Genomic DNA, 144179 nt, shown 5'->3' with positions numbered 1-144179 from the left:
CAGTTTTTCTGTTATACAATGTGTAAAAACAATACTTGAGATCCACAATGTCAACGTCCAACCTAGTCATAATATCCATCGGGAGAGAGTGAAGTTTATAATAAGCGTTGCCTTTTATTCTTTAATGGAAAATCTTTGAAACATTAGATATAGTTTCAGTTTGCAGTTTTCCTGTAATGCAATGTGTAAAACAATACTTGAGATCCACAATGTCAACATCCAACCTAGTCATAATATCCATCGGGAGAGAGTGAAGTTTATAATAAGCGTTGCCTTTTATTCTTTATTGGAAAATCTTTGAAACGTTAGATATAGTTTCAGTTGCAGTTTTTCTGTTATACAATGTGTAAAAACAATACTTGAGATCCACAATGTCAACGTCCAAACCTAGTCATAATATCCATCGGGAGAGAGTGAAGTTTATAATAAGCGTTGCCTTTTATTCTTTATTGGAAAATCTTTGAAACGTTAGATATAGTTTCAGTTGCAGTTTTTCTGTTATACAATGTGTAAAACAATACTTGAGATCCACAATGTCAACGTCCAACCTAGTCATAATATCCATCGGGAGAGAGTGAAGTTTATAATAAGCGTTGCCTTTTATTCTTTATTGGAAAATCTTTGAAACATTAGATATAGTTTCAGTTGCAGTTTTTCTGTTATACAATGTGTAAAACAATACTTGAGATCCACAATGTCAACGTCCAACCTAGTCATAATATCCATCGGGAGAGAGTGAAGTTTATAATAAGCGTTGCCTTTTTTCTTTAATGGAAAATCTTTGAAACATTAGATATAGTTTCAGTTGCAGTTTTCCTGTAATGCAATGTGTAAAACAATACTTGAGATCCACAATGTCAACATCCAACCTAGTCATAATATCCATCGGGAGAGAGTGAAGTTTATAATAAGCGTTGCCTTTTATTCTTTATAGGAAAATCTTTGAAACATTAGATATAGTTTCAGTTTCAGTTTTTCTGTAATGCAATGTGTGAAACAATACTTGAGATCCACAATGTCAACGTCCAACCTAGTCATAATACCAATCGGGAGAGAGTGAAGATTATAATAAGCGTTGCCTTTTATTCTTTATTGGGAAATCTTTGAAACATTAGATATAGTTTCAGTTACAGTTTTTCTGTAATGCAATGTGTAAAACAATACTTAAAATCCACAATGTCAACGTCCAACCTAGTCATATATCCATCGGGAGAGAGTGAAGTTTATAATAAGCATTGCCTTTTATTCTTTATTGGGAAATCTTTGAAACATTAGATATAGTTTCAGTTACAGTTTTTCGGTAATGCAATGTGTAAAACAATACTTGAAATCCACAATGTCAACGTCCAACCTAGTCATAATATCCATCGGGAGAGAGTGAAGTTTATAATAAGCATTGCCTTTTATTCTTTATTGGAAAATCTTTGAAACATTAGATATAGTTTCAGTTACAGTTTTTCTGTAATGCAATGTGTAAACAATACTTGAGATCCACAATGTCAAAGTCCAACCTAGTCATAATATCCATCGGGAGAGAGTGAAGTTTATAATAAGCGTTGCCTTTTATTCTTTATTGGAAAATCTTTGAAACATTAGATATAGTTTCAGTTTTAGTTTTTCTATTATGCAATGTGTAAAACAATACTTGAGATCCACAATGTCAACGTCCAACCTAGTCATAATATCCATCGGGAGAGAGTGAAGTTTATAATAAGCGTTGCCTTTTATTCTTTATTGGAAAATCTTTGAAACATTAGATATAGTTTCAGTTACAGTTTTTCTGTTATGCAATGTGTGAAACAATACTTGAGATCCACAATGTCAACGTCCAACCTAGTCATAATATCCATCGGGAGAGAGTGAAGTTTATAATAAACGTTGCTTTTTATCCTTTCTTGGAAAATCTTTGAAACATTAGATAAAGTTTCAGTTTCAGTTTTTCTCTTATGCAATGTGTGAAACAATACTTGAGATCCACAATGTCAACGTCCAACCTAGTCATAATATCCATCGGGAGAGAGTGAAGTTTATAATAAGCGTTGTCTTTTATTCTTTATTGGAAAATCTTTGAAACATTAGATATAGTTTCAGTTACAGTTTTTCTGTAATGCAATGTGTAAAACAATACTTGAGATCCACAATGTCAACGTCCAACCTAGTCATAATATCCATCGGGAGAGAGTGAAGTTTATAATAAGCGTTGCCTTTTATTCTTTATTGGAAAATCTTTGAAACATTAGATATAGTTTCAGTTGCAGTTTTTCTGTAATGCAATGTGTAAAACCATACTTGAGATCCACAATGTCAACGTCCAACCTAGTCATAATATCCATCGGGAGAGAGTGAAGTTTATAATAAGCATTGCCTTTTATTCTTTATTGGAAAATCTTTGAAACATTAGATATAGTTTCAGTTACAGTTTTTCTATTATGCAATGTGTGAAACAATACTTGAGATCCACAATGTCAACGTCCAACCTAGTCATAATATCCATCGGGAGAGAGTGAAGTTTATAATAAGCATTGCCTTTTATTCTTTATTGGAAAATCTTTGAAACATTAGATATAGTTTCAGTTACAGTTTTTCTGTAATGCAATGTGTAAAACAATACTTGAGATCCACAATGTCAACGTCCAACCTAGTCATAATATCCATCGGGAGAGAGTGAAGTTTATAATAAGCGTTGCCTTTTATTCTTTATTGGAAAATCTTTGAAACATTAGATATCGTTTCAGTTGCAGCTTTTCTATTATGCAATGTGTAAAACAATACTTGAGATCCACAATGTCAACGTCCAACCTAGTCATAATATCCATCGGGAGAGAGTGAAGTTTATAATAAGCGTTGCCTTTTATTCTTTATTGGAAAATCTTTGAAACATTAGATATAGTTTCAGTTGCAGTTTTTCTCTTATGCAATGTGTAAAACAATACTTGAGGTCCACAATGTCAACGTTCAACTTAGTCATAATATCCATCGGGAGAGAGTGAAGTTTATAATAAGCGTTGCTTTTTATTCTTTATTGGAAAATCTTTGAAACATTAGATATAGTTTCAGTTGCAGTTTTTCTATTATGCAATGTGTAAAACAATACTTGAGATCCACAATTTCAACGTCCAACCTAGTCATAATATCCATCAGGAGAGAGTGAAGTTTATAATAAGCGTTGCCTTTTATTCTTTATTGGAAAATCTTTGAAACATTAGATATAGTTTCAGTTACAGTTTTTCTATTATGCAATGTGTAAAACAATACTTGAGATCCACAATGTCAACGTCCAACCTAGTCATAATATCCATCGGGAGAGAGTGAAGTTTATAATAAGCGTTGCCTTTTATTCTTTATTGGAAAATCTTTGAAACATTAGATATAGTTTCAGTTACAGTTTTTCTATTATGCAATGTGTAAAACAATACTTGAGATCCACAATGTCAACGTCCAACCTAGTCATAATATCCATCGGGAGAGAGTGAAGTTTATAATAAGCGTTGCCTTTTATTCTTTATTGGAAAATCTTTGAAACATTAGATATAGTTTCAGTTACAGTTGTTCTATTATGCAATGTGTAAAACAATACTTGAGATCCACAATGTCAACGTCCAACCTAGTCATAATATCCATCGGGAGAGAGGGAAGTTTATAATAAGCGTTGCCTTTTATTCTTTATTGGAAAATCTTTGAAACATTAGATATAGTTTCAGTTGCAGTTTTTCTATTATGCAATTTGTAAAACAATACTTGAGATCCACAATGTCAACGTCCAACCTAGTCATAATATCCATCGGGAGAGAGTGAAGTTTATAATAAGCGTTGCCTTTTATTCTTTATTGGAAAATCTTTGAAACATTAGATATAGTTTCAGTTACAGTTTTTCTGTAATGCAATGTGTAAAACCATACTTGAGATCCACAATGTCAACGTCCAACCTAGTCATAATATCCATCGGGAGAGAGTGAAGTTTATAATAAGCGTTGCCTTTTATTCTTTATTGGAAAATCTTTGAAACATTAGATATAGTTTCAGTTTTAGTTTTTCTATTATGCAATGTGTAAAACAATACTTGAGATCCACAATGTCAACGTCCAACCTAGTCATAATATCCATCGGGAGAGAGTGAAGTTTATAATAAGCGTTGCCTTTTATTCTTTATTGGAAAATCTTTGAAACATTAGATATAGTTTCAGTTGCAGTTTTTCTATTATGCAATGTGTAAAACAATACTTGAGATCCACAATGTCAACGTCCAACCTAGTCATAATATCCATCGGGAGAGAGTGAAGTTTATAATAAGCGTTGCCTTTTATTCTTTATTGGAAAATCTTTGAAACATTAGATATAGTTTCAGTTTTAGTTTTTCTATTATGCAATGTGTAAAACAATACTTGAGATCCACAATGTCAACGTCCAACCTAGTCATAATATCCATCGGGAGAGAGTGAAGTTTATAATAAGCGTTGCCTTTTATTCTTTATTGGAAAATCTTTGAAACATTAGATATAGTTTCAGTTTTAGTTTTTCTATTATGCAATGTGTAAAACAATACTTGAGATCCACAATGTCAACGTCCAACCTAGTCATAATATCCATCGGGAGAGAGTGAAGTTTATAATAAGCGTTGCCTTTTATTCTTTATTGGAAAATCTTTGAAACATTAGATATCGTTTCAGTTTTAGTTTTTCTATTATGCAATTTGTAAAACAATACTTGAGATCCACAATGTCAACGTCCAACCTAGTCATAATATCCATCGGGAGAGAGTGAAGTTTATAATAAGCGTTGCCTTTTATTCTTTATTGGAAAATCTTTGAAACATTAGATATAGTTTCAGTTACAGTTTTTCTATTATGCAATGTGTAAAACAATACTTGAGATCCACAATGTCAACGTCCAACCTAGTCATAATATCCATCGGGAGAGAGTGAAGTTTATAATAAGCGTTGCCTTTTATTCTTTATTGGAAAATCTTTGAAACATTAGATATAGTTTCAGTTACAGTTTTTCTATTATGCAATGTGTAAAACAATACTTGAGATCCACAATGTCAACGTCCAACCTAGTCATAATATCCATCGGGAGAGAGTGAAGTTTATAATAAGCGTTGCCTTTTATTCTTTATTGGAAAATCTTTGAAACATTAGATATAGTTTCAGTTGCAGTTTTTCTATTATGCAATTTGTAAAACAATACTTGAGATCCACAATGTCAACGTCCAACCTAGTCATAATATCCATCGGGAGAGAGTGAAGTTTATAATAAGCGTTGCCTTTTATTCTTTATTGGAAAATCTTTGAAACATTAGATATAGTTTCAGTTACAGTTTTTCTGTAATGCAATGTGTAAAACCATACTTGAGATCCACAATGTCAACGTCCAACCTAGTCATAATATCCATCGGGAGAGAGTGAAGTTTATAATAAGCGTTGCCTTTTATTCTTTATTGGAAAATCTTTGAAACATTAGATATAGTTTCAGTTTTAGTTTTTCTATTATGCAATGTGTAAAACAATACTTGAGATCCACAATGTCAACGTCCAACCTAGTCATAATATCCATCGGGAGAGAGTGAAGTTTATAATAAGCGTTGCCTTTTATTCTTTATTGGAAAATCTTTGAAACATTAGATATAGTTTCAGTTGCAGTTTTTCTATTATGCAATGTGTAAAACAATACTTGAGATCCACAATGTCAACGTCCAACCTAGTCATAATATCCATCGGGAGAGAGTGAAGTTTATAATAAGCGTTGCCTTTTATTCTTTATTGGAAAATCTTTGAAACATTAGATATAGTTTCAGTTTTAGTTTTTCTATTATGCAATGTGTAAAACAATACTTGAGATCCACAATGTCAACGTCCAACCTAGTCATAATATCCATCGGGAGAGAGTGAAGTTTATAATAAGCGTTGCCTTTTATTCTTTATTGGAAAATCTTTGAAACATTAGATATAGTTTCAGTTTTAGTTTTTCTATTATGCAATGTGTAAAACAATACTTGAGATCCACAATGTCAACGTCCAACCTAGTCATAATATCCATCGGGAGAGAGTGAAGTTTATAATAAGCGTTGCCTTTTATTCTTTATTGGAAAATCTTTGAAACATTAGATATAGTTTCAGTTTTAGTTTTTCTATTATGCAATGTGTAAAACAATACTTGAGATCCACAATGTCAACGTCCAACCTAGTCATAATATCCATCGGGAGAGAGTGAAGTTTATAATAAGCGTTGCCTTTTATTCTTTATTGGAAAATCTTTGAAACATTAGATATAGTTTCAGTTTTAGTTTTTCTATTATGCAATGTGTAAAACAATACTTGAGATCCACAATGTCAACGTCCAACCTAGTCATAATATCCATCGGGAGAGAGTGAAGTTTATAATAAGCGTTGCCTTTTATTCTTTATTGGAAAATCTTTGAAACATTAGATATAGTTTCAGTTGCAGTTTTTCTATTATGCAATGTGTAAAACAATACTTGAGATCCACAATGTCAACGTCCAACCTAGTCATAATATCCATCGGGAGAGAGTGAAGTTTATAATAAGCGTTGCCTTTTATTCTTTATTGGAAAATCTTTGAAACATTAGATATAGTTTCAGTTACAGTTTTTCTATTATGCAATGTGTAAAACAATACTTGAGATCCACAATGTCAACGTCCAACCTAGTCATAATATCCATCGGGAGAGAGTGAAGTTTATAATAAGCGTTGCCTTTTATTCTTTAATGGAAAATCTTTGAAACATTAGATATAGTTTCAGTTGCAGTTTTCCTGTAATGCAATGTGTAAAACAATACTTGAGATCCACAATGTCAACATCCAACCTAGTCATAATATCCATCGGGGGAGAGTGAAGTTTATAATAAGCGTTGCCTTTTATTCTTTAATGGAAAATCTTTGAAACATTAGATATAGTTTCAGTTGCAGTTTTCCTGTAATGCAATGTGTAAAACAATACTTGAGATCCACAATGTCAACGTCCAACCTAGTCATAATATCCATCGGGAGAGAGTGAAGTTTATAATAAGCGTTGCCTTTTATTCTTTATTGGAAAATCTTTGAAACATTAGATATAGTTTCAGTTTTAGTTTTTCTATTATGCAATGTGTAAAACAATACTTGAGATCCACAATGTCAACGTCCAACCTAGTCATAATATCCATCGGGAGAGAGTGAAGTTTATAATAAGCGTTGCCTTTTATTCTTTATTGGAAAATCTTTGAAACATTAGATATAGTTTCAGTTACAGTTTTTCTGTAATGCAATGTGTAAAACAATACTTGATATCCACAATGTCAACGTCCAACCTAGTCATAATATCCATCGGGAGAGAGTGAAGTTTATAATAAGCGTTGCCTTTTATTCTTTATTGGAAAATCTTTGAAACGTTAGATATAGTTTCAGTTACAGTTTTTCTGTAATGCAATGTGTAAAACCATACTTGAGATCCACAATGTCAACGTCCAACCTAGTCATAATATCCATCGGGAGAGAGTGAAGTTTATAATAAGCGTTGCCTTTTATCCTTTCTTGGAAAATCTTTGAAACATTAGATAAAGTTTCAGTTTCAGTTTTTCTCTTATGCAATGTGTATAACAATACTTGAGATCCACAATGTCAACGTCCAACCTAGTCATAATATCCATCGGGAGAGAGTGAAGTTTATAATAAGCGTTGCCTTTTATCCTTTCTTGGAAAATCTTTGAAACATTAGATAAAGTTTCAGTTTCAGTTTTTCTATTATGCAATGTGTAAAACAATACTTGAGATCCACAATGTCAACGTCCAACCTAGTCATAATATCCATCGGGAGAGAGTGAAGTTTATAATAAGCGTTGCCTTTTATTCTTTATTGGAAAATCTTTGAAACATTAGATATAGTTTCAGTTGCAGTTTTTCTGTAATTCAATGTGTAAAACAATACTTGAGGTTCACAATGGCAACGTCCAACTTAGTCATAATATCCATCGGACTTAGTCATAATATAAGTTGGAAACTGCTACACAACTCTTGCAAAATTATAAATCAATTGGCAAACACAGGCGATCAACGAATTAGTTCTTGAATGGATCATGATTATGTCGTTGTGTTACTGTGTAATGGTAGTAAAATATAAGAAAATGAAGACGAAAAGCTATGAAGAGACACGAGAAACAAAAATTAATTATTCCGATTGCTTGCTTTTCTTTTCAAAGTTGTATTGAATAGTACGTACATATTATTTGTAATCGGAAAAAGAGTATTCATATAAAATCAATATCCCTGTTCCCCATATTGACGGAATTGTTACTTCTTTGTGTGTTTTCTTCCAATTTTTTCACAGCACAAAAAGGAAGCTTTTTATTTAAAGGGCTGATTCAAGAACTCAGACAAATCTTTTTTTCTTTTAATCCTATTTGAGACATACAGTATAGCAGCTTCTCTTTGACTAGCTTCACCTAGTGACATTATTTACTGCTCAAACAATCGTCAATTGCGAGATATGGATGAAGGAAATATAATATGATTTGCGTAGTCTGGGTTCTGGCTGCCCCTCAGTTTTTACTTTCTAGATCCGCCACTGGTTCTTTCTTTCTCAACGAAAAGACATTCCTCTTTAGTTAGAACTTACACAAACAAGCCTTCCTCATTCGTCTCATAGCTTCAGGGTGTATAAAATGTTTAGTATTCCATGTTTGTGAATCTGTTCCTCATACAGAAAGTGGGTTCTCATTCTCCCTTTAGCATTTTCTCTTTCTCAAAAAATAAAGGCAAATATAGTATATTCGTGATCATTCAGTTATATACAATCATGTCATCTCTGCCATACCGCTTACTTGCAAATATCTTTTAAACTGAGAGTACATGCATACGTCTTTTCTAATTTTGATTTAAACTACTCGCTGTACAAAACATTACGTTCATTGTAATATATATATATATATATATATATATATATATATATATATATATATATATATATATATATATATATATATATATATATATAACGTGCAACAGTTTCGTCAAATATCCACTTTGGCTTCATCAGACACTATCAGAGACTAGATAGTTTCTGATGAAATCAAAGTGGATATTTGGCGAAACGGTTACACGTTATTTTTTTTTTTTTTTTTACAATAGACGTATTGTTTTGTACAGCAAGCAGTTTAAATCTAATTGTTAGGGCAGAATCTGCTATAGTTTTGGTGCACATGCCTTCTTTAAGAGAAGAAGAGAAAGAAGTAGAAAGTTGAAATATTCTAGAAGTTTGTGGAACATAGTTTGATATAGAAGATGTGATCTTGAAATTAGTTTTATACTGATATGTTTCTTGTGACACTGATTAATATTAAAATACATAGTAAAAAAGTGGAATGCTGTATTCAGCAGACGTTATATAATTAATTTTTAGCATTGCGGTACTTTAATATTTGGCGCAGTCGCATACAAGAATTTACGTTCCTGGCAGACGGTAGGGAAAGGAAATGAAAAGTATATATGTGTCTTATTTCGATTAGGAAGAAGAAGTGATCACTTGAGGCATGATGGAGAGTCCTGTAATGCCTGGCGTGGTGGATAGAGTCCTGTATCGCTTGAGGCATGGTGGAGAATCCTGTATTGCCTGGCTTGGTGGATAGAGTCCTCTATCGCTTGAGGCATAGTGAAGAGTCCTGTATTGCCTGGCGTGGTGCATAGAGTCCTGTATCGCTTGAGGCATGGTGAAGAGTCCTGTATTGCCTGGCTTGGTGGATAGAGTCCTCTATCGCTTGAGGCATGGTGAAGAGTCCTGTATTGCCTGGCTTGGTGGATAGAGTCCTCTATCGCTTGAGGCATGGTGAAGAGTCCTGTATTGCCTGGCGTGGTGCATAGAGTCCTGTATCGCTTGAAGCATGGTGGAGAGTCCTGTATTGCCTGATGTGGTGGATAGAGTCCTGTATCGCTTGAGGCATGGTGGAGAGTCCTGTATTGCCTGGCTTGGTGGATAGAGTCCTCTATCGCTTGAGGCATGGTGAAGAGTCCTGTATTGCCTGGCTTGGTGGATAGAGTCCTCTATCGCTTGAGGCATGGTGAAGAGTCCTGTATTGCCTGGCGTGGTGCATAGAGTCCTGTATCGCTTGAGGCATGGTGGAGAGTCCTGTATTGCCTGGTGTGGTGGATAGAATCCTGTATCGCTTGAGGCAAGGTGAAGAGTCCTGTATTGCCTGGCATTGTGGATAGAGTCCTTTATCGCTTGAGGCATTGTGGAGAATTTTTGCACCCTTTTAGTAGAAACTATCCTCTATCGCTGGAGATGAGGATGAAGTTTCTTGACATTGTTCATGGGGATTTAGGCGTCCTTTTACTGACTTGTTGTTAGGTTAGATTACGTATGAATATATTACTACCGGTTAGGTTAGGTTAGGTTTGCGATTGAAAATTTGATTTTGAAAATTTATTTGGTAACTTTTTAATTGAATTGGATGAGCTGTTGATAGAAATTGCTTTTAAAACAGAATCTAGTTTTGAGAGTATGTTTTATATACTGTGGGTTTGGAATTTTTTTATTAATATAAACGTGTGTTCCTATGAAGATACATTTGATATGTTTATATGCAAAAATCGCTTATTAACAAGTTATTATCTATGCATATAAAATCATATTTGTACTTAGTAATTTATTCTATATTGGTATACATTTCTGGAAGAGATCTACTAATACGAAATTATATACTTATTTTGGGGGATATAATTAAACATTTCTTAGAGGGGAGGAGGATGTCAGGGCAGAATCTGCTATAGTTTTGGTGCACATGCCTTCTTTTAGAGAAGAAGAGAAAGAAGTAGAAAGTTGAAATATTCTAGAAGTTTGTGGAACATAGTTTGATATAGAAGATGTGATCTTGAAATTAGTTTTATACTGATATGTTTCTTGTGACACTGATTAATATTAAAATACATAGTAAAAAAGTGGAATGCTGTATTCAGTAGACGTTATATATTAATTTTTAGCATTGCGGTACTTTAATACTAATTTAAGTCTATAAAAAGCAAAACTTGGGCAATAGAAAACATTATAGTTTTTTCTAACTACTTACGATTTCTCTGTAAGATTGCAAACCATAAAACTTTTATGTTATACAACATAATTTAACAAAAATTTATTTGTAGATTAATAACATGCCTGTCTTGGTGCACGTTTGAAGACTTCGGATTCTAATCATGTATAGGGCCTACAAGGGCGCCGATACTGGGGGGCCAAGGGCCCCCCAAAGCTCATGCGGGCCCACTTATTGTATTTAAGAATATACAATATTAGGCATAATTTAAATGCAATTTGTCTTAAAATCCTCATATATGCCTTCTGCATCTGAATGGACCCCCCCCCAAATTTACAGAAAAATCGGCCTCCTTGCATGTATACCCGAGAAGTGGACATTAAAAATGATGACTTGTCTGGAAAATTGGTCAAAAGTAAAAGTGAGGTCAGTGGTACAGTTCTTGTGGATCAAAAAGACTAGAATTCCTGACATTCATAGGCAGATTGTAGAAGTGTATGAGCGAGGGCTTAATTTCAAAGTAACATGTAGCAAATGGTGTCGTGCTTTCAAAAGAAAAATAGACCAATATTCTTAATGACAACCATGAACAGAGCGGTAGACCTATTACTTCAACCACTGACTTTACGCTTGCAACGAATAGATCACTCCTTCTACAACCCTGACCTAGCCCCAGTGACTTTCATCTTGTCCCAGTTCTAAAGCAAAATATGGCTGGCCACCATTATCTAACATGTCACGGTAGCTATGAGAACTTGACGCGTATTTCTATGCGAATGGCATAGGAAACTTTATCTGCCGTTGTGATGAGCGGTTGAACAAAAACTGTGATTATATTGAGGACTAATGTTGATTGCCCTCTATCATCAGGTGTATTGACCTTCCACCTATGTCTCACACAAAAGCCATAATAGGCTTTGTAACCTTTTATTCGATCATCCCTCGTATGAACTTAACTCTTTAAATAAAACTTTAACTCCATGAACTCCACCAAATTAGAATAAGTCTATGGCACTATTAATAATGACCTACACACTCAACTAATAAAAACAACATTAAACTTTTATTTCCAGAGTTCTCGAAGATATTTGATGAACAGCAGCTACAGCTGGCTAGTAGTCCAAAATGTTTCAACAAACAACGAGAACGATTCCATAGCTTCGACCACTGCCAACCTGAATTTTTGTGTTGATACAGACTTCACTGCTGCTGTGATGAAAGATAGAGGATATTTTATCTTGTACGACGTGTACAAAGTGAACTATTCATGGCCTGTTAATATAACGCATAATGGATATTGGCAAACACATACTGGTTTGAATTTGAGACTTACTCGATATAAATATCTTGAAAGAACCGATTTACAAGGAATTGTTTTCAAAGTTGCAATTGTGGTAAGTAATTATTGATCTATTAGTCCAAGGATGCAAATAGGCAACAAAATTTTATTAGCCCAAGAAAAAAGTTACTAGCCCACATCCCACAATAGAAATCATTTACTTACCTTTGGTATGATGTTAAATACTCTCCCGCACCGATGAACCATTCGCCCCGGGCAAGTGGTTATTTGCATCCCTGTATTAGTCTTAATATATTTTCTTGATTGTTTTTTTCTTTATTTTGTGTTATACTGTCAAAGATAAGACCAAAAAGAGGACGGAAGTATGATCAAACTTATAGAATATACGGCTGGGTATCACTATGATGAATTACAACTTCAGTGGGATAGCATATGCGTGTACTGTAGCGCTTTCAATTCAGTCTCAGAGTGGTACCACGAGAGGACAGTCTACCAATACTCAATAGTGGAGTGTGGACAACGAGCAAGGAACGTGTAAGCGAGCGTTATTTTGCTTTGGCGACAGCCAAGTGTACAGTAAGGTTTCATCAGTTCTTCTAGCTTGACGTAACACAAATGAAATTAAGAAGTTCGGGATTTAAAACTGACAAGTTGTCCCAGGATTTTGTAAATTAAAATCTTTAGAGCAAGAGGTAATGGCCCCATGCCGTAAACGTCGCCAACACCTAGTGGCCCACTTGCCGATAGATGTCAATCGTCGATACAGCGACGCGTCAAAGGATTGCCTCTAGTATGCCACTGGCGATAGGGTTTCGCTGAGTCAAAACAGATATCTCGAGTCGGGGTGTAGAAGTTACCACCGCATAGCAGCGAGGATTTCATTTTGGCCCGCGCTTCTTCGATTCGTCGCGGAGAATCGAGAAGAAACCAACACGAACTATCGCCAGTCATGTGCATGCGGTTATTATTGTATATTATTTTTTGCTGACAAAGTGAACTCTGGAGGTCAAGGGTAGCCCCTGTCTCTACCTCATGAAGTGAAAAATCTTGAGATGAGTGTGTATAATTGAATGAATTTAGATAGCAACTGACGTCGACCATTAGAAATTGAATATGGAGGAACTATGAAATACAGCAAATAGACGCGCGTCATTTTGTTATAAAATTACATCGTGAACTCATTTTATCTGATCCCAAACGTGGTGGATCACCACCCGGAAGTCAGTACATATTTTAGCTCATTGCCTTAACTATTGCGCAATGAAACGTTACATATTATAAATATTGTATTATAAGATAGAGTAATGTTTCAGCTACAGCACTAGACACTGATCCATTTGGTTGTGTCTCCTGATATTGAAAAATGTAACAAATAAAAGAAAATATTTGATTCGTTTTACAATGAGCACGCAAGATGGCACTCGCTGTAAGATCTTACTAGAAGTACTCAGTTTTGCGAAATGTTTCTTTGTATGTGTAAGGTATTTTAAAGTAACGTTCTTATTACAAAATAGATATATTGTTTGACCGTTTTTCGTGTTATGTTTCATATTTTATTTAAATAGTAATTTACAATTAAGGAAATAGATTTTGAGACGAAACTTGCGCAGAACGCCATAATGCGTTGTTGCCAAATTTGTACATTTACTATAGTAGTCACAAAAAGAAATTTCCTGGATTCTAGCGTTGCAGTTCAGAAGCGGAATTGCGGTAAGGGTCGAAAACTAATTTCTCTAGTAAGTATCAAAGCAGAATTCCATGATTACTTTCTTTATTATCTGTCATCAGTAAACACCCACACTATCTGGCAACGCCACACTATTTAAGCAGCGTTTAACATAGCACTGGGAACATCTAGTGATCCACCTTAAAGGAGCATTCTGATTAGCCAAATTAAAAAGACCTCAACGATTTATCCCTCTACAAGCGAGTTTTTTCATCGCCCCTGTGGTGAAGTCGAAAGAATACGCGCCCAGTGTTTATAAGGTTGGTGGTTCGCGCTGCCCCTCACCCCGGGGGGTACTTTTTTGTAATGTTTGTTTAGACTCACCTTAATGTAAAAAAATCACGCATACATGCGATTTAACATTTTGTTGGAGTAATTTTGTGGTTCATTGGCGTTTCGTCGCGTCCTTGCCGCTGGTGAGCCGCCGCGGTGGTATAATTTTCAAAATGGAAGTGGTGCCACCGCGGATGGCCGCTGTCGGGCAGCCAATTTTTCTCGAGATGTCACTAGTTGCCCATCGATGGTCCACCGACGCTTACGGCAGGGGTTATATTGTGATACAATAAAATTGCAAATGTCTTCCAATATCGAGGTCTTTCTCGTTGTTAATCAAAGAATATGTAATTACCTGTGTTACCCTTTCGGATTAGGGTAAGTTCTCAAATTCGTGATTGAAAGTCGTGGAGCGTTCTCTTCTACATCCTCATTGTAGGTTAACTTCGTCTATCCTGTCTCCCGACATGTCTTCTCCTTCGAAGGCGTCAGTCGTTTAATTACCAGTTCAGTGAATGGTCAGCAGACTGATAAAATGCAAGACGTGTAGACTGGCGTCAGATAAGGTGATCTTCAGGAATGTGGATCAAAGAACGATCTGTATGTTTATTCATTAAGAAATAGGCCTACATAAAAGGAAAGAGTCAAAACAAAATAGAAATTCTTGTATGTCTGAACGCAGGGGTAAAAGTGGATTTGAAAAGATAGGGTGACGGTAGGTAGCGGCATGATGTCATGCCATCCTCCTGCCTGTCTTTGCCCATTGTAATTTTTTAGGAATTGGGAGACGTCGTACATATTTTGGAGGTGGGGGACGGCGTCCCCCCGAGTTCCCCCGCACTTTTACCCCTGTCTGAACGTGTAAATGAACTGTAATTTGAACTGAAAGAACTTAAAAATTAAAATATAATTTCAACATTGAGCTGATAAGGAAAATTAACTGTCCATAATTTCATATAAATAATATTTGTCGTTTTCAAACTCTCCAAAATGACAAAAATTCCGTGAACAAGTGCCCCCAGAGAAGTCCCATCATTGAGCTCCGGAGGCCAACTCGAAAATTTCAAATGGAAACCCCCTAATTTTATTGCAGATTCGGATTCTGCAACCGAAAACATGCAAATTTTACTTGAAGTGCTTTTTCGTTGTCTTACTAGATGGCGATGTAATCGCAAAAAATTAATTTCATCGTACGTTGCTTGAGTTTGATAATAAAATAAATAAACGAGAAATATACTTGCAATTAAAAAAGAACGAAATATATATGTCCAATATTTTTCAAAGATGTTGCATGAAATAAAATTGCGGTAATAGTATACAACAGTTCCTCATCGTGTTCCGTACTCGAAGATAGTCCTTACTCTTGCACCACGTACAGAAATGGTGGTATGTCATGTACAAGTGGTAATAGAACACAGAAGAAACCCAAATCATGTTGTACTCACACTGGAATATGCAGTATGAGTACACCGTGATCTGCGTTTCATATGTGTGCTATTACAACTTCTACATGAAATACCATCACATTTGTACGTACTGCAACAGTAAGAACTATCCACGAGCACGAGACATGCAATATGCGTTCAAGTCCCCCCCCCCCCACACACACACACATAGTGAAATATAAAGTACAAGGGCACTACAGAGGCGCACATAAAGTAACGGGTACGTACAGGTCTTTACGAAAACCTGTACGGCATGACCCCCAATCCTTCCTTTCTGTCTGCAAACACCGCTAAGCAATCACGCTTGACCTGGTACTACTCCGTACACCTCAGACATTTGAACATCAGCAGTCGTGAAGAAAAACAACATGTAAGAAGAACAACAAAGGTGAATACAGGTTCGTTCTTTTTTATTTTCGTATCAGTCGATAAGTAAATGAAATTCGCTTTGTTACCCCATTTTCAAGTTCCTAGATCCTCAATGAATAATCCGTAAAAGACTGAACTTCGTGAGTCCTCGGGAAATGATGAGGACCTGTTGTATACTATATCCGATATTACTTTCATTTACACTTCAATGCAACCATAGTAAAGGGTGAATACCTTATATTTATACGTAAATGAGCAAAACAGACATCAAGATTTAAACGGAAGTCTGCATAGATCAACGTTCAGTGAAAAGAGGGAAGAAATGGGGACTCTACGATAGATTTGCACTTTGGAAAACACTAAATTCACTTCAAACTTATTAAAATACAGTAATAAAGTATTTTCTTTTCTTTTCAGGTGACCAAACTGCCAACAGATAATATTATCGAACGTATACTTAGTATGAAAGATAAGCATCTGGATTCCATGACAAGATTTAATTACGCTCTTCTTCTGCATCTTCAGGACGTCTTCAACTTTTCGTAAGTTTACGAATTGCTCTTTGCAGATATACTTTTTATTCTGTGTTTCCTGAAATCAATTGCTTATTGATTAATGATTATTAGTGGATCTAGAAGGTTCGTTTAGTCGGGAGGGGAGGATCGGAAGAACAACGAATATTAAAAGGCTCGGGTACTAGGTTGTCATGGTGAGTGAAAATATGAATCTGGCGCCTAGATAACGTAAAGGCAAAATATTTAGGTCGATATAGGGTGGCCCAAAAGTATGTATACACCCCTGCATTGATCAAGTATAACATTTTAGCTTATAGGTTTATTTGCTTTGGCTGCTCCAGGCCTAAGATATAAGTAAAAAGACATTAAAAACAAGTAATAAAGAAAGTAAGTCTGCCTGATGGATAACCATAAGAAATGATATAAAAAGCAATGAGTTGATCAGTACGGAATTGTATAGATACCTACTTATGGGCCATCCTGTATATTATATTGAATTTGTTTTATTATTGCCCTTAGTATTGGGAACTGGCACCTAGGTCTGAAGAATTTATTTCCCAACTTTATGTAGATTCATTTTCATAGAGAACCATTATCAATTAACTGCTGCATGAAAATCTTCCTGCTCTTTTCTCACAACAATATATCTCGGGCAATTCTTTTCCACCTTACTTTGCAGCGTTTCTTGAGTTCGTCACACCACTTTATACCAAGATGTTTCCTAGTTTCTCCTTCTCTCTTAGTATTCAATTCAAGAAATGCTTTTCTCCATCGATCAGTATTCGAAGTGAAAGAAAGCAGAGGGGTTTGATTAATTATGATTTCGACTCGACATACCGGCTATCTAAATGCGGAAATACAGTAAGGGTATGTTGCCTAAAAGACTGCATTTCTATTTACATAATGACTGAAAACCATTGAAGAGCTTCCCCATAGTATCGGGGGGAGTAGATATGGAGAAACTTTGATTCCCCGCCAACAACCTTCTGAAAAAATAAAAAAAGTATCCCCTTATGCTGTATTATAGAGAATTATACACGAAAATGCTCAGAAACCGAATGAGGATATTAACAATTTTCTAGAGGAAAACTCCCGGAAGTTCCGACCCCACAGCAGACAACATCTAAATTCGCCAACGCTAAAAACACGCTATTTATATGCAGAGATGGAGTGGGTCGGTGGGTCAGTGGGTTAAATGGGTCAAGTATTTTGAGTGGGTCGTGGGTCAACAGCATGTGACCCACTGTGACCGACCAACCACCGTGACCCACTGCGACCCACAACCCACCATGACCCACCACCCACAGTGACTCACTGCGACCCACCACCCACAGTGACCCACTGCGACCCACCGACTCAGTTATGATATACCGACCCACTCTGCTTACTGCATTGTAGACAGTATCTTCTGAAGACTGGTAAATTTGTCTTTGTTTTACTTTCAAGACCTTCATTTTCCTTCCTTTTCCATTTATTTCTGTCTACTTACCTGAGGCGAGTTTATCTAACCAAGTGAAAAAGGAACTTCAGGCACTTTTGGATATTGATATTTGTAATTGTAATAATAGCAATAGGGCTTATACTACTATTTGGCTTTGGAGACCTGTGAGTTTTTAAGAGGAGCTAACTACTGAAAAAAAAAACATATTTTTGAATCACTGTAATATATAAATTATTATATGAAAAATCGAATGTAACTATGTGTGCCTAATCATCACGGTCAAATTGCAAAGTCAAATGAAATTACTTTTGGTATATAGTTAGGCGTTAATCCAAACTGGGATGTTATATTGCTTTCATTATAATGTATAATATCCTAAGGAGGTAGTGTGGATCCGAATTTTTGCGAAAAAAAAATAATATCTCGCACGCCGTTAAACTTACGGAGCTGAAATTCAGTGTATTAACTCTTTATTGAAAATAAACAGAATGTGTCCTAGCATTTTTTTAAATTGTTTAGGGGGGGGGGGCACTTTCTATATATGGAAAATTGGTAGTGAGTTGGTTTGTAAAAATGATCGAAAACGATCGATGTTATTTAAGAAAAAAATCAGAAACAAAAAATACAGTGCTTGGCTTCATATATCCATTGCTTTCTACTATAATAATTGCTGAAGCTTATGTTTATTATATGGAGCGCTTACAGCACAGGGCAATCAGCCCATAAAGTTGTGAGAAAAATAGACATAAAATTTGTACTGTAAGCTTAATTATACGGAAATTTTAAGTTTGGATTTTACGCATAATTGTATGGAAAATTTTACTTTTTTTCCTTTTACGTTGGTATACTTACCTTCATTTGGAACTTTCAAATTTCATCCTTTTTCCACTGAAAAGTATCGATAATTCAACAAGGAAATAATTATACTATGATAATTTAATTGAAATTCACCGTAATTTGGCACATTGCAAACATCAACGTGGTAATTGAAGGGGAAGAAGGAGGGAAATTCCCATTCACCTGTGAACACTTTCCAGAAACCTCGTTTCCTTTCGCTTTCTAGACGGGGGAGGGAAATTGGTAATGGCATCAAACCTTCATGTGTAATTGCAAAGATTAAATTTATAAACAAATAAGAAATCATCAGTTTATCAGGCTTTAATTGATAATTTATTCACAAGATGGCGTGGTAGATGAAGTTTCTGTTCTCCATGAGTCGACATTGCCAACTGACATGGTCGATAGGAAAAGATTTGTATGATGATAGAGAGATGATACTTCTTGCTGAGTATTTCAAACGATAAGGAGTTGCAGAAATCGGGTAGAAGTATTATCAATTTCCACGACAGAGTGCGAACGGGGATTTTCCCTTATGAATTTACAGATGACTGATATTAGAAATTGATTAAGTGCTCAAACATTGTCTAACTTGTTGTTCATCAATGTTAATGACCCACCGCTAGACAAGCTCAAAGTAGACGAGCTAGTTATTTCTTGTCTGAAGGATGGACATCATTCCGCTGCGGATGATTTACCGAGAAAAAGTTACCAACAGGAAATAAATCCGATTTCAGATTTGTTTTAAGATGGAAAATTACGAGTTATGGAAAATATATACTTGTACTACTAATGGCTTATTTGTGTTATTCAACTTTGTACCTAATTTTTAGTAAGTCTCTTCTTTGCTTTAAGGTAAACTACTTTGAATAAATATTCATAATAATTGCAATTATGCATATTTGTAACTTAAATTTAAAGTGGTGTTTTAGTGATTACACAAATTACAATTATGAGCATACTTTATGGAGATGCTCTCACATAGGGTACCCGAGCACCTTTATACACTATGAAAAACTGATTTTTCAAGTCTTTTGTGAGAAAAATACTGTGAACTGAGAAACCATAGCCTTTTCCATATTGTACAGGGGTATTTTCCTGCTAATAGAAGTTTCTTTTGGAATGCGTTCAGAAATTAACACTTGCAAGAATACTCTCTTAGTACAAGTATATCTTAGGCACACCCTAATTTCCCCCCACCTCGGACTGTTTCAATATCCTCACCGACAAACACTTTACCATATTATATCGTAAAAGTCAGATCCACCGTTATTGTAACAGAGTAGTGCTTGAGCGATTGACTAGAAATTCAAACTCCGATTGGTGACAATTTCACAGTCTTGTTTTATTACAAGTGTAAACTCTTTAGTCAGTACAGAAGAGGCCGTGGATCGTATTCAGAGTTGATGACGATGGATTTTGGTGAGTCAGAGTAGGTCACAGTTCATGGTGGGTGGTGGTCACGGTGGGTGGTGGGTCAGTGGGTCGTGGGTCAGTGGGTCGTGGGTCAATTTTTCATTGACCCACGCCAACTCTGTTTATATGCATTGAGGCAAGAACACAATCACACATGCATACAAAAGAAAGCAATAATCCAATATGACACATCAAAATATAAAATAGATGAACTGCTTTGAAGACCTATCATTTTAAAAACAAAAAGTAGGGAAAAGATAACAAAAATGTTGCTGTTGTCAACCTAGAAATTGTTTCTGCATAAGAAGTAAAACGTTTTTAGGTGGAGAGCTATTCGTCAATTACTGTGTATAAAAATGGATTTATTAAAAGTATTTAGCGTATTTAGCATCCACTCTTCAGTGATGGTATGTTTTGGTCATTGAAAAACAAGAGATGGTATGCCTTCATCACTGAAAAACCAGAGGCGGTATGGCCTACCATCGCATACCGTCTCACTTCGACCACTGATATCGACCATAATTTCTTCTTGAAAGATGTTGAGCCCATTGCCATTTCAATACTTTTTTTTTTTCATGATAATATCCGTACTTCTATCGCTGCTTAATCCATATGGTACTTTTCTTATCTTTGTGGGTGATTTCTAGCAAACATCTTTCCATTCTTTGTCTTGTAGGCTGGATACCGTGAATATCTAATCGGGAGCAAGATGGCTCAATAGTAGAGTGCTTACCTCTAATGCGTGGGGACCCTAGTTCGATTTCTGGCCAAATAAATTTGTGGTGGACAACATCGTGTCGGTGGGTTTTCTCGCAGTACTCCCGTTTCCTCCCACTTTAACCATCGTCTTCTTAGTCTAACAGGCATAATCGTGAGACGTTAAACTAAAAGATTTAACTTCATTGAATATCTAATTTTGTTAGTGTCCACGTCCCTAACCCATACGCCAAAACAGGCAGCATACGTTCATTGAGAATTTTACGCTTTAGATCTATTGGTTTTTGATTTCCAACATTGTAATCATTTGGGCTCGGAATTTGAAGACCTAAAAATTGCCAAATGAGGACCTATAAAAAGACCTAAAATATATTAAAAAAGGACCTAAAAACTGGAAAAAAAAGACGTAAAAATAAGACTCAGCTTAATCAGAATTACATATTTAATGAATATAATACTCAAGAAATATAAACTTCTGGTATGTTAACGGTCTGTCCTTCTTCCACAAACTGAAGTACAAACTAAAATAATAAAACTTGCCCACCCTCACCTTCCCCGCCCCTTGCTGGAGGATATTGTTACGCCTACTTATCGGACTTGTGATTGTTGCAGATCTGGTCTTATCAGTCCAGTCGTTGAAGAATGTATTATCTTTTGAATTTTCTTTACTAAAGAATGGTGATTCGAGTTAATGACCAGTAAATTTATTGTCGAAAGACGAAGTGCAAAAAAAGACGTTAAGACTATGAAAAGCTTTTAAAAAAAGACCAATAAACAAAACAAAAAAACGCCGAAAAATGCAAAAAAGGACAAATAAAACCCACCATTTTCTGGCCTACAATGACCCAAAATAAACATATTATGTTAAGCCTCGTCTTCGGACATTGGTAAAAAAAAAAAAAAAAAAAAAAAAAAAAAAGATTTTATCTCAACTTCCGGGCCCTAGTAACCATTTATTTAGCCATGTAATGGATATGTGTTATAAATTAAATTCCACTTATAGGAGTTTTTCTTGTTCTTGCAAGTTTATGTAATAAAAGGCACTGATCGGTTGTTTGATAGTTGTTGGCACTTTCTATTTTTTTCTTTTTTTTTTAATCGTGTAACCCTGCGCGTGTAAAGCGTGAAACGAGAGTTCCCAAATAGCGTGGGACCAAAGTCAATAAAGTTTGTGGTATGTTGTAGACTTCTCTTAGTTTTTATGAGTCCAAAACAATAGATGAGAAATGGTAAGCACTATGGGCACTTCTGTAAAAAAAAAAAAAAAAAAAAAAAAAAAAAAAAAAAAAAAAGCAAGTCGAAGTTTACTCTTTTGCTAGTTGATATGGAGTGCCCTCAGACGAGTTTTGGCCCACAGGTTGCGCCTATGAGAATATTCCGTGGCACAATGGGAGAGAGTTTCAGTTGGGGTAATAAAAGTAAATGTTGGTGGGTTAAGCCAAATTTAGAGGACGAATGGTAAATTTGGGGGTTGCATCCAAGCCCCTGAGGGGAATGGAGAGCCCCTGCTAGTACATATTAAACTTTCATACGTATTTTTAACGATTTGTATTTCATATTTGTGTACATTTTTATATGTTAATATTCCATAAAATGCTGTCTATAGCTATGACAGCTAATTTTATGTCAGCATTCAGTATTTGGAAAAGAATTTCTTGTTTAAATTTCATTTACAGAATGACTATTCGTACAACAAAATCCTGGGGCTATCTCATTGACAATGTATCATTTGATGGTGAGATAGGAATGTTACAACGACATGAAATAGACCTTGGTGGTACTTCAGCTATGATTTGGAGAAGCAGGCTAAAAGCAGCAGATTACACAGTGCCCACGTGGAAATTCAGGTAAACAATTTGATTCAACCCAACATATATTCTGCACATATTATTATTATTAGTAGTAGTAGTAGTAGTAGTAGTAGTAGTAGTAGTAGTAGTAGTAGTAGTAGTAGTAGTAGTAGTAGTAGTAGTAGTATAGGTAAAGGTGGTGTTATGAGCCGCCTCAATAGTTTTTCATACAGCGCTCTCAGCCTGGTGGTATTGACTTGAACTGTTAGTTTAGTAATGCCTTTTCCCACTAGAGAGCGCTCTTATTCAGTTGTGCTTTGTAGATCGCGAATGAACGCATTGTTTTTGTTTCCTCGATCTGAAAATCTCTTAAAAGGTAAGTGTTTCGCTTTTAATTATAGTGCTTAATCATGACAATATATTACAATGGATAAAGCATGTTCAAAAAATTATTTTTGTGTAGATACTATGAAAGTTGAAAGATTGATTATGAATATTCCAGTTTTATTACAGCGAGGGTTGTAATATGATCCCCCAGTTCTTGGTATGTGGGCCTCCAAAACTTTGGCGTCTGAAGAAAGAAAGAAAAAAGAAGAGAAGAGTCTCAGCTGAAGGGAAAGGAAACTGAAAGATAAACATTAAAAAAAAATTAAAAACATTGATCAACAGTCTAATAATTAAGCTCATAGAATGCGAGCAGTAAAACCGAACCTTCTTGAAAATTCAGATAAGGAATAATGTGAATCGATTCCGGGGAATATGTCTTACTGTTAGAAATACTGGAGTGAAAGTCCCGGTAATAAACCAGTTTGCTTGTTCTGGGACAGAATATTAAACAGATAATGTCTTCTGCAACTCTCTTGGCCTAAGGCTTCCCCAAGATTTATAAAGAAGAGATTAAGTTCAATGTTGGAGTGTAGGAGGAACTATCTGAAACCGTTAGAAGAAGAATTAAGGAAAGTAGCAGAAGAAATATGGCTGGGCTAAGAGACGCAAAGTAAAGAATACAGAAATGAAAAGAATAATAGATCGAATAGGGAATAGGAGAGAGAATATATTTATGTTTAGTGTTGATGTTAAGGCAATATTTCCCAGTATTAAGAGGGACTACATGGTGAAGGTAACAGAAAAAGAAATAAAACGGAGGAAAATAAGAGATGGGAAGAAAGATAAAATAGTGAAAGCGTTGTGGCCAATAATTATTGTACAATAGGGAAAAACTGATTAAAGAAGGATTAAGTAAAAATTCAAGATTAAGTCAAGTGTTGTCAGAACTAGTGATGAACAGATAGGAGCAGAAAGTGATAGAAGAAGATGAAAAGAACCTAATGATGTTTTGCAGGTACGTGGATGACTGTTTGGAACTATGGAAAGGAACAACAATGCAATAAGAAAACTTCGGAAGGAGGATTGAAAATGAAGAGAAAGGGATAAAGTTGGAAACGGAAATGGAAAAGAACACTGTTATAAACTTCCTGTACTTGACAATAGAGAGAAAAGATGATTGATTTACTACAAGATGCTATGGGAAAGAATGCATAGCAGGGATTTACTGTTATGGAAGGAGTGATGTAGATAATAGCACGGAAGAAACTTCGTAAAGAATATGGAGAGAAGAATAGAGGAAATAGATTGTGATGAAGAGAAGGAAGGAGGATATAGAGAAGATTCAAAGCCTACTGGAGAGGAAAGGTTACAACAAAGAGAAATTAAGGGAAAACAGAATAGGAGAGAAAAGAAGGAAGGGAAGAAGAAGAGAGGTAAAGAAACGGCACGGAATAGAGAGCATTGGAGAGTAGACGGAAGCAGGCCGGTAGCCAGCCCAAAAATGTAGGGGGGGGGCTATCCAACCATATTATAGTTCGTTTGCAATCCTACCGTGAAAATTTTAGGGGAGCAGCAAAAATTTAAGGGGGTGGCCCCTAGACTCCCTGGATACGGGCCTGGACGGAAGTACTGAAGAGCTAATTAAGAAGAGGTGGAGTAAAGATGTATAAAAAAGGACGGAAAATTCTGAATTTGGTTAAAAAGACGGGGAGTAGAAGGAAGACATATATAAAGAAGCTGAAGGTGTAGTGTATAAAATTAGAAGTAAGGATTGTGATATGAAATACATTGGGGAAATAGAGAAGAAACTTAAGGAAAGAATGAAAAAAAAACAGGAATGATATGAGGTTTAAGAAAGAGAATAATGCTATTTATAAACACGTTAAAAGATACAGGTCGTGAGATGGATTGGGAAAGTGTGTAAGGACTGGAAAGAGAAAAAAGGACGATAATAAGGAAATGGAAGGAAGCACAGTGGATGAAGAAACAAAGAAGTGCAAAATTAATGAAGTAAACAAGTGGAATTTTGATACATGAGCTATGAGATAAAATTTTGGAACAAATCGAAGGAAGAAAGCAGAACTAGATTTATTTCTATGTAAATTATTTCTATATACAGAATTTTAATGGTATCAACGTTCCATAGCTCATAGAACATTTTATTTTCCTTCGTACATGCAGTTAAAATTTTTAGAAATAAACTTTTGCTAGACGGAATTCTTGGAAGTGGAGCTAAGAGCTTCAAACGAGTATACATATAACGGAGAGAACAGCTATGGATCTCAACTGAACATACATAGAGTCTATAGTCGTTGCGAGAGTCCCTTATAAGGAATGGAAGAAAACGAAGTCAATGTTTTAACTTCGTTGGTTATATCATCGCTAATTGTAAGTTGCATTACTTGCTGTTCATCGCAGTTTGTAGAAGGCACAAAAAGGAATTTCCCGATGTTCATTTCGTTAATTAGTGAATAGCTATAATTGAATACTACTTATATTGTGATGCACAGCGATAAGAGTTGAATCTCCCATAGTGTTGTCTTTTTCTTCTGTTTGGGAAAATCGAAGAGCGATTCCTTGTCCTGAGAAAAGAATTTAAACTCTGTTATAACAACATTTATATATATGTCTGTATTTTCATTAATTTCGATCGTGTCTGAAGAAGGATATGCTAGATATCCGAAACAGTTACAAATTATAATTTAAAATAAAGTAAAGTTTTAAGCTTTGGTCAGTGTCTCTTTTGTTAAAGCACTTCGTGTAAAAACAAAAATGATTAGCCACATTTATCTTTTTCACACTGAAATTACAAATGTTGTGGCTAACTGTCATTTGAAGTATGTCTCTTTCTAGTATCTTTTAGTAACATATTTGTGAAAATTACTTATTACAATGTGAAGAGATTTACCGAGATTTACACTTATTGGCTATAGAAAATTACTTATGTTATACTCATAATTTGTCAGAGAAAGATTTTGAAAAAAAAAAAAAGTCACCATTGTGTGAAAGGTGCACTTTGTATGGACATTAAATGCATAAGGGATACAGGCCCTCTATTGGTGATTTTGGACATAATTCGTATTTAAGATCTCCATCTGAAGCTCCTATCAGTGTTTAAACGATTACTGTTCATATAATGTAAATAAATCTTATAGGGTTTTAAACAAAACTTATCTATGTATTAAATGGACCGTTCAAACTGTATGCCTTTCTCTCACAACTTTGGAAATTGGCTGTGAATCCTTTGGGCATTGAACACCCATATACCCTCTGAGAAAATGTATCTATTTATTTCCTCAAGTGAAGTTCAGTACATACTGTTTAAACTATTTCGAAGTTCGTACTTTTTGTATAGATAGTATATTAATAATTTTGTACGCATGCTTTTCTACCAGTATGAATAATACTTACAATCCTTAATGTAATGCTTCATACTACTACGTTAAGAATATAATAGATATTTTTTATTGATTGAATGTATCAAATTTATAACTAACTGTTTATATAATTAAAATAATACATACAAAGGTTTTATATATATATATATATATATATATATATATATATATATATATATATATATATATATATATATATATATATATATATATATATATATATATCTGTGACAAGAATGATTTCTGATATGGTAATCTATAGTGAAGTAGATCCATAATGTCTTTCTCTGTTGGGACGAAACCACTACTGCAGAACTCCATGAAATGCACCATAACTTTGACCGTAAACATCCAGAAATGTCCAAGTTGTCATGTCACATGACAATGCATGCGCGATATTTGCTCAAAGAACGTCACAGATTCTCCATAAGTTGTAGAATGAAATCCCGTCTCATTCACTGTATTCTCCTAACGCTTCGCTCAGCAACTACCATCTCTTTCGACATCTCGAGCACTTTTTGGGAGGGAAGACATTCCCGGATGATTGGACGGTGCTATGTGTTATTGAGGACTTCTTCACATCTAAACTCGAAATTTCTTTTGCCACAGAATCCAATCGTTGGCTGAGGAATGTCAAATATACATGGTTTCAGACGGCAACTATTTTGGTTAATAACGTAATGTCGTTTTTTATTTTATTTTTTTTATTTTTATTTATTTTTGTCTTTTAAAATTACGCACTTGGGACAGACATTTCATTCTTACCAACCTAATAAGTACCATAGCCGTAGAAACTGATTGTGTAAACGTATGAAAGAATGGTTAAAAACCAGTTTGAAGAATTTGATTCAGACTTCTCTATTTAGGTAATTGTAAACATTTACTTGTTTGTTTAAACCTTTTTCTGTTGTTTCTTCTGAGGTTAAAAATTTTCTTGATAACATTTCCTTCCAAACTTTTCTCTTCTTAGGCCGTGCTTTATATTTCGACATCCAGACGTATCAACAATGCGTAATGTGTTTATTAGTCCATTCGAACCATCTGTGTGGATCACAATATTGGTGCTTCTCATTTTGACAATATCTACACTACGTCTCACCACGTGGTTTGACCACAAACGACAGACGGAATATGTACCCAACTTAGTAGAATGTTCGTGGAGTGGCGCCATAGTGTTGGTTACAGGAGCGGTATGTCAACAGGGTGAGTACTTATCGAGACCCAGTCACACTTACATTATTCGTTTTACGCCTATGAACTCTGCAAAGAAAAACGGTTAGATTTAGATTAGATTAGTCATTTATTAATCGTTCTGTGGACCATGTTCCATGTACATTTGTACAAAATGGTATAGAATTCGTCAGTACATAAATTCGGTACCATACTTACAAGGAAGGGTCACTCAGTGACTCCGCTGAGATCCGAACGAGACAATTGTGTTTCCATTTGATATGTTATAACTAGGTGATTCCCAAGTTATACGTGCCACCGAGCGGAATATCGTGAGTTATAACATATTTTGTAATGTAAGAACTACAAAAAAATTTACCTGGCATAATAGTTTGAACCGAGTCATTTCTTCGAAAACGGTTGAGTAAGTGGAAAACTCGGCCAACACGTATCCCATCATTTTCAAAGACAAACATTTTTGGGGTAAAAACTTTGTCCCAAGGCCCCCGCAGGGTCCCAGACGGGGTCCAACTCAAAATTTTCAAATGGCAAGGGGGGTTAAGTGGCACATCATTTGAAAGCTGTTGTAAAATGAAAAAAATTGCAGCAAGTCTCGACTCTCTACAACAACCCTGTGCAAAAAGGCGATGTGTCAAAGTGTACACGAAAACTTAATTGAAAAGTCCATGGTCACCCCTATAAATCGGAAACGGTAAAACAAATGTGAAAACAGGAAAGGATGTGTGGCATTATTTTCAAAGTACAACGATTAAAGTGAAAACGTCTTGTCCCAGGGTCCCCACATGGTCCCAGGTGGGGTCCAACTAAAAAGTTTCAAATGGCAAGAGAGGTAGGACATCGTTTGAAAGCTGTTGTTAAGTAAAAGAAGACGGAGAGCATCTCGACTTTCTACGACAACCCTGTCCAAAATTGCGGTGGGTCAAAATGTAAACAAAAGCTTAATTGAAAATCTATTGCCACCTTGAATCCAAGAGGGCCGCTTCAAACCTATATCGAAAGGATAAGCGTACCAAACTGCTGAAGCTACGAAAACAAATTTGGCATTAATGTTGATTAGTAAGTGACTAAAATATGCAAAATGTTCAAAAACGCAACATCCTGAGTTCAAAATGCCGCACTATGTATCGAACGCATATCCAGCTCACACCACTGGTGTTGGAGAAGCGAACGTTTATGGTTAATAGTAGATATCCACAAAATATCTGTAATCCAATGTGGCTGCCAGCGTGAAAAATGAGTTTGTATATAAATATGTTATTTCTTGGAATACTGTGACAAAACCAACAAAGTTTGACACAGCTCGATGTACTGAAATGACTTACACATGTTTGATACTACTCGCCAATCTTGCAAATGATTTTTTTTTTTTTTTTTTTTGGTATATTTGGTATTGCTTGAAGTATTGCGATCAAACCAACGAATGACATACAAATGTAACTATCACGAATACGTTACAATAGAGCCCCCGACCTACTGGTGCACCAAGTTCTTTCTGTATGAACTACGTATGACAAAATTAGAAAAATACCCGAAGGTATTCAACTTTTGTTTAGCAGCATGAGTAGAAAATCAGAGTTGTGTGTTCATCGCATATTCGTTATATTCAAGTAAATAATGTCCAGAGAACCGTGAGGAACGTGCATTAAGAACAAAATATATATGTGTTGTTACCGAATGAAATAATAGTTGAAGTGAATCGAAATTCAATTGTTCTTTAGTCTTCCTATTATTTATAAATATATAATAGAGAAAAATAGAGATTTAGATTTCTACTATGAATAACATAGGTTTGAAGCGGCCCTCTTGGATTCAAGGTGGCAATAGATTTTCAATTAAGCTTTTGTTTACATTTTGACCCACCGCAATTTTGGACAGGGTTGTCGTAGAAAGTCGAGATGCGCTCCGTCTTCTTTCACTTAACAACAGCTTTCAAACGATGTCCTACCTCTCTTGCCATTTGAAACTTTTTATTGGACCCCACCTGGGACCATGTGGGGACCCTGGGACAAGACGTTTTCACTTTAATCGTTGTACTTTGAAAATAATGCCACACATCCTTTCCTGTTTTCACATTTGTCTTACCGTTTCCAATTTATAGGGGTGACCATGGACTTTTCAATTAAGTTTTCGTTTACACTTTGACACATCGCCATTTTGCACAGGGTTGTTGTAGAGAGTCGAGACTTGCTGCATTTTTTTCATTTTACAACAGCTTTCAAATGATGTGCCACTTAACCCCCCTTGCCATTTGAAAATTTTGAGTTGGACCCCGTCTGGGACCCTGTGGGGGACCCTGGGACAAAGTTTTTACCCCAAAAATGTTTGTCGTTGAAAATGATTAGATACGTATTGTCCGAGTTTTCCATTTACCCAACTGTTTCCGAACAAATGACTCGGTTCAAACTATTCTGCCAGCTTTGTAGCTTTTATATTACAAAATATGTTGTAACTCACGATATTCCGCCCGGTGGCACGTATAACTTTGGGATTCGTCTAATTATAACATATCAAATGCAAACACAATTGTCTCGTTCGGATCTCAGCGGAGCCACTGCGTGACCCTTCCTTGTTAGAACAAATACAGTGCTCTTGTATTCAACTTGTGAAAATAGATATAGGCAAAACCAATTCCACAATCTATATAACAATTATATATATATATATATATATATATATATATATATATATATATATATATATATATATATATATATATATATATATATATATATTTGATTACTATTTTAATTACTGTATATTTGTATTTACCATCTGTTATATACAATTGGAATTTAATTATTTTTGGAAGTTTCAAAATGTTCTGCTAAGATATTCATTTACACTATAAAATGTGTTTTTTAATAGCAGTTTGCGCACTGAGTTGACAAAGAAACTCTTTTCATGATTTTTTTTATATATACAAGTATTTTGTTATACAATTTTACACCCGTATGGATATGTGATTTTCCGTATGCAGATGTTCTATGATACACAGTAGATAAGTTATATCTTTTCTACGCGTAAGGTAGTTGTGAGTATCACCATCTCTTTTAATATTATCCAAATGATCCCAAGTAATTTTGAGAAGTTCAAATATGTACAAAGAAGGAACTATCGTCATATTCAATGATTCAAATAGTTTCCTACAGCTGGTGCCTTTCTGTGATTTCGTAATGATTGTAATGACACATTTTTGTTGTTTGAATATACTCTGAAGCTTCAGCGAAGATCTCCGGAAGCAATTCCATATTTAATATGAGAATAGAATATGGCATAGTATGGAGACAGAATTGATTGTAGATTCAGTTTTGGGGCTAGAGTTCGTATTATGTACATAGCCTGTGCTAATTTTTGCTTTGTTTCTCTACGGGTTCTTGCCATGAAAAATTATCATCTGAATACATACCTAAAATTTTTACAGTATTAGTAAATGTACATATTTCATTATTTATGGATGCCTGCCGTAGTCGATGTGATGTTCTGTGAGATAAGTGGTAGAAAACACACTTTGTTTTATCTACATTTAGATTTAATTTACTTGCAGAAGACCAATACATAAGTTGGTATGTTGTACGATCAATGGCTTCTTGCAACCTATCTCTGTCTTTTTCAGTTACAATTACTGCTGTATCATCAGCAAAAAGGAGTATATTACCTTTATCCATATTTAAGGATAAATCGTTAGGATACAGAGGAAAGTACAGGTCCTAGAACTGACCCTTATGGAACACCTTTTCTATTTATTTGTTCATTTGAGTTTATTTTGCTCATAGTTTTAGTTGTTTCGTCCATATGAAGAATTTCCACGATTTGTTTACGATTGTACAAGTATGATTTGAACCACTCCATCTTATGTAAATATGTAAAATATGTAAAAGCGATGAATGAATCTTTAAAAAGTTATTTTTTGAACGTTATTGTATTTACAGGTTCTTCAAGAGATTTAAGAGAAGTCCCTGGGCGCATTGTGTTTTGGGTAGTATTTGTGTTTGGCGTCTTCCTGTATACCTTCTACTCGGCAAGTATTGTACGTCTTCTGCTTCTGCCTCCCGCGAAGACTATCAAAACCTTACGAGATCTTATAGACAGCACACTAGAAGTGGGCATTGAGGATATAGGTTACAATCGAGATTATTTTGTGGTAAGAACTTCACATCTTATTCTGTTTTGAGAGAAGAGTCGCAAATTTCCTATGAACGCGAGAGTTAAGTTTGAGGAGTAAGTTATGTCAACCAGTAATATTTCGACAATCGAAAACTGTACTGAAAATATGTTATATACAACTAAAAGAGTATCCGTAATAAATATTTACTTGCTAGGAATCATCAAAGGAAACCCAAGCAACTATGTGACATACACATGTATTAATGCAAATGTTACAAAAACACTTCTCATGATGATAAACCCTCAAGATACGTCACGGTAACTCGGTAATGTTTTACCATATGCAAATGTAAACTGCGGAAGGAAGCCTGACACCAGTATTTTATCATCTGGTCAATAGATTGCTCTGTGTGTTGTGCTGGATGAGCACAGCGTTGGGAAAATAGTTGCGAATCAGCCGTGGTGTAAAATAAAAGTGAAACAGTGATCATACATCAAAGTGACCGTTCTCTGGGAGAGAAACATCAAGTGAGTATCACCAAGAATTGGTAGAAGTGTTAGAGAATAATGCTCTGTCATATCTAACCGTCACAATCTGGTAGCAACTTTTCAGTGAGAACACCAAGCAACCAGCGACACGGAACGGTCAGGCAAGCCTCTGAGTGTATGGACTGATGCGTTACGTGCCGTATTGGAACATTTGTTGGAGAACGAGAAACGATGGACACTGCGTAATGTTGGGGACGTAACCTGGGATTGAGAGGCACACCATTCATAAAATTTTGATGCAAGATTTGAACCTATGTAAAGTTGCATCGAAATGGGTTCCGTGTGCTTTCTCGGAGGTTCAAAACTAGGCAGGATATGAGAATGAAGGCAAACAATTTCTTTTCAAAGCCATCGCCATAGATGAATTCTGGGCCAAGACGTATTAACTTGAGTTGAAATTGCAGTCCACAGAGTGGAAACATCCAGGATCACCACATAGACAGAAGTTTCAACAGAATCCCTCGCTCACACTATTGATGGTGATGGTGTCATATGACACAAGGGGAATACTTGTATGTCACTTCGTTCCTCGTGACACCACAGTCACATTAGCGTATTACAAAGACTTCTTGCAGCGACATCTACGATGTGTTGTTAGGGAGATGTGTCTAGATCTACTGCACAATGCAATTATATACAAATGCAAATCTACCGGCAGCTTGAGTACGGTAACTACTACACAGATAGAGATGGGAGAACTGGGACATCCAGTGTATTCATCGAATTGGCCACTGTGTTATTTTGACTTTATCTGCAAGGTGATGAAACAACTAAATGGTGGACGATATTGGGCCCGCCTCGATATTGAAAATGCTGTACGCTGTAACGTGTCTCGATGGACGCCGTTCTGGGCCGCTGGATATTAGATCCAGGACAACTATATAAAGTATTTAAGGGGTTAGAGTTGTTAGACCTATTTTCTCTATCATAAGAAATTAACTGGTGTATTATCAAATCTATGGCTAAAGATTATGAATCTGTATAAACTTAACATTAAATTCAAATATATTAATAATACACTTACGAACTGCACTAGAAATATACCGTTTCATAGGTAATTCAATATCAGGTTATTTTAAACGGAAAATCAGTATATTATCTTTTCTTATTTTATTTAGAAAACACAAATAAAAAAATGAACTATCAAAATTGTATCGAAAAATACAGATTAAATATTGATACAATTGAAGAAAATATTAACAGTTATGAAATATATATAAGTACATTCTCCGTTCATACAAGCCAACACGTTTTCAAGTATGTCAATAGGATATATTAACTGACTCTACTTGATTAATACTATAATACATTAAATCGTGGATAACTAATAGATTTTAAATTCCTCCTTAAATTCAATAAGTATTTAGAATAATTAAATATATCTCACAATGTGATAAATTGAATAAATTACTTGTATTTAAATTGAAAAAGTATAACACTCACCATTAGACAATTTCACTATTTTGCCTTGTTAAATACCAGCCTGGAGGAGTATTTCACAATATTGCCTCTGAATTCCATCAAATAATCACACAATTCGACACCAATTACAGATTTATATAAATTATAATATTATATAACACTTGATTAACTTCATGAGAACTTTAACACTTTTAGACAACTCGAATAGTAAATCACTTGAAACTTTTGATGAATTACCGTATTCCGATTAAATTTAAATATATGTAATAGAACCAGTATAATTTCGATGTGCCCAGTTTTACATTTCGTTCCGAATGGCCGCTTAGGTAACCCGCAGCTCATTCGAAACTCAATAGTTCTATAGTTTTCCTCTAGAGGCGCTGCATATGCCGAGTGTTCGGAAGTTTAACATAACCTCTAGGATAACATTATTTCTCTTTCTTTTTTTTTTATATATAACCAAAATAAAGTGTGATAAAAGTTATCACACGCAACAAATATCGCCCTCCCGGCATATAAAAAGTTGAGGCAACTTTTTATTTAATTAATTTAACCATATTAAGATATTCCATTTCGACCTTAATTATGAATAGATAGCATAAGTTATTATTAGTAGGTTAAACTTATAACTTACTTTTACACTACACTACTAACTACTAATTCTAACTAACCTATCACACTCACTAAAATTCATTACATACAAAATAAAAATTTAAACGAAACTTAAGAAAAAAAATTCCCCCGAAAAAATTCTAACACACCACTAACAATCTATCAACCACTCTAAGTTAGTTAAAATTAAATAGCTATTACTAATGTTGTCTATCTATTCATAAATTTACATTATATACTCTTTAGATGTTCTTAAAATACTCATTTATACCTTATATTTTAATATGAATATCAGGAGGTAACAATATTCTATTAATCTTACATATATTTAATTTAAAAAAATTTTATTATCCATTGTACTCATCTGGCATAGCACCATTATTTTCCATCCATCATAGGAACAATCTTTAGAACTATTTTTCGAATAACCTTTGAAATAATATTTGGAATAATCTTTGGTACCATCTTTGGAATAATCTTTGGAAGCTTCCATATATCTGTTATTCTCGGTTTCCATTAAAATCTCCTTGTAGGACATTGGACAATGACAATTCGTACAAACAATTCTCAATACATAGACATAAGGACATCCAGATCTGGAATACTGATAAAAACATGCATTAGAAAAAACATTAAAAACTTTTTTTTTAAATAAATAATTTTATCTAACATTACATTTATCTAAATAGCTGACTAGATGGAATTTATTGAATAAGTGCTTATAAACTGACTAGATTTTTTTTTTTTTTTTTTTTGCTTTATGCTGACTAGATTATTACCTATTTCCAATTAAGCCAATATTTACGATGCATTATTTCTAGGCTCTCTGTATTTTTTAGTTAAACTAACGTGGCTTTTACGTATGTCCCTAGGATTATTAACGTTTACAACTCTAATAGTATTTCTACCTAAGAAACTCTCGATCTGATAGGGCCCAAGCCATTTTGCACATAATGATTTAGTTCTCTTTTCTTTCAATGAAGACAAAACCTGTGACTTAATTAATACTTTATCGCCAATCCTATAGTCTGTTTCTACTCGTCTTAGATCATACAATTTCTTTTTACGTTTCCAGGCTTTATCTAGATTTTCTAATGCTCTATTCCACAAGTTTGGATCCTTTTGAGTTAAATTCATAGTACTTATTTTCCACTTAACATCTAGAGGATTGCAAACGTTATAATTGAAAACTAGGTCCATGGGACTATCTTTAGTTTCTTCGTGAACCGCATTATTAACGGAAAATTCTATTTCCCATAGTCCTTTGTCCCACGAACTCTGTTTATTACCAAAATATATTTTTAAGGAATTTTTAATTGTAGCCACGTATCTTTCACTGGGATTAGATGCCGCGTGATATGGTGAGATACTAATATCTTTAATCCCGTTAGCATATATAAAATCTTTAAACTTCGCTGAGGTGAAGATTGAGTGATTGTCATGACATATACTGAATATAAAATCATTTCTACACATCAATTTGTACAATTTGTTTATTACACTTTGTGTAGATAAGACCTTTATCGGTTCTAAGAATACTCTTTTTGAAAAAGAGTCTACTACAATTAGACAGTATCGTCCCGACTTACTCTCTACCAAAGGACCTAGCAAGTCTACAGCCCAGAGTCCGTTAACAATGTTTTCATACTGTGATATTAATTTACCTGATTGTTTTCTGTTATGACTTTTATTTAATTGACAATCTACACAAGTAGATACGTATTCTCTTATGTCTTCTAGGATACCTCTCCAAGTAAATCTAGCACAGATCTTAGCTATTGTCTTATTAATGCTAGCATGAGAACCTGGTAAAATTTGTGTATGAAAGAATTCAATAATGCTGGGAACTAACTCCTTCGGTAAACAAACCTTATAGGGATTCCTAATTGCTTTTGTCTTTTTACAAAGAATTCCTTGAATTATTTTATAACCTTCAACCTCTTTCCTAGCTCTTATATCTTTTATAATATTAGCTAACTCTGGATCTTTGAGTTGATGTTCTTTTATGGAAATATTAGCATAAGGCATGTTCCAGATGTTTATTAAGCAATAATTATTAACCTGTTCCACATGTGATGGTTCGGTTTCCATTTCTTCAAAATTGTTATGATCATATAATCTAGATATGAAATCGGCTGAAATATTCATATTCGAGGCTATAGATTTTACTTTAAAGTTAAAAGCAAAGAGTCTATACAATAGCGATCCATATCGCTTGACCCTCCTCATATTTCTCATAGCATATACTAAACCAGAATGATCCATCCTAAGTTCGAAAGGATTATGTAAGTAGGTACTGAAACGTTCCATGGTTTCGATTGCAGCTAACATTTCCAATATAAATAGGTTTGTTAAAGTCGTGTTTCTTTAAACGCCGACTGTAAAATGCAACGGGAACTAAGTTATTATTCTCATCGTACTGTTGGAGGACCCCGCCTAAACTCTTTAGAGAGCTGTCAGTATTGACTATAAATTTCTTACTTAAATCTGGAAGTTTCAACATAACATGGTTGACAAATAACTCTTTTACATCGTCGAGAGCTTTCTGCTGTTCCGCTCCCCAGACAAATTCTGCTGAAGCCCCACGTAAACGTTCAATTGGTTCCATGACTTCATGGAATTGCGGTACAAATTTAGCATAATATTGTAAGAAACAACACAAAGATATTAAACCCTTTTTAGTTTTTGGTGCAGGTAGTTTTCTTATGACCTCTAATCTTGAAGGATCCATATACATTTTCCCATTTTCTATAATATAACCTAAGTAAGAAATCTTATTGGAAAAGAAAGTACATTTCTTAGTTGACAAAGTTAAACCTTTTTCTTCAAGTAATCCTAACACTTTTTCCAATAGTGTCTTATGGGAATCGACATCTAGACTTTAAAATATGAGGTCATCCATGTACCATTGAACCCCTTCGTCCTTCAATGGATATAACAAGTCAGTCAAGATTTTAGACAAAACATGGCTACCTGCAGCCAAACCAAAAGGTAAGACCTTATATTCATACAATCCCCTATGCGTAAGAAAGGCAGTAAGGTGTCTACTTTCTTTTGTTAAAGGAATTGTTAAATAAGCCTTTAAAATATCCAGATGACTAAATACTTTTCCATCTGATAATTCTGCCAATATATCTTCAATCCTAGGAGTGAACTGTGTGTTCAAATACAAATGACGATTAAGATCCGAATAATTAACAATTAACCTCTTGGATCCGTCATTATTGTTCACTAGGAAGCATGGAAAAGCATAGTCGCTATTGCTGGGCTGAATTAAATCTGCTTCTAACATTTCATCTAATATTTTATCCATTTCTCTTTGCGAACTCCGAGATAATGGATAAGCTTTCTTACGTATAGGAGTGTAGTCGTTAAGCTGTATTTTATACTCAAAATCTTTTATTTTTCCAACCTGCGATGCAAAAACCTTAGGATATTTATTATAAATCTCATCAACGTACCCTTGTAAGTCTGGGTTTGCCTCAAGTACATCTGGATCCACCCTCAACGGACAAGCCATTTGCTCCATATGGGTATTAGAACTGCTTTCAATAGGATTAACTGCACTGGCAACACTGCAAATCCCATGAACTGGACCACTGAGATACCCCTCTCTCTCCGATACCATTATCTGACTGGTTGACTGTCCATCAGTGTCCGACTCACGCAAGAATAGCTTGGATGTGTTTCCGGCCGCTTCACTGCAAAATAAATCACCCGGACGAGTTTCTGTTTTCAAATTAGGGGGGAGGGTGTTTAAAGTAAAGTTTAATTGTACATAAGCACCTTCCAAAGGGAGAAACAACTTATTGTTCACTAAGTCGATGTTCGCTTTTAGAGTTTTAAGTTCATTTATCCCAACTATGAACACTGGTTCTAAGTCACTCACTAAGAAAAACTTCATTCTGTAAACACGGTATCTGAACGTAATTGGAATGATCACACACTGATCTAACGTCAACTTTTGTTTTTCAACCCCAACTCCTACGAATTTTTCATTAATTATCTTAATTGGGTATTTTAACTGTTTATTCCAATTAATAAACCTTTGTTTGTTTATTAGTGACTCCGTAGAACATGTGTCCAAACCACCTCTTATGTTTTGTCCCAACACAAAAGCATCCACCAATGCTGCAGTCAAAGTTCCACAAGAATTGGCATTTTGATTTTTTATTTTATTTTTATTATCACTATATTTAGTTTCATAATACGAAAATCTTCTGTCTCCTATCTCTCCTTGTTGAGAATCACGACAAAATCTATTTTCATTTCTTTTAAATATGTGTTTTTTACTTTTATAGCTGTTCCCTCCATAACCGCCACTGAAACCAAAGTCTCCGCGCTGTTGGTCACGCGTATTACTATCTTTCACTTTCGCATTAACTGGTATTGCTTTTGGGACCACTTCGTGTTGTTCTAATTGTACTCCCTTACGTCCATGACTTCTACCTCCCCCATGGGATCGAATCCCGGACCCCTTCATTAGAGTCAACACTTTATCATTACCTTCACTTTTTTGTTTCTCGGACCACCCCAACCTTGACGGATCACCTGCAAAACGTCTTTCATTATTATTTAAATTAATGGGTAAATGTTTATTGGAGGCACTAACACCACTATGAATGCTCCGGATTTGATCTTCCGACCCCGACATCTGAGTAGTTCCCTCTAACCGGTCACTAAGATCTGCAAAGCGTCCGTCCGAGTTTAAGTTCATATTCATTTTCACCAACTGCTTATTCACTAGATATTGTTTGTGAGCCCTACAGTTAGCAACACGATGCTTTCCGCCACAAAAATAGCACTCAATTTTCTTTTTCCGAGTTTCACTAGTATCGGAGTTTCTCACCAGTGCATTATACGATTCTAAGTTCCGCTGATGTTTCTCATACTCAATAATGTCTCCCATTAGTCCCTCCATTGATACTGGGTATCGGTACTTATAAATATCAAACCTAATTTGCGGCTGCATCCCATCCATTATTAAACTAATTAATTCACTAGAGTTATTCCCATTCACAGTAAAATAACATATTTCATATGCATCGCATATATTGTTTACAAAATCTAGTAAATTTTCTCTAGGCTTCTGTATTACTCTTACATACCGATTTAAGAGTTCTCGCTTTCCTAAAGGTGTAACTAATTTTGTAAACAAATAATTAGAAATAAACCTCCAGTCATGTGACATTTCATACAAAGCAATCAACTCCTGATTCAACCTCCCTTCCGCTTTACTTAGCGCAGCAACTAAAACTGACTCGACTGGAAAAATTTTTAATTTCATAATTTTATGTACTGCTAATAGAAATTGAAATAAATTAAGATCATTTGTTCCATCAGTACTGGGTATTGATTGAATTTTCTCATTAAATAAGTTACCTGTAATACTACTATTTAATTTATCAGTCCTAATATGGAAAGGCATAAAACTGTTTATTAAGGGATCTTTCCCAGTATTTAAATTGGTAGCTTCATATGAATTATCAACTACAAAAGGATTCTTACTTTCATTTTCTTCGTATTTCTTGCAATCATCTGTAACCACCAGGTCAATAAACGGATTGGTAACAAGACTTCCTCCACTATCACTTTCTACAGACAAAAGCTTTTGTGAGCTATCACGTGACATACCTATTGCAGCTAGCTTGCTTGTTATCACTAGCGTTCGAACATAATTCACGTGTCTCGCTGATTTCATGTACTGACGAGGAATGCCTTGACCTTGACTCACTTTCAGTTTCTAAATATTAAAGATCCAATCGCACCCTAGCATTGGGAGGAATGACTACCCCTGCATTTCCATTTTCAAATCCATTTAATACCAACTGCGACTGATTTCTTTCCCCCATATTTTCCAAGAAAATTACAAGGCTAAAGAAAATTATTATTCTTAAACCAAAGTAATGTCTGTATGAACTACCTTTCTTTAGGATAAGCGATAGACTCCTTACATTCATTGACCTTAAATTTTAGATTTGCTATTTCCTTAATAAATATATACAGGGTGTTCACTAAAGTTTTACAAAAATGACACAACCTACTAATATTCTTTCCACCTAATTCAGCATTTGAACAGTTGAACATACCAACCCCTCTATTTTTACCTCCTAATTTCTTCCTATAAAAGAATTTGGCATTCGGAACGAAATGTTTGTAACGTGTCTCGATGGACGCCGTTCTGGGCCGCTGGATATTAGATCCAGGACAACTATATAAAGTATTTAAGGGGTTAGAGTTGTTAGACCTATTTTCTCTATCATAAGAAATTAACTGGTGTATTATCAAATCTATGGCTAAAGATTATGAATCTGTATAAACTTAACATTAAATTCAAATATATTAATAATACACTTACGAACTGCACTAGAAATATACCGTTTCATAGGTAATTCAATATCAGGTTATTTTAAACGGAAAATCAGTATATTATCTTTTCTTATTTTATTTAGAAAACACAAATAAAAAAATGAACTATCAAAATTGTATCGAAAAATACAGATTAAATATTGATACAATTGAAGAAAATATTAACAGTTATGAAATATATATAAGTACATTCTCCGTTCATACAAGCCAACACGTTTTCAAGTATGTCAATAGGATATATTAACTGACTCTACTTGATTAATACTATAATACATTAAATCGTGGATAACTAATAGATTTTAAATTCCTCCTTAAATTCAATAAGTATTTAGAATAATTAAATATATCTCACAATGTGATAAATTGAATAAATTACTTGTATTTAAATTGAAAAAGTATAACACTCACCATTAGACAATTTCACTATTTTGCCTTGTTAAATACCAGCCTGGAGGAGTATTTCACAATATTGCCTCTGAATTCCATCAAATAATCACACAATTCGACACCAATTACAGATTTATATAAATTATAATATTATATAACACTTGATTAACTTCATGAGAACTTTAACACTTTTAGACAACTCGAATAGTAAATCACTTGAAACTTTTGATGAATTACCGTATTCCGATTAAATTTAAATATATGTAATAGAACCAGTATAATTTCGATGTGCCCAGTTTTACATTTCGTTCCGAATGGCCGCTTAGGTAACCCGCAGCTCATTCGAAACTCAATAGTTCTATAGTTTTCCTCTAGAGGCGCTGCATATGCCGAGTGTTCGGAAGTTTAACATAACCTCTAGGATAACATTATTTCTCTTTCTTTTTTTTTTTTATATATATATATAACCAAAATAAAGTGTGATAAAAGTTATCACACGCAACAACGCGAACAGATCAACCACTTCAGACATGGTGTTGCCGATGGTATTCGACGTCTTCCAGATCGATGCCAGAATGCTGTGGACAATGCAGATGATTATTTTGTCATTTATCATAATGAGACGGGTTTTTATAACATGTACATTAATACATGTGTATGTCACAGGGTTCCTTGGAATATCTTTCATGATTCCTACCAACAAAATATTCATTATGGATACTCTTTCAGTTGTATATATCGCATTTTTAATACATCCTATTGTCGAAATAATACTGGGTTGCCATGACTTACTCCCCGATCCTCAGAAAACATTCTGGTTGCAATGCATATTTAGAAAAGTCTTTAAGGACTAAGTTGAAAGCGAGTTCGTCTTTGGAGTTACAGGAGAGCTATTTTTAAGGTATTCGGAAACTTACCAATTACAACACTGGAAAAACACATAATTTTTCCTTTAAATTTTGTGTTAAAGAACCTCTAATAATTTTGTTCACATACACAGAACCAGTGATATTCTGTTACTGTGTACCTAACACCACATACATCAAAATGTGATGTTCAGTATACACTTTATATGTAAAAACACCACACTCCAGAGGCTGATGTAATTACTTCCAGAAAAAGAGATTGGTGCGATCATGGTATATATACCTCGCGTGAGAATTAAATTGTTTAACTAATGTAAGCGAAGTGAGTGACATTATTGTCTGATGTAAGAGGATATTTGAACTGCATACGAGGAAGTTTAATATTCTGTTATACATGTGCATTTTAGGATTATATTTAAGATTCATCTTTAAGTGTGCGCTAGCGATACAAAAAGATACGAACACACGAAGTAGAACGTTGGAGATATCTTGATGAGGACTTCTTAGTTCTTTCGTGAGTACGCCACAGTTCACACACGAATTTTGTTTTTCAGACAGCTACAGACCCATTGGCCCATGAATTGTTTCGGAAGAAGGTGTTCCCTCCGAAAGCTAAGGAACCAGCGTTTTATCACCCGGACGTTGGGATACGACGGATGAAAACCGAGCCATTTGCCTTCCACGCTGAAGTGGCCACCGTTTACAAAATAATAGACGATACTTTTTCTGAACAAGCTAAATGCTCGTTGACGGAAATAGATTTATTTCCTTCATCTGTCATGGCGATACCAATAAGGAAACACTCACCGTACAAAAAACTGTTCACATATGGGTAAGTACAAGGCAGTAGCCGGATCAGATGAACAAAATTTTGGACTTGTATGGCAATTATGCGAAAATATTTATTGCAAAAGAACATGTACACTCTAAAAAGATTAATTAAAACATATAATATTAAAATTGAAGAGTTAATAATAATTTTAGGAACCATAGTGTGTGTACTGTCCTATTGCTCGTGTGATAATAAAGGGCTTGATGGAATATGTTTTGAGATAAGTTTAACTTCAATAGGTGTAGTGTTATTGAGACTGAGATTGTTGGCCACGAATAACTATCTTTTAGAGATATGATTTTTTTTTCTTAAAAACGACGCATGAGGATTTATCATTTTGTTCATCTCGATTAAATCTATTGATTGTTACATGTCTCAGATTTCGACTTTTGAAAAAAATGAAATGAAATCTTCAAGTTTTACGTCCCACGGTTATGCCGGCTAGGCTAAACGAGATGGTAATGATAAGATATGAAGGAAATGGTGGAATGAAGAAAGTGGGAAAAACGAGAGAACCCTTAGAAGAAACCCACGCACACGGTGTTTGTCCACCACAAAGTTCATTTGGCGCGAGCTGGGATCGAACCAAGGACACCATGCACCAAACGTGAACGCTCTATCACTGAGACACCACGGACCCTATATTTGAACTTTTTTCTTTCTTTCACTACAGTAGTACCTCGAATAACGAACGCCTCTAGTAACAAACAAATCGGCTTATGAACACAATTTCCGAACAAATTTTGACTCGACCCGTTAGCGAACGATGCTTAGCAGCATAAACGTATACACGTGGCTTCGGCGCCATGTTTTCGGCTCAGTAACAGTAACATCTGTATTCAAGTTCGCGTGCTGTAAACATTGCTATCTTTGTATTGTTCTTGATACATTTCTTTTCTTTTTGCATTAAATTAACCTTCATTGTAACTTAATAAAAAGTAAAAAGAGTTAGTGAAAATGTGTGAAGAAACCTAAGCGTTTTACAGTACAGTTTATATTACTGAATGTGTATATTCTTTTCACAGGTCAATTCATAAACAAATCAGAGAAAAAAATGTTTCTATGTCGGGTGAACTGAATAATTGAATTTACATTAACTTCAAAGATAAAAATGTTTCACTCCGCGAACGGAGTCAAAGAATAAATTAAGTTCATAACCCAGGCTACTACTGTATATGCTAATCTATATACAAATAGGCCTATAAAAATGAAAGTGACTATGTTTGTGGCCTAATAACTTTTGAACCACCCGACCTAATAACTTTTGAACCATCTCGATCAAATTTTCCACATAGATGAGATTCGAGTCTGGGATGATTTTCATAATTTCACTTTGATGGTGCAACACTTGGGGAAGGGGATATATATATATATATATATATATATATATATATATATATGCATTTTTTGAGTATCTATTTAATATACTCGCCGTTTAAGGTATGCTATAAATAATGCTCTTTGTACCTTCAACGAGCAAGAACTTGTGTATAAAATATAATATAATATGCACTTATACGTTGAATATAAATACGAAAATTTAAATTTGTAGAACAGTGTACAGTCTAGTTTATAAAATATTGATGATAGAATTACCGATGTAACCTTATTGGATGGAAATAAAAAAATCTAGCTAGATAGATAGATTGATAGATTAGTGCAAATTCATAGTTTTCGGGGTCGCTCAGATAAACAGTGATACTTCCGATGCCGTTTAACCCGAGAACTACCAAGCGGGTCCATTGGACCCGTGATTATACTTTTCAATATTTTTATTCTCTTCATGAAAGTTAATTTGTTGCGCTGTATTTGTTTTTTCATACAATAAAACAATAGTAAGACTATTCATGGCTTTGGATTAATTGTTTTAACAAAAGAGACACTGACCAAAGCTTAAAACTTTACTTTATTTTAAATTATAATTTGTAACTGTTTCGGATATCTAGCATATCCTTCTTCAGACACGATCGAAATTAATGAAAATACAGACATATATATAAATGTTGTTATAACAGAGTTTAAATTCTTTAACCGTCATATATATATTCATTGTTATAAAAAAATTTAAATTCTTTTAACAGTCATTGTTGTACTTTTTTATTTTTATTTATTTATTTATTTTTCTTATTTACCGAGGCCTTCAGCACATCCTATAAGTCTTCGTGTTCACTTTCCATTTAATCACTTCCTTTATTTTTGGTTCTTATAAGGGCCTTTTATTTTTATTATTTTTTTTATTTTTATTTATTTATTTATTTTTTTCTCTATGTTATTCAAACTTCCTTGCCATGATTCATTAATTGGTAATCCCCCTGTCCAGTTCATCAGTTTATCTCTTCCTACCTTCTTTATTCAATCCGCTTCTTTCCACTTCCTTATTATCATTCTTTTCTCCATCTCCAATACTTCCGTCTTATCCCAATTAATTGCGTGATTCGTCTCCTTAACATGTTTGTATATGGCATTGGTATCTTTTTCCTTCCTAACATCATCTTCATGTTGTTTTATCCTTTCTTTTATTCTCTTTCCTGTCTCTCCTATATATGACATATCGCAGTCCTCACACCATACCCTGTAAATGACCCCTTCTTCCTCTTCATTAATCTTTTTAGTTCCTTTTCTATTCTTCTTCTTTATTGATCTTAATAAAGTTTCTCCACTCTTTCTATAAGTTCTGACCCCTCCTTTCTTCAATAAATTCTTCAGTTTCTCCGTTTCTTCTCCCATACTTTCTATGCCATGCCATTTTCCACTCTCATCTTCTTCATTCTTCTTTCTCCCTCTCTTCCTCTTCCTGCGTTCTTCTTCCTTCTCTAACTCTTTCTTGCTGTAACCGTTCTTCTCTTACTGTCTGTAGAATTTCTGTATGCTCTCCTTCCTTCCTTCCTCTTCGTCCTCCATCATTTCTATTCTTCTTATCATATTTGTTATGAAATTTCTCTTTGTACTCCTATCCACGTCGCTCCTCTCATGTTGACAATGTGAAAATCTCATAAAATTACTCCATATCCTCGATTCTTAATTAGGGTCCATTGGACCCGAATGGTAGAACATGTGTGTAAAAATGTATGGTAGTTGCAGGGTTAAATCCAAATTCAGCCCCGCAACTTGGGGTGGGTGAGGAGTGATATATAAAAATGATCGAAAAACAGCTATAACAGCTATTACAATCACCACACTTATATCGGTGAAACGGGGAAAAAACTAAAAGAACGATTAAAGCAACATCAAGATGATATTAGATTGGAAAAATATAGGAATGCCATTTTTAAACATGTAAGGGACACGGGGCACAATATTAATTGCTGCGAGAGTGAGGTGTTAGCAAGGGAACAAAGGACGTTAATAAGAAAGTGGAAGGAGGCCAGGTTCATTGAAAAAGAGGAAAGCTGTATTATAGATTGGAACAAAGGACTTAAAATTCATGAGCAGTGGGGCAGGTTATTGGAAAGTCTTAATTTTTAGCTTAGTTACGCTGGACCAGGGAGGATCTTGATGTTTAGTTTCAATTTGATCAACTTCTATTACGATTGGATGATTCTTTATTGATCAGCCAATCAGCATTCAGAATTTTACGTGTTTTTTGTTATATATGTCTGTTAAAAGAATTTAAAAATTCTTACCAATGACTATATAATATATATATGTTAAAAGAAATTATTTTTTCTTAACAATGAATATGTCTGTTAAAGAATTTTAAAATTGTCATAGCAATGACTATATATATATATATATATATGCATTTTAATTTATTTTCGATACTGTCTGAAGAAGGATATGTTAAATATCCGAAACTGTCACAATTATTATTTTATAATAAAACGTTGCTTTGCTCAGCATTTGTATTTTAGTGTAAGGCGAGACATGTAACAATAAGTAGATCTGATCGAGTTACACGAAATAATATGCATAAGGGTAAGTCCTTATGTGCAGTATTTCTTCATAATGGGATATATATGGGAGTGTAAGGAGTATACACACGAAAGAATGATTGTGTACGAGCATACGTCAAATTTGTGAAAACGGTCTAGTGTATACCCACCGAAAATTCTACCATTATATCACTGGCAAAGACTATCATAGATTTGATATTGATTTCGTAATATATTTAAAGCGTTGTCATTCCGTTGAAAATCTAAATAGTAGGTGAATTGTGTTTACGATTTGTTTAAACTGTTACGTATTTTATACAGGTAAATTGTTTAAATGTGTATTTTATTAAATTAATATTTTTTCACGTGAAAATAAATACGGTAAAATAGTACACTTAACCTGCTAATTTAGCTTTAAAACAAAGTTAATGTTTCAACAAGTTACCATAATTTTTACAATTTTATGTTACAACATATGTCAGACAAAAATCAAAATTGTTAAAAAAAATTAAACACTATAAAACAAGAGAACAAGCACAAATTGTAAAAAAGAAAAATGAAATGAAATCACGCTTATGCCGGTTAAGCTAAAGGAGACGATGATTATGAGAAATGAATGAAATTGTGGAATGAAGAAAGTGGGACGAAGCGGGAAAATCCCGAGAAAACCCACGAGCACAGTGTTTGTACAAATTGTAAATTATAAAATATTTTATTTACCATCTTCAACCTTAATAAGTCAAATTTGATATTGAAATAAAAAAGAAATTATACGACAGTAAAATAATTACTAGTAAACCCATTAGATAATAATATTTAAAAAAAAACTAAATTAAAACCAATTCCAAAAAAAAAGTTTAAAATTCTTTTTTCAAAGTTCGTTGTTCATAATAATAATTCCTTGTATCAAACTTAAAGCAAAACACAATATTGTTGAAGCGAGCTTCTATCAATCGGCCAATATCATATTCTGTATGTTTTTTGATCTATTTGAAGATAGTTTTCGTAGAATTTACTTGAAACAAGCTTCTATCAATCAGCCAATCTGATATTCTGTATGTTTATTTATCTATTTGAAGATAATTTTCGTAAAATTTACTTGAAGCGAGCTTCTATCAATCGGCCAATCTGATATTCTGTATGTTTATTTATCTATTTGAAGATAGTTTTCGTAAAATTTACTTAAAGCGAGTTTCTATCAATCGGCCAATCTGTTATTCTGTATGTTTTTTTTTTTTTTTTATCTATTTGAAGATAGTTTTCGTAAAATTTACTTGAAGCGAGTTTCTATCAATCGACCAATCTGATATTCTGTATGTTTATTGATCTATTTCAAGATAGTTTTCGTAAAATTTACTTGAAACAAGCTTATATCAATCGGCCAATCTGATATTCTGTATGTTTATTTATCTATTTGAAGATAGTTTTCGTAAATTTTACTTGAAGCGAGCTTCTATTAGTCGGTCAATCTGATATTCAGTATGTTTATTTATCTATTTGAAGACAGTTCTCGTAAAATTTACTTGAAGCGAGCTTCTATCAGTCGCTAATCTGATATTCAGTATGTTTATTTATCTATTTGAAGATAGTTTTCGTAAATCTTACTTGAAGCGAGCTTCTATCAGTCGGCCAATCTGATATTCAGTATGTTTATTTATCTATTTGAAGATAGTTTTCGTAAAATTTACTTGAAGCGAGCTTCTATGAATCGACCAATCTGATATTCTGTATGTTTATTGATCTATTTGAAGATAGTTTTCGTAAAATTTACTTGAAACAAGCTTATATCAATCGGCCAATCTGATATTCTGTATGTTTATTTATCTATTTGAAGATAATTTTCGTAAAATTTACTTGAAGCAAGCTTCTATCAATCGGCCAATCTGGTTTTCTGTATGTTTATTTATCTATATGAAGATAGTTTTCGTAAATTTTACTTGAAGCGAGCTTCTATTAGTCGGCCAATCTGATATTCTGTATGTTTATTTTTCTATTTGAAGATAGTTTTCGTAAAATTTACTTGAAGCCAGCTTCTATCAGTCGGCCAATCTAATATTCAGTATGTTTATTTATCTATTTGAAGATAGTTTTGGTAAAATTTACTTGAAGCGAGCTTCTATCAGTCGGCCAATCTGATATTCAGTATTATGTTTATTTATCTATTTGAAGATAGTTTTCGTATAATTTACTTGAAGCTAGGTTCTATGAATCGACCAATCTGATATTCTGTATGTTTATTTATCTATTTGAAGATAATTTTCGTAAAATTTACTTGATGCAAGCTTCTATCAATTGGCCAATCTGATATTCTGTATGTTTTTTTTTTTTATCTATTTGAAGATAATTTTCGTAAAATTTACTTGAAGCGAGCTTCTATGAATCGACCAATCTGATATTCTGTATGTTTATTTATCTATTTGAAGATAATTTTCGTAAAATTAACTTGAAGCGAGCTTCTATCAGTCGGCCAATCTGATATTCTGTATGTTTATTTATCTATTTGAAGATAGTTTTCGTAAAATTTACTTGAAGCGAGCTTCTATGAATCGACCAATCTGTTATTCTGTATGTTTATTTATCTATTTGAAGATAGTTTTCGTAAAATTTACTTGAAGCGAGCTTCTATGAATCGACCAATCTCATATTCTGTATGTTTTTTTTATCTATTTGAAGATAATTTTCGTAAAATTTACTTGAAGCGAGCTTCTATGAATCGACCAATCTGATATTCTGTATGTTTATTTATCTATTTGAAGATAATTTTCGTAAAATTAACTTGAAGCGAGCTTCTATCAGTCGGCCAATCTGATATTCTGTATGTTTATTTATCTATTTGAAGATAGTTTTCGTAAAATTTACTTGAAGCGAGCTTCTATCAATCGGCCAATCTGATATTTTGTATGTTTATTTATCTATTTGAAGATAATTTTCGTAAAATTTACTTGAAGCGAGCTTATATCAGTCGGCCAATCTGATATTCAGTATGTTTATTTATCTATTTGAAGACAGTTCTCGAAAAATTTACTTGAAGCGAGCTTCTATCAGTCGCTAATCTGATATTCAGTATGTTTATTGATCTATTTGAATATAGTTTTCGTAAAATTTACTTGAAGCGAGCTTCTATGAATCGACCAATCTGATATTCTGTATGTTTATTTATCTATTTGAAGATAATTTTCGTAAAATTTACTTGAAGCGAGCTTCTATCAATCGGCCAATCTGATATTCAGTATGTTTATTTATCTATTTGAAGATAGTTTTCGTAAATTTTACTTGAAGCGAGCTTCTATTAGTCGGCCAATCTGATATTCTGTATGTTTATTTATCTATTTGAAGATAGTTTTCGTAAAATTTACTTCAAGCCAGCTTCTATCAGTCGGCCAATCTGATATCCTGTATGTTTATTTATCTATTTGAAGATAGTTTTCGTAAAATTCACTTGATTGTAATCTAACTTATGTGAATTTGTTCAACCTTCGGAAATACGTCTATTGTTTGGAGTTGAAATTTGTCAAGAATAAGGCAGTAAAAGAAGCTGAAATCAATGTTGCGAAAATTATTTTGTAAGTAGACAGCAAATGTATCCCTTGTCTATTGATGGAACCTCATTTACTCTTACTCTCTTTCTTAAAAAAAATAAAAAATAAAATAAAATAAATAAATAAATAAATAATATAAAATAAAATAAATTGTAACCAACTCTAATTATTCACAGGCTTCGATTAATGCAAGAGCGAGGTCTCCTACAAAGACAAGATCGAAAATGGCGTTCTCCAAAGCCTCATTGTGTACGTGATGGACAGATAGTAAGTGTGGGGATTGGCTCTTTCTCGCCTGTGCTTATTCTAGTCGCCTTTGGTGTTGTGATTTCAACATTCATACTGTTTGTGGAAATATTGTTTCATAAGAGGTAAGAAATAAGCTACCTATAGTATCCGTGCTTGCGTCAATTGCTTTTGAAAATTGCCGTTCTACCAGTAGCTTTTCTCAAACCAAAAACAGGATCCCACTGGAGAACCTTAAAAATTCAAGGATGCAGTTTACTCGTAAAAAGTCCTGGAAAAGTCAGGGAATTTTAATTACAGATTTGTACTTCTTAGAACCAATATTTTAAACCTTTATTTTGCTACAGCAAGCATTTATTATATAATAAGAAATACCTGAAAACGAATGGCTGGAGCCAGTGGTTTATTACTTCCACTCAAAAAGGAAAAAAAAAAGCTTTAGAGCAAGACTCACTGACAATATATATAATATTATTTATTTTGATTTTGAGTTTAACGTCCCGTTCAGCACCGAGGCTATATAAGACGTGGACTTACTGATTAACGTGGAATCCGAACCACATGAGCTCCCGCCGGGAATCGAACCCGGGTTTCCTACGCCAAAGGCGCGTACGCTAACCGCTTAGCCACGAAGGAGCTGAAAATTACTTATTTTCTGTTTCGGTGTTTGGAAGGCATAGTTACTGCGTTTTTATATGTATTACAACCTAGTGTTAGAGTTTCAGAGGTTTGTGAACATTATTTTAGCGATCATAGCTCTAGCAAGATCTATCTTAAAATGGATATCAATGTGAACCCTGTACAATTCGACAATTGTACTTGCTTTTGTTCTTGTTTATTACAATAGCTCTAGCATGGCAGGATTCTAGAACACTGGCCCGCATCCTCAGTGAGTTTTGAAATAAAGGAAAAAAACAACCTGCTCGCTCTCGGTATTACTTTGCGAATTAAGTATTGAGTTTTGATAAAGAAAGCAGCTAACATGGCTACTAACCGACCTTCATCTACAGTATATGTGCGAGCCAGTATTCCACAATCTTGTCATGAAGAAACAAATTTAAACATGGTATTCTTCAGTTTGAATTAAATTGGAAAATAATGTAAATGAACGGAAATATATACGAATATAAGCTTCGTTTAATATCCTTAATTTTTGGAGTCCAAGATTGTTAAAACTCTGTCACATGAAGAGTCAGACATTGACCGAAAGCTATCAGAGTTGCGTAAACTGTTGTAAATATTTTTGTTCGGTTAATAAGAAAAGCATATATACATATGCATAAGTTTATCTGAAAATCTGTACTAAGTTAATTCCAAAGTTTTTTTTTTTTTTTTTTTTAAATATATTAGCTGAAAGCCAAAATTACTTTGTTACCAGATAAAAATGTTTCAAAATGAAACATTCATATCTCATCAGAGTGAAAGGCAAAATCAAACTCTTAGTTACAATTGATTTAAAACTAGTTTACATATAAAAATGTATAAATTATAGCATCAATTATTTTTGTCACTTAAATACTGAGTAGATCTAGCCCCTTTAGATTCACCCTAGATCCGCCATTGATATAGACATTAAAATGAACAAAAATATTAATAGTTTGATTTTTACCCAATTTCTTCTATAAGTTTAACTGAATGTATCTTAGTTCCAAACCAAATCATTTGGCGAAACGGCCTGATCTGTGGTCCTGAGAAACTGTACGCCATCTGTCAGCGACTGGTGGAACTACGAACATGTGGTCAGCGCGCCACGTCGCCGAATCGCTAAACTGGTGTATCGGAAGCCTTCTAAGCCTAGTGGTCTTCACGTCTTTTATTCATGTGACACCCAGTTGCCTCACGACGCTGGGTGGACACCGCAAATTGGGGAAGCACCGGCCAGGAATCGAACCCAGGACCACGTGGATATGAATCCAACACTCTAACCACTAGACTACGTTGTCCCCTGTCTCTTAGTTCGTGAACATTAAATTCTATAAAATATAATTTTAATACTTAAGGTCAAATTTAATTTATTTAATTTTAAATTTACATTACTTAAGAGGTTATAAAGACATATTCAATAGTATCTTAGAAACAACTTATTCATTCAAATATACAGTATAATTGTGAAGTACTTTATCTTTATTTCAGACAAATGTATATTAAGAAAATGCTCTTCAGAAGAGAATCATTGTGTCCGAGAATCAAATGGGGACTCAAAGGTCGCTCTAGGATGATACGAGTAATTCCTAGAGACACAAAAAAGCCAACTTACAACAAGCTTGTCTATCAACGTTATCAAGAATAGAATAACCTAAGATTCGACCGGAGCCTACATTTGAATAATTATAATATCTGTTTAGGTAGCAATGAAGAACATAACATAGGCCTGGCTAAGGTAACTATTATCATAAAATAAATACATAAAGTTTTCATATATATATATAGTTAAAATGGAATGTGATGGACAGCTGAAATCCAAATTTTAAATCATATGTTCAACGCGAATGCTTTCAGAAAAGTGAAAATAGTTTTCAATACAGACAGAAAAAGGGTTGTAAATAATCAAAACAACACCTGAAGTGACAAAACAATGTGTTTCTCAGCAGACAAAAAAAAAATAAATATTTCACCATGATAAATTTGTTGCAAACACCTTGTTGCAAATTAGGCTTCAAAAACACTTTATTCGTCATTAGGATAATAATACGAGGGTCTTTCATAAAGTAAAGAACGTTTCGGCATGGTCAAGTGAAAACAAAAGATATTAGCACAAAACTTTATTTACAAAGCCACTGGACCTTACTCTACTTTTCTATGTAATCGCCATCTGCCGTCAAAGATTTGAACCAGGCTGTTACTGCTTGCTTGATTTCTTCATCGTTTGAGAACTGTTTTCCACTCAAAAATTCCTTAAGTTTCGGGAATAAGTAAAAATCACTTGGTGCCAAGTCAGGGCTGTAATCAGGATGATCAAAGATGGCCTCCCACTCCGATCTTCATCATGCATGCTGGTCCTTCCTTGATTAAACATAATGCATCATTTCCTCACTGATGACTCGTTCATTGCAGTATCACCATAAACATTCTTTATTTTTCTAGAAATTTCAGTAGGCTTAACTATTTACGCATTCAGAAAACGAATGACACTCCGTACTTCACATTTGGAGGAATTTTCGATTAGCGTCGCCATTTTGAATCACTGCAAAAAAAAACAAGTAGCGTAACCATATAGCATTGAGACGCGGTTCACACTGAGGTGAAGGAAGGAGCTAACTGCCGCGCACGCGATGAGGGGGGTTGGCGATGCACAATCGTTCTTTACTTTCTGGACGTCCCTCGTAATATTTATGAGGACATGTTATTTGGATTTTCTCAACTTCAAAATACAGTGTAAAGATTTGTCGAAAGTCTAAATAGTTTAGATAAACAAGGACAATAACTCACATAAAAAGACAAAATTTTCAACCAAAGGATCATTCTACACTCAGAGGTTCGAAGTGGCAATGGAGAAATAACTGGGAAGCAAGCACCTGGATACCAGATATAACATCAAGAAGAAGTAACATTGCATGGTCTACTAACAACAACTGTAATAGGTAAAAATATGACGTTGGAAAGTTTGAATTGTCTATTTGCATTCATATGATTTTGTAAAGTCGCTAAAGTGACAGGCAAAATTTGAATGTTTAAATAGTCAGCTTATTTCCGTTGTTTAACTATGCTACAGTGTGTCCGTAAAGTTGTGCAACCCAAAGTTTGATTGCAAATATCTTTTGAACGAAGAACAATAAAGACCTGAGACTTGAAACAAATGTGTATTCTATGCAAATGTTTTCGAGATCATGACTAATGTTGGAATTTATAACGTTTTTGTGTAGTAATGAAAGAAAGTACCGAAAGTGTAAAATAAAAAAAAAAGTACAAATTAAAGAAAATCAATATTCAGTTGCAGAAAATTGATTTCCTGCGTATGATTCCCTGTATATATGTACAGTATGCATCAACAGTTATCCATGGTTACGAAAATCTGACAAAGTTGATGCAGTGTTGTCATGTAAAAAGGATAGTTAATGCAAGTCCGTAAAATGGGTGTTTTTTTTTTTCTTTGACAGAAACGCTGCCCCTGCCAACACTGTTGTCGTAAAATTACTGCAACAGGTGTCTTTTAGGTTAATTATACGCAACCAATCTTTTGGTTGCACAACTTTACGAACACACTGAATAATTGTTTTAGTGTTGAGTGAGCATATTAATTATCTGTTAAGCAGTTAACTTGCATACTGTGTTAGATGTCAATCAATACTATGAAATGTTTACAGCTGAATGATTACATTGTTTCAAAAAAATCCACTATACTACTTTAAAACTTTCAATATGTACCAATTCCTTTGTAAAACAATTGCTTCATGAATAAAATGTCCTGGTGACAATAAGAGATAGCAACCACTGCTCTATAATTTCATCTATTAATTCACTGTTCTTTGATTCAGTTATTAATTTGAACTTCATTTCTGAATACTACTTTTTATTTCAAATTCGTTCCCTGTGCGTGATACTATGTCTCAAATTGTTCTAACAGAATATTTTTTTTAAATGTAGATGGCAGCACAAAATTGGCTTACTTATATTTATTTATGCATTTATTTATACATGCAAGTTGTAAGAATTTGTACAGTATGTTTCAAAAATGTATTTCATTGGATAAATTTTCTTTTGTGAATAACTTCCTAACAAACAACAATACCTATATGCATATTCTTGTAAATTAGAGATAAAATTATACAATTTCAGACATTGACCCGTTTCAATACTAGTTCATATACAATATATGATATACAATACATTACATGAAATCTTTAACTTTTACGTCCCACGGTTATGCCGGTTAGGCTAAAGGAGACGGTAATGATGAGAAATTAATGAAATGGTGGAATGAAGAAAGTGGGAAGAAACGGGAGAACCCCGAGAAAACCCACGAGCACGGTGTTTGTCCACCACAAAGTTCACACGGCGCGAGCTGGGATCGAACCAGGGACCCCAAGCACCGGAGATGAATGCTCTACCACTGAGCCACCGCGTTCCAATATATATATATATATATATATATATATATATATATATATATATATATATATATATATATATATATATATATATACACATGCATGTATGCATGTGTATACATGTGCATGTATGTATGTTGTATATATATATACACACTATCAGCCATCAGCAAGTGATGTGATCTGAGTAGTGTCAAAGCATGATTCCAACAAAACAGACTCTTCGTACCTAATCCCTGAGTATACACTTAGGTACAAAATAAAGTATATATTTGAACGTTAATCTATATTGACCTCGATATATTTTATGAGCTATTCTTTCTACTAAGCAGTCACATTTTGCAATGTTAAGTCATTTTCTTTAACATATCTTTTTCTAAATACCCTGTCAGTCTCTCATACACATTTAAAATGGGTGGACTGTACGTCTAATTATTTTGTGTACTGGTAGTGAAGGTGTTAACTGCTAAGGACTATGTGAATCACTTACTTAGTTGATTGCGTCGATAGGAGTTTTCCTGTACAATTTCAGCCACTTATTATTTGGCCTTGTTCATCGGATTAACCTTTTTCAATTTTGCCTTCTTTTTTAGATAAATTACACACCTTCAGTCATCCCTATTTATCTTAGGATCATGGTTCGTACTTCATTCTCTTCAGAATAGAACAGCCTTTCAAACTGTATCATTCACATTTCCCTGTCATGTCCCGAGGCGGGAAATTTGAGAGAAATCGGGATTTTTTTATGATTTATTTTTAAAAATTTGAGCCCCTCTGAACCCCCTGTGTTAACGTACAGATCTCAAAATCAACTGAAAAATACTGAGAGGTGAACTAAATTTCAAGCTTGTATCTGGAATAGTAAGGGGGAAAGAAATATTTACCAATGAACCCCACAATGCCCCAGATTACCCCTAAAGATCCGAATGTAATATAAAAATTTCCTGAGATATCCCTATTTATCCTAGGGTCAAGTTTTGTACCTCATTCTCTTCAGAATAGAACAGCCGTTAAAACGGTACCATTCACATGTCTTCGTCATGTATCTAAGGCGGGAAAATCGCGAAAAGGGGATTTTTTGTTTAAAATATCCTTTTTAACTTTTTCCCCTCTGGACTTCCCTGTGTTAATGCACCGATCTCAAAATCAACTGAAAAATACTAAGAGATATACTTAATGTGTGTACAAAATTACAACCTTCTATCTTGAAAAGTAAGGTAAAAAATATTTACCAATGTGATAAGAATATCTCCACAATACCCTAAATTCCCGCATAAACAGGATATCAGGTAAAATTTTCCTGAGACATCCCTATTTATCCTGGAATCTTGCTTCATACCTCATTCTCTTCAGAATAGAACAGCCTTTCAAACGGTGCCATTTGCATGTCTCCATCATGTATCTGGGTCGGGAAAATCACGATTTTTTTTAATATCCCTTTTTTACTTTTGCCCCTCCGGATCCCCTCCCCCTGTGTTAACGCAGAAAATCTGAAAAATCTGAAAAATACTGAGGCGTGCACTGAATGTGTGTGCAAAATTTCAATCTTCTAGGTGCAAAAGTAACTCCGCCAAAAAATAATAAAAATAGGCATAACAAAAAATATTGTTTTTAAGTTATGACGTCTATTATGTTTTTAAGTTATGACGTCTATGTCTCAACGGTGAAACCATACGTAACGTGTTCTATAATGTCCCCAGGCTTGAAAATATTAAAAGAAAAGAAAGTAAAAAGCTTTATTGGTACTTTTTTAAATCGAATAATGAAGACAATACCCTATTATCACCTAAAAATAGGTGATAAAATTAAAAAAGACATTAACAAAGTGAAAGTCTTTCTTAGCCATTCCATTCCTTTATTTTTCTTGACGTAACTTGTACACTAAATTTTTAACATTTATGCAAAAAATTAAGTTATAATTAATGAATTTAAGAACTTATTGAATATGTGACTATTACAATACATTGAAACTAAAATTCAGCACGTTGGAACCACGTTGGTTATGAACCCTGAACTACTTAAAATGTTCTTATGTCGTAATTGTACGAGGAGTGATCAGAAAGTTAGGTTACAAGGCCTGCAGTGAAACATGTATATATTATTTCATACAACCAATACAGCCAACAGATAGTAAATACATTAGGTTATTTTAAGACATAGTCTCCATATCGGTTGAGGTTATTTATCGACATAGTTTCCATATCGGTTGAGGTTATTTATCGACATAGTTTCCTTATCGATTGAGGTTATTTATCGACATAGTTTCCATATCGGTTAAGGTTATTTATCGACATAGTTTCCTTATCGATTGAGGTTATTTATCGACATAGTTTCCATATCGGTTGAGGTTATTTATCGACATAGTTTCCATATCGGTTGAGGTTATTTATCGACATAGTTTCCATATCGGTTGAGGTTATTTATCGACATAGTTTCCATATCGGTTGAGGTTATTTTTCGACATAGTCTCCATATCGGTTGAGGCACTTATCGCATCGTGGGATGAGTTTGAAGATTCTCTCATGGTAAAAATCATGTCCTTGCGTGTTCAGCTACGTTGTCACAAATTGTTTCACCTCCTCCGCTGAATGAACGCTTCCGAACGACATTTCCAAATTTTGCGATCAGATGCTATAACGTGATCTTCCTGTTATCCTGAATTAGCTCCTATACGTGAGCTGTGTTCAAAATCTGTTGACGCCGTGCTGGGTCGGCCAGTACGCTCCTCGTCGGTGGCGTTTTCTCTACCAGCCACAAACTTTCGACACCATTCTGCGACATTATGACGATACATTACGGTTTCTTCGTAAACCTCTACCAGCTGATGATGAATTTCAAGCCGCGGTTACGTGTTTCGCCCACAGAAATCGAATAACTGAGTGGATTTCTTCGCGAGATCCGTTTGCAAAACGAGTCGCCATTTTGTGTTTACCTACAACTAGCGCCGCAGGTGGCGGGTGGCTGAAACTCTGCACAGTTGCCAACTTCATGTATTAAAATTACCACACACTCCTCATTTCTCTATAACAGACGAAACTCCAGAAATATTGACCTTGTAACCTTAGTTTCTTATCCTCTCTCGTACTTCTTTTGTTTGTTGCCCGGTCAAGCTATAGACTGAAGACAATTTGAGGAATCACCAAAATTTTGACAAAACACTTAATTTTCGTATTTTCAGTCCTGAAGTGTATAGAAAGAGACGCAAAATAATGGTAGAAATAAAAAAAATATGTAAAAATGATTTTGATAAATAAAGGTCACTTTTTTTTATAATTGTCCCATTGTTTGTCTAAGTAACTTTTATCTAAGTTTAAGTTAGTTGTTTCGACTTGATACAAAACTATTTATAGACATTTCTTTCACTAAAAAATGAAAATTTGAGCAATATATGTACTCCTTTCACTTTTTGGTTAATTAACTTGGTAGGTAGTAACTATAAATAAGGTTAGATAGGTAGTCAACAGATTTTACTGTGCATATTTTTCCTGAAGATATAAGCTATATCTTTGTGATATTTCTTCTTCTTCTTTCTCACCTCAACCATACGTTGGTGGGCATCAAGGATTTTTTTAAAACTTTTCTCTCCCTTGGAAGAGCTATTTTATACTTTTGATAAGGTTTCTTCTTCGTAACTGTATCTACATATTCTATCCTTGGTCTTCTTCTTCCTGGTTTTCCTTCTGCCTTTCCCTCCATCAACATGATGATCCAATCGGAGTGCCGAATAAGATGGCCAGGCATGCTGTTTCTTCTTTTTCCTATTATCTTCATGATCTATCGTCCTTCATTAGCTTCCTTTAGTACGTTTACATTCCTTTTCCTTTCGGTCTATGATATACGCCTAACACCACATTTCAAATACTTTCAGCTTGGATATTTCAGCTTCTCTCAATGTCTACCTGTCTGATCCGTAAAGCGCCACGCTCCATACTAGGGTCTTAATAAATCGTTTTCGAACGTCCAACGATACATTTCTTGATGTTAGCAGTTCTCTTTTCCTATTGAATGCTTGTTTAGCCTGCGCTATTCTGGAACTTACATCTTTTTCACTTCTTGCGCCCGAGGATATTAGACTTCCTTAATAGGGGAACATCTTAACGTCTTTGATTTTCTCTTCCTCTAGCCATACGTTTGCTTCTTCCTGTCCTGTTCTTTCGTATTTTGGTGATAAGTCGACAAAAAATAAATAAATAAATAAAAATAAAAGTAAATAAATAAATAAATTTTAGGAATTTTTATGTAGAAAAGAAAAACAAATTTTACTAATCTGAAGCACTTCCAGATAGTAAATTTGGATCGCTTTTGAAAAAACGGAATAAACATTTGTGGATTTTGAGAAGATAGAGGGAGAAGTACATGACAAACAAAAGACTGTTCAAAATGTTTAGAATAGCAACCACATTCCTCAATAAGTGGTTTCCTTGAATTGTGCAAAGGAAGGACACTCCTTCTCTTCTTGAACTGAAGTATTATTTTGCTGACTAGATGTCGTTAGATCCATGGCTGCAAATTTATTGGCAGTTCGGAGAATGAAACCAACCCATCTTCATACAGCTCTTTCCAATACATTTTGAAAAGAACCTATTATGTAACCTTATGTATCTCACGGAATTTTTCAAACTATTGTCCTAAATATAATTTGTCTTAATTGGTGGGTTGACTCTCAACTCATACACCGTATGGCGCGAATATAAGCCGCGTGCGAATGTAGGCCGCACCTAAACTTTTGACACGAAATTATAGAACAGAGTAAATCGCGAATATAGGCCGTTGTACTAAATTTACAAGAAATTTCAATTAGACAGTACTTTGAAATTTCAATTAGACAGTACTTTGAAATGTATATATCTCTCTCTCCTCTTCTTTAACTCCCGCATAACTAAGGATGATTCATGAAGTTGACCTTCTTTGTGATAGTGACTCTGAGCTGCATTTTGGATCATCTAGCGAGAGTGAAGAATCAGACACTGGTGATGCTGAAATGGTGGGAAGTGACTGTTCGTGATTTTGGGTGGACCCGTACATACAAGCTGACACAGTTTTACGAAACAAAGTTCATTTTCTTTTTACAAGAACAGCTACTGCATATAAATATTCCGTGTATATACTGTATAGCAAAGATACGTATTCCTGTTAATAAAACTATTCAATGTACAAGTGCTTTTCGTACCAGTGTAAGGTGTTAATGGTACCCAATGAAGGTGGCAATTTTTGCGAATAAGATATGTTTTTCTGCTATTTTCTTCTAAAGTCTTTGATAGTTGACAAAAGTAACTGCAGTTAACTTGTAATTGTATTCATTTCAACCCACAAAATATGTGTACAGGTCATTTTGAAATTGACAATTTATGATCTGAGAGGGAAAAATCTCGATTATAGGCTGCATCATGATTTTTTTTTTTTTTTTTTTTTAAGTATGGCCTATATTCGGTATAGATAAATCGTTCCTGCTATGTGCAATGCAACTTTTTTCTTGTTTTTGACGAAGTCTATATCATTTTATATGATCTACTGAATACAAAATAAATTATCAAACTAAACAAAATGATTTAGGATTTAGATTTCTGGGCTTTCGGCATCTATGGCCATTTAGCCCGTCACATATGAGGGATGGCATCCCTTGGCGAGTACACTATTCAGGGAAAAGAAAGAAAGGAAGCGGCCTGGGACCTATAAGTTAGGTACCATCCCGGCATTTGCCTTGTGTGTATAAGGGAAACCGAGGAAAACCTCATTCAGGAAGGCTGGCATGAAAAAGCTCCTTACACTTTTTCGATAAACAAAATGAAATCTATAACTAAAACACGAATTGTGTAGCTCCTTAGAATTCTCAAATGTCCGCCAGTTACAGAAAGAAGAAAGAACATTATACACTAAAAATATCAAGTCTTATATATTGATATTCAGGTATCTCTGTTGTTTATTGAAGTTTTCACTCTACACCAAAAGATGCACTCTCTTCAGCGTTAACAGGATACAGCTGTCGCTTGGCACGTGAACAATTACATCGAAACCACTTTAAAGGTGGATATTGAGAGCAATATATTTCCCATTCGAGTAAGTGTAAGTCATCTGCAGGACCAAAGTTTGATTTTGGATTAATTGCCTGTTCAATTCTTTTCTTACATGACCCTTGTGTGTATGCAAGCTCGAATATTGCAACTGCTGGAACTAGAGCTATAGATATGGACGCTACAGTCCAGCCAAAATATTGGTACCACTGATTGAACTTAATTCGATCAGATTTGGGAAGTTCTTCAACCATTATTCTACCCACAAAAGTAAGCAGAAGAACTGCTGGCGTGATTATCTTGCAGAAGAACGGATACACACAGCAAATTTCCTTCAGCAATATGAACTCGACCAGCTGAATAAATTTTCCAGTACCATAAATCCAGTTCACTGCGAATACCTCTATGAAACACACGAAGACCAGTGAAAAAGTGGCACCATACCAATCTAGCAGTTGTAGAATATATATACCAGTTTTTGTAACTCCTATTCCTGACAGAACATAGATGGTAGGTATTGTTCCTGCCAAAATAACAGTTCGACGATTCTTAAGACCTGGGTTTATATCGTATAAACTAGATAATGAGGTATAAAATAATATGTAAACGAAGCCCAGCTCTGAAAGAATAAACCATCCCCAAATACTGATATTCCAAAATTGGGGAAGAGGTAATTTAGCAATGGCCAGAGGATATCCTATGAATATTAAAGCTGGACTTCTAGTACCCACAGATGAAACGGGGATTCCAGTACCATCTGAGAGATATCCTAATGTAGAGTATACAATGTATCCTGAAATTAGGCTGACGGCAACACTTAGTATTGGCACCACAAACACTTCTGCCAAGAAATTATGCCTAAGAACATTACATCTTGCTCTGTGCAGCACTATACCAAACCCTGTTCCTATTGTAAAGAGCACTTGTATAGAAGCCTGAACCCAGATGTTGATATCAAGTAGAGATTTCCATTCAGGATAAAAATAAGCGCGGATTCCAGTTATAGCTCCTGGAAGGGTTGTCGCACGTACAAGAAGCACTATCAGCATTACATACCCAAGTAGTGTCATTATATACAACAAGCGGCTGACTCTTCTCCAACCCAACAGAGCAAATGCTGTGAGACATACGTAGGTAGCTGTCAACAGTACACCCATCTCCCAAACGAGGCTAAACCCAAATCGTAACTCGTTCGAAGCATTTAATATTTCATTAAATAGAAACTGATTAACAGCTACATCTTCTCTTGTGGATTCGTCCGTCTTGTTTTTGTTGTGCACATCGACACACACCTTTGAATTCCATCCTTGTCCACACGTATCCCATGAGTTAAGGTATTTCAGAAAAAATGTCAAGTAATGGAAACCATAAGTGACAATGATGTTGTAGTAAACGCAGCAAATAAGATTGAAGATTAAAATGGCAAATCCAGCACCTCGAAACAGCGGACATATATCGTAGGCACCAATAAATCCTTTGCTAGTGAATTGACCGAGCACTGTTTCTGTGAAGAACATTGGGATTCCACTCACAACAACCATCACCAGATAAGGAATGAGGAAAGTTCCTCCACCATTATTATAGCAGATATACGGAAACCGCCAAATACTCCCTAAACCAGTGGAATATCCTAAATATGAGAAAATAGATTGCAGTCTTTTAAGATGTTTGTTAGTCTCTACCGTGGGTGCATCGGGAAACTGCGATGATTTGAAATCAGTTCGTAACTCTGACAGCACTGATCTACTATCATCACTAATTGAATACTCCTTAGCTAATGGTGCAAAAGTCACAGATCGGGGGCCACCTGTTTCATTACTGTCCATGGTTACAAGAGTCCAAAGATTACAATTTTCCTCGCTCTTAATTTTTACTAGGCGTGATGGCTTTCTGCTGTATGGCGTATTAATGATTACGCTTTCCACTGAGTCTCTGTCACGTCTGAATATTTCCACAGAAGCACTTCGTTTGATTGGTTTGGACGATGTTCCACTTTTACTTGTTGATGGTCGTAAATTATCTTCCATACTCGACATTTTGTATTGCCAAAGAAAATTGCCTTTTTAAACAAGCAGTATAGTATTTTTCTGAGGAAACAATAAATGAAAATGACTAACAATTGACCAATTAACAATACTACCAATTACTTCCGATTGTTAAGCTGATGTTGTAAAGAAGATAATTTATTTCTGTATCTACTTCTAAAAATCTACAATAATCTTATTTTGAACTATTTTTTATTTTGGAAGCATGTATTTCAATAAATTGTAGCCATGGCGATCACTCTAAAGAAATTATATTAATAAATTGGAATTTTTGCTTTAATATCTAGTGAAGCAAGGTATTTAAGTCTAAACACCTCCAGCAAAAATTGTCATGAAATATTAATACAGTAAAGTGTTCTCTGCTTCTTTGGACTTGTGTTCATTAAAAAGAAAAGAAAGAAAGATCGTTCGGGGAAAATTGATTTGACCCAAAAAAGTTTATTCTGTCTTACATAACATATATACAGGGTGTTTCAAAACAACATTGACAACTTTTGGTAGGTGATTGCTGACACCAAGATAAGACAAAAAGTATAGACCAACCTTGGTGCAAAATGCTTCCTTTGGAAGTTATAGACTGCTGAAAACATAAAAAATGAATTTTAAAGGTCCATAGCTATACAATACTCTGGGACCTACCGTAGTCGAATTAAGACTTCACTTACGAACTACTATGTGCCCTATCCAAATATCATGTTTCAGAATTTGCTGTACTTCCGCAATAATTTTTATAGAGGTAGTTGGTGAGTACTTCAAACTATATGCCCGTAGCCAAACTCTATGAAAATTGTTGCTTGAGTACCTTAGGTTTCTGAAAGATGGATTTTTGGATAGCGCACATATTAGTTAGTAAGTGAAGTCTTAACCCGACTACGGTAGGTCCCGTAGTTTTGGAGCTATGGAACTTTAAACTTCATTTCTTCATTTCGGCAGCCTATAACTCCGAAAGGAAGCATTTGTGCACTCAGATTGGTCTATACTTTTCGTCTTACCTTGATGACAGGAATCACCTCCCAAACGTTGTCGGTGTTGTTTTGAAACACCTTGGATATATACTCATGTCAGAAACCACTTTCTGTATCATCAGAAAATTTTTCTGTGTCACTCATTACAAGAGCTAATAAAGAAAATTAAGATGAAATCAAATTAAAAATTAATTTTTAAGGTGTATTATTTTTCTTTCTGTTATTAAACGTAGTATACAAAGTACATTTCAAAATTACAAGTACGAGGGCTATCCAGAAAGTAGATTACGTTTTGGAATAAAAAATCAACAAAGTATAGGAAACAAATTTTATTATATACAGATGAAAGCCACACACAAATACTACTTTTCGACATAGTCACCATTCAAATTAAGGCATTTATAGCGATGTACGAGCTTGGAAATTCCTTCGTCGAAAAATTCGGCCGCCTGCGACTTCAACCACTTCGTTACCTCTTCTTGCAGCTGTTCGTCGTCATCAAAACGCTGCATAGCCAGCCACTTCTTCATTGCTGGGAATAGGTGGAAGTCGCTCGGTGCCAGGTCGGGACTGTACGGCGGATGAGGAAACAACTCCCACTGAAAAGATTCAAGAACTTCACGCGTGACATTTGCCGTGTGGGGCCGGGCGTTGTCGTGAATCAACAAGATCTTAGAGCTCAACATTCCTCTGCGCTTGTTTTGAATTGCTCTTCTGAGGTTTTGCAGAGTTTGGCAATACCTTTGAGCGTTTATTGTAGTGCCTCTTTCCAGGAAGTCCACCAAAATCACACCTTTTCTGTCCCAAAAAACAGTCGCCATCATCTTCCTTGCCGACATTGTTTGCATGCATTTCTTGGGTTTTTGGGGAGAACCTGTGTGCCCCCACTGCATTGATTGCAATTTCGTTTCACAGTTCACGTGTTTCACCCATGTTTCGTCACCAGTAACGATGCGATCGAGTAAAGAGTCACCATCCTTATTGTAGGCGTCCAAAAAGTGCAACGCTGCAGCCATTCGCTGATTTTTGTGGTCCTCTGTCAAGATTTTTGGAATCCATCTTGCACAAAACTTGTGGTAACCAAGCTTTTCGCTGATGATTTCGTGCAACAAACTTCGCGAAATTTGTGGAAAACTCAAATAAAGTTCCGTTATTGTGAACTTTCGATTTTCACGGACTTTAACATCGACTTTTTCGACAAGTTCGGCAGTCACTTTGCTGGGTCTCCCACTTCGATCTTCGTCGTGAACATTGGTTCGGCCATTTTTAAATCTTATGACCCACTGTCGCACTCCACCTTCAGTGATAATGTTGTCCCCATACACTTCACACAGCTGCCGATAGATTTCTATCGGTTTACAGTTTTTTGCTGTCAGAAACCTTATTACTGCACGCACCTCGCAGCTCGCGGGATTTTCAATTAACGCAGACATTTCAAACCGTCACAGTATCTTAACGGAGCACAGCACGAACCTCTCACTAGCACGGCTAGATGCCGACTGAGCTGCGCAACGCTCTGACCCCAAGATGGCCGCGCTAGCCCCGCCCCTAGCGGACACAGACGAAAACGTAATCTACTTTCTGGATAGCCCTCGTACGTCAAAATTATAAGCCTTTTCCCATATCCTCAACAGTTTTACCGTTTTTTTTTTTTTTTGTTTTTTTTTTTAAGTCAGTTTTGTAAGAACTTCTTAGAACTGAAAATGTAAGAAAGGTTTCAGCAATTTTTCATATTACTTAAGAACTTAGCCGATATAGTACTCTGAGTCATTATAGAAGCTAGATTTTCGTAAAGTATTTTATAAGTTTTTACGCTATAAGGAAAATCAAAGATAGCAACCAGGGCCCAGAATTGAATGATGTTCACCAGGTTATGGCGTATGCTGATGATGTAAATTTAATAGGGGATGATAGCAAAACAATTGAAAGAAATACAGAGCTCTTATTAAACCCTTGCAGGGACGTGGGTTTAGAAGTAAATGCAGAGAAAACTAAATACATGGAAGCTCGTCGGGGAAATTATGGATGCGTTAAAATATCGAATAATACTTTTGATGAAGTGGATACTTCCAAATATCTAGGATCAACATTAACAGACAAAAACCATATTCACGAAAAAATTAAATGTCTTCTAAAAGCAGGGAATTCGTGTTATTATTCAGTTCAAAATATCTTGTCGTCGCGAATTCTGTCGAGGAATTTGAAGCTTAAAATTCATAAAGATAATCATGCCTGTTGTTCTGTATAGTTGCGAAACATGGTCGCTTACTCTGAGGGAAGAACATAGGCTGAAAGTATTTGAGAATAAGATCCTGAGACGAATATTCAGACCTAAGAGGAACGGGAATGGGGAATGGCGGAAACTCCATAACGAGGAACTACATAATTTATATGGTTTACCAAACATTGTTAGGACCATTAAGTCTATGGGGTTCAGTGAGCAGGTTATGTAGCCAGAATGGAAGAAAGTAGGGATGTTTTCGAAGTCTTAACTGGAAGACTAATCGGAAAACGAGCATTAGGAAGACCTAGGTGCAGATGGTAGGACAATATTAAGATGGAACTGGCAAAAATAGGAGTACAAAGTGGAAACTGGATCAAATTGGCTAAGGATAGAAGTCAGTGGAGAGCTTTGGTGAACGCGGCATTGAATCTCCGGGTTCCACAGGCCATAGTGTTAGTTAGTTAACATGTTATTAGTCGTAGAATCTTCACAGTGACTTTTCAATTGGTGAATTTCAGCAATTAGACAGTTTTGGAAGTTTCAGCACGGTTAGCAGGAGTTAAGTTTATAGATTTGGTAATAATAATAATAATAATAATAATAATAATAATAATAATAATAATAATAATAATAATAATAATAATAATAATAATAATAATAATAATAATAATAAAAGAATAAAATGTAAAATCAAGCAAACTCGGTCACAAACTTCAAAGTGTGTTGACCCAAAAAATATCAGTAGATAAGTAAAACATCAAAATGGTTGACGTTTAATAAAACTTTAATTGCATAAAATACAGTATTTTTTTCTTATTATGATAATGTAAACAATGGTCAAAATGGAAAATGAGAAACATCGGTATATCTTTGCGCTTCAATATTCAACTATACCGTTCAATAGAATGATGAATTTTAGCATTAAAGTAGACCAACCCCAGGCACGTAGCCAGGATGTCGTGAAGGGGGAGGGGGGTCCGTGACATGAAATACTGTGGTCATCACAATAGGGGCTCGATCATTCTGAACTATTTTACTGGAACATATTTTGATTCGTTCAGCCACAATTTCGTAACGGGGGGGGGGGGGAGTGACATGAAATTCTGAATGCCCAGGAGCTCGATCAATCTAAACTACTTTACTATCAACATATATTGTTTTGTTAAGACAACAAAGTGAGGATATGTTGGTAAGTATTTTAATAACAATGAGAAATCTCGAGTAAAACAATTTAAAAAAAGTTCTGAAAAAGATTTTACAATATTTACATCCTTCCTCTGTTTATTCTAATATAACAATTTTTCTTTCATTATGACCCCAACTATTATAAAAATACATATTCACAATTATAAAAAGTAAGCCTACATACTCAATAATGCCTTGTAATATTTTACAATATCTGCGTCCCTTTCTCTGTTGAATCAAATGTTAATAGAACTTTCTTTCCACATAAATTTTTGTTTTTATTATTCCGTCAACTACTGTTTGTTCCAATGACAGTCAGTAGAAAATTGTTTTTGAAATAATATGTTTGATATTGCAAGGATGCAATGACGAAAATTTATGATAAAAAAAAATATCCACGTTGTTACACAACGGTACTATACTTTCGGAAGCTTGAAATCTCCCCTGACTAGTAGCAGAAATTCTGAGAATTCCGTAACTCTTCTAGAAATTCTGAGAATTTCGTAACTTTTCTAGAAATTTCAAATTCCCTGACTCTTCCAGGATATCTCGCTTACCTCGCCACCATGTATTTCAAGTAGAGATGCAAGGGCTTGGAAAAAAACCGGCTGTTTTGAAAAAAAAAACGTTTTTTGCTGCTTCGCTTTTTTGCTTGGGAAATTTTGGGCTTTTTTCAAAATTCTGCTTTATATTGATAAAGCAGACTTTGCTTCGCTTCTCTATAACACAAAAAGTCATTTAATTAGTGGTTGATGCCGATAATAATATAAAACCTCGAAAATAAACCATGAATTTCGAAAAGATATTTCAAACAATTTTACTTCAACATTTTTACATTATGAATTCCAAAGGATTAACCAATATATAATAAAAAAAATTCACCTCCTATATACAAAAGTAAGCAGAGTTGGCAAGAACCATGGTTGTTTCTGAAAATGCCAAAAACCCGTTTTTGGGGGGGAGTTTAAACCAGGTTTTTTGATTTAGATATATTGCTTTATGTATTTATATTACATATCCACAGAAATAAGTTTGTTTCGCCTCGGTGTTATTATGCAACAACGGGGTTATGCTGGAAGAGGTCCCATAAGCTCAAAGAAGTCCGGTCAGTAAATTTCTTAAATTGAGAAACTCTCGCCCTAACCATCCGGAAAATCCCGTCATTATTTTAAATGTAAAACAATAACGGGAAAATCCTGTTATTGCTTTCCATGTAAAATTTAAAGGTCAGCGTATCATAATCAGTACGCTAAAACAGGTATTAAATTACAAATTCAGTATGTAGATATCATTGAAAGTCCAATCCAAGCTAATGTTGGAAGCTACGTAGGCAATCGATAAATTTTACCAATTTCTATCAGTATATTTAAGCAACCTTGGCTTCTTTATAAAACAACAGGCATGCAGAAATATATAATTTGGTTTCGTTTCGTATGTTTAGGCTTAACATCCTTACGTAATACCGAGGTTATCAAGGAGAAGACTTTCGCTTAAAGTGACATCCGAACCGCTACTTGGTTTACACATGAAAGAAGGGTTATGGTTCGACCGAGAATTGAACATGGGACACCTTGGTTAAAAGGTGAAAAGGAAATAAGACTAATGCAGATGGTTTGACATGTGGAAACGTCACCATGAAGTTCACACGATTCGCGTTTTTGTTCTTTTTATTTTTTTTTTGTTTAAACCAGTTATTTAAAAAAAAAACAGCTGGTGTAAACGAGCCAACCCTAAAAGTAAAAACTTCTTTTAAAAAAATATACAAAAAATAGCAAAATTGTATGTAGTGTTTTTACTTCAAAATATTCCATACCCTCTTTTTGGAACAAAATAAAATTAAAATAAAACAAGAGAAAGACTTATATGATACACTTAAAGGCTGCACATCTGGAACTTTTGGTTTTGTACATTCTTGAAATTCTACAGTTAAGTTTTTTATAACCACCATCACGGTTTACCCAGTCCTCAAGTTTTCTGAATTTTTAACAGGAGGGATTCAACATATCATTACGGAACTCCCCCTTTCCTCAAAAGAAGGACTACGGAATATATTTAAGTTAAGCTAAATACAACTGCACAACAACCATGACTGAGTGCTTTTGCGCTTCTATCGGGAAGTCCGGGAATCAACCCAGCATTCGACCATTCTGACAAAGCTTTCCTTCATTCCATCTGTGAATGTAGAAATAGTGCGTGTACTGGCCGACTAGGAATGTAGGAGTTGGCCAACTTCCTTTCTTATTGTTTCTAAATCGTTATTACTACTAATTACCAGCAGTGCCGGTTTTGCGAAGGTTAGGGGGTCGGTCTTTCGGATTGAAGCCTGTTTCGCAAAGTTGCAGAATGTCTAAAACGAACGAAATATCTATTAGCTATGCTTTTACTCATAAACTTTAAGCTCCCGTGAAATAAAAATTACGAATTTTTAGAAAAACTAAACATTAATAGTAAGAAAACCCCTCCCAAAATACTTTCCTAAATTCGCCACTGATTCTCAGTATAAAATGATCTTCAAGGTTGTGTCCGGAAGATTATTGCTAAACATATAAACGAAACGAAATATTAGTTATGCCTGTACTCATAAACTTCAAGCACCTCCCAAATAAAATTAGGACTTTTTAGAAAACGAAACAATCAGAGAAACCCCTTCCAAAGTACTTTTCTAAATCCGCTACTGATTATTTGTATAAATTGGTATTCAAGATTGTATCCGGAAAATTATTGCTACATCATTGCACAACTACAGTATAACAGAAATGTGGAAGTACGGTTTGACTTACATATTCAAAAACGTATGCTTTGACGGATATATAGAAAAACGTAAGTTTAACTTTTATACTAGAAGCTGAGTACTAAGCTCTTAGAAATAAAACACGGATGACAAACTAAAATGATCTAGAGAAGAAAAAAAATGTCGATAACTCAAAAGTTAAAATAAAGTTAAATAGCCTGTAAAATTGCCCTCAAATACTGCATTCTTCATGTTAGCTTTAATTCGTAAAACATGTGCTCCATCCATCTTGATGGTGAATTACAGAGCTAAATATGGCATTTAGGTCATGGAATTCTTATCTAACTATAGAATATATTATACTATAGAATATAACTATAGAATATAATATATTATACTATAAGAAAGCTATTTGGATAGAAAAATTATGAAAATGAAAAAAGCCAAAATTTCCAAACTTCTCCTTTTTTTCTCCAAAAAAGCCGGCTTTTTATGTGAAAAAAACATCGATTCAAAAAAACCGACTTTTTTGCATCTCTAATTTCAAGTAATACGAACCTCCTCCTAAGAAAGAGTAACCAAAAGCTTCCTCATTTTTAATTTTTTTTAACACGATCCTTCTTTTTCTCATTTCGTTTTTCATCCTTCCTTATTTATTTCATTTCTGGTCTCGAAGGGGGGGGGGGAACCGGACCCCCCGGAAAACCCAAATTTTCTCGGTGGTTTTTCAGACGACCTTGCCCAAGTACTCCACTTACATGTAACTCCTAATAAAAGTTTTTGTAATACGAGAACAAGTAATGTAACGTACAAAAGAAAATTTAATGATGAAAATATACAATATTTTAATCACCTCCTCAGGGAAGAAAATTGGAACGAGCTTTACTTGTATAACCAGGTTAATGAAGCTTTCAGTTACTTCATTGACACCATAACATTCTATTTCAATCTAGCATTCCCTGTTGTAAAATGTGTAACTTCAAGAAAACAGTAAAAACCCTGGGTAACACAAGGGATCAGAATAGCAAGTAAAAAAATGAGACTTCTTAACAAGGCTAAAACACAAGGAAATCTATCACCATATACAGAGACATATTACAAAAGATACAAGAACATATATAAAGGAGTTCTGAAAGCAGCAAAACAGTTACACAATGACAAAATCATTAAATAATCCGATAATAAGTCGAAGGCGTTGTGGAAACTAGTGCAAAGCGAATTAAGTGTAAACACTCGTAATGATGACGATAATTTAGAGGTAATTAAAAATGGCAACATAATTAAAGATCCTCGTACAATAGCTGACCTATTTAATAATTATTACAGCAACTTATCAAAAACGTACAATAGTGAGCCAGCATTGCCCACGAAAATATTCTCAAAAACTTGCAACAATACAATGTATCTGCATCCAGTTACAAATGCAGAAATAATAAAAGTGGTGAAGAAGATGAAAAGTAAATGGTCAGCTGGCGTAGATGGTATACCACCAAGTATTGTAAAGAAAAGCATTAAATATATTGCTGACTCCCTGTGTTTCCTCATAAATATGACGTTCTTAAAGGAGCAGTTCGACTTAGAAATGCATTTTTTACAATTTATTTCCATTTGTAGAGTTGAAAATTCTAAAAGGAATGGTCGCGATTGTTTGATCGCGATACGTTCAGTCGTTAGCGAGTAACAGAGGAAGAAAGATTTTGTGATGACGTCATAGGTGGGCAAAGAGCGAGAGCAGGCTTACAATACATACTACACAGTGCCAAGCATTTCGTTTGTGAGAGGTGCGGTGGCACGTTCTAAGTGCGGTTTCCTTTTCCAGAACTGGTTGCAAAGACTTACAAATATCATCTGCATGTAGAAAATGATATCTGATGGTGAGCTGTACAAACATTTTTATAATATTATAAAACGTATCCTATAAAGCATGAGTTCAGCGTTTCAAAAAAAAAAAAAAAAATCGAAACCAATATGTAAATAGATGGCGGACGAGATTGCTGCAACACCTAAGTACCTTTTCTTTAATCATTCTTCCGATTCCCAAACATAAGTAAGTTCATTTTCACGTTTTGTTGCAATTCTTCACGCTGACCCTATAATTTTGTGCTTCAAGGTATGTACAGGAGCGCAACATATGAGGCAAAAATGAAATAACATCTGTAAAGTTTGCCAGAATACGAAAAACACTTCACCGGTTAAATTTCTTTTATTCTCATAGCTGTCCGCGGAACAACTCTCATCACCCGTTTCATCATCATTGTCACATGATACAGAGAAATTAAACGATGGATCAATGTCTTGAGGAACAGTCATCGTCACTGATTCCTTCTACAAGCCGGTATATTTCACTCCCTAATTCACATTGTATAGCTTATTTCTAAAGCAGTATCTTCAGAATCATGAGTGACATCGTCTCTATTACCCTCTAATGCCTCGTCTTGACTACAACCGCCAATTGCGTCTTGTACGATATTTGTACGTTGGTAACTGGACATAGATCGGTGCTTGTTCAAGGCTCGGATTTTAAACCTTTCAATAATATACTTGGAATAACATTCTTTCTCAGTTTGCGTGTAAATAATTCTCCTGGTATTAGCCAGAAGTGGATCTAGACGGTAAAAACTCAGGGGGGGGGGAGGAGTCAGAACCCAGACTATGATATGTATATCATGTTTCCTAAAAACTTTCAAAAATATCTAAATAATAGCTTAAATCAATGTTGTCGCTCAAAAACTGGGGGGCCTAGGCCCCCGGCCCCGGTCTAGATCCGCCACTGGCATTAACTTTTCTTTTAGTAAACTTGACTTCTCGAAGGCAGGCTCAAGATGTTTGGAACACGAGTGATTTTATTTGGTACATTTTTTCCCATTGATTTTCTTGAGCCATAATTTATATCGACCTGATGATTTCTCACGACTTAGAAACATAAGAAAAGATACTTTACGTCCTCAGCTTCAATTGCACAAGAATTACAACCGAAAACACAGCAGGTGTTAGGCATTTCTATTTCACTTCACAGACACAGCACGCGCTGTACTAACACGTGTTTTCTACTTCACACTAGTGTTCTTTTCAGAAAAAAATCGGGGGGGGGGGCACTTAGTATTCGGAGAGGCACATTATTTTTACACAATACTATTATATTTATTACATTATAGACGTATTATTTTGGTCTCCTCCGGGGGAATCTCTCAGAGCTCCGGAAGACAGTGCCACCATAAAAACATGTCTGGAAGAAACACTGTTTCACACAACAAACGTAATTACTGCTCTCTCTCTACTCTTTTTTTTATACTAATGCTATAGGAAAAACAACTTACAAAAACTTCCCTCAAGAATTCAACACAGAGCAACTAACAAATCCAAAACACAATCTATTAAATCCAATGCACTATTAAAGGTTTATCAGCTGCGTACAAGGGAGTGGTTGCTGACTCACATTGAGTTTCTCGCGTATCCCACCAATGACGTCAGCATTTACGATTCATCAGAAACAAATGTCTGTAGAAGCTGAACGAGACGGCCTATCAAGATATTAAAAAAATACGGATCTCTTATTTTTTGTTACTCTTTCTATTGCACCAAACTTGTTTTTAACTCGAACTGCTCCTTTAAGTGGAGAAATCCCTAGTATATTAAAAATTGCAACAGTAAAACCAATATATAAAAAAGGCGACAAATCAGAGCTTGAAAATTATAGGCCTATTTCACTTCTCTCAACTTTCTCAAAAATTTTAGAAACTACAATGAGTATCCGGCTATCATCCTTTTTACTTAAACATGATCTAATAACACACGAGCAACATGGCTTCCTAAAAGGGAAATCAACGGAAACAGCAATATATAATTTTGTAGAAATTGTACATAAAAGTTTAGATAGTAAGGAGAAATGTATAGGTGTTTTCCTTGATCTTTCCAAAGCATTTGACTTAGTGTCATATAGAAATCTTCTTTCAAAGCTCCAAGATTATGGAATAAGAGGCATTGCGTCCAAATGGTTTAAATCGTATCTGGAAAATCGGCAGCAAGTAGTAGAAATTACATACAGTAACAAAGATACAAACCAAACTACATACTACACATCGGGAAAACAAGAAATATCATGTGGAGTGCCACAGGGATCCGTATTAGGGCCATTATTATTTTTGATATACATTAACGATCTACCATGTAATATTGCTCCAGCAGAACTATCCCTTTATGCAGATGATTCTACTATCATAGTAAAAGGGAACACAAATGAGGATGTTGAACGTAATGCAAATGAAATCCTTCATAAACTATCTCAGTGGATTAAAGAAAATAAGCTTAAATTAAACATTGAAAAGACACAAGCAATCAATTTTCATCATATGCGCAACAAACATACGCAGCCTGTTAATATTTTAATTGAAAATAACGGAATAGACTATGTGAACTCAACTAAGTTCTTAGGAATCTGGATAGATAAAAATCTCTCCTGGGATGTACAAATAACTAAGCTTGGTAAAAAATTAAATCAAATTTATTTCGCAATTAAAGTACGTACTTAAAAATGTTTTAAAAGAGTCTACTTTAAAAACGATTTACTTTGGATTATTCCAGTCAAATTTAACATATGGCATTATATTTTGGGGAAATACACACAAAGTCAAGGTAATTTTTACAATACAGAAAAGAATAATAAGAATGATGGCGGCCGCTAAACCAAAAGATCACTGCAAACCAATATTTAAAAAATTTCGTATACTCCCAGTACCTTGTTTGTACATTTTAAATCTAGTGATATTTGTAAAGAGACACCTACAAGGTGTCCTTACGCGAGTAGGACAGCAACATGATCATGATACAAGAAACAAACAAAACTTTTCCATTGTAGAACACAGAACCATATTATATGAAAAAGGGTGTAAATACGCGGGTATCATGCTATACAATAAACTTCCCAAAGATATAAAGACTCAGGAATCTGTTGCTAAATTTAAAAAAGAACTACAGAAATATTTATTAAAACACTGTTTTTACTCGATAGAGGAATACACGAATTGCTAACAGAAACAACAACAACAACAACAACAAAAAACTACATTATCTACAGTAACCAGTGTCGTTGCTTGTTTTTAACATTTGATATATATTCAAGGATTTCTACATACACTGCAAGTAATAATTACTCTTACTTTATTTTTAATAATATCATGCAAAATGTAATGGATAAGATGTAAGGTGTAATGTTTAATTATTAACCTAGTGTGTGTAATTTTCATTATTATTGTTCTTTTTACTTTTGTGTTTATATATATAAATGATGTGTCCACTTCATATGCATTGCAATACAGTGCTAAATGTATGAAAAAAGGACGAAATAAATACAATACAATACAATACAATACAATAATAATAATAATAATAATAATAATAATAATAATAATAATAATAATAATAATAATAATAATAATAATAATAATATAGCAACACTTGTTTACAACGGAATCGCAAAGGACAGCACTATTTTTCCTAATTGGACAAGTTTCCACATTATACAGGATGATTCAAAAACACGGGAAATTTTGAAAATTAATTAATTTCATGAAAACATTTTTTAAAAAATACATTTCTCTCATTTAATAGTAAAAGAATGCCATTTTAGGATACATACAGCACAATTTTAGAACCGGTGGCCACTGGCTAACTGACCACTGGTTTGGCCAGTGGTCACCGATTACACAGTGCAACAAATTGAATCTTTGTGTCTTGCCGGGAGATAAAAGAAGGTGTTTTTTACTAATTCACATACGCTGATTACGAAAATGAAATCAGAAATATTCGATCAGGTACCAATTTTCCTGGATAAGATATGTCACATATACCATTTAGCCTATACTGCACACAGTTAGCGTTACATTGTAATTCATAAAATAAAAAAAAAAGTAGCGGCGTTTCCGACACGTGAAAAAGATTCGATTACAGTACAGAAGAAACGTATAGATAGATAAAGTACAGATGTACAGTACCACAATTCATTTGCTGTTTCAAAACATTAAGAAAAAAACGAACGTGAATGGGTGGGTTTCCTGCAACCAGCCTCTTAAATAGCGAGAGCCCAGCACTTACCTTCATCTACCTTTGACTCAAAATACAACTCGAGAGTACGCCTTTTTGACAAGCGGGGAAATGGGATGTCGTTGGGACTTTGTCGTAAACTCACCACACACATAACAGAAACTGTTTGGTGAATAACATACTTCCTAGGCATCACTAAATACAAAAAACACGCACCCACATATAAACAATAGTTTTAAGGTCGGGAATATTGACGACACACTACAGGCATATACACTGCGTGATTCCACTAGCAACTGACAGACGCAAATCACTGCAATTCCACCACACCTTTACCTATCTGGCACCTACCCCTTCCCTCTCCCGCTCTCCTCTCCACGCAATGTTACAAACACCCTAGTATACTTTGAACGCGCATTTTATTCTCACCCGGCTGATAAGGCCGTGCAAAAGACAAAAAAACATACAGTTTACGCTGATAAACTTGCGTTTCCAGAGAAAGGCATACCTGATAAGGATAAACAGTTTTCACTATGGTCATCAGGGCACTGAACTTCATAGGAATCACAGGTGTTTGTTTTGCGGCAATTTTCATTGTCGCACAGTGTTACCAGTTGGTACTAAAATGATCATCATCCTTTTAGGTATTGATCAACGCCAATATCACCTCTCTATGACTTAGCATTCCCGAAATATTGGCCAAAAAATGTTCCGATTTCGGGAGATTTAAGGAGTTTTATCTAGGGAATCGTAAACCATAGAGAGATGATATTGGTGTTGATCAATATCTAACATGGTGATCATTTTGGTACCAATTATAACTGGTGGCCCAACTGACCACTAGCACAAAATAGGCCAGTGGCGTCCCAGTCAAGTTAAATTAGTTTTCCCAGGGTCCACATCTGGATATATCGCTTTCTTGTACTAAACAACAGTACTTTACCCTGTTTTAGGGAAATTATTAGGTCACCAACAGACTTAAAACGAAAAAAGTCATTCATTAAAAAAAAAAAAAAAAAAACTTTTTTTCCCAAACCTTTGAACCCTAAGCGTAATTATATGTAGACCATCACCATTATGAGTTCCCATTAAAGACATTGGTGGAAATTTCATAAAAATCGGTCCCGAATTAAGTTTTCATTGTATATTTTGTATATTTATTAGCTAGATTTCACTACTTCGTAGACTTTACCATGCGTCCGGTGATATATCGTTAAATAAGACAATTAGCATAAAAAAAACAAAGTAATCGCAGTTGGCAGACAGCACGCACGAAAAATTTTAGGGGCTGCGTACCGGCAGGAAGACGGTATAATTAGTGACATCAAGCAGGCAATTTTCCGCCCTAGGCGGTTTGCAAGGCCGGCCCTAGGCAATTTTCCGCCCCATTTCTCCAGAAAGAACAAATCTTAAAAACCACAATTTTAAGTATGCTATTCTATCATGAACAACGAAGGGGAAGGAAAGGGCATTCACATTCAAAAAGGCCTAAAGTCCACAAACACAATCTCGTTGTGTCTTTTTTTCTTTCTAAATAATAATCTATTATGTTAGTGAGATAAAGCCAGTCTTGGGAAGTAACGTTTCCTAGTAACACGTTATGCTTTTTCCAAGGTAACTGTAACGGTAACGCGTTAGAGCCTTTCTATTTCAAGTATGCCCGTCCTGGCGCTACTATCGATGTGAGTTTTCCCGTAAGTCCCTCGAAAGAGGAGGAACAAGTTGCTGCGACCGAGATCTTTCAATTGTTTTATGCGGCAGCGTTGCCACAATGAATTATTTCACGGACTTCGCTGTACTATGTCTTGTTAGCCATTCTAAGTAGCCTACGATCTTCACTCGCCAAGACCAAACGACAGAATGACAAATTGGCAACACAGCTTAGGTCATTCACTTCTTTTCCCTACGCAAAAGGAGGGTTTCATCCGTCAGAGGTTGGCGGGGGTGGGGCCAAAGTATAGTTCGCATAGTTTCCGAGGGCACAGGTGGAATAGACAGGCTCTACCAATTTTTAAGTAACGTATCTAGTTTGCGTTACTGTCTTTGGCGTTACATTTCGGATGAGTAACTACAATTATGTTTTTTTTTTTTTTTTCGGAAACAAATCTTTTTTTCCTGTAAATTAATTTCTCAGAATGGAACAATGGAGCATGAACTACGTATATCAGTCATCGATACACAAAGAAATAGATAAGATCTTAGTACCATTGCTGGTTTTGGAAGATACAAATGAAATGAAATCTTTGAGTTTTACGTCCCGCGGTTATGCCGGTTAGGCTAAAGGAGACGGTGATGATGAATAATGAATGAAAATGGTGGAATGAAGAAAGTGGGAAGAAACGGGAGAACCCCGAGAAAACCCACGCACACGGTGTTTGTCCACCACAAAGTTCACTTGGCGGGGAATGGGATCGAACCCGGGACCCCAAGCACCAGAGGTGAGCGCTCTACCACTGACGACCCTTCCAACTCGGAAATATGAGGATGTAGATAACGGACAGATGAAAATGTCCCTGCTTAGCCGCTGAAGGCCCTGCAGCAACACAGCATAATAATAATAGTAATAGTATTAATAGTGTAGTAGTAGTTGTTGTAGTACGGAAAATTAAAATAAGATTTTTTTGATTTTACATATTCAAGGTTTCGGACCTAAAAGTAACGCGTTACTTTCTAAGTAGGGTAAAGTTACTTTTATGGGGCTAGTAACGCGTTACATTTTAAGGAAACGTAACTTGTAACGCGTTACATTTTTACAAGTAACTTACCCAACTCTGGATAAAGCAAACACATATGCACACACACAAAAAAAAAAAAAAAATAGTAATCCTTTTTATAGAATTCAATAACGAGCTTCGATCTCAATATATCAGTTTGCAATTCCAGTACAACTAGCTCTTTTATCTTTATTTCTTGATTTTCCTCCTACGTCTGCTAAAAAAAAAAAAAAAAAAAAAAAAGTTTCCATCTTTAATGATAAGGAACATTTTTTTGTGACAAAGACAGATTAGTTTTCATATCAAAACTGTGATAACTAATTAAATGGAACAGGTTTTCGTTACTGTTCAAGATCTGAGTTTTTATATTTGACAACAATCAAGCAATTCATGCTGGGATTTGTTTGACCATTTTCTTCAGCGCTGTCCATGTGACCTTAAAATAATGCGACCTTAAACATGATTTATTAAGGTAATGTTCAAATAAAAGGTCAGCTTAGTAAATGTAACTACCACCATCATGAAGTCTGTTTCCAACAAGAAATATTTATTTTAAATAATATAGTTATGGCAAATTTTGCCGCCACTCGAAACTTTCCGGCCCGTGTAAATGCACGTGTTGCACATACGGTAGATCCGGCCCTGTTCTCACACCGGAGGTCTACGGTAATTCTTGGCGGAAGGCTTCTGGTTTAATTTTTTGAGTTAAACGAATATTTCAGAAGTGCCAACAACACAAAAACCACCTTTTATAATTTTATGAACTAGTGTACATAAATTAGAATTTAAAAAATTCATATCAAATAAAAATCCTTTATTTTTTTAATGTATTCTAGTATGTATAGTTAGAAGCAAACAAGAGAAGATGTTAAAATAAATAAATAAATGAACAAGACAATACAATACGCATACAAAACTTTCATTTATGACATCTTTACCTTCACAAGTTGTAAAACACCAATAAATGCTAAATACTGATTAATCAGCCTTTGAAAATGCATCTTGAAATGCACCTTTTTAAAAATGACAAAAATATGAAAATATTTAAATATACTGCAATAGACTATTCAGAAGTAATTTACAAGGAATTAAAAGTTGCTAATTGATTTCAAAACAACTTCATTGTACATTGCTAGAAATATTAAAACACTATTGGAAAAAGATCACCATAGATTTGTCATTTAAATATATATATATATATATATATATATATATATATATATATATATATACAATAAAAACAATGGAATATAACAAATTTGGAATCTATACCGACTAAAGTAAAACCCCGATTTAATGAATTGCTTCGGAATTTTTTCCTTAAAATGAAAATTTTCGCTAATTAGGGATGTGCACATCATAAAAATAGTTCCACTAAGATGTACAGGGTGGCCCAAAATTTATGTATACGATGTTTCAAAGACTACGGTAAATATGTTAGCATCATACCCTTCTCATTCCTTTCCTTACAAGAATTTTAATCTCTGTTCTCCGTTGCATGGTCTACTAATGCACCATCCAAATCGATATATGCCTGGAGACGAACAGTAACGTTGTCCAAATCGTTACATGCCTGGAGACGAACAGTAACGTTGTCCAAATCGTTACATGCCTGGAGACGAACAGTAACGTTGTCCAAATCGTTACATGCCTGGAGACGAACAGTAACGTTGTCCAAATCGTTACATACCTGGAGACGAACAGTAACGTTGTCCAAGCAGCTTGACAGACCCGTGCTGGTATTCTGTGGAAGTCTTCGGGATAGCTTCCAGTAGTTTTGCCAAATTTCGTATGTGATGTCCCTTTATCATTTAAAACACCCCATAAGAAAAAGGCAGGTGGTGGCAAATCGGGGGATCGAGGTGGCCACTTCACAGAATGCAAACGCGCACAACGCACACCCTGTTCCAAACAGTCGTTCTTTCAGAAAAAATGTTCCGGGGGCCACACTTAGTATTTCGGAGGAGCACTGCTGGTACTATTATATTTATTATTATATTATACATATTATTTTGGTCTCCTCCGGGGAGCAATCTCAGAGCTCGGGAGGGGGGAGGGCATTGGTCCCCAAAAACATGTCTGGAAGAAACACTGGTTCCAAAGACAACCTTTCCACCATTCTGTCTCGCATACTCTGACGATTCCAGTAAACGTTATCCGCATTCTCAGGCTACACAGTGTTGCCATATCGATATATTTTGTCCTGAATTACAAATACTACCTCAGTCAAACATCATATACATACTTATGGTTCACCCTGTATAATATGGAATTTAATATTATAAAATATTTTGTGATTTAAAACAATAAATCTAAATGATTTTAATTTGCACTTTTAAGGATTCTTCATTTAAAGAAATTATAAATTTAACACATTTAAATGAGCATAGAAAACACCTTTCTTCAAAGAGGTTATGAAGTGATAAACCACTAAGTCTAACCTACTGATGTCGAAAATATTTGCACTATCAGTATTTTCACCCTCCTAAGACTTAAGACAAAAAAAAAAAAAAAAAAAAAAAAAAAAAAAAAAAAAAAAAAAAGACTCCAGAGCAAAAATGATCAAACATATCAAAGTAAAAAGTAACAAATGCCTAAAGAAACAGAATTGTTAACATCAACATTTTTTAGCTTAGAATAATAATATCGATTCTGGTGTCAGTCGATTGTTATGGAAATATTGTCCTAGTTTTTTTATTGATAGATATCGAAATACCCATGTATAAGAGGACTTACTAATTCTAATAAATATAGGTATGGCGTCCCGTAAGCTAAATATATGAATCCTTTCTATTTGCTAATGATGCTTCTTCCGCTTTTTTTTTTGGGGGGGGGGGGGTGCGGGAAATTTACTAATATCTTCTTTTTCCTAACTCTTGTCCGGGCAAGATATTTTTGTAACGTAGACGGCAACTGGGGCCTTAGCAACTCTATTACCCTTACCAACTCGATATGTTCATGACTTTAACTTCGACTAAAGATAGAAGAATTCAGAATTTTATGTCATCGAAATATTTATGGTTATTGAGAAATCGAATATATATATATATATATATATATATATATATATATATATATATATGAAGCTACTGGGCCTGGGAGGCTTCGCTTGCCCGGATACGGGTTAAACGTGATTTAAATGCATTATGTTGATGGCGTTAGTTTTTAGGACCAAATTAATCTTTCTTTAAATGAGGGAATTCGTTAAATACGGGAACGTAAAATTGGGGTTATACTGCAAGTGATTGCTGCGTGAGATATTGTTTATACCGGCATTAGAGGTCTGCACGGGCTCGGGTCGAGTCCGCGGGACTAAGTCCGACCCGGCCCGCGAGCCGGACTCGGGCCTACAAAGCATATATAACTTCGGGCCCGGGCCAGGCAGTAAATTTTTAAATATACAACCACATTTCTCGGGCCTTTTCGGGCTTAACTTTGTAAATATACTGTACAACGATATTTATTGGACCGTTTTTTCTGGGTAACTTTTAAAGCACAACTGCAAAATTAAACATCTAATTGCTGTAAATAAAAATACAATTTTGCGTCAATTATTAAGTTTCAGTTATTATTATTCGGGCTTTTTTCGGGCTCATTTGATTATCATACGAGCTCAGATCTAAATACTAGAACACATTTCGGATTCGAGTCGAGTCTTATGTTATAAATTCACGGGTCGAGCCGCGCCCGGGCTAAATATTCCGGCCCATGCAGACCTCTAACCGGCATAATTTGAAGCCCCGTCCCTCAATTATGACGTCATATAACTGTCACTGGGATATGCAGTACCACAAAGAAATAATAATCTTAACGAGCCCGGTGGCTCAGAGGAACAGTGCTCATCTCTGGTTTGGGGAATCTGGATCGACTCCAGCCCAAGTAAGTTTGTAGTAGACAATATCGAATTTGTAGATTTTCTCAGTGTCCTCCCACATTCTTATTCCACAAATTCTTTCATAACATTCACTTCCATTAACCATCCGTCTCCTTTAGTCTAGAAGGCATACGTGGGACGTTAAACTGGGATTTTTTCATTTAATTTTCAACTAATCGAGTTTCATAAGGATCTTCTAAGTACTTCATGGGTACAGAGCCTGAATTTTGACATTTTTCATTGTTTTACCGTTATTTTGAAAACTGCAAAGGAACAAGAATCCACAGTTATCTCTTCTTAATGTTTTTTGTTTATTTATTTTTATATTAAAGAATATGAACATAAAACAAAATGGCAGATGCTAACTGAAATTAATAAATAATGAACACTAAGAGTATTCGCTTTTGATATCTAATTTTTTTTTTTTAATTTGTGACCAGAGGCTTTTAGTTGCATTACAAACTCACAAACTCTACTACAAAAATATTATAATTGCGAAATCATTCAATTACGTAATCTATAATATGATAAAAATTAATGTTTTGTTAACGGAAAAAGCTGAAAATCTGTAGAGACCTGAGGCTTTTCATTTTTATTTGATGTTTTATTACAATAATATTCTATCTAAGAATAACAGCAAAGCTTATAAAAAAAATATTAGCTAGGTGAAATCTTTGGACAGGATAATTGTGAATAAAAAAATAACTCTTTGATGAGTGCCGTGCCGTGGAAAATCAGCGCTTGGGGCGAGAGTGTACAACGGTGTCCCCGTACATATCAATAAGGTCGACAGAAAAGGAACTTTTCAAAAATACTCTGCTTTTCCCTGATTTTGAGCACTTTCTATTACTTTTTTTCCTTCCATTTTATATGTGCACATGCATTTTTCTAACATGAGTAACATTTTTCCTCTCTTTTTCTTTCCTTCTTTTCTTTTCTTTTTCCCCTCCCGAATTTTTCGCCCCCGTACTTCAGCGCCCAGGGTCGTCGCTCCGCTCACCCCCTTTCCTCTCAGCGCACGGCACTGTCTTTGATTATGATTGTCTCAATAAAAAAAAAAAAAAAAAAAAAAACATAATTACCATGTTCAATAGAGATAAATGAAACATGAAAACGTGTTATAGAAGCACACAATCATTATAACAATAATATAATTGTAAATAAATAAGCTAAAATACATGAAAAATACATATAACACTTTACAAAACATTTCACTACAGTTCTAATACATGCCTTACATTAGATATACACTTATAATATGCCTTAGAAAATGCTTCTGTATGTCAACCAGACTTTTTTTTCCTTTCTTTTCTTTATAATGATATTAGTGAAACTTTCTCAGTAATACTGAAGATTTACAACACAAGCTCCTTCTGAATCGAATGCAGTGTGTGGGCTGACTTTTGCAATCTTTCCTTTTCCTCCTGCGTCAGTGACTGGTTCACGATATGTGTCACGCCATTCTCAGCAAGTACACACGGTACAGATAAAAACACTTCGTCTTCTATGCCGTGAAATCCCTAAAAAAAAAAAAAAAAATACAAAAAATATTACTGTTTGAGGCACAATCTTTAATTTTTAAAAGAAAGAAAAAAATGGATGTGAATATAGGACAGCTCAACAAATTGGTGGTAGAATATCTAGCAACAAAGAGAAAAGTCTGCAATTCGATGACATTGTTTTAAAACAGCATTCACCACTTATAACGATGAATATTATATCTTCCAGTATATTTACACTCATCGAAACATACAAATAGTTTTCAAAATATTTACTTTTTATTATTGTTTTTCTTTTACGAAAGAAAATGTCAAATTATTTATTATATGCTGAGTGCAGAAATCCGAATCCGCCATAGGCTGCCGAAAACAAACAAACAACAAAAAAGAACATTAAAGGTCCATAGTTCAAATACTATGAGACCTACCGCAGTCGATTCAAGACTTCACTTAGGAACTAATATGTGTGCTATCCAAAAATAAATGTTTCAGAATCCTAAAATACTCACGCAACAATTTTTATAGAGAGAGTTTTGCTATGGGCATATAATTTGAAGCACTCACCAACTACCTCTATAAAAATGGTTTCGGAAGTACCGTAGGATTCTGAAACATGATTATTTGGATAGAGCGCATACTGGTCCCTAAGTAAAGTCTTGACCCGACTACGGTAGGTCCCATAGTTTTGGAGCTATGTACCTTTAAAATTTATTTTTTCATGTTTTCGGCAGCCTATAACTTCCAAAGGAAGCATTTTGCACCAAGGTTTGGTCTATACTTTTTGCCTTTGTCTTACAACCGAAGTTGCAAACCAAAATGGCGCAAGCATATAGTTTGAAATGGTCCGTGTTAAACAGTTTGTTATACAGCTAAAATAACGTCAATATTACAAATAGTAACACCAGAAATGTCCACACTCTAAAATTTGTATTAAACAAAAAAGAACTACAAAGCAATACTTGTATCAAATAAAACTTCGTATTAAACTGGAGTTCGAGACAGTTCTTATCCCGATGCCATTTTGCCTTGAACTCAAGGGAATAGTGGGGATTCAAAATTTATATCAAAAACATATTTCACGCCACAACAATGAATTCGTTAATTATTACATTTAAGTATTATCTGTTCTGTATTGTTACGTATTTTCTATGGTTTCTATCATAACTTTCAACATAAATCATACAAGGCCATTGAGGAAACAAATGGGGTTCGAAACGAGATGGCGTCAGAATTCGATGGATTATTTTGAACTCCCATTTCGTGCAATTATTTTATTTCATACAAGTGATATCTTAGATTCATTTTGTTTTGTACTCAATGTTTATAATGTGTGGACATACCTGGCGTCAATGCATTTATTATCTTCAACTTATCTACTTTGTAGCAATGTATCATTTGGTGCAATACAAGTAGAAAGTGGATCCAATTGACTAAGGATAGAAGTCAATGGAGAGCTTTTGTGAACACAAGTATTGAACCTCTGGGCTCCAGAGGCCATAGAGTTAGTTATATCATTTAGTGCAGACGAATTCCGGCTTATGCCCGCGCCTCTTGGTTGCGACTTGTGCTGTGACTAAAGATATTTAGTGCAATATAATATAATACACTTTTTCTACTTTGGGACAATAATAGTGCAATGGTCGACTTGGCCAAAGTGCTGCGATTGTAATATTAAAAACCACACCATTTTTATGAATGAATGAAGAACAAGCTTAAAAAGGAAATTCATGAAAGCTATGTCCGACGAAAGACTTAGAATAGCACACGAGGAGGAAATCACATGGAAGCGAGAAAACGGCGATCACGTGAGAAGAAATTACAGAGGAGTAATAACAACACTAATACATATATTCCACATGATTTTCAAGGAGATATCTGTAATTTAATAAGCTTGTTTATTGGTATTTCATCCGTTTTATTTATTTTACGGTTTTCAAACGCACTAACTATGTTACTGTAAAACTCTGACGATGAACGAAGCCAGTGCGTTTGAAATCCGTAAAATAAGTAAAACATGGATGGAATACTAAACAGTAAGTTTATTTAATTGAACAGTAATGTAGTTTCACGATTAAACCTTCATTGAAATGGGTACCTAACGAAAAAAAAAAAGGAGTTAAATTTTTCGCAAAGAACTAGGACTGTTCCATTTGAAATAACTTTTTGAACTGTTGAATTTTCACCATTCCGTTTCAATTGAAATATACATCCATAAAGGAAGGGATTTCATATAACCTTTCCAATATTTCCGACCAATTTATTCCCTCCGTGCAAAAAGCGGGTGTTCAGCTAGTATTGCAAAAACATTCATTTGATCTCAAGTTCAGACTTGTCTTTCATCTGTGCATCAGAAATAACATCTTCAGTGTTAAAATATTTCATTTGTTACTGTGATATTTTTTTCTGATTAGAAAATCTTGAGATTTGTAAGTCTCATTAATTGTTTTTTTTTCTGTATGCAAATTAATACGTAGTTTATTATCTAGAAATACACCTAAATCGTTTACCTGTGTAATCCTTTGTATCATTACATTATTTATAAAATAAGCGAAATAAGGAAGTTCTCTGGAAAAAGTTAATACTAAAAATGTATTATCCGGTGAAAGATGACCGCTATAACTACTGCCCTACGTATTCAAATGTTAAAAAGAGTAAATAAACATGGTGAAAGGCTTAAAAGAATGTTAAAAATGGTGGTGAACATGTTCACCTTTCACATTATGGTAGTGTGCTGTATGTAACATGAGTCCTCCCATTGGTTCTACTCTGTATAATTGGTATGTATTCCCCTACAATAACATCTTACAGGAATAACACACTGCGTAAATTGAGCAAATGATTATATTATGTAACTCTTACCTGCACCAACGTTGAAACAGCATAGACGTTTCCACTGTTTCTAAGGATAGACTGAGTCAGTGATGCAACACTGAGTCCAATGGCCCAAGAGGTGTAACCTTTCAATTTGATTACTTCATAGGCACTGAAAAATAATAAGTAAACAAATAAATAAGACTGAGACGATACCTTGATATCCTAGCCGGTAATCTACGAGAAAATTCCAAAAGGTAAGTTCTCCTATTTTCAGATATACAAAGAAACGTTTATTTTCAATAGTGTTTACATCATTTTAAAGCTTACGCATTTATCTATTTTTCTACATAATCGCCATTTCGGTAGATGCAATTTTGTAGGCGCTCTGGCAATTTTAGCATGCCCATGACATACCGACTCGCCGCTATGTTTTCGAGGAAGCGCTGAGCCTCATCTTCACTTCGTCATCATTAATCATTAATCATTAATGCACACAATCATTAATACCGAACAGATTTTGGATGAGAAAATCCACAAAATTCGTATTCAAACTACGTAATCAACCTAATAAAGTACAATTTTTAATTTAATATTCCAGGTTATACTCTTTAGGTTAAGATAGACAGATTAATGCAAGAAGTGGTGGAATGTGGGAAAAAACGGGAGAACCTTGAGAAAACCCAAGAAAAATCAAGCAAATGGTAGATCATTTTGTGGCAAAGTTAGAAAGACTATTATGGTAGATCATTTTGTGGCAAAGTTAGAAAGACTATTTGATTATGATTTCAAATGCTAGATTATCTAGATAAAGAGGGTTAAGTTCCATATAATCTCTTACTGTTGGAATAATGACGACATGCCAAACAGATAGAAGTGTTTCAATTTCAAAACTTAACAGATCAATATTGTAAGGATCCCCGCTTTGCATTGTGTATTACTTTTTCGAGCACATATTATAACTTTAAACATGTGCTTTGTTTATAAACACAATTAAAAGCAGACGATACAAGGAAAAAACAGGAAGACACGAAGTCGGCCCCCGAGAAGACCGAAGACAGACGAACCGTCTAGAAGTCACCCATAAAACAGGACCAGGAGAGGATTAAACTATCAGTTCACGACTCATCAACTAACTTATAACACCTGCTCATGAGGTCGCATTGGACAGGGGAGTTCCTACCTTACCTAAGGAGATTCCTAATCACAACTATACTCCTGGAGCCTACTATGAGCTAAAGGGGTGCCTTATAAACCGTTTTCTAAAGTCAAAAGGAGATTCCTTAACACCCTGGAGGCTGCCATGAGTGAAGGGAGTTTCTCATAAACCATTTCCTAAAGTCAAAAAAAGATTCCTTAATGAACATCTCGGAGGCTGCCATGAGTGAAAGGGGTTTCTCATAAACCGTTTTCTAAAGTCAAAAGGAGATTCCTTAATTAACACCCTGGAGGCTGCCATGAGCTAAGAGGGTTCCTTATAAACCGTTTCCTAAAGTCAAAAAGAGATTCCTTAATTAACACCCTGGAGGCTGCCATGAGTGAAAGGGGTTTCTCATAAACCGTTTTCTAAAGTCAAAAGGAGATTCCTTAATTAACACCCTGGAGGCTGCCATGAGCTAAGAGGGTTCCGTATAAACCGTTTCCTAAAGTCAAAAAGAGATTCCTTAATTAACACCCTGGAGGCTGCCATGAGTGAAGGAGGTTTCTTACAAACCGTTTCTTAAAGTCAAAAGAAGATTCCTTAATTAACACCCTGGAGGCTGCCATAAGTGAAGGAGATTTCTCATAAACCGTTTCCTAAGATCAAAAAGAGATTCCTTAATTAACACCCTAGAGGCTGCCATGAGTGAAGGAGGTTTCTCATATACCGTTTCCTAAAGTCAAAAAGAGATTCCTTAATTAACACCCTGGAGGCTGCCATGAGTGAAGGAGGTTTCTTACAAACCGTTTCTTAAAGTCAAAAGAAGATTCCTTAATTAACACGCTGCAGGCTGCCATGAGTGAAGGAGGTTTCTCATAAACCGTTTCCTAAGATCAAAAAGAGATTCCTTAATTAACACCCTGGAGTCTGCCATGAGATAAGGAAGTTTCTTACAAACCGTTTCTTAACGTCAAAAGGAGATTCCTTAATTAACACCCCGGAGGCTGCCATGAGCTAAGAGGGTTCCTTATAAACCGTTTCCTAAAGTCAAAAAGAGATTCCTTAATTAACACCCTGGAGGCTGCCATGAGTGAAGGAGGTTTCTCATAAACCGTTTCCTAAGATCAAAAAGAGATTCCTTAATTAACACCCTAGAGGCTGCCATGAGTGAAGGAGGTTTCTCATATACCGTTTCCTAAAGTCAAAAAGAGATTCCTTAATTAACACCCTGGAAGCTGCCATGAGCTAAGAGGGTTCCTTATAAACCGTTTCCTAAAGTGAAAAAGAGATCCCTTAATTAACACTCTGGAGACTGCCATGAGCTAAGGAGGCTCCTTATAAACCGTTTCCTAAAGTCAAAAGGAGATTCCTAATTAACACCCTGGAGGCTGCCACGAGCTAAGGGGTTCTCGTACATACCTAACATTAAAACCTTCATCATCCTAGGCTACTTTATGTGTACTAAGGACTTACTTGGAAACATTTATATACTGTATTCACAAGAAACTTCGTACATTGTTTTATAGAGCATTATTTTTATAATCAAATTGGTGAAAGGTTAATTGCGGACTATTATTGACTCTACCAAAAGAACATTTCATTATATAGTCAAAGGATTTCTGATGCTTACCTTTCCACTACTTGCTTATGTATCTCCGCCCAATTTTCCTGGTCATCTGCCAAGCCAATATTTGGGTTTAAGTCTCGCAATCTCACACCAGCTACATTTACTCCTGACCATACAGGAACTGAAAAAAAATAGTTATCTTGAAATAAACTGAATTTATTAATTATGAATCAGAAATATATTTTGTTTGGAATTTTGGTGTTTAACGTCATCTTTTAGTAGTGAGGCTACTGTTAAGTAACATCAGAATTCGTAGTTTGGGTTCCAAACTGTACGTAATTCCACTAAGAATCGAACACGGTTCTCTCGCACCCAAGGCCAGAACCATATTTAGTCACGCGGGAGCCTTTTTATGTACGACAACTGCCAGAAATAAATTTCCTAAGATACATTATTACCGTTCTCGAAGTTATAACAGTTAATGTTCCTGCATTGCGTGCAGAAGAGCCAGATTCGATTCCCGGTGGCCTAAATATATTATAGTTTAAATTCCATGTTAACCTTATAACGATAACATTTATAAATATGTTTATATTGATATGGACAAGTCCGTATAGAATGATATCATTTTTCTTTATGGCCAGACTTGAACATTTAATTTGCTAAGTTTTTTGGCCAAACATGTATAAACATGTTTTTTTCTAGGCAGTTCTGATATAATACGTAAAGAAGCCACGAATAGTGGATGTATTCTCAATTATAAAGAAGGAATTTTGTGATAAAAAAGTAAATGCAGAAAATTTTTGGAAAATACATCAGTTTAAATATATATTTATCTTGAGTGTTAGCATGGAACATTTAATGAGTAAACTACGTTTTAACTAGTCCCAGAAATCATAATATAACGAATTTAGGGCTAATATATAGATGTTATAACCTATATACCTAAATCTCGCTGCTGAAAAATTAATTAATTTCCGAACAAATAAGACGAATCATTAAAAAAAATATGATGAATTTATGTGATATATTCTTAATCTGCATGTTTTGTTAAGGATACAAAACAAACAATACAACTACTATATTGTCTGAATTGCATATCTTTTAAGTTTTCCTCAATATTTGAAGATAATACAAATAACTTCTCGTTACTAAATATAGGTTTTAGTATCTTCAACTATAATATTTAAGTTTGGAATTCAAGGTTAAAGAACTTGAATTCTCTAAAATATTCACTCAGAGACAAACAGAATTTAATAATTTTTTGTGCTAACTCGGTGTTAAGGGAGTTTATTCCTTAAAACTAAGCTTGTGAAATTCGAACTTAAATCACGTGATATGAACTTGTTGTCCTATTGATCCCATGTGAACAAGTTTCCTCGAGCTATTACTAGTTATACTACACATTATTATTATTATTCCTGAATTTGAGTTTATCTTCTCGTTCAGCACCGAGGCTATATGAGATGTGAACCTACAATTTAACGCAGTACCGCAAAACACATGAGCTCCCACCGAGAATCGAACCCAGGTCTCCCGCATTATTATTATTATTATTATTATTATTATTATTATTATTATTATTATTATTATTATTATTATTATTATCAGTAGTAGTAGTAGTAGTAGTAGTAGTAGTAGTAGTAGTAGTAGTAGTAGAAGAAGAAGAAGAAGAAGAAGACGTTGTTTTACTTTCAGTCTATTGTATCAAGCTCTATATTAGTATTCTATAAATGTTATATTTTTGCTAGTAAGCTGTTAGCAGCACTCACAATAAAGTTATTATTATTATTAACATTAATATTATTAGTAATAATAGTGACGTGAACACCTCATTGTATAAGGTTTTAGTAAGATCAAAATTAGAATATGCATACCCAGTATGAAACTCATTCTCAAAAACAAGAGGGAATAAAAAAAAATGATTATGTTTTAAAACCATATGTGATCTTACCACTCATAATTAGCACTATTTTTAAAACTTAAACTGAAAAGCATATGCGCGTTACATGATCGGACACTAGCACAAAACTTTAAGAATAATAAATTGTCCAACGCTTACAGAGTTCAAAATTTTCATTGTAAGTTCCTAATATTAGGACAAAATAAGGAATGAAATAACGTAATAGATATAAAAGGTCAATTTTAGGTGCGTTGGTAAAAAAAACTATAATTGAAAGAATCCCAGAAAATTAACAAAATAATGTTACGATAATTGTATTTTCGTGTATTTAAATGAAGTATAGAACATGTGATAAACGATTGACATGAAAACTATCATTGATTCGAAGCTGCAATAAGTAAGCAAACATTTATTTATATTTTAATATTTGTACATTTGAATGTATTAATTTCTGATCTTGACAAAGTGGTCTTTTTGACTGATTACTGTCCCTAACACTATAAATAAAGATGATGATTATGATGATGATGATGAACAAGAAGATGGAGCAGAAAAAGATGGAGAAGATGAAGGAGAATAAGATTATGATGAAGATGAAGATAATGATGATGATCAGAGGCAGATCTGGAAGGTAAAAAGTGAGGGGGGGGCAGTCAGAATCCTAACCATGATAGGTATATCATGAGTTTACCATAAACTTTCAAAAATATATAAATAATAGCTTCAAATATTTTTGTAACTCAAAAAACTGCCCCCCCCAAAAAAACGGTCTGGGCTAGATTCGCCACTGATGATGATGGTGATTATTATTATTATTATTATTATTATTATTATTATTATTATTATTATTATTATTATTATTATTATTATTATTATTATTTCATTCAATTTAATTTTTAATCGTCTCCATCCAGATTTCTACAGGGATTCATCGTTCTTGTACCAAGTTTTAAAGTAACAAGAAAACAAGAAACTAAATCAAAACTTGGACTTTGTGGCGGCTTATTTGGAAAAGAACTATGAATCACAGGATCTACTGCATGGCGTAACTGACAGATAAGTCAAATTAAGCAACAATAAATGTATGACTCAAGAGAAACTGATAATTTTGTTTCATAATTCTATCTAAGTATTAGAGTACTATGAAGTCCAAAGTGTGATTTTCACCTTCGTCTCGGTTAGTTTAAAAATTGTAAGAAATTGGCAAATTCACAAAGATGTTCTCGTAGAGCACTCGATGTTGAGAAGCATAGAATTACACAATGTAAAATCAATCTATTAATTTCAAAATGAAAATAAATAAATAGGACTTAAATAGAATTTAGAGCTTATATTTAACATCCGAAGTTTATTTATAACCCGTAGGCTAAATGAGACGGATAATTACTGAAGAATGATTAGCAAATTGGTAGATGATTGTTTGCTGATAGATATTATACAATACATAATTGAAATATAACATTTTACCCTGTATCTCAAGTTGAGTGATTACTTAGATTGCCTCATTGTGCACTGTCGCTTTCAACAAGAGGAGAAATCTAACAATGTGTCCAGTTTGCAATTTTAAGAAGTTCTTGAAGAAGGTGGCACAGTACACTGAAACAGCCTAAGTAAATAACCTAACTTGCTAACTTGCTAACTAATTAGCTCTATGGCTTATGGAACCCGGAGGTTCAATGCCGCGTTCACAAAAGATCTCCATTGTCTTCTGTCCTTAGCCAACTGGATCCAGTTTTTACTTTGTATTCCTATTTCTGAGAGATCCATCTTAATATTGTCCTCTCATCTGCGTTTAGATCTTTCTAATGATCGTTTTCCTTTTGGATTTCCAGTTAAATCTTTGAAAGTGTTCCTACTTTCTTCCGTTCTGGCTACATAACATGTCCACCTGAGCCTCCTAGACTTGATGACCCTAACAATATTTGGTAATCCTTGACTTGAGATACAAGGTAAAAACTTGAAATATAAGGCAAAAACGTTGTATAGTGCATTGATTCTTTGATCGCAGTTAATGGCTCTGTTCAGCATTGAGACTGCGTATTTATTATAAATACTACCTGAAATGTTCTTTCTTTACACGAGAATTAATGTTTAGGCAAAATATTTAAAAATAATGAACTAAGTAGAATAAACAACAACGAGCAAACAATTCGGTGTTATCCTTGTTTGAAATGTCTGTTCTTCGCACGGGAAGAATAGGTTTATGGAATATATTTGAACCTCTTTCTCCCGTTGGATACGCATTTCAATAAAAATGTTTTCCTGTTGTGTAGGCAACGAACAGATTTAACTCACAGAGTGTTGTGTTATCTATTACGGGCTGTTGTTGAATAAAAATCCTTTTTCATCTACAACTTAGGGGTGCTATTGATGTCTTACCGTCACAATATTTTTTTTTCCGGATTGTAAGGTATATGTGTGTCAAGTTTGGTTGAAATGGTTGTAGGCGTTCCAAAGTTATGCTGGAACATACATACATACATACATACATACATACATTTACAGATAGACATAGATATTGAAGAGAGGCTATAAGGGCTTAAGGCATATACAGAAGTTTCGTAGGTATTCTATAACTCAAAGAAGGTTTTAACTTGTATCCAGGGAATTTTAAAATTTTATCAACTTCGTAACAGATATTTTTCAAGAAGCCAAGTTAAACAGTTTGAGAATGGAGGATTTCATATATATTTTTTCTTTTCTCAGAAGAGTTCAGCTATATGATACTAGTTTAGCAGCTAATGTAAGTCATTGATAAAGATGTCAGTGAACATCGAAACCACTTAATAGAATTTTAATTTCCTGGATACACGGTTAGATCTTTATTTGATAGTTGGTTGATTGATTTGAGGGTTCAGGGTCCTGTTCAGTAGCGAGCCTATATGAGAACTGGGATTCGAACTTCGTGGACTTCGCCCCGGAATCGAACCTGGGTCTCCCGCGCCGAAGACGCGTACACGAAAGAGAGCTTTTTTCTTTATTTCAGTAATTGAGTAGTATCCTTTAGCAACTATGAGCAATTACTAGGTGTTCTACAATTATTCAGCAATAACAAAATAATGTGTTTATATATATATATATATATATATATATATATATATATGTGTGTGTGTGTGTGTGTGTGTGTGTGTGTGTGTGTGTGTGTGTGTGTGTGTGTGTGTGTGTGTGTGTGTGTGTGTGCTAAATTTTTTTGTTTGTTTGATAGCAATTATTTGAGATATGGGCCTAACCACAAGATATGCACCGAAAATCGACGTAGGTCTTCAGTACTGTCGATAGGAACACGAATCAGTAATTACTATGGATCTCTACGAATGATAAGAGTGGAAGGAAACATACGTAGCCCGAGAAAACTGACGTACATGATGTTGTACAGTCAGCAACAAAAGTTCTTTCCGTTTGGTAAAATTTGTTTTGGGAGTAATGTGGAATGGCTGAGACGTACACAAAATTACATGCTTTTTAATTTACTGAAAACTGTACTATTTTTTTTTTTTCCAATTCTGAAGTTATTTACGAAACTAATTTATTCAAACGGAAAGAATTTTTGTCACTGACTGTACATTAAAGCTCACATAGCAGCTTCGTGCTCAAGAAGTGAGAACTTACCAATAAGCAACGATGCTCCGTATTTATTGAACCATATTAGTAATTATCATTGTGTCTTAAAAGTTTCTTACATAATTCTCTGATGTTTTCAATTTTCACAGATGTCTCTAATTGAGTGTGAACGTAAGAAATGCCCCTTTCTCAGCTTCACACCCAACTAAAGACATTACTCACGAGTAATGAAAGATTTCGGCGATTCAAACAAAAAGACAGGCAAGCAAAAATTAAGTAATTAAAAATGTTCTCTGCACGCTCATGACATTGTATCTTAATATATTTTCTTACAAAACTACAGTTTTATGTTTTGAAAAGATAATACATAAGTAGTGGAATTTTTCCTTAGATACACTAGCAACTAACGACAGACAAAATATCTGAACGGTTTCGAGAAACCTTTCATCTCTCCTACTGTGCGTCTAAACGAAAACTTGTTTATGGATGCACTACATGATATAGGAAGTTCTCTGATTGTGTATCCTGTAGAATAAAAGTGGTGGGGATAAGTTTCTAGTTTGATAATAAGATTATCTTCGTAATTTATAGGCAATTAAAAGAGAAGGAAGTCTGACTGTCGAACTACAAACTTATCCTACTACTTTTATTCTAGAGGATGAAACATAAGAGAATTTTATATATCATGTCGTTTCTGTAGTAACAAAGTTTTCTCTACATGCACCGACCGAGAAATGAGGTGTGCCTTGAAACCGTTCACAGATTTTGTGTTACTTTTGGATGTGTTCAGCAATAAGAATGTTCATCTTTGTTACGAGATATGCATTTCATGGTATCAAGTAGTAATTATAATGACTACTGAATTTATTCTATGCACTTTTGAAATAAACACACAAAATTAACTTTCGAATGTGATGTATTAAGAGCAGTGCCGTGCCGTGGAAAATCAGCGCCCGGGGCGAGAGTATACGAGAGCGTCCCCGTACATATGAGTGAGGTCGATAAACCAGCCGCGAAGCGCCACCATGGATGGCGTGAAGGTAAGAAAATTTTCAAAAATTAAGCCTGATTTTCCTTGATTTTGAGCACTTTTTATGATTGAGAAATACTGTTGTTCATCTAAAATATTCCAAGTAATTTTTCCTCCCTCTTTTTTCTTTCCTTCTTTTCTTTCTTTCTCCCGAATTTTGCGCCTCCTTACTTTGGCGCCCGGGGACGTCGCCCCGCTCCCCTCTCACGGCACAGCACTGATTAAAAGAGAGATAAATATCAACTAAACCGCAAACTGCCATATTCATTTCACCTTTCAAAAATAAACACATTTTGACAATTCAAAAATAAATACATCAATGCAAGTTATTCAACAATAAAGACTTTATAAAAAATCTTATTATCTTATTACACACTATACAAATACAAATTGTTCAAGCCCTAGCAACCCTTTCACAATGAAAATAAGAACAAGAAAAGATAAAAATTAAGCAAAAACTCCTCTTACCATTAGCTTCCAGATCATCAGTCTCCTTGTACACTACAGGAATTGATCTGTTATCTGTAGGCACAGTGAAGAAACAATACCCAAAGTAAGCTTTAAGCCTGACACATTCACACACAATTTTTTTAAATGACACACACAAACAAAAAACGAAATCAGCGTTAGCAAAGCAGGAGTGAATTGTTGTATGTAGAAAGGCAACAGCTTGAAATGCCAAAACAAGTGTGAATAATAATGTAAATAGTGTGTTCAAACTTGAGTACCAAGAAAACAATTATGCGTTAAGCATCATTGTGATGTAGGTGGCATAGCAAAATACGTAAAACAAAATAAAATATAAAAACAAGCAAAAAACTAAAGAAAAAGCACTAACAAATATCGTTTTATATAAAAAAAATTCACAGACTATCTAGATAATTTCTATGATAGTTACAACCCTAAACTCTGGAGAAAGTTTAGGGTTGTCGAATCAAGATCGCACCTTGCGAACTCTTCACTTATTTTATCACTATTTATCGCTATTTAGCCCCAGACTCTGAGACTCAGGGCTCCTATGCAGTTAACAGAGTTGGGAGTCACATTAAAGATGTGACGACTACTAGGTCTAGAAAGCTCCCTGGTTAGCGATAGGGCTGATCACGTGTTCGTCGCTAGGCTCGACGTAGTTCCACCAATCGCTAACAGATGGCGTGGAGCGGCTCAGGTCCAGAAATCCATCCAAGGGCCGTTATGCCAAGTGGGTTGGCTTTTGGGTATGCGAAAGTTCGTCCGCTGACTCCACCAATTATATTATCACTATTTATTCTAATTTCACATTGTATTCTTTAGTTTACAAAGATAACCACGATATATTCATAATATTCAATGAATGTACACTCATGTCCAAAATGATTGTCGCAAATCTATAACTGTCTTCTTGTAAGAATATAATTTGGTAATGATTTTGCAGGGTACTTTTAATACTAATACTATGTATATTAATCGGGAAATGTATATTTGTGGTAAATTTCATAGGAAAAGAATTATAAATACGAAAGTTAGAATGAGTAAACCAAAATGTTGCTAAATGAACAAGAAAGTTTTATTTTCGTTTTATTGTTCTTATTTACTGCTCTTTTGACATGAAATTTGCCACCCACATGTCTTTCCCGATTATACACATACTATTATTATAAGAAATACCGGGCGAATTTGTTATCAAATTACATTCCTACAACATATTTATAGACATGCGACAATAATTTTGGACATGAGTGTGCATAAGAAATGTGGCAAAACAAATCATGTAGAAGGGAGAAAAAGAAGCGCAGTTATGAGTAAAAATTAAGTTCATTAAATTTTCCAATTTTCATCGGTAGTTGTAAGAACAAGAAAGCACTTATAAAAAATATATATATGTAAGCATACCGGTGGGAGCTCATGTGGTTCGGATTCCACGTTAATCAGTAGGTCCACGTCTCATATAGCCTCGCTGCTGAAAAGGGACGTTAAACTCAAAATCAACTCAACTCAATATGTAAGCATAGCAGAGAGAAAGAACCACATAGCATAAATCATAAACCACAAGGAACAATCCACTCCAAGCACAAAACATATAGTGTGACTATTAGTTCATAAAGCATTTGACATGTAATATGTTCTTGCTTTTCACATACAATCAGAACCCGAGGGTGATGTCCAGAAAGTCCTGTGAATTTTAAAAATTTACTCAAATACGGATACTGGGATCAGCTAGCCGACTATTTTGATCGTTCTATAATTACAGTTTAGCATTGCTTCTCGCGGTAACTTATTATAACTATACGTGAACTACGCACGTCGATGTCAGTACATTGAGAAAGTATAAGGTCCAAATTACTTCGACCATGGCCGTACGGCGAAAATTCTAACTCAGACAAATATGTTGGTAAAATGCGAAGTAAATCAAGGATGCAATTTTTCTCTGGTATTTTCTCTTCTGTACAGGGACGTCATTTGGTTAGGCAGAGGGAGAAATTGATCCCCTTCCGAGTTTGAAGAACACATATTTTTTTAAAAATAAATCATTGTATTAAAACCTCATAATTCGCGCAACGTTGACATTTCATTTTCTTTCAGTTCACCTGTCCATAGCTTGGACTTAAGGCGAACTTAATCTAATTTGGCCCAGTGTTCTTAGTCGCCACCGCAGCAATCACTACGGAAAATTAAAAAAAAAAATATGTTGTCCTGTCACGGTCGCCAATTTTGTAGTGCTCTTTCTTCCGCCGTTCTGGTACGGCGTAGGCAATCCTACAATAAGTGTTACGGTTAACATTAAAGCATCAGACTTCCGAGTGCTGATTCGTTGCCAACGTAGGACGGGTTAATAAGAAAAGGAAACTAGAATTGAATAAAGATCAGAAATCCATTAAACACTTGCACACTTTCTCTGGCTAGTTATCGGAAATTTATTAAATACTTCTGCACATTTTCTTATCAGAAATTTATTAAACATGCATACTATTTCTGACCTATTAATCAAACATGTATTAAATACTTTTGCGCAATTTCTCTGGCTTGTTATCAGAAAATTATGAAACAATGTCTTGTTAAATCCTTGTTAAATATATTTAACCATGAAAAAGTACTATATTGGCGTTACATTAACAATGAGTGTTTGCTGCTGTAAGATTCAAAATTTGCAAGGAAACTTTATTAAACACATTAAAAGTAACTAAAAGAGTGGTTGTCATGGTTTGAAATCCAGCCTAGGATAAGGAACTTATGTGTTATAAGTAATAATTTTATTATCTCTTCTTAAAACAGTAATGGTGTTCAGTGTAAAAAAGATTCAAAAAAGATATTTTCCCTTGTTCACGAATAGCTGAGTGATTAGGTCACGTACTCTTCGTATGAGTGTTCCTGGGTTCAACTCTAGTAGGGACACAGCATTTTCAGTGTTAACTTAGAATCAGGCAAACAGTGGAACTACTTCCATCAAAAGCTAAGAACGAAACACTCTGGTCAAAAAAAAAAAAAAAAAAAAAAAACAGAAATATCGCGATGTGAATCAATGTGATAACCACACATCACTCGTCTGAAAAGCTGTATGCCTGTTGAGTTATGGACCTAGACAATTTTAACTCTTCGTACGTATATATTTTGTTTACTTAAGATTCAAATTTTAATCATATGGAGGAAATCAGAAAACTTTTTTATGACCATTGAGTATGGACGGATTAGCAGGGTAAACATATAAAGGACTATTCGTAAACTAGACTCCTCAAAAATCTACGTCAGGCTAAGAGTATTTGAGAAGTATAATTAGTTTGACACTGGCGTCATCTGGCAGACAATTCTATGAAATATTTGAAGTCCATACACCACTGTCCAAATATTCTTTGTACATCTGCGATCTATGTGGCACAACGTATTCTAGGCACTTTTTTCTTAACACATTTTCCGCTCCTGTCCCCACCGCTGCATAGATGGACACGGTGTAGAACGCTTACCTCTGGTGCGTGGGATTCCTGATTTGGTCCCCCGCCAAGTAAATTTGTGATGGACAACACCATGTCCGTGGGTTTTCTCGGCGTACTTTAGTTCCTCATACATCCTCATTTTACCATTTTTTTCCATCATCATTCGCTTGCCTTAATCACCCGTCTCTTTCAGCCTAACAGGCATAATCGTGGGATGTTAAACTCAAAGATTTCATTTCATTTTATCGCTGAATAGTCACGTCGCAATGTACATTTGTCTACGTACTTATCTTTGTCCACGTGCAGTCACTAATACTATTCCCTCAGAAAACTGACCGAGCCACCTACAACTAGAACTAGCAATGAAAGTGATAAGAAGATGAAAACACCGTAATTTTATAAGCGCAAGGAGAAAAACAAACATGCTCTCCACGGTCTGTTACAGAAAGTAGTGTGGTTGCAGTGCCGGATCTATAAACCGCAAGACCCCGCGGTGCAGGGAGGGGGGCGGGTCCAAGGGATTTTAAAGGTTCCCCTGCATCTTGTCTGTAAATACTAATTTTTAAAACACTTGAAAAAAGAATCATATTTTCAGAATAGTTTAATTACAAATTCTGAAGAACATTTTATTGCCTATTTGCTGAAGCAAGAGAATCCAACTGATAAAGGTTATTATGAAAAGGTCAATTTAACTGACAATATTAAGCATTATATTGTCAAGTCTGGATCCTGTCAACCAAATGGCTCATTTCCGAAACATGAGAAGGATAGAGGATTTTCCTCTGCGTATTACAAAACAATTACAAAGGCGGGGCAGTCATTGCAGGCAAAATGGCTGAATTGTTCAAAGAAACTGGATTATGCATATTGTTTACCATATTGGTTATTCTCTGGTGGTGAAAGTAAAAATGGATGGACAACAGGGAACAGAGACTAACAAGGATTATAAAATAAATAAAAATAAAAAATAAAATAAAATAAAATAAAAATAATAAAGCAAAAGCAAATGTCGAAATCACATTTCAGCATGTTTGGTTTTTAGTAAGTGGAAAATGGATGAAACCATTGGCTGATTCACTGGGGAGTGAAAGGAAATTTGAAGCAAAGTTTTGGAACCAGGTTCTGGAGAGACTTTTCGATATTACAGTCACATTAGCAAAAAACACATTAGAGGTAGTAAAGAGCATGATGGAAGCTACGATGGAAAATTTTGTCTTTCGTACAGTTGTTAAATGATCCTACAATGACACGGGTAATCAGTCTACCCAAAGGCCAGATTAAATATCTCAGCCATAATATTTAAAATTACATCATCCATTGCCTGTCTTCAAACTTAGAAGCTAATTTGTTGAAGGAAATTAAAAGAATGCCGTTTTTCTTATTAATCATTGATACGACTCAAGATTTATCAAAGAAAGATCAAATGAGTTTCATTATCCGCTATGTAAATTTTACAGAAGTAAACGATAGCTTAGAAAACGAAGTTTCTAGACGGGTCGAGATTGAAGAAGGATTTTTAGGATTTTTACATGTAAGAAATCCAACTGCATCCGGACTTGCAACTGTAGTGTTAAGTCATTTGAAGAAATTGGGATTCTCTGTGAAAAAATGCAGAGGGCAGGGATATGATGGCGCTGCTGTGATGAGTGGTGTGTACTCAGGAGTTCAGAAGAGACTTCAAGAAATTGAGAAATGAGCTATATATATTCACTGCGCAGTACATAAGCTAAACCTTGTCATTAAAGATGCCATCAAAAGTGTAAAAGAACTTGCCAGTTACTTCAAAACGCTCCAAGATTTGTATATATTTTTTGGACAAAATATAAATAGGTGGAATATTCTGTCATCATTGACAGGAGAATCAGGCTCAATCCAATCAGATGGGCCTCACAATATCAGTCCATTGTAGCTATCAGATTGAGGTATGCTGATGTAATGAAAACTCTACGAAAACTTTCACTGACAAGTAAGAAGGCTAAAGAGGTATCAGAAGCAGAGCGATTGGCGAAAGTCATGGATTCCTTCGATTTTGTGTTTCTGACTGTGGTGCTGTCAAAAATATTTTCACAACTGAACATCGCATCGCAACTTCTACGAACTAACAAATTGATCTTGAGAAAGCTTTACGCACTCTTGAAGAGAGGAATTGAAGAAAATAAAACAAAAGGCCATAGCTGTTGCTGCGAAGTGGAAGGTCAACCCTGTGTTCGTAAAAGAAAGGCAACCCAAAGTCAGAAAACAATTTGATGAACCGGTAGAAGATCATCAGTTTTTGGACGCAGAGGCTTGCTTCAGAGTTAATGTTTACAATAGACTTCTAGATATCGCGTACAATGAAATAGAGAACCGTTTTACATCGTTACAATAAATTCTTAATGAAATTTCAATCATATTCTCGATAGTACTTGTGAACCATTCAGACGAAGAAATTTTAGCTAAGGCTGAAAAACTACAAAAGAAGTACCAGCAAGATATTGGCACGTTGCTACCATTGGAATTAATTTTCCTTCGCACTGGACTTAAAAATCAGATTTCGAAAATTAACGCTGTTCTTGAATTGGCGGTATTACTATACGTCGAGTTTAATACTATTGACCCAAGTTATCCTGAAGTTTTGACTACTCTTACTTTATTTCTGAATTTACCCGTGACTGTGGCTTTCGCTGAAATGTCATTATCAGTCTTACAGAGGATCAAGAGTTATTTAAGAGTCTTCATCCCGGCGAAATTAAAATACCGCTAATTTTACAGTAATTATGTGATATCTTCAAATAGATAAAAGATAATTGAAATATGAAACAAGAGCACCCTAGACAATATTATTTTGCGTGAGGTACCGTTATCACAAGTCACCTAGTGCCTTTCCGTTTTCAGCTGTTTAGAAACGCGAAAATAAATGCCGATTTTCAAAACGGCTCGAAATCGAAAGCAGATAAGTGAGTCGTGATAACGGTTTCTCATGTAAAATAATATTGTCTAGGGCGCTCTTGTTCCACATTTCGATTATCTTTTATGTATTTGAAGATATCACATAATTACTGTAAAATTAGCGGTATTTTAATTTCGCCGGAATGAAGACTCTTAAGGTGTTCAATGACACAGGAGAGACTGAAAACTTGAGAATGTTGGTAATCAACCATGAAAGGGCTTCGGCCATTGAAAGAGAGATCTTACACGGGAGTTTGCGGAAATGAAGTTGAGGAGGAAGAATTTGTAAATATTTGAATCTCTATTCCATAGCAAACAAAACACTAGGAATATTTCATTAAAATGTACTATTTAAAAAACTCAGAGGGGGGAGGGACGAAATTTCTAGATCCGGTACTGTGTGGTTACAACAGATTAATATTAATGTCACATTTTGCTCGCTGTATTTGCTATTGTACTATCAGAAAATAGCAAATAAGATCAGTGGCGTTACGTATTTCAATAAACTTAACATGGTATACGTATAATATTGCACTCAAATGACTAACAACTTCCTACACCAAAATAATCCCATCGTCACTGCCCTTGAGTTCCGTCTCAATGTCCGAAATTCGTCAGCAGGGAATGAAAATGCTCACATTGGACAACACACGATAGCGCTTCCACCTACAAGAAATATTTTGGATTTGACTAGACTTACCAATGGGTATCTCAGTATTATCATCTTCGTCTATCCGTGTAAATGGGACATTAGTTGGTCCTGAATCATAACCTAATTGAGTCAAATACACTGCAAAGAACAGGGGAATATTAACATATCTGTTTCTCTGTACACACACACAAAATGCTCTTAGATGTATTAGAGGGATAAAGACGCATATGAAGATGTCAAGTTTTGATTTATATACAGTAATAATAATGTATGATAATGAAGGACAATGGGGAATATGTACAAGGAAGTTTATTTCAAAACGAACAACGCTGGTTTATTGTGAATTACGCTGTATACGTGAGGCTGAGGATTTCTTTCTATTCAGGAGAGTCACAGATTTAATTCTAGGCCCTACTAGAGTCGGGGTGTTAGTTACCCCCGCGTAGCAGCTAGGACTTCATTATGGTCCGCGCTCCTTCGATACGTCGCGGAGAATCGCAAAGGGACTAACACGAACTATCGTCAGTCGTGTGCATGCGGTTATTATTATATATTATTTTTTCCTGACGATTGTTTGTAAAGCGAGCTCCGAGGGTCAAGTGTAACCCCCTGCATCTACATGATGAAGTGAAAAATCTTGAGATGGGTGCATATAATTGTATGAATTTAGATAGAAACCGTCCGATCATTAGAAAGTGAATATGGGAGAACTATGAAAAAACATACGCGCGTCATTTTGTTATAAAATTACATGGCGAACGCATTTTATCTGATCCCAAACAGTTATCGGCGAATATAGATGGTTAAAGGAGCACTCTGATTGTCCAAATTAAAAAGGCCTCAACGATTTATCACTCTACAAGTGAGGTTTCCATCATCGTCTCCGTGGCGAAGTTGGAAGAACACGCGGCTAGTAATCATAACGTTGGTGGTTCGTGCCCACCGTGGGGTATTTTTTAGACTCGCCTTAATGTAAACAAATCACGCATAAAGGCGATTTAAAATATTTTGGAGTAGTAATTTTGTGGTTCATTGGTGTTTCGTAAAGTCTCTGCCGCTGGTGGTATAAAATTCAAAACAGAAGCAAAGCCACCGCGGATCGTCGCTGCGGGGCCGCCAATTTTTGGCGAGCTATCACTAGTTGCCCATCGGTGGTCTACCGAAGCTTACAGCACGGGGATATAAGGGGATATAAGAAAGCAACAAACAAAATATTTTGGCTTCAACAAGGGTGGAAAATTAGCTACTGACGAAAATTCTGGCAATAGCTATTCCCTTCATTTCCTGCTTCCTAAAAACTTTTGTAGAGTATAGCGGTGTAGAGAACTGGTCCAGAAATGAGTCAGAAATCTGTTCCCGAATTAATACCTGTTGGAAAATGAAGGTATGTCGGTGAAGTTATTGGAGTCTACAAGTGTCGGTTCATGTGCTGCGTGTAATATGATATGTGACAGTAGCACAAACTCTGTCTATCACAAATGCTTGGATGTTTTTGATAAAATAAATACGTAGTGTTTTATTTGTACAGTTGACAATCCGAAGGTTAAAATTTAGCTAAGTTTGGCAATTTAGAGTACGGTACCTAGCAGTGTTTCTTTCAGAAAACATGTGCTGCGGGGGACTCTATAACTACGTATTAACAAAGCCTACACTACTTGTCTTACTTTTTCTGAAGTACACACAACAAGACGTTCAATTGTCACTTATCTGTTCAAGTTTGGCATTTAAGACAGAAGGTACAGCTTATATATATATATATATAGCTTCAACACGTGCTTTAGAACATTTGTAAATAGCAATATTAAAATGTTTATTTATTTATTTATTGTATTCTGAAACAATTTATCTCCCACTGTTGGTACCATTCTACTGCATACTAATCTTATCTCCTCCAGGGTGGCACTGACCCCCTCCCCAAAACATGCCTGAAAGAAACACTGGTACCTAGGCCTTTACAATTACTGGATTCTAGAGTAGACGAGCGGCCACAATTTTGTCTGTGCCCAATGCAGACACTGTTATCTGGACCTTAGATTCATTTTATTTATTTATTTATTTATTTATTTATTTATTATTTGCATCTATATTCTTCATCAGCAGCGAGGCTATATGGAACAGGTTCTATAGTTTGAAGTAGGATCTGAAACACTATGGTGAGTTTGAACCAGAGACCAACCTTCCACTCAGCACTGGAGTTCACGTTCCATGTTACTTCGTTTTTATTTATTTATTTATTTATTATTTTTTTAAAGTGTTGAACACAAGTAAAAGTGTTAAACATGAAATGTGTTTCGAAAAGAGAACATGTATTAAAGCAACTTCCAAGCTGTTAGAATGAACATAATAAATTAACGATAGGTTTAAAAATGAGTTCTTGTACTTACCACTGGAGTCTCCATGTTCTCCAATAATCCATCCGTGGCAACTGTTAGGTGCAACATTCAGTCTTTGGGACATAAGGAATCGAAAACGCGATGAGTCGAGGTTTGTTCCTGATCCAATGACACGATGTTTTGGAAAACCACTGATTTTCCACGTCACGTAAGTCAATATATCAACTGAAAATAACATAACTGTATCACTTTCTATAAATATTAAAAACACGAAAACTTAAGAAAAATATTTGGAAGGAAAGAAAGATGTTCAATTTACTAGTTACCAGTTTTTTTTTTTATTTTATTTTTTTTTAATTTATTTATTTATTTATTTAGAATGATCCAGAAAACTTCTTCAACTTGTGTTCAAAGTATCTTCTTCAATCCTAAAATACGGAGGCTTTGTGGTGAAAATAAGGTTTTTTGGCTTACTTCTGGTTTCACCTACTGAATTACAGTACGAATTATTTCAGCTTCATCCAGCTCCATACGTATCTGTTAACCATGAGACATTAGGGTTTGGTTTTTCACTTCAAATTTCTCACACATTTATATCTAGAGACCGGATGTTAGGCAAAATGCCTATTCTTTAATATTAAAGATCTGATTAAAAATGTTTTAAAGTTTATATGAGGATTATAGTTTCAATTTAAGCTAATTTTATTTTACCTACTTCGCCCCTTCCTGCCTAAATAATTGTTTTAGTTCCTAATGTTTCCTATTCTATGCATTGTGTTCAAAATAAAACTTCTTTATTGTAAAAATATATAATTTAGTATTTCAAGAAAGGATTCTGCCTCTTCCGAAAAATATAAGTGCTGTTTGTAATGTTAAGATGCCGTAAAACTTTGTACTGCTATGTGCACTGCTAAAGTGCTGTAAAATTTTGGACTGCTGTGTGTACTGATAAAGTATATAACATTTGGACTGTTATGTGTAGTAATAAAGTGCTGTAAAAATGTATTTACTAAATATACATGGAATACATGTCAAGCTTCGTTCTTTTATGTATTAACAAACAGGTATGTTTCTATATTCTTTGAACATTATTTATCACTTGAATTTATTTTTAATTGTACTGAGTATTTATCTTCATTATTTCGAGTTACATTTTAGTGCCTTTTTTAAAATTTAAGTGCCTATTTTCCAAGTTTTTAATGCCTAAACATCCGGTCTCTATTTCTATCAAATAAACAATGGTGTTTACATAAATATACAAGTATCCGACAAGTTACTTCTTGCCTATGATTTCAGAGTCTCTCGGCAACTAGCATTCATCTTTGTCCAAATTCTTGGTAATGTAATATTGCTCTATCGCTTTTCCACATTATCATATTATACACTCTAATGAACATAGTCCATAGTAATGAAAACCTTTTGGCATAATCTTATTGTGTATTTCAAGCAGTATCAGACAACATCTCATCACCATCATTGTCATTATTATTCTTTTAGTTAAGAAACATTTTTATTTCAGATAATATAAATTTGAATTCACTTGCACATACTAAATATGCAGAGGAAGCGGAAAAATGGATAGCAAATATATTGACAGCGGCGAAAAATACATAGTTTGCCATAAATTAAATCGTGATAAACACAGTTCATTACCATTTAAAAAGTATCAAACTTCTAGTTTATATTAAATTATGAAAAACATACAGTTTATCGTATATAAAATTATGAAAAACATCTAGTTTATCGTATATAAAATGATGAAAAACACCTAGTTTATCATATATTAAATGATGAAAACACCTAGTTTAGTTTATCATACATTAAATGATGAAAAACACCTAATTTACCATATATTAAATAGTAAAAAACACCTAGTTTATCATCTTTTAAATTATGAACACCACCTAGTTTATCATATATTAAATGATGAAAACCACCTAGTTTAGTTTATCATACATTAAATGATGAAAAACACCTAATTCACCATATATTAAATGATGAAAAACACCTAGTTTATTATAATTTAAACGTAAATATCTTTCTAATAAACTGAGGAATATACGTTCACACTTTCGCAAAGATATAAAGAATATATCATATGGATTATCTTACTTACCTGGATTACTGACTACAAGAATAATTGAGTTGGGACTATATTTCACTAGCTGAGGTATGATTCCCTTGAATATGTCTGTGTTCCTCTGAACAAGGTTGAGACGAGATTCACCTTCTCGCTGACGGGCACCAGCAGTCACTATGCAAATTTTTGATCCCGCAGTGATGGAATAATCTGCAAAAAGGAAACGATACACATACTCGTTACACAATTATATACAATATTCCTAGAAGTTATCATTGAAAACATGGGCTACATTTGAATGGTTCCGGCAAAAAGTACTTGTGTAGTAAGTTAAAGGAAATATTAATGCTAATGGAACTGATAGTATAAATTCCAATATAATTCTGATTTAATACGAAAGTGACGATCTAAGCAACGTGCAAAATGATGTAGACAGTGTAATACACATAGGTGCAGATGAAAATGTAAACTGTTATGATGAAAGATGGATGGGATTTGTTTAGTACAGAAGACAAATTATAGCTTAAATCATAAAGCTGAAGATTCTAATAATGACATTTTAGCATAAGGAGAAACTAGCAGTAATATTAGCAATATGTATTACCCAGTAATAGAACTTACTGAAACAACAAAAGTCGATACATGTAAGAAAATTATTGTACACAATATCGAAATACCGTGTTCAACATGACAATCAAACCATTCTCCTTCCAAACTAATGTGTTTTTTTGCGTGTAATATTGCACAAGTAGATGGCAAAAATCAGAAACAAGGTACGAAGTCTAACAAATTAAAACTTAATTTTCGACAAAACACGTCGATATTTGAAAATATAGAGCAATTTCTAAAGAAATACAATAATAAACTTCCTACTAATAAAAATAATACAGTCACACTCTTTCATCAAAATACACAGGATTTTAATACAGATAAACAACTCCAATTAGTAGTACTTTTATAAGATTCTTACTGAGATTTTGACATTGTATGTATAACAGAACATTGGTACAGAGAAGATAAGAACATATTGCAATTCCAGATTTTACCTGTGCAGAACGATATCGTAGAACAAATCTGTGAAAAGGTGGATCATGTATTTTTCTTAAAATGAAATGAAAGAAAAAAAAAGTGTATTAGGTTTGAAAATTTAATGAAAGGAAAGAAAAAAAGAGTTCGAATGTAGTATAATACAGAAATTTTTGCAAAAAAAAAAAAAGTATTATTTATATGTATAGGACGCCCGATAGTAAAGCAATTTATCAATAATATAGATAAAGTACTGGCATATTTTCATGGTAAGAAATACACACCAGTTATTGTAGGTGATCTGAATGTAAATTTTCTAAGTGAAAAACTCTAAGAAGTTTTGAATCTTTACTTCAACCATACAATTTAACTCCCACGTATCGAACATTAACCAGATTTTCGTTAAATCCATTAATCATAAATTATAATAATACAGAAGTTATAAATACAGCTTTGCAAATCATGAAACACAAATTGCAAAAGCAAACATTTTTGAACAAACACCTGCAACTATAGCGAAAACAAATGAAACATACAATAACAAGGTGTTTTAGTTTAAATAATATTAGTTACTTTACTTATTTGCTTAGCTTGCAGACGTGAAATAATATTTACGAGCTAACCAACGTGAATGACATGTGTGAGAAAATATGATACTGTAAAGCATAGTTTTGAAATAGTTTTTTTTTTTTTTTTTTTCAAATAATTTTATCAAAGCAAACAAGAAAAAAATAAACTGGATTACACCTGAAATCTTAAACATATCAAATATACAACTAAATAAAATTAGAAAGCATTACCCTACTAGGATGAATGAATTCAATTACTGACAACACAAAACTGGGTTATAAAAATGTTGAAGACAGCGAAAAAAATTATAATAGCAGGAAGATTCTTCATTCACGCAATAAAACAAAGGCAATATGGAAAATTATTAAAGAAGAGCTCAACATACAAACGCATAGTACCCATATAAATAGCATAATTTATGAGGGCGTAAATATGGCAAATCCAAAGGACATAGGAACATCATTTAATAAATATTTCACAAATGTACGATTATCCTCTATTAAAAACAAAGCAGCTAGTAAAACTAATTTAATTTAATAGAGCTAAATTTTAAAAAAATGTGATAATTCGATATTCTAAAAACCGGTAACAGAGAGTGAAATAATCATAATAAAACAAATCAAAAATTCGAATTCGACTGGGACTGATAACATATCTAACAATTCAATCTAGTTAGGGTGGAACTTAGCCTACTGAAGCTATTTGTTTGTCATACCTACGATTTTTTGTTTGTTTGTTTGCTACGGGATCGACGTTCATCCTCCGCACACACACTCCTTGACGACATAATTTTTACGTCATTCTCACCCACGACACATTTTTGTTATGTTAAGCCTAACTCCATGTTACGAAGTGCTTTCGTTATCAAAAGTCGATCAGAAACCTCTGTTGTAACTCGCTTTAGATCACTTTTTTCTTCTGGCGGGCCTGAGTGCTCTTTGGTTCTATTTGTTCCTTTGAAACATGATTAACATACGACACACTACCCCAATTTTTCAAAAAATAAATTAATATGGATTTTATTTATGAATGACATAATACCTTAACTTTTGTCCATTCGAAGAAGAAAGTCTTTGTTTTGCCCATTTTCACAAGTTTCTGTTATTTAATTGTAATTGTGGAAGTCACTGCTAGCTGCTCGCAATACCATTTCCCCTCTTAATTTTGATAGAAACCCCTCCCCAAACCTCCTTTAAGAGATTTTAAATCTGGAAGACTGCTTACCAGTTATCAATGTTTCTCGTGCACCAGAAGACAAGCACAAATTAAAATAATTCCTAATGTCAAATAACGTAAATAAATATAAAGGATGAACTTATTACGTAATAACAACAGTATGAATGTTGAAAATGAAGTGTCATTTGCTTCATGAGGTAAACAGATCTGAGAATGTCATGTAGCCTAAACGAAACACCACAGATAATACAGTAAAATTCTAGTTGCAACTAATCTCACATATAAAATTGAAACTGACTATGTTTGTGACTTAGTAACTCTTGAACCATCCGACCGATCTCAATCAAGTTTTCAACATAGATGAGGTTCAGGCCTGGGATGTCTTTTAACGTTTCACTTTGACGGCGCAACTTAGGGAAGAGGGAGAAAATATAAAAATGATCGAAAATGACCGATATTAGTGTCGAATCTATAGTTTTCGGGATCGCTGAGACGAACAGTGACACTTCCGATGCCGTTTAAATTCAAAAACACCCCTTTATGTCCGACACGAAACGTTTTCTCCCCGTGTGAAGAATGGGTATTCTGCTAGTTGTAAAGAAACTAGTTGTTTCCCCACGCCTTTGACTCACCTGCACGCTATCAATATCTCTTGCACAGACAGCGCAGCTACCGACAACTGTAAGCCTTACTGTAACCAATTAGGAATGGGCATAACTGAGAGACACCTCTTGAGGCTTCTTGCGCTTATAACAAAGATTAGGTATATCTAAATAGTTTCGCCTAAATGTTTATGCAGCCCGCAATTCTTAAATGTTTTGAAGTTTGCGTATTCGAGTTACTCACAGACTGACATGATTTTGTATTATAAATAGGATATTATAATCTTACAATAAGATTCAAAAACATACTTACCAGTGCTTGCATTAACTTTTACATTTTTAAGGAACGTCAAGCCATGCTGTAAATCCATCATTTCACCTTTTAATTTATCAGCCACTACGTCCACAAGGGCGATTTCACTGGCAATTTGCTGGAATAAGAGATAAATCATCTAAATCTGAGCAATTACGCCACAATTCATCAACATCTTAAAGAGTAGTACAGTAGAGCGTCGATTATCCGAAGTAATTGGGGGATATGGGTGTTCGGAAAACTGGTTTGTTCGGATAATCGAACTGTACATGTTTATTTGCCAAAAAGAAGTACTGTACAGTAAATTTATTCATAAAAAGAAGTGTGCTGATTGTTGAAACACAGCGACTGGCGGCTTGGCCGGTCAGCAGCGCCTTATGAAGGCCCCATTAGAAGCAATGTTCCGCCAGTGGTGGCTCAGTGCGGCGACTACTGTGGGAAACTTGGTTTGGGAGTGAGGGGGATGATGGACGGTAGGGTGGGAGAGTAACAGGTGCGAGCGAGTACACAGTTCGGTTAAGCGGTCGTTCGGTTGACCGACGTTCGGATAATCGACGCTCTACTGTATTTTAAAATTTAACAGCGAGGAAAAAGACAAGACAAACTGCTATTATAATTTATTTTTTCAAGCTGAATATATTAAACATAGACAAAGTATTAATTTAAACGTATTAATCTCAAAAGTGATCATTGTAACTAACTCTAAGCCTATCATTATAACTGAATTGAAGGTTCATCGTCACAGAAAAAAGTCTCGCCGTTAGATCTTATTCTGGCAGAGATGGCCATTTTGCATTGGGCTTTTAAGCTCACATTCCTCACTGAAATTTAAACAATTACATCCAAAAGAATCAAATTGCTTGATCTATTTAAACAACTTCAAGTTAGCAAAAAATTGGCTATTTACCAATGAATCCTCCCTTGAAAAATTTAATGATTTTGACGTAAGTTTACAAAAACATCTCACTGGATTTAAAAGCTATTTTGTCGATCCATTAAATAAGGCATGTATTTACCGCGTCCATTGCTAATGTGATTCCTCATACATTGGCCAAACTAAACGTAATATTAACACGCGTGTGAAGGAACATGTTAGACAATCAAAAAAGTCACAAGAAGAAGGTATGTCGGGTTTAGCGCTTCATCTAAAACAACATTCACATAATATAAAACAGGTTAAGGTAATAGGTTCAGCAAAATCCAAAAAAACAACGGGAAATTAAAGAATCGTTCTTTATTTATAAATACAAACCTGCATTGAACCTTGATACTGGCAACATTGATCGAACTTGGGTACCTACTTTTGCTGCATACTTTGGATTTGGCAATAGTGGCCTAACACAGACACCGCGTTCTTTTTGATTTAGTTCATTCTTTTTTCACTCTGCTCTGGTCATCTCAGAATCTTTTTTGTTCGTTACTTTTATATAGTGGTATGTATTCCTGGTTTTACTCCTTTATCTCCTTTTCGTTTTAATCCTTTTTACCTTGCCTCTGAGGAAGGAACCAGCTGAGAGTTCCGAAACGTGAAAATCTTTAAATTTTTCAAGGGAGGATTCATTGGTAAGTAGCCAATTTTTTGTTAATTTTGAATATCCCCCCATGCGCCCATATAATTATTACTTCAAGTTAGGTTCTTTAAAAAAAAAAAAGAAATATTACTGTTACAGGAACCCTACAAACTTACCCAAACCAAAAATTAATTCTTCAAGTTTTCAGATCGTTAGTAATCTTAACGTTGAAAGTTACATTTGAAAATACGATAAATCTTTTAAAAATTAATAATAAATAAAATTTTAAATAAAATTATATAGGCCTATTCAAAATTTGAAATCGTTTAAAACACCATTTCATATTATTCAATAAGCTAATTTTTCTCATGTGTTACTTTGGCCTGATATAGAAGCATATATATATATATATATACAGGGTGTTTCAAAAGAACACCGACAACGTTTGGGAGGTGATTCCTGACACCAAAATAAGATAAAAAGTATAGACTAACCTCGGTGCACAAATACATTCTTCCGGAGTTATAGGCTGCTGAAGACATGAAAAAATAAATTTTAAAAGTATAGCTCCAAAACTATGGGATCTACTCTAGTCGGGTCAAGACTTTACTTTATGTGCCCTATCCATGTTTCAGAATTCTAACGTACTTACCCAACAAATTTTATAGAGAGACTTTGGCTACGGGCATATAATTCCAAGTACTAACTACCTCTATATAAATTGTTGTGGAAGTACCGCAGGATTCTGAAACATGGATATTTGGATACGGCACATGATAGTTCCTAAGTGAAGTCTCGACCCGACTACAGTAGGTGCCATAGTTACGGAGCTATGGACCTATAAAGTTCATTTCTTTTTCATGTTTTCGGCAGCCTATAACTCCGAAAGGAAGCATTTGTGCTCCCAGGTTGGTCTATACTTTTTGTCTTATTTTGGTGTCAGGAATCACCTCCAAAACGTTGTCGGTGTTGTTTTGAAACATCATGTATATATAGAGGGGGTTAAATATTGTAGAATTTGTTATAATCTCGCTCGTACAAATTAATAATACTCTCATAGTTTTATCATCTTGTTTATAAAATCACTTTAATTCTGTGAAACGGCCATTGTGATGTAACTAATTTTCACAAACACGATAAGATTTTTAACTTTAGTGAAAGTTTACCTGAGTTAGAATACTGAATGCACAGGCCATGCCTACTTGACCGACACCAACAATTGTGACCTTATTACCGGAAGTGGCCACCGGCGTATTAACTTCTGCTAACAGTAGATCTCCTGTCCCAGGCATCTTGTTTCTCTACCTTGTTTTAGTATCTAAAAAAAGAAAAGGAATTTTATTAATAGATACAAAACATTAATCCTCAACCAGTAACATGTAGCCTATTTACTGAAGTTAATAAATGTCATGGACTACGTTAAACTCATTTATCAAACTTTTGTCCGTGATTGTACTTTTAGATTATAATTCTTCAAAATGACTTGTAAAAGACAGTGAAAGGAAACTTTGAATATTTCAAAATTCATTTATGTTTAACTTAAGACTTTTTTTTATCTATAAAACTGCTTTGTAATTCTGTCTTTGAATTTGTTCCACGTACCAAAGTCAACTACCTTACACAACATCATGTGAAGTTCATGCACTGACAAACATAATGATACTACTATTTTCCCCATAAGTACAGTAAATGCATGACCTTAGCATTAATAATAATAATAATAATAATAATAATAATAATAATAATAATAATAATAATAATAATAATAATAATAATAATAATAATAATAATAATAATAAAAACTTGGATTTTCAAAGTCGTGGCATATCAACGTTAAATTACAAAGGTTAACCAAGAAAGTTCTGTCGCTTTTTCACCCATCACTTTCCAACATCGATATGTCACCTAAGACGTACCTGGAAGATCAAAAATACTCCCCATCAACATCGACGATCTTCTGACAACGTTCTGGAAGGCCATGGATTCCATCGCGGTGGGCTGTGAAGTGAAGAAGGTATCAAGTGCATTTTGCACCTCTACTACGGATTTGAACTGGCGTCCTGTAAGGTGATTGTCCAAGGAATGGAATAGGTGATAATCGGACGGTGAAATGTCCGGGGAGTATGGCGGATGCAAGTGTTTCCCATCCAAGGCCCAGAATGGTGTCCCAGGTCATCTTAGCCACGTGGAGTTTAGCGTTGTCCTATAAACAGAAGGACCCCTTTGCGATTCAGAATTGCTGGCACCAGAGTTTTGAGTTTTTCTTGAACATGGTTTAACTGCTGACAGTACACACTTGTATTAATGCTCTGACCAGCTGGTAGCAGTTCCCGATGCACGATGCCGCGAGCAGTCCAGCAAACACACGGGAGGACCTTCTTCTGGTGCAGCCTGCCTTCGGCTGTTTTGCAACCGGTTCATGGAATGGTAACCAATGATGGCTCGCCGTGGAGCTTCGTACAGGACCCGCTACTCATCACATGTCAACACCGTGTCCAAAAATGGCTCCTTCCTCAGACGAGACAGCAAAGAAACACAGTTGTTTGCTCGCGTTGCCTTCTGGCGCGGAGTCAAATCATGTGGGACTCATCGACCAACCTTGTAGTGCTTCCCAAGTTGATAGAGGTGCAGCCGAATGGTTTCTTCACTCACACTGAATTGTAATCGGAGTTCCTTACATGTCTGGCCACTGTTTGCCTCAATTGGTGCCTGAAGATCTTCATTTTGTACGTGTGTTGGTCTTCCGGCACGTGGTGCGTCTTCGAGTGTTTCGTCGCCTTTCTTAAACTTGTTAAACGACCGCTGCATTGTTCGCGTAGTCACGATACCCTTACCAAATGCCTGGCAATCTTCCCCCTGCTGCAGCGGCGTTTGACTCCAGTTTGAATTCGTACAGCATACACGTCCTTATGACGCTCTGTGGAGGTCCCATGTTCACTCTGTCCTTACGCAAGTTCACGGTGTAACTGAACTGCCACAACCGGGTAGTATGTTGGATATACCCACACCAACAACTGACCTTCGCCTTATTTCCATTCGCATTTAACTCACGGTGTGAGGGCCAATTGAACATAGACCTTTACAAAAAACGACAGAACTTTCTTGGTTACCTTTATATAATATGAGAAATACTCCGTATCCAACCTGGGAGCCGACCTAAACATTAACGTTATAGTTAAGAATACTGAAGTGTGTCATCTACAAGACCTCTATTATACAACCATCAATAAGTCTATAATACAAAGTATATATTGACTTTATATATTTGTCAATGCCTATTCACTTCATATACTTGGAACGATTCTACAAACACAAAAAGACAAAACTTGCAAGGATTAAAATCATTTTCGAAAACTCAGTTCTTTCCATTTCACCATCAACAACACGTTCATAAATATTAGTATAAGAATTACACAGACACACCCACAAAATAAATAAATAAAAGTTATGTGCACCGGACCCCAGGTATGCATTCAATGTATTTTGTTACACAGAATCCAAATTTTGAAACCCCAGGACGATTGACCGTCCCAATTTTTTATGGGCGAATAACTTGAGCGATTTTGCATAGGGAGGTCACACGTTTTCCGCCAATGAAACAAAATTGAAGTGGTCAATCGTCCTAGGGTTTCGAAATTTGGATTTTGAGTAATAAAATACATTGAATCCATACCCTGGGGTCCGGTGCACAGAATTTTTTTTTTTTTTTTATAGCTGTGTTGCGTGTATCCTCCCTATCCAAAATCGTTCAAGTTTTTCTTCCGTAACAAAATATTTACACTGTCAATCATCCTGGGGTTTCGAAATTTGGATTCTGTGTAACAAAATACATCGAATCCATACCCTGGGGTTTCGAAATTTGGATTCTGTGTAACAAAATACATCGAATTCATACCCTGGGGTTTCGAAATTTGGATTCTGTGTAACAAATTACATCGAATTCATACCCTGGGGTTTCGAAATTTGAATTCTGAGTAATAAAATACATTGAATCCATACCCTGGGGTCCGGTGCACAAAACTTTTTTTTTTTTTTTGTATAGCTGTGTTGCATGTATCCTCCCTATCCAAAATCGTTCAAGTTTTTCTTCCGTAACAAAATATTTACACTGTCAATCATCCTGGGGTTTCGAAATTTGGATTCTGTGTAACAAAATACATCAAATCCATACCCTGGGGTTTCGAAATTTGGATTCTGTGTAACAAAATACATCGAATTCATACCCTGGGGTTTCGAAATTTGGATTCTGTGTAACAAATTACATCGAATTCATACCCTGGGGTTTCGAAATTTGAATTCTGAGTAATAAAATACATTGAATCCATACCCTGGGGTCCGGTGCACAGAACTTTTATTTTTTTGTGTATGGCTGTGTTATCAATGTCATTTTTTTTAAAGTTGCTTATTGCTATAACTACAATCCCTCTCGCATTACATCCCTAAATTATGTTAATCATAAATAACTCATAGCATAATAGCAAGAGGAACACCAGTATTTCAGACTTCTATAATGTTTTAGGAGTAAGGTTTACCAAAACTCTTTCACATATATTTCCCCTGTCTATGTGTGTGTTTTTCCACTCATCTGGGAGACAGGGGCGGATCTAGGGGGGCTATCGCCCCCCTCCCAGAAGAGCAAAGTTTCTTATTTTATATATAAATGAAGTCCATTCCAGAGTTTGGAGCTCTTAAAAGTAGCTCTAAGTAGTAGTATTACAACCCACCGCCCCCCCAGAAGTCCGCTCTGGATCCGTCCCTGCTGGGAGACAAAAGCAACTTAAGAACTGCTTGATGAATAATCAATTTTGGCCAGGATATAAAGAGTGAAAAGTAAGAAATCGAGTTCGTTGAAGAAGGTTATATTCAAACCGGAAGTTGTAGAAATCAACCATTTCCGGTTTTAATATTGATCGTTACCCGGCAAAACGGTAATAGATAGCGAGAAGCTGTTTCGTGCAATTGATTAAGCGTTCCAAGAATACATTTTATCTCCATACTTAACTCTCTACTAAAACCGGAAGTGATACACATCCACTACAATTTCCGGTTTCAATATTCATCTACATAGAGCAAAAAGAAAATAGATAGCAAGACCAGTTTTTTAAAAATCGATTTAGCGTTTTAAGGACAGGTACTATCCTCTCTCTTAACCGTCTATTCAAACCGGAATTGGCAGAAATCAACAACTTTCGGTTTTAACGTTAATCGCTATAGAGCAAAAACGGCAATGAATACCGAAAAATTCTCTTCTGCAACCAATTAAACGTCCTAAGAATATACTCCATCTCCACTCTATTCTATTTACTAAAACCGGAAGTGGTAGAAATCTCTTTACTAAAACCGGATGTGGTAGAAAACTATTACCACTTCTGGTTTCTATATTGAGAAATTATCCGCCATACAAATTAAACTCCTTCACAAGGTGTACACATGACACTGCTGCTTTTTTATTGCTACATTTCATTTATCATCTATAAGGTACTACATTAAAGTCACGGTTATAATGTATTTAGGCTACCTAACTGTTTTAATAGTATCAAATTATAGTATTTTCTTGTGACGGTAGATATGTTAATAAACACGCTGTTCACCGATTATCTAAGTCTCTCATTTAGTAAAGTGTGATCAATTGATATATGCACAGTTTTAAATTGTAGAAGATTATAGAGAATATAGTTGCCATTTGCAAACAACATTGGTTTAAAAGCTTTCCAGTGTTAATTAGAGTTGATTATATACTCGTTGATAATTGTTTATATCTTATTATGTTTACATGTTATTATATTTATATATGTTAGAAATAGATAATGTTATAATGATTGGTAAGATCTTTGTTCGTAGTCCTTATTTCATTAAAACATGTTACCAAACAGTGCTGTAACAAATCTCTTCTGAACCCCATGCAGGAGAGAACTTGGAGGGATGCCAATCACTGAGTTGGTCATAGTGCAGGAGGTTATTTGTGGTATTTCTCCCCCTCAATCGGCGAGGTATTTTGTAGATGTGTGGGCACGGCGGCTTAGTGGCATAGCGCTTACTTCTGGTGCTTGGGGTCCCTGGTTCAATTCCCAGCAAAGTAACTTTATGAAGGACAACATTGTGTCCGTAGGTTTTCTCGGGGTCCTCCCGTTTCCTCCTACATTTTCATCCCACCAGTATATATATACTTACTAGACTCGCTAATCCAGCGATTCCTTTTTGCTGAATTAGCGAAAGTACCGGATTTTATTGATAGTGTATGAAATTTAGTTCAACATATACAGTACTTTGCTTTATTAAATCTGAAGTTAGAACACCTTAACCTTCAAACATGTACGACGACTATGAAACATGTCTCGAATTTTTAATTGGCGCAACGAAGATGCCCGACAGCGGCATGCTTTATTACGCAATCGCTTTACAAACTACATTGATACTCCACGTGTTTGGTTATTGCATAATATGTACTCCAGGAAGATATCTGCAGCTTCAGCACTTATAGTGTTAGGAATCTTCGTACTCTCTAATTATATTTCCTCTTCTTCATCACTTTCATACGAGGGTCGTTCAGATGCACGCGGAATCATCTACATCGATTACTTGGAAAAAGGACGAACGATAAATGGAGAGTATTATGCGTAGTTATTGCACCGATAGAGAAAAGAAACCAAGAAAAAATGTCCTCATTTGGCAATACTATATATATATATATCTTACATCAAGATGTCTCGATGGTGAAAATTATGGAATTAAAATTTGAATTATTACATCCACCGTATTAACCAGATTTAGCCTCCAGTCACTTTTTTTTTAATTTCTAAACTTGAAAAAAATGGCATGACAGAAAACAATTGACATCGAACGAGGCCATTGTCCAAGAAGATGCCTATTTTGAGGATCTTCCGAAATCCTACCTTTTGGACGGTTTTAAAAAGTTGGAGAAACGCTGGAAAAATGTGTCAAGCTAAAAGATTGTGTTGAAAAATAAAAATAAATCTACCCAAAAGATTTGTTTTTGTATCTTTTTCTAAGGACTTATTGAATGACCCTCGTAATTACTTTCCCGCACACTTTTGATTATTTCTTTGTCTGTTAAAAGTTCGGTCAACTTCACAATTTTCCTCACTCAGCCACTTAGTAACATCTTCATATTATAATAAACTGACTTCATATTCGTGTTTCTGGTGACATTCTAGCTTAAAATTATGATCCATTACTTTATATATTTTTTTTAAAAAAATGACCTCAATCCAATATGGCGGATACCAAGATGACCGCCACGATGGTCACCCATAACAATCAAATTCCTCCTACCATACGGTATTACTATATCATCAAATCATGCCAATCTCTGAACTACAGGTCTCTAGTACGACTGTTAAGGGACTTTTGGGACACGCTGTATATTTCAATGTGTGGCACTCAATATGTTTTATTTCTCCCGTTGGCTCCCACATCTTTATTCCAATTATTTCATAATCATTAACTATCATTCAACCATCCATCTATTTTAACTGAACAATAAAAACACTTCATGTCACTTTAATTTTGTTAAATCAACTATAAAAAAAAAAAAAGTTAACGATGCTAATCTTAGATGGATAGTAAATTGTAATGATTCAGTATGTGTAAATTTCACTTTCATTTTCACCTTTTCGAACTTTTTTTTTATCGTGGAATCACTAAATAAAAAAAAAAAGTTGTTTATCTTTTGATAACCACACAGTGATAAAAGCAATAAGTTTGAGAAGTTTTAGGATTACGAATTAGATTTCTACGCTTTTGGAATCTATGGCCATGTTAGCTCGTTACGTATAAGGGATGATGGCCTTCAGGCTATTATGTAAGGTACCATTCCGGCATTGCCTGATGTGAATGAGGAAAACTTCAAGTAGCATGGTTGGCCTGAAAAGCTTTTACACTTTTTTCTCTACCGAATGTCCCACAAGAGAATCGAACCCGGGACCGCTCGCACCAAAGGTATGCGCTCTACCACTGAGCCACCGTGCCCAGATAAGTAGTTCACAGTTTTACAGGAATCTTTAAGTTTTACGTCCCACGGTTATGCCGGCTAGGCTGAAGGAGACGGTGATGATGAGAAATGAATAAAATGGTGGAATGAAGGAAGTGGAGGAAACTGGAGAGCCCCGAAAAAACTCACGCACACGGTGTTTGTCCATCACAAAGCTCGCTCACTTGGCGAGAGCTGGGATCAAACCAAGGACCCCTCGCACTAGAGATGAGCACTTTACCACCGAGGCACTGCGACTCCTTCACAGTTTTCATTTGATTACTGATATATACACTGAATATATTACTGATATATATTGAGAGATTGAATATATAATTTCTGATATTTGATTACATACATACATACTACATAACTGACGAGCAAGAAATCAACTCCCCTCCCTCCTTAGATAATGCCCTTGCTCAAAGTAAGGCAATATAGCTTTTTTAACCTTCTCAGCAAGGGCGCCCATGTTGTGGTTTCCAAGGGGGGGAAGTATAAGCGACGTTTCAAATATAGTTTCAAATTTTGCTGTAACTAATGTAAAAATTCTATTGGGTTTTCGATATTCCCAAGTACAATTTCCTCTTAGGGGGGCGAGCGCCCCAACTTGCCCCCCTGATGGGCGCCCTTGCTTCTCAGATACTCTTCTAGAGACTCAGGCCAGTCTATCAATAAATTTTATGGACATCCTGTAGCGGCGAAATTCATCCTCCCAAATACAGATTGCTTTTAAAATTATCTTTTAAGATTTATATAAGCTTTTACAGTATTGGTCAAGTATACAGTCAGTCAAATAAGTTTCCGTACACCAGAGATTAGTAATTTCAAAATGTTATAATATCTTAAAATAAATAAATAATAAAACGCAATTACATTAGCTGAATTTGTTCGTATCTACTTGTAATGTGTATACATTATAGTGATGGTATTGATTATATCAATAGTATAACTGACGATTTAAGTTAACTTGCTGAAAATATAGGTCAAAAAAGTTTCCGTACACAGCACAAATATACAAACGAAGGAAGCAAAACACACATCAAACAGCGTCTGTAGTGGTTATAAATAGCAGTAGGGTGCTCTAATAGTGATAAAGTACTACTGCAGTTAATTTTGGGAAAAGGGAGATCTATAGAGGCAGTAAAACGACGCGCCAAAACGGAAATGCCAATTACAATACGTAAAATTAAAACAAGAAGGTAAGTCTCTTAGAAAGATAGCAGGGACAGTAAAGAAATCACATTCTACAGTACAATACATTCTAAATAGGCATATTAGAACAAATCGTTGTGAAGATCGACCGCGTAGTGGCCATCCAACAAAGCTGAAGGATATTCATACACGTGTTATTTTAAGAACTATTAGAAATGAACCCGAAACAAATGCTCCAAAACTAGCTTGTATGCTTGAAATTGACAATGGAGTACAATTGGCTCCTGAAATAGTAAATACTTCCATCCGAAAAGCGAGCTACAACGTTCGCGTAGCCAGAAAGAAACTATATGTTAGTAAAGTAAATACCAAGAAACGTGTAGAATTCGCAAAAGCTCACGTTTACAAGCCAATAAGCTTGTGGAACTCTGTTTTATTTAGTGATGAGAGCAAGTTCAACATTCATGGATCCGATGGAAGAGTTATTGTGCGTAGGAACCCAAATACGCATATGGAACCGAAGCATCTGTGCCCTACTGTGAAGCATGGAGGTGTTGTGTACTCGTTTAGGGGTGCATAAGTATAGCTTGAGTAGGAAATTGGAATTTTATCGAAGGACCAACATGTTTACCTGAACACTCTGAAACAAAATCTCTACGACAGTGCAAAGAAATTGAATATGGGAGCCTCCTTTATATTTCAGCAACATAACGACCCTAAACATACTGCACAAAAGTGAAAGAGTGGTTGTATAATGTGCCCAAACGACTTCATACTCCTACACAATCTTCTGAATGTAATTCTATTGAGCACCTGTGGAATGAATTAGGGAGAAGCAAGAGGAAACACAATATTACAAGCAACGACCAAATGAAAAATGCATGATGTGAAGAATGGAGGAACATCTCCCCTGCAACTACATCAAAATGGGTCACTATAGTGCAGAAACGAATGCGAGAAGTACTTAACAGCAAAGGAGGACCACCTAATCACTAACTGCGGTCGAAACGCAACGTTGTGCTCTTATTTATGTGCATTTCTTTATGTGTACGGAAACTTTTTCGATTCGTAATATGGTCAGTATTTCGTGTGTATTTGATTTTCTTCTGAATTATCCATTCCGAATGTTTTTTTTCTTATGAATATGTTTATTATGGAGTTCTTTTATAGAAAACATGTAGAAATTGTCGTTTCCTTTCTGTGCTTTGTAAGGTATATTACAATGCATAACCTGAAAACATCTGTACGGAAACTTTTTTGACCCACTGTATAAGCTTCTATAATATATAAGCTTCTACAGTATTTCTACTATTGATCTGTTGAACAAAAAAAAAAAAAAATAGTAAATTCATCTTTTGTTACTCTTTTCTCAATATATATATAAACTGTATATTTTCACTTTTTCTAAAAAAAAAAAACATTCATGTATTGTTTACATAAACATAACTAAAAACATAATTTCAAAATATAACATTACTTTTAAAATTACTATAAAAAAACATTATTTAGTATACTAAAAGTTATTTGAGTAAAAAGTTGTGTGGAAAATAAAATATAAACAATATATTAATTCAACATCATTATCACACTTCATGCCAATACATTTTTATTTTATTTATTTTGTTATCCTATTTCGTTTTTAAATTCGCGAATTGTCTATAATTGGCAACACTCCACCACTCGGATGGGCAAAGCTCGGAGAGATGTATAAACTTCGATTCCCTACAATGTTCTGCTTGAATGTCATCCGTGCAAACGCTCGGAGCCGGACAAGTCTCGAATGGTTCTAGCAGGAAGATCGGGTATCATCCGACACTCGGACTGGTGAACGCCCGGAGAAATGTAAAGACGCAAATTGCTTGCTATGTACTGCTACACTCGGACGGGCAAAGCCCGGATAGATGTGAACACGGGCTAAGCTAACCACGCTCGACTGTACCTTACTCTACTTTTCCTTTTTAAAGCGGCCCTCAGCGCAGCTGCACCACGTATTGTAAAGTTCATCCCGGGCTCGATTCCCGGTGGGGCTCATATGGTTCAGATTCCACGTTAATCAGTAGGTCCACGTCTCAAATAGCCTCACTGCTGAAAGAGGCACTAAATTTAAACAAACAAACAACATTTACAAGAAAATAACTCTTTTCACTCAGAAATAAAAGGTAATAAAACCTAGTTCAAACATTCCTCGGTAAAGTCCCAGGCCGGTAGCCAGCCCAAAAATGTAGGGGGGGGGGGGCGATCCAACCATATTATAGTTCATCACCATATTATAGTTCATTTGCAAGCCTACCAAGAATACTTGTGGGCCAGCAAAAATTTAGGGGGCCGGCCCCCCAGACCCCACTGGATACGGGTCTGTAAAGCCCTTAGTTGAAGAAGGCGGAGATTGAAAAGAAAAGAAATAAAATGAAATCTTTTTAAGTTTTACATCCCACAGATATGCCGGCTAGGCTAAAGGAGACGGTGATGATGACAAATGAATAAAATTGTGGAATGAAGAAAGTGGGAGAAAACGTTAGTACCCCGAGGAAACCCACGCACACGGTGTTTGTCCACCACAACGTTCACTTGGCGGGAGCTGGGATTGAACCCGGGACCCCATGCACCAGAGGTGATTCGCTCTACCACTGAGCCCCCGTGACCCCCACGCGGAGATTTAAAATTCAAGGAAATGAACAACCTTGAAGAATCTCCACACACGAATTGCTTACCACACGTATATGACCGGGAGTGAACCATAGACTCAACATCAAAGGTGAACGCTCTACTACTGAAGTACCGTGCTTCCCACATATAAAAATAGATTTATGAAAATTTAAAATATACCTATCATTATAACTTATGTTTTACATTGAAGAAAGTATCTTCATTTCAAAACATTTAATAAAGAATACAAATATGTGTGGTTTACTCACAAGTTATCAGTAAATATTTCGTGTAACTCCAGTGGCATAGATAGTTCAACTACTGTTCACATTAGTAAACAAATCTATTAAATACGGTAGCAATGACAACAAATTATACTGATAAGAATAAATGAATGATCACTTAACACTTACAGCAGTCCAAAGTACAAGGAAGTTCCGACGCTATATTAATGATTCCAAAATCACTTTCCTTTTAAATTTACGCTAATAGCAGACGACAAACTTTCCCGGTTACTCACACAACGTAAACACAATTACGCGCGCAAGGAATGAAGCTTTTTAACTGGCTGAAGGTGACCTTGGGACTTGACGTCATCATCAAATCAATAGCATTGAGTGATATTAGAATACATACTTCAAGCTAAAGTAACACGGTTTGAAACAAATAATAATACTTGTAATAAATATCAACAACTAAACTTACAGCACTATTCGTTTTTTGTTACTTAAACTTTATTTTGACTAAAGAGTAGTTACATCATTGACTGCAACTGTGTGTGTGCAGTATCGCACGCCTCACGCCAGCTGCAATTCATGGAAAGGGAGTTATTTCCGCTTACGAAACAAGCGGGTCTCGTCTCGTCACACACTTTTCCTTACCTCTATTTAACAGGAGCACATTTTGCCATAAGCTTATTCACACATCGCATTTTGTTTGATTATACGCACATGTCACGAAAAAGTTTTATTTGCACAATAAAACTATTTAAATGTAAGCACAGTATATTTAAATATAGGCCTATCACAGTTTGGAAGTTAATTTCTAAAATGTATTTATCCTCCCTGCCGCCCTAATGGCTACGCGTGCGCCTATAGTGCATGTAGTCCCGGATTCGATTCCCGGTGGAAGTACATTACAGTGGTTCGAATTAAACCTTAATCTGTATTCCATGTCTTATGTAACTTCGGTGTTGAAAAGCAGGCCCAGATTGGCCAAGATGGCTACCTGGTAATCGTCAGGGGCCCATGGGGTCCCCAAGACTGAAAAGTGAAAAAAAAATAATGTTGAAGTCAGAAATTAACTAGTATCAAAAATCGAGATGTTGTTTTTGAAACCATTTCCGTGATTTTATATATTTATAAGCCTCAGAATAATGAACTATATGCATACCACAGTCAAGAGAAATGGCCAACATGTTTATCGTATGAATTCAAAGTTGTATATGAGCTTTCTTCTCAATCAGGGCTCTTTCCAAATGTGTATTCAACATTGAAATATATAATGATTTACCAAGTCGTATAATTTCTTGGGAGCAGGGGGCAAGTGTTCCGCCATTTAAGCTCTCTGTTGTTTAAGAGGGACTATTTCAAGATTCAATTTTCTTACTTCGTACGATAAGATACGAACATGAACGTTAAAATGAAGCATGAAATAGGTTCACCACATCCCCTCCCTAAAAAATCTTAAATGGAGCAAAATCTGATGTGAGCCCAGTTCAGTAAAATTATTAGGGCCACCAGAAATAGTTCTAATATATATTTCTTAAGGCTTTAAGTTGTGTAAAATATTCTCTCCTCAGTTTAACCAGTGAATCATGGAATGGGCACACCATACCATTTGCAAAAGAACTGAGAATTATTGAAGGTGTTATTGTTAACCCATTATCTATTTTATACAAAATATATTCCCCTAAGATGAAGCGTCTGTACCCTACTTCAGAAAAACGCGAACTGGGTTCCCTAGATCTAATAAAAACCTTATTAAAGTTTTAAATTCTAAGTGGGGCAAATTTCTTACGTCACACTTTTCTAGGGTTTAATTTCTTACGTCACACTTTTCTAGGGTTTAATTTCATATTTTTCTACGAATGATCCAAATATTAATGCTTATCCCTCCAGTTCAAAGTTCTAAGTTACGACGATGTGATTTGCCCAGTAAGCAAGCGAGACAGTTATTATTATTATTATTATTATTATTATTAGTAGTAGTAGTAGTAGTAGTAGTAGTAGTAGTAGTAGTAGTAGTAGTAGTAGTAGTAGTAGTAGTAGTAGTAGTAGTAGTAGTAGTAGTAGTAGTAAAAATTGAGAAGAATTGTAGGTGGTATTTAAGTAACTAGATGTATTCTCTTCTAATGTTAATTGCATTTAAAAGAAACTTGTTTTTAAATATTAACAAGGATAGATGAAATAGCTAGTAGAAGTGACGAGTTAACTTAAATTATTAAAACAAGCAAAGTATAATTTAAAGAACTGTCGATGTGCTAATATTGTACTGATTCTGAAACATTTTTGTGATATACAATTTTACGAGGTGCACACCAAAAGTACGTGCCGTCTCGTTCTATGGTAATTTCCAAGAACCATGAAATACAAAGAACTAACCTGTGTCTATTTCCCAACAAAATCTTCCTCTTTGTTGATACACAGTTGCCATCGCTCTGTCCATTTTATGTAGTATCTGACATAGACATCTTTGGGAGAGTACCTATGTTTCAGAAACGGGAAACTAGCAGTTCATAGGGATTATCTACTAGCAAAATGGCGTCTAGAAAGAAAATCCTTTAGGTTTGGAAACAGAAGTCACTCGGGGCTAAATTTGGTGGGTAGGGTGGGTTTGGCAGAAGTTCCATAGGCCCTACCGTGGTCAATTAATAATAAAGTCAGAATATTAGCACAGTGTGACGGTGTATTGTTCATGTGGAGAAGGAAATTGTCAGTTGCGATCGTTTCTCAGTCAATTTTGGCAAAAATTATATCTCCAAAAGTGTATGAAAATACTCGCCCGTAATTGTATGACCATTTGAAACAGGATGGGACAATATCACTCTCTGGAAATCTCAGAAGATAGCGTACGGCACCTTCTCATTAGATGACACCTGGCGATTTTTTTTTTTTTTTTTTTTTTGAGGAGAGTATGGATGGTGAATCTGTGTGTTACCAGTGCATCAATTGTTTTTTGTTTGTTTGTTTGTTTGTTTCGAGGTTGAATACTGGAATTGTGATTCATCCATTATCACAACACTTTCCAAGAAATTGCGTCCCCCTTTTCTGAACGTGTCAAATTTGCAACATTTGACCGAATCCCTGCCTCTTTTTCATCGTAATTAAGCAATTGTGGAACCCAGAAAGAAGAAACTTTCCTTAGCCTCAGTTCGTTTGTAAATATTTGTTCTACTGTTCCTATTGTTAGCCCCAGTGTATCACAAATCTCCTGCCTATCTTCACGCCTATCTTACATGATAAAATTTTCAACATGGGCAATGTTAGCTTTAGTTGAAATTTTCAACTCGGGCAATGTTAGCATCAGTTGTACCGTGTTATGCAAAATTGAACTAAGCGCCAAACTTTGAAAATCCACGTAGATGCGACGATAGGTTTCTGATAAGCATTAGAACGTTTTGCACAATCGAAAAGAGAGGAAAATCAACACCTTTCCACAAAAAGAAACATAATTTTACTTTTGATTACGGCTACATTAATGCTGGACATCAACCTTTATACGTAATTTTCTTAAAAGTATGAAAGTGGCGCTTAGTTCGTTTTCGCAGGACACGGTACAGTTGACGCTGTTTTTGAACGTCCAAAAACCTCTTCGCCCTGCTTTGAACTCACGCTCCCACTTCCTAACAGTTTTCTGCAAGAGCACTATCACCACACGCACTCTTCAATTAGCGATGAATATCGGCTGCTGTGAGGAATTTCACAATTACCCGTTGCTCTTCAACCGAAAATTTCACGTCCCCGGGCAGTATCAGAAACACGTCTTACTCGTTCAAGCAATATGACTCAACTGCTGCCCAGTGCCGGCCCTAGGCAATTTGCCCCCGTGCAATGGTGTCATTTGCCACCCCCCACCTTTTCTCCAGGCTGCGCCATCATGAACAACAAAGGAGAGGAAAATAGCATTCGCACTCAGAAAGGCCTAAACACTACAAATACAATCTCGTTATGTCTGTTCTCTTTTCTCTAAATAATAGTCTACTATGTTAGTAAAAGATAAATACACCTGCAGAGAAAAGATGGTAATCCTTTCTATAGAATTCAATGTCGAGTTTCAATCTCAATATATCAGTTTGCAATTCCAGTGAAACTGGCTCTTTTATCTTTATTTCTTGATTTTCTTTCCACATCTGTTTAAAAGATTTTTTTTTAAGTTGTTTCCACCTTCAATGATAAGGAACTTGTTTGTGACAAAGACTAGTTTTCATATCAAAACTATGATAACCAACTAAATAGAGCAGGTGTTCAGTTCACTACTGTTTGAGAATTGAGTTCTTGTATTTGACAACAATTAAGCAATTCATGATGAGATTTTTTGAGTATTTGCTTTAGCACTGTCCATGTGACAAACTAATCGACCTAAACATGATATATGAATGCAATATTCAAATATAAAATCAGCTTAGTAAATTTAACTACCATTATCATGAAGTCTGTTTCCAACAAGAAACATATAATTTAAATAATAGAGTCATGGCAGATTTTGGTGCCCCTCGAAACTTGGCGCTCCGTGCAACTGCACGTGTTGCACATATGGTAGAGCCGGCCCTGTGCATCCCTACCTAAAATTAACCTGAGATCATATGCACTATAGTTCCTTTTTATTATTCACCGAATAAAAGTGTAATTTCGAAGTTAATTCTAACGCAAAAATTCAATGGGTGGTCTGCATCCATTAAATATCTCCAATAGGTGCTTGAACCCCGGAACACCCATGTAGTCGGCAGGGGCGGATCCAGGACCGATTTCTGGGGGGGGGGCAGTGGTTGTCATACTGTTACTTTTAAGGGCTCCAAACTTTGGGATGGGTTTTATTTATATATATAAAATAAGAAAGTTTCCTCTTCTGGGGGCCATCGCCCCCCCCCGGATCCGCCCCTGGTAGTCGGCACTTATGAGTGTCAGTAACATATTGACGTGTTTCTTGAACTTTTTTACTCATGTTTATTTGATCTTTTAAAAACTATAGCTTATCATCTCTTTCACTTTGTTTCTTATCAACATCCTGTAGTGTGGTTTTTATTTTGAATTTCATACTGAAACAGAATACATTATAAACATATTATAAAGAGATTAATGTTTGTATCGGGTCAACTCTTTGATTCTTGAGTACGTGACCTGTCGTGGTATTTCACATCACCACGCAACTGGATACATGAAATTTATCACGTAATGTTAGCCAAAGCAAGTGCAACGACATTACATTCCTTTTCTATAAGTGTTACGTCAGCCAGCTGGCAGACTTCTCTTCCTCCCAATTTATTTCAACTCCCTTTCACTTGTTCATGAAACAGATTATTATAATCTTTCCCGTCCACGGGCTTCCCGTTCCCCGTAACACCAAAGGCAGTCGACCACTTCCCCTTTCCGCTTTGATTACTGTCTTAAATATAACTACATAAGTGCTTTCGAGTTTCTTCTCAGAGTGAACATCAAGCGGGAGGTTATTTTTATCCTTGGAACACGTGGATCGTCTAAATTATATGTTTGTTCTTTATCTTTTATTTCACTTATGATGACACACCCTCTTGTCCATCATGCTCTCCCGACAACCTTTAGGTCAAGGAATTACGCCTCCAGCCCTTTAGGTCACACAAGCAGAGACATACAAAGTTATATCTTCCATTCGTTCACAGAGTTGTTAAATAATAATAAAGCAGAGGGTTATACGATATCTGAAGATCTTAATATACTGTAGATACCAGCTGATACGTTAATTTAATTAAACTTTCATTTCTACATGTTATGCAGGGATGCAGTGGCGTAACTAAATGCTCGGGGGCCACCCCGCAGACAGCGTGGAGTGGGGCCCCTTCTCTACGTCCCACTTCACGAGTTGAGGATCCCCTGATGGCTTGCTTCCCCCCCCCCGCAATGCGGGGTCTGCGGGGCCTTTATTTACGCCCCTGCATGGATGTCCATAACTTGGGCCGTATGATACTCTCCTCCACTCTTCCAGGGTGCGAAATCATAAATCATAACAGTCGAAGGGAGGAGACAGGAATGTAAATAACAAAACAAATATATTCGAACTGGAAGTTTCGACCTAAGAGAGTTCGCATATTTAAGAGGCCCTATCACGGCGAAATTAAATTACCGCTAATTTTACAATAATTATGTAATATCTTCAAATATATAAAAGATTATCGAAAAGTGGAACAAGAGCGCCCTAGACAATATTATTTTGCATGAGGTATCGTTTATCACGACTCAGTTATCTGCTTTCGATTTACAGGCATTTAGAAAATCGGCATTTATTTTCGCGTTTCTAAATGGCTGCAATCGGAAAGCTACTAGGCGACTCGTGATAACGCTACCTCATGCAAAATAGTATTGTCTAGTGCGCTCTTGTTCCACATTTCGATTATCTTTTATCCGTTTGAAGATATCACATAATTACTGTAAAATTAGCGGTATTTTAATTTCGCCGTGATAGGGCCTCTTAAACATCCACAATTATTTAAACATCCACATCCACTGAGCCTTATGTAAAGTTGTTTTTAACGTCGTATGAAGAGCTTGATTAACGGATGATGCTAACTTCCATATTTAGGAACACTTAAGTGAAGTTAAAAACAATTTATATCGAAAAAGGCCAACCTCGACTGTTTCAAAGGGTTATCCAAACACTTTAGGAGACATGAAGTTAAGTGAGCCCTATTCTCTCTTATATTCAGTTCTCCTATTGTATTTGGACAATCCTGCGGAAAAGTCGTAGCTGATCTTCTTCCATATAAATCGTTGTTAACTTCACTTAAGTATTGCTAAATATAGAAGTTACACACGTTAGTGAAGCTCTTAATACAATGCAATAATCCGGGTCACTCAAATTGGCGAATGGCGTCAACTAGTGATGGGTTGGGTAATTCCGGAAGGATTCGTTCCGAAAGAACGAATCCTTCAGTGGAATGAAAGGATTGAATCTCTGAAAGGAGTCGGATTCATTTGGGCGGATTCACTCACGGGATGGATTCACTCAGGAAGTTAACGGATTGAATCAGTGGATTCGGTTGGTGGAACCAGATGGCGGAACCAAACAACAGACGAGTGCATTGATATGAATGGAGTCGGATTGATATGGATGGGACAAAAACAGTAGTAAAGAATAGACCGGTACTGCACAACAGAGAAGCAAATAAAGCACGTACTGCGCATGTCTGGAAACAAGCAATCTTACGCGCTCTCGTGTCACTTTTCCGCAATATTCTAACCATCGCAACTGCTGTCTTAACTGGAGGAGAGGGGGAGATCGGTTGCTAATCTTATCACTATTTTTTCTCTCTCTTTTTTTTGTTTTTACTTTTTCACAGGTGTTCAGCATTACCAGGTCTATAGATTTTTATTGCAAAATGGATAATAAAACTATTTGCTGTAATACACAAACTCTTATTCAATATATTCTGATGTAATGTCCATATAACACTATACTAATATAAAATTTGGTTTTAATGCTTATTTCAACACACACCAAGATAATATGAAATAGGATTTAATGGACAAGATGGGACTTCTATCCAAGGCAAATATCCTCACCGGGATCAAACCCGGGATCACTTACACAAATAGTTTAGAGTTCGGTTTAAAATCTCGAATGTATCATATTAGACATGAATAAGCAATTATAGGTTTGCTATTAATTAAAAATTAACTTGAAGAACTTAATGATTATGTTGTTACTTGCTTTCATATTTTAAAAATACTTCACCTAGATCCAAGGGCGCCGATTTCTCTAACATTGGGAGGGGCCCATACAGATGTGTGGTTGCAGACAAGGATCTAAAAAGGTATATACGAGAATTTTAATAGAAATTTAATTTAAATTATACCAAATATTGCATATTCATAAAAAAAATACATGTAACAATACATGTGAAAATAAAAAATACATATAAAAATTCATATTCATAAAAATACATGGGGCCAACATAAGCATTTGGAGTCCCGAGCCCCCAGAATCGGAGACCTTGTCTTGATCCACAATACCTTTCTTGGGTACGACCTTCAATCAATGTTAATTAGCTATACTTTTTATAAAATAGTGGGCATGGTGCCTCAGATGTAAAATAGGGGCATGGTAAAGCGCTTACCTCTGGTGTGCAGGGTCCCTGGTTCCATCACAGGCCAAGTATGTTAGTGGTGGACAACATTGTGTCCATGGATTTCCTTGGGTATTTCCGTTTTCCAGGGCCGGATTAAGGGGAGACTTAGGAGGGCTATAGCCCGGGCCTCCTCTCTGATTAAAATCTCAACTGGCTATCTAAAAAGAATAATGAAGATACAATCATCATCATCAAAACAAAATATGACCAGAAATATGAAACATATTCATTTGACTTTCCTTCTGTACTTTCACAAAAATGTATTAAGTGAAGTCAACAACGGCCACACATTTTTTCAAGCCCCAGGCTGGGTTAATCCAGCTCTGCCGTTTTCTCCCACTTTCTGATTTCACCAATTCTTCCACTATCATTTACTTGCTTTAACCATCGTCTCCTTTGGCCTAAAGGGCATAATAGTGGATATTAAACTGAAATGAATTTTTTTTATCAGATAATTCATGATAAGGGCACTCATCTATTATAAGATGATGAAGGAATCCAATTGTTGTTGCGCTTGTTGTCATCAAAGAGGACCTTGTTGTTTCACAATCAGCATTAAAAATGGAATGAAATTCTAAACCAGACTAGAGAATGATATGTCATCTGTATTTAGTAGTGTTGTAGAATTTTTGTGACATTTGCGGTTTTCGGTTTTTCAGAAAACCGATTTTCTGAAAACCGAAAACCGCAAATGCGGTTTTCAAAACCAAAACCGCAGAAGCGGTTTTCAAAACCGAAACCGCAAATGCGGTTTTCGAAACCGAAACCGCAAAAGCGGTTTTCAAAACCGAAACCGCAAAAGCGGTTTTCAAAACCGAAACCGCAAAAGCGGTTTTCAAAACCGAAACCGCAAAAGGGGTTTTCAAATCCGACATTTCGCTGTTATGAAATTTCACTTTTTTCAAAAACCGGTTTTCGGTTTTTTCAAAAACCGATTTCGACAGCACTAGTATTCAGCAAATACGAGCTATAAAAAAAAAATGGAACCTAAACCTTACAGATTCTCCCCCTTCTGGCATTCATCCAGAAAATTTTCTCCAAAAGGATAAGATCAAAATGTGACTATTTCCTAAAGGTCATGCCCTGCATAAGAATGATATGAAATAGTGATTTACTTACCTTATCCCTTTCCCTCTCGAGCTCCTTCGTGGCTAAGCGGTTATCGTATGCTCCTTTGGCGTGGAAAACCCGGGTTCGATTCCCGGCGGAAGCTTATGTGGTTCGGATTCCACATTAATCAGCAGGTCCCGTCTCATATAACCTAGCTACTGAAAGGGACGATAAATTAAATAAACTTAACTCCCTTTCCCTCTCCCTGAGAAATATGTGTGAAAGAAACTCTGCTTATGAGTTCCCATAATTCACCACACTTCTTTCATATTTTTGCGGAAAGGAAGTTTAGCTTCTCTTTCAGCATCGAAGATACTAATGTATGTGACGTGGGTCTACAACCTAATGACAAATCCGAACCACACGAAAAAATGAAAATGAAATCTTTCAGTTTTACGTCCCACGATTATGTCGGTTAGGCTAAAGGAGACGCTGATTATAAGAAATGAATAAAATGGTGGAATGAAGAAAGTGGGAGGAAACGGGAGAACCCCCGAGAAAACCCACGAGCACGGTCTTTGTACAAGACAAGGTCCTCACGGCGCGAGGTGGGATCGAACCAGGAACCCCAAGCACCGGAGGTAAACGCTCTACCACTGAGCCACCGCACCCCCCTCGAACCACACGAGTTGCCACTGGAAATACAACTCGAGTCTCCCGCGAAGAGAACCAAAATTGCGTGTAACGTTTATTATTATTATGATTATTATTATTATTATATAGTTTATTAAAAATATATGTAATTCTCAAAATCAGGATACACAATTGCCCCTTGCCCTCCCCAAATGACACTCCTACACAAGGAAGCCCGAGACTTCGTTTGATGTTGCTGGTATTACGTATTTAAATAAATAGTAAGAATGAAAATAACAAACATTTATTTTTTTGGCGTTTAATAGTCAGGTAAAAAATGAGAAGTAAAGAAGACCACTTGTTACTCTTTAACAGTTTCAACGTGAACTCTTGGCAAAACGCTTTAATAAAACAGAAAAATTCAAAGGAACAAACAATATCTGTATCTGTTCTTGTCCTATGTGCAATATTATCTCTGCCTTATCAGGAAAAAATGGAACCTTGTGAACATGTTTCAAAACACTGCAATCCCTTCTTTTGCTTCTACTCATTACAATTTCCCACACCACCACACTGTAGCAACTTCTCAGGCGATAAGATTGGTTTGACAACTTTGGGTGAAAGGAGGAATTGAATTGGAGAGCCATATGAGAACTCACAATTATTCCAACTCATCGGAACCAAAGGATTCGATCCAGAGAGGAACGAATCCTTGTTTGGGGGAATCAAATCGAAAAAACTATGGAATCATTTAACTTTGCGGAACCAAAGGATTCGGTCCGGAGGAACGAATCCTTCTTCGGAACGGATTCAAAGGAATTGATTCCGGGAAAGGAACCAAACTGCCCATCACTAGCGTCAACCAATAAGCTTGCAGAGCGCTGTTGCCAAACCTACAGTGAGGAATCTAATCATTCGTAATTGACCATAAATATGAACAAAATCAATTACGAAAGATAAAATTCCTCACTGAAGGTTTGGAATCAGCGCAGTGCGAGCTTATTGGCTGACACCATATGCCCATTCAGGTGACGCGGACTATAGAAACGACTCTGCATAAGGCCCTGTAAGAATTAGAGATGCCATTAACCACTAGTTCATCCATTAATTACATATGGATTTCTGTAATTAATATGCGCAATTCTGGCAACAGTTTCACTTTAATCACCATCACCCCCAGTCACTTATTAGTGGAAAAAATTTACTTCAAAAAGTATTGAGAGAAAAATTCCTCCTATTTGCAAGGATTCAGCACTCTGTCCTTCCCAAAAGTTCTACTGGCATGTCCTTCCTCCCCCCCCCCAAAAAAAGTGCATTTTTAAGGGAGTTTAACTAACTAACTAATTCTATGGCCTATGGAACCCGGAGGTTCAATGCGCGTTCACAAAAGCTCTCCACTGACTTCTATCCTTAGCTAATTGGATCCAGTTTCTACTTTGTATTCCTATCTCTGCGAGATCCATCTTAATATTGTCCTCCCATCTGCGTCTAGGTCTTTCTAATGGTCGTTTTCCGATTGGTCTTCCAGTCAAGACTTTGAAAGCGTTTCTACTTTCTTCCATTCTAGCTACATGCCCTGCCCACCTAAGCCTCCTAGACTTGACGCCCTAACAATGTTGGGTAAACCGTATAAATTATGTAGTTTCTCGTTATGAAGCTTCCGCCATTCCCCATTCCCGTTCCTCTTGGGTCCGAATATTCGTCTCAGGATCTTGTTCTCAAATACTTTCAGTCTATGTTGTTTTTAAGGGAGTTTAGTATGCAAAAATGCCTTTTTAATGTATATTTACCCTGTCCATATGTCCGTCCGTTCAGGACAGGGGCGTACGTAGGGAGTGGGTCCTGGGGTCCGGACCCCTCCCCCGAAATTTCGACTTTTGTGTAGATTTAGCCAAATTTTAGGGGCAATTTTAGGAATTTTAATATAAAATACCCTCATATTGAGTTTGGACCCCCCGAAATAAATTCCTGCATACGCTACTGGATCAGGAGACAAAAAATCTCAAAAACTACTTGACAGATCACCATTAAATTTGATCAGGATGTAGAGGGTCCAAATTTAGAAATCGAATTCGTTTTTGGAGACAATGTTCAATCCCCAAGTGGTAGAAATCAACCATCTCCGGTTTTAACCTTGATCACCATAGAATATAGAAACCATTAGAGATGCAAAAAAGCCGGCTTTTTTGAATCGATGGTTTTTTGCACATAAAAAGCCGGCTTTTTTGGGAAAAAAACGAGAATTTTGGAAATTTTGGCTTTTTTCATTTTCATGATTTTTCTGTTTAAATGGCTTTCTTATAGTATACTCTAAAGTTAAATAAGATTTCATGACCTGAATGCCATATTTCGCTCTGGAATTCACCATCATGACGGATGGAGCACATGGTTTATGAATTAAAGTAAAAATAAAGTACGTAGTATTTGAGGGCAATTTTAGAAGCTATTTAACTTCTGAATTATCGACATTTTTTCCTTCTCTAGATCATTTCTTTTTAGTCATCCGTGTTTCACTTCTTAGAGTTTAGTACTCTAGCTTCTAGCACATAATTAAACTTATGTTTTTCAATATATCCATCAGAGCGTGCGTTTTTCAATATATCTGCCAGAGCGTACTTCCACATTTCCGTTATACTGTAGCTGTGCAATGATTTAATAATAATCTTCCGGACACAACCTTGAATACCGTTTGATAGAAATAATCATTATCGGATTTGGAAAAAATATTTGGGAGTTTTTTTTTCTGAATAATGTTTGGTTTTTCTAAAAAAAAAATCTCTTTTATTTAAGAGGAGCTTAAGTTTATGAGTACAGGCATAACAAATATTTCGTTTCGTTTGTATATTCAACTATAATCTTACAGATACAACCTTGAAGACCATTTTATACTGATAATTGCTTAGTTTTTCTAAAAATTCCTAATTTTTTATTGGAGGACAGCTTGAAGTTTATGAGTAAAGGCAAAACAAATATTTAGTTTGTTTTAGAAATTCCGTAATTTCGGGGTAGAGGCTTCAATCCGAAAGACATCCCCACCCTAACCCTCTTCGCAAATCCATCACTGCTGGTAATTAGAAATAACAAAGATTTTAAAAAGCTTAGAAAGTAAGTCGGCCAGGACTCACAGTACACGCACTATTTCTACATTCACAGATGGAATTAAGAAAAACTTTTGTCAAAATGATCGAATGCGGGGTTGAATCCCGGACTTCACGATAGAAGCGTGAAAGATAACCACTCACTCATGTTTGTTGTGCAGTTGTGCTTAACTTAAATGTATTCTCTCTCTCTCTTTCTCTATGGCCACAAAAGCTCTCCATTGACTTCTGTCCTTATCCAATTCAATCCAGTTTCTACTCTGTATTCCTATTTCTGCTAGAGCCTAGATTTTCCTAATGGACGTTTCCCGATTGGGTTTCCAGTTAAAACTTTGAAAGCGTTCCTACTTTCTTCCATTCTGGCTACATGACCTGCTCATCTGAATCTCCTAGACTTGATGACTTTAACGATGTTTGGTAGACCGTATAAAATATGTAGTTCCTCCTTATGAAGTTTCCGCCATTCCCCATTCCCGTTCCTCTTGGGTCCAAATATTCGTCTCAGAATTTTATTCTCAAATAATTACAGTCTGCGTTCTTCCTTCAGCGTAAGCGACCATGTTTCACAACCATAAAGCATAACAGGCATGATTATCATTTTATATATTTTAAGCTTTAAATTCCTTGACAGAATTCGCGACGACAAAATATTTTGAACTGAATAATAACAAGAATTTCATGATTTTAGTCGACATTTAATTTCTTTGTGGGTATGATTTTGGTCTGGTAATACTGATCCAAGATATTTGAAAGTATTCACTGTGTCGAAAGTTTTAATTGACATTTTAACGCATTCATAATTTGCCGTATTACGATCCTTGTGAACTTCCTTGTATTTAGATTTCTCTGCATTTACTCATGTCCCTGGAAGCGTTTAACAAGGCCTCTGCATTTCTTTCAATTGTTCTCCTATCAGATTTACATCATCAGCATACACCATAACCTGGTGAATACCATTCAACTCTAGGCCCTGGTTCCTATCTTTGTGTTTTTTATAGCGTACTCCGGAACAAAGCTGAATAATAACGGCGATAACGCATATCCTTGTTTCAGGCCAATTTCGACGTGGAAGCTCGCATTTTTCTACTCGGACTTTACTCTGGAGTTCATTTAAACACTTAATAAATCTAGCTCTTTCGGTATTCCAAATTCTGTAAGAATGTTGTACAATGTTTCCCTCCTTACCGAGTTGTAAGCCTTTCTAAAATCAATAAACAGTTGATGTACTGGGTAATATATGCCCATTTCTTTTCGAATATTTGTCGAATGGTAAATATCTGGTCGATTTCGACTAAATTCACCTGATAATCTCTAATAATTTCATCTGTGTATGGGGTCAGTCATTAATATAATGTTAAGAGAAATGCCTCGATAATTATTACAATCAATTTTGTCGTGTTTCTTGTGAATTGGAACAGTGATTGATTCTTCCACTCTTTTTAAATGTAGTCCATGGTTTTTCTTTTTTGTAAAAAAAGAAAAAAAAGTTTCGTAACGATATGTTGAATTTTCTTGTTAAAAATTCAGAAACCTTCAGGACTGGGTAAACCGTGATGGTGGTTTTATATTCTACAGCCTAGGAAACCATACGCTCAGATGAACCGTCTATTATATATATGATCCATGAACAGAAAATTCGATACTTTCCCGATTCTGAACAAGCTTAAAGAGCAGTCAGTGCATTACAGAATTTGGAGCTTTACCGATTTTGCAGATCCGAAGTACCTGATAGGTGGTAACAGATTATTACATATGTGATCAATCAGTGAAAAATTTGTTCGAAATACTCATACAATGTATATGAAAGTTAAAACTTATCTGAAAAATTTTAAGAATTTACAGAACCACCCGAAACGAAGCTCTTGATGTGCAGATTTATCTCATGTTTTTCTTTATTTTGCTTCAAAAAGAGGGTGTGTGATATTTTGAAGTAAAAATACTACATACAATTTTGCTAGTTATTTGTGTATCATTTTTTAAAGTACTTATTGTATATAAGAGGTTAAAATATTATTACATATATTGGTTAATCCCTTGGAATTTATAATGTAAATATGTTAAGAATTTTAAAAAATCTTTTTGAAACTCATGGTTTATTTTCGAGGTTTCATATTATTATCTGCATCAGCCACTATTTAAATGAGTTTTTTTTTTGTTGTTGTAGAGAAGTGAAACAAAGTCTGCTTTATCAGTTTAAAGCAAAATTTTCAAAAAAGCCCAAAATTTCCCAAGCAAAAAAGCGAAGCAGAAAAAAACGAGTTTTTTTCCCAAAAAAGCCGTTTTTTTTCCGAGCCCTTGCATCTCTAAAAAACATAATAGAAATGGAAAAAGGGGCTCAGTAATAGAGCGTTCACATGAGGTCCTTGGCACGATCCCAGCTCGAGCCAAACGGGCTTTATGATGAACAAACACCGTGTACGTGGGTTTTCTCGGGGTACTCCCTTTTCCTCCCACTTTCTTCATTCCATCATTTCATTCATTTCTCATAATCACCGTCTCCCTTAGCCTAGCAGGCATAACTGTGGTACGTAAAACTTAGATTTTATTTCATATTTTCGGTACTTTTTATAGGTAAAATTAATTTTCGAGCGATTATGATCTAATTTAAGTTCTTTAATGGTCTCAAGATAATCTTAGCTGCAGCGAAACACAATTGCTACATTAGTCATTACCAGGGGTGGATTAACGTTTTTGGGGTCCTGGAGCCAAATATTTCAAGGGGGCCCTATGTTACGAATAATTCCAGCGAGTAAATTTTCTTTGCTACCGTGTGGAAAGGACATTTACAGATAACACTGCATTAGGAAATAAGGGTCATGATGTAAAATCCTCCATTACCACACGAAATAATATAATCTTAATGCCAAAGGTAAGAATGCTGTTGCTGTATTAGATTTTTCTTTCGCAGAAATCAATAATTAGAAAGCATTTAGTTTCACCTAAGGCTAAAATATTGAATATCGACACACGAATAAAAATAATTATTCAGAATTCTCGTTTGATAAAGAAGATAGCAATTGCACGTTTCAAAATTAATGGGAGAACATTTCATAAGGAATTACTTTTTAGGTCTGTAATAGAGGCCCAATTTATAATAATTTGGTTTGTAATAGAGTCCCAAAATAAGTCACTCCCTCACAAAATAAGTATCATGAAGACGCTGGTGGAATAAGACTTAACTTTTGCGATACTGCGAGCGTAGCGAGCGGGAAAAAATTATCATGGGTTTGAAGCCTATAATGTAATAAGTTGATTGTTATATTTTAGTTTTCAAGAGAGGGACTTTTGAGGGCCTCCTGAGCCTGTGGGCCCCGGAGCCTGGGCTTAATTGGCTCCGCCCTTAATCCGCTCTTGGTCATTACCTGGGAAGATTCCCCTTGCATTCAATTCATTTTTTTGTTTTTTTAAAATCATGTTTTGCTTATCTGCAGAACCCAATATCCTGAATATCTTGTTGGTCGTATTCTTATCAACGACATTTAATTACGTATTTCACAGTATTTGCACAGATACAAACAGTGATACATATTTAAAGTACCAATAAATAACTAAATAGCGCAAACACTTCAGTTTCATTGAAATTTCTTCACTTACAAGTACCTTTCTTTTAAAGATGTTATCATGTGCTATGAAGCATTTATCTCTAAGTTCATTATTAAAATAATTCATTAAGAAAAATACAATTATATCACAGTTTCCTTATTATTCAAATCATCTTCTTTCAGTTTCACTTGGTGAATATTTGTATGGTACCTTTAATCAACATGTAAGATACTTCTTTCCTGAAAATACACAAATACCATGCAAGAACACTTTTTTCTTTTCGTTTGTTCCATGATTACCCACCAAGGCTAGGGCAGACGATGACGATGAGATAGATGATAATGGAAGAATGACAAAAGTGGGAGTAAACGGAAAACTTCTAAAAAATCCACATGCAAGATGTTTGTCCACCACAAGTTCATTTGGTAATTTGATACTCATCATCCGTTGAAAAAGCGATGTGTGTGTGTGTGTGTATGTGTTTGACTAAGCCTTGGAATATTGTCACACGTATTTGTTTAAACACTGTAACAAATGTTCCAGAAAATATGTTGGAACATTTTCTGGTACCAACAAGGGAAACAGCTATGAAATCTTTATTTCAAATCCTTTGGAAATTATGGAAACATCAATTAGGAGTTTTAGTCAAAGTGTTGTCAGGACTATGACCTGCCGAAAGAAATACTACTGAAAATTGTGACACTGACAATCTAATCCACAAACCAACGATGGTGTGCATCCAGTTCCAGCGCCTCGGCTAGCTGCGACGTCATCATGGTGACTTATTTCAATTCAACTGACACTATGGCTGTTGACTTTCACAAATCAGATGAGTTGTTGATGGATTTTATTGTAATTTAAAATCATGTATGTTGCTTATTAGTCTTCAGCGAATAAAATTCATCATTTCAAATTGTACTATAATTCACTTATAATCCTACACACAAAAAGATGGGTTTAAAATCTACAATGTGGGTTATAAGCTAGCAGTTTAAAATCTAGCTATTTTTTGCGTAAAAAAAGCTTATTTCTGAAGGTCATCTAGCATATTTGCATTCAAATTATGCCAAATATTGTATATTCATAAATACAATAAGGGGCCCACATCATCTTTGGAGGGGCCCAGGCCCCCCAGGATCGGCGCCCTTTTCATATAGTCTATTTTCTCCAGAGGTTCTTGGTAACACTGGTAATAACATTGTGCTTGGTGAGACCATACTTAATGTGGCATAGTTAAAAACTGAATCAGATAGCTTCCAACGGAGAGTAGATAAGATGATACTACTCCAGGTGTTCAAACTGGTTCATGGGACGAAATGAAACTAGTTATTGTCAGGGGACGAAATGAGAAGATACGAAATGCAACTTTACCAGAGATTTTAGCCATGCGAGAATTTGTTCATATACGAAGTAATACACGAGAGTAGGGAACGCGCTCGAATATGTACGTATGCGTTTCAAAGTGCATCCCGTGTCTTCACAAGCGTTGCTGTTAAAGGCGATGGAAAATAAAATTATCTTACTGCTAATGGAGACTATTGTTCTTTCTTTGAAAGAATTTGACAGTTGCTAAACGATGCAAATTGATCAGAGATTGCAACTAAATGAGGTGGAAACAGAGAATATGACGTTTCTCAAGAAGATAGCAAAGGTGTTTTCAACATCTTTATCAATTAACGTGATAATCAACAAATGCTCATCTGGGAAAGATTTTCATCCTTACTTTCACTTTCTGC

At 35.2% G+C, this 144179-nt stretch overlaps 3 protein-coding genes across 5 annotated transcripts; 1 reads left to right on the top strand and 2 right to left on the bottom strand.

Moving 5' to 3' along the window:
• Positions 1 to 12131: 12131 nt before the first annotated feature.
• Positions 12132 to 54971, top strand: LOC145662362 (ionotropic receptor 75a-like). Its single transcript, XM_081727875.1, has 8 exons — positions 12132 to 12412; positions 16549 to 16673; positions 22734 to 22904; positions 27543 to 27775; positions 31693 to 31904; positions 42627 to 42904; positions 50492 to 50686; positions 52695 to 54971. The coding sequence occupies exons 1-8, from the start codon at positions 12233 to 12235 to the stop codon at positions 52849 to 52851; spliced, it is 1551 nt and encodes a 516-aa protein (XP_081584001.1). The 5' UTR covers positions 12132 to 12232; the 3' UTR covers positions 52852 to 54971.
• A 6460-nt stretch (positions 54972 to 61431) lies between these two features.
• LOC145662361 (sodium- and chloride-dependent GABA transporter 2-like) lies at positions 61432 to 63704 on the bottom strand. The gene has a single exon (XM_081727874.1). It carries the CDS (start codon positions 63654 to 63656, stop codon positions 61542 to 61544), a length of 2115 nt encoding a protein of 704 aa, XP_081584000.1. The 5' UTR covers positions 63657 to 63704; the 3' UTR covers positions 61432 to 61541.
• A 20740-nt stretch (positions 63705 to 84444) lies between these two features.
• On the bottom strand, positions 84445 to 126367 carry Ldh (Lactate dehydrogenase). Of its 3 annotated transcripts, none has more exons than XM_081727870.1 (9): positions 126213 to 126367; positions 115175 to 115326; positions 112498 to 112615; positions 108847 to 109020; positions 106782 to 106955; positions 97378 to 97431; positions 90479 to 90596; positions 87756 to 87879; positions 84445 to 84917 (listed from the first exon to the last, which is right to left on the bottom strand). In XM_081727870.1, the coding sequence occupies exons 2-9, from the start codon at positions 115298 to 115300 to the stop codon at positions 84753 to 84755; spliced, it is 1053 nt and encodes a 350-aa protein (XP_081583996.1). In that variant the 5' UTR covers positions 115301 to 115326; positions 126213 to 126367; the 3' UTR covers positions 84445 to 84752. The 3 variants fall into 3 exon arrangements, with proteins under 3 accessions (XP_081583996.1, XP_081583998.1, XP_081583999.1); XM_081727872.1 differs by lacking the exon at positions 126213 to 126367 and adding an exon at positions 126069 to 126206; XM_081727873.1 differs by lacking the exon at positions 97378 to 97431.
• Between the last annotated feature and the right edge of the window lie 17812 nt (positions 126368 to 144179).

The sequence above is a fragment of the Thermobia domestica genome, chromosome 10 (genome assembly GCF_964235325.1).
Source record: "Thermobia domestica chromosome 10, izTheDome1.hap1.1, whole genome shotgun sequence".
Taxonomy (NCBI): domain Eukaryota; kingdom Metazoa; phylum Arthropoda; class Insecta; order Zygentoma; family Lepismatidae; genus Thermobia; species Thermobia domestica.
The sequence above is the reverse complement of the archived record's forward strand: the minus strand, read 5'-3'. Positions and strand labels throughout refer to the sequence as shown.

Bases quoted from the DNA above. Each gene is read 5' to 3' on its own strand.
- LOC145662362 (XM_081727875.1), top strand. From the start codon at position 12,233: ATGAAAGATAGAGGATATTTTATCTTGTACGACGTGTACAAAGTGAAC. The intron at 16,674-22,733 runs GTAAGTTTACGA...TTTCATTTACAG, and splicing joins CAGGACGTCTTCAACTTTTC to AATGACTATTCGTACAACAA. The intron at 42,905-50,491 runs GTAAGTACAAGG...AATTATTCACAG, and splicing joins AAAAAACTGTTCACATATGG to GCTTCGATTAATGCAAGAGC.
- LOC145662361 (XM_081727874.1), bottom strand. From the start codon at position 63,656: ATGTCGAGTATGGAAGATAATTTACGACCATCAACAAGTAAAAGTGGA.
- Ldh (XM_081727870.1), bottom strand. From the start codon at position 115,300: ATGCCTGGGACAGGAGATCTACTGTTAGCAGAAGTTAATACGCCGGTG. The intron at 109,021-112,497 runs GTAAGTATGTTT...TCCTTTTTGCAG, and splicing joins AAAAGTTAATGCAAGCACTG to ATTATTCCATCACTGCGGGA. The intron at 106,956-108,846 runs GTAAGTAAGATA...TGTTATTTTCAG, and splicing joins TCTTGTAGTCAGTAATCCAG to TTGATATATTGACTTACGTG.